Source organism: Salmo trutta, chromosome 35, assembly GCF_901001165.1.
Source record: "Salmo trutta chromosome 35, fSalTru1.1, whole genome shotgun sequence".
NCBI classification, from domain to species: domain Eukaryota; kingdom Metazoa; phylum Chordata; class Actinopteri; order Salmoniformes; family Salmonidae; genus Salmo; species Salmo trutta.
In genome coordinates this window covers 12,323,269-12,440,618 of record NC_042991.1, presented here as the reverse complement: position 1 = coordinate 12,440,618, position 117,350 = coordinate 12,323,269, and the positions used below count along the sequence as shown (strand labels likewise).

The following is a 117,350-nucleotide window of genomic DNA, read 5'->3' as shown; positions in this document are numbered from 1 at the left end:
TCATGGACTGCACCAAATTTGCCAGTTCTTGCTGTGAGATGTTACCCCACTCTTCCACCAAGGCACCTGCAAGTTTCCGGACATTTCTGGGGGGAATGGCCCTAGCCCTCTTTGCCGGCCATGGCAGAACACTGACATTCCTGTCTTGCAGGAAATCACACACAGAACAAGCAGTATGGCTGGTGGCATTGTCATGCTGGAGGATCATGTCAGGATGAGCCTGCAGGACGGGTACCACATGAGGAAGGAGGAGGTCTTCCCTGTAACGCACAGCGTTGAGATTGCCTGCAATGTCAAGCTCAGTCCGATGATGCTGTGACACACCGCCCCAAACCACGACGGACCCTCCACATCCAAATCGATCCCGCTTCAGAGTACAGGCCTCGGTGTAACGCTCATTCCTTCGACGATAAATGTGAATTCAACCATCACCCCATGGTGAGACAAAACCGCGACTCGTCAGTGAAGAGTACTTTTTGCAAATCCTGTCTGGTCCAGCGGCGGTGGGTTTGTGCCCATAGGCGACGTTGTTGCCGGTGATGTCTGGTGAGGACCTGCCTTACAAAAGGCCTACAAGCCCTCAGTCCAGCCTCTCAGCCTATTGCGGACAGTCTGAGCACTGATGGAGGGATTGTGTGTTCCTGGTGTAACTCAGGCAGTTGTTGTTGCCATCTTGTTGTTGTTGCCATCTTGTACCTGTCCCGCAGGTGTGATGTTCGAATGTACCGATCCTGTGCAGGTGTTGTTACACGTGGTCTGCCACTGCGAGAACCATCAGCTGTCCGTCCTGTCTCCCTGTAGCGCTGTCTTAGGCGTCTCACAGTACAGACATTGCAATTTATTGCCCTGGCCACATCTGCAGTCCTCATGCCTCCTTGCAGCATGCAGATGAGCAGGGACCCTGGGCATCTTTCTTTTGGTGTTTTTCAGAGTCAGTATAAAGGCCTCTTTAGTGTCCTACGTTTTCATAACTGTGACCTTAATTGCCTACCGTCTGTAAGCTGTTAGTGTCTTAAATGTTCATACATTTTTGATGGTTCATTGAACAAGCATGGGAAACAGTGTTTAAACCCTTTACAATGAAGATCTGTGAAGTTATTTGGATTTTTACAAATTATCTTTGAAAGACAGTTTCTTTTTTTGCTGAGTTTATGTGGGGACTAAAGGTGTCGTCAGCCAGGTCAACTGGATGGGGATTCCAATGGGTTGGGAGCGATCAGTCAATAACCAGAGCATTGTCTTTTTCTTCAAATTACGTTGCCTATGTTTAGTAAATGGCTTTAAGCTATATCACCGCCATCTAGTGGCTACAATGAAAAAAAAAATATATATATATCTCAGGACTCCAGCACTGCAGGTGGTGGTAAATCACCAATATTAGCTTTACGCTTTTTTCAAACACAAAAGAAGAAAATGGACTACTTTGAAATGGAGATAGGATCAATAGAGTGGTGAGGAGGAGCTCCACGTTATATTAATAAAGTCAGATTTAATCAACAAATATGATAGTCAGTTAAAAAATGGTAAGGGTACAAGACTGTACATATCTGGCTGTTTTGGCAAAATCATTACATATCCCATTGAGCCAAGCAGGGAGAGGCTGCCCGTTGTCACAGTTCCAATCAGAAACATCCAGTCTACCCTATGCTAGAGGATCTCAAAACAGAACATGGATCCATCCGCGTTAAGTAGCAATAATATCCTTCGCCACTACCGTATTACTTCAGATATCTCTAACCAGTCATGATTATTCAACAAAACCATAAAACAATAAACCAGATAATTTCTTAGTTACATGATTGTATAACAAGCAAAGGAGTTTTGAAGTTGAAGGTCTTTATGAAGTTTGGCAATGAGGACGAAAACAATACTGAACAAAAATATAAACTCAACATTTTCAGCAATTTCAAAGATTTTACTGAGTTACAGTTCATAGAAGGAAATCAGTCAATTGAAATAAATTAATTAGGCCCTAATCTATGGATTTCACATGACTGGGCAGGGGTCAGCCACAGGTGGGCCTGGGAGGGCATAGGCCCATCCACTTGGGAGCCGGGCACCGACACAGCCAATCAGAATTAGTTTTTTTCCCCACAAAAGGGCTTTATTACAGACAGAAATGCTCACTTGACCACGCGAACATGACCAAAGACATGACTGAAACAGTAACCAACTTTGTTCCGATTCATGTGTACAGCGGCTATCACTGGAGGCTGCTGAGGAATGGAGTGAATGGAATGGTATCAAATACATGTTTAATACCATTCAATTCCCTCCATTCCGTCCATTATTATGAGCCGTCCTCCGCTCATCAGCCTCCACTGGTGGATATGAATGTGATATTTGAGTCAATTCAATTCAAGGGGCTTTATTGGCATGGGAAACATATGTTAACATTGCCAAAGCAAGTGAAGTAATATACAAAAGGGAAATAAACAATAAAAATGATCAGTAAACATTACACTCACAGAAGTTCCAAAAGAATAAAGGCCTTACAAGTGTCATATTATGTATATATAGTGTTGTAATGATGTGCAAATGGTTAAAGTACAAAAGGGAAAATAAATAAACACAAATATGGGTTGTATTTACAATGGTGTTTGTTCTTCACTGGTTGCCCTTTTCTTGTGGCAACAGGTCACAAATCTTACTGCTGTGATGGCACACTGTGGTATATCTACTGGGTGAAATGGGAGTTTATCAAAATTGGGTTTGTTTTCAAATTCTTTGTGGATCTGTGTAATCTGAGGGAAATAAGTGTCTCTAATATGGTCATACATTTGGCAGAAGGTTAGGAAGTGCAGCTCAGTTTCCACCTCATTTTGTGTGCAGTGTGCACATAGCCGGTCTTCTCTTGAGAGCCAGATCTGCCTACGGCGGCCTTTCTCAATAGCAAGGCTATGCTCACTGAGTCTGTACATAGTCTAAGCTTTCCTTAAGTTTGGGTCAGTCACAGTGGTCAGGTATTCTACCACTGTGTACTCTCTGTTTAGGGCCAAATAGCATTTTAGTATGCTCTGTTTATTTGTTAATTCTTTCCAATGTGTCAAGTAATTATCTTTTTGTTTTCTCATGATTTGGTTGGGTCTAATTGTGTTGCTGTCCTGGGGGTCTGCTTGTGAACAGAGCCCCAGGACCAGCTTGCTTAGGAGACTCTTCTCCAGGTTCATCTCTCTGTAGGTGATGGCTTTGTTATGGAAGGTTTGGGAATTGCTTCCTTTTAGGTGGTTGTAGAATTTAATGGCTCTTTTCTGGATTTTGATAATTAGTGGGTATCGGCTTAATTCTTCTCTGCATGCATTATTTGTTGTTTTATGTTGTACACAGAAGATATTTTTGCAGAATTCTGCATGCAGAGTCTCAATTTGGTGTTTGTCCCATTTTGTGAATTCTTGGTTGGTGAGCGGACCCCAGACCTCACAACTATAAAGGGCAATGGGTTCTATAACTGATTTCAAGTATTTTTTGACAGATCCTAATTGGTATGTCAAATTTTATGCTCCTTTTGATGGCATAGAATGCCCTTCTTGTCTTGTCTCTCAGATCGTTCACAGCTTTGTGGAAGTTACCTGTGGCACTGATGTTTAGGCCGAGGTATGTATAGTTTTTTGTGTGCTCTATGGCAGTGGTTCTCATCCTGGTCCTGGGGACCCAAAGGGGTGCACATTTTTGTTTTTGATGAGTTGATCATTTGAATCAGCTGTGTAGTGCTAGGGAAAAAAACAAAAATGTGCACCCCTTTGGGTCCCCAGGACCAGGATTGAGAACCACTGTTCTAGGGCAACGGTGTTTAGATGGAATTTGTATTTGTGGTCCTGGCGACTGGACCTTTTTTGGAACACCATTATTTTGGTCTTACTGAGATTTACAGTCAGGGCCCAGGTCTGCCAGAATCTGTGCAGAAGATCTAGGTGCTGCTGTAGGCCCTCCTTGGTTGGTGACAGAAGCACCAGATCATCAGCAAACAGTAGACATTTGACTTCAGATTCTAGTAGGGTGAGACCGGGTGCTGCAGACTGTTCTAGTGCCCTCGCTAATCCGTTTATATATATGTTGAAGAGGGTGGGGCTTAAGCTGCATCCCTGTCGCACCCCACGGCCCTGTGGGAAGAAATGTGTTTTTTGCCAATTTTAACCGCACACTTGTTGTTTGTGTGCATGGATTTTATAATGTCGTATGTTTTTCCCCCAACACCACTTTCCATTAATTTGTATAGCAGACCCTCATGCCATATTGAGTTGAAGGCTTTTTTTAAATCAACAAAGCACGAGAAGACTTTGCCTTTGTTTTGGTTTGTTTGTTTGTCAATTAGGGTGTGCAGGGTGAATACCTGGTCTGACGTATGATAATTTGGTAAAAAGCCAATTTGACATTTGCTCAGTACATTGTTTTCACTGAGGAAATGTAAGAGTCTGCTGTTAATGATAATGCAGAGGATTTTCCCAAGGTTGCTGTTGATGCATATCCCATGGTAGTTATTGGGGTCAAATTTGTCTCCACTTTTTTTATTCCAAATATTGGGTTAAGATGCCAGAGCTAAGGATGATGTTAAAGAGTTTTAGTATAGCCAATTGAAAAAGGTTGTCTGTATATTTTAGCATTTCATTGAGGATACCAACAACGCCACAGGTTTTTTTGGGTTGGAGGGTTTTTATTTGTCCTGTAGTTCATTCATGGTAATTGGAGAATCCAGTGTGTTCTGGTAGTCTTTAATAGTTGATTCTAAGATTTGTATTTGATAATGTATATGTTTTTGCTGTTTGTTCTTTGTCATAGAGCCAAAAAGATTGGAGAAGTGGTTTACCCATACATCTCCATTTTGGATAGATAATTCTTCATGTTGTTGTTTGTTTAGTGTTTTCCAATTTTCCCAGAAATGGTTAGAGTCTATGGATTCTTCAATTACATTGAGCTGATTTCTGACGTGCTGCTCCTTCTTTTTCCGTAGTGTATTTCTGTATTGTTTTAGTGATTCACCATAGTGAAGGCGTAGATTCAGGTTCTGGGTCTCTATATTTTTGGTTGGATAGGTTTCTCAATTTCTTTCTTAGGTTTTTGCATTCTTCATCAAACCATTTGTCATTGTTGTTCATTGTCTTCGGTTTTCTGTTATAAATCTTTAGATTTGATAGGGAAGCTGAGGTGTCAAATATACTGTTAAGATTTTCTATTGCCAAGTTTACACCTTCACTATTACAGTGGAACCTTTTGTCCAGGAAGTTGTCCAAAAGTGATTGAATTTGTTGTTGCCTAATAGTTTTTTGGTAGGTTTCCACACTACATTCCTTCCATCTATAGCATTTCTTAATATTACTCAGTTCCTTTGGCTTTGATGCCTCATGATTGAGTATTACTCTGTTCAAGTAGACTGTGATTTTGCTGTGATCTGATAAGGGTGTCAGTGGGCTGACTGTGAACGCTCTGAGAGACTCTGGGTTGAGGTCAGTGATAAAGTAGTCTACAGTACTACAGCCAAGAGATGAGCTATAGGTGTACCTACCATAGGAGTCCCCTCGAAGCCTACCATTGACTATGTACATACCCAGCGTGCGACAGAGCTGCAGGAGTTGTGACCCATTTTGTTGGTCACGTTGTCATAGTTGTGCCTATGGGGGAGGGAATGCTGTCACCTCCAGGCAGGTGTTTGTCCCCCTGTGTGCTGAGGGTGTCAGGTTTTTGTCCAGTTCTGGCATTTAGGTCGCCACAGACTATTACATGTCCCTGGGCCTGGAAATGATACATTTCCTCCTCCAGTATGGAGAAGCTGTCTTCATTAAACTTTGGGGATTCTAGTGGGGGGGATATAGGTAGCACATAAGAAGACATTTTTCTCTGTTAAGATCATTTCCTTTTGAATTTCTAGCCAAATGTAAAATGTTCCTGTTTTGATTAATTTAATAGAGTGAGTTAGGTCTGGTCTATACCAAATTAGTATACCCAGAGTCCCTTCCATGTTTCACACCTGGTAGTTTGGTGGGTGGGACTACCAGCTCTCTGTAATCTAGAGGGCAACCAGTGGGCCCGTCTCCTCTATACCATGTTTCTTGTAGGATGACAATGTCTGTATTTCCGATTTCTTTGATGAAGTCCAGGTTCCTGCTCTTTAGGCCAAAGGCAGATCAAATCAAATTTATTTGTCACATACACATGGTTAGCAGGTGTTAATGAAAGTGTAGCGAAATGCTTGTGCTTCTAGTTCCGACCATGCAGTAATATCTAACAAGTAATCTACCAATTCCACAACAACTACCTTGTACACACAAGTGTAAAGGAATGAATACGAATATGTACATACAAATATATAAATGAGGGATGGACGAATGGCATAGGCAAGATTTAGTAGATGGTATGGAGTACAGTATATACATATGAGATGAGTATTGTAGGGTATGAAAACATATAAAGCAGCATTGTTTAAAGTGGCTAGTGATACATCTAATTACATCAAGATGGCAAGATGCAGTAGATGGTATGGCGTACAGTATATACATATGAGATAAATAATGTAGGTTATGTAAACATTATCTAATATAAATAATATAAAGTGGCAAGTGATAAATTGATGACATCAATTTTCCCATTATTAAAGTGGCTTGAGTTGAGTCAGTATGTTGGCAGCAGCCACTCAATGTTAGTGGTGGCTGTTTAACAGTCTGATGGCTTTGAGATAGAAACTGTTTTTCAGTCTCTCGGTTCCAGCTTTGATGCACCTGTACTGACCTCGCCTTCTGGATGTTAGCGGGGTGAACAGGCAGTGGCTCGGGTGGTTGCTGTCCTTGATGATCTTTTTGGCCTTCCTGTGACATCGGGTGGTGTAGGTGTCCTGGAGGGCAGGTAGTTTGCACCCGGTGATGCGTTGTGCAGACCTCACTACCCTCTGGAGAGCCTTCCGGTTATGGGCGGAGCAGCTGCCATACCAGGCGGTGATACAGCCCGACAGGATGCTCTCGATTGTGCATCTGTAAAAGTTTGTGAGTGTTTTTGGTGACAAGCCGAATTTCTTCAGCCTCCTGAGGTTGAAGAGGCTTCTTCACCACGCTGTCTGTGTGGGTGGACCATTTCAGTTTGTCCATGATGTGTACGCCGAGGAACTTAAAACTCTCCACCCTCTCCACCACTGTCCCGTCAATATAGATAGGGGTCTGCTCCCTCTGCTGTTTCCTGAAGTCCACAATCATCTCTTTTGTTTTGTTGACATTGAGTGTGAGGTTATTTTCCTGACACCACACTCCGAGGGCCCTCACCTCCTCCCTGTAGGCCGTCTCGTTGTTGTTGGTAATCAAGCCTACCACTGTAGTGTCGTCTGTAAACTTGATGATTGAGTTGGATGCGTGCATGGCCACGCAGTCGTGGGTGAACAGGGAGTACAGGAGAGGGCTGAGAACGCACCCTTGTGGGGCCCCAGTGTTGAGGATCAGCGGGGTGGAGATGTTGTTACCTACCCTCACCACCTGGGGGCGGCCCGTCAGGAAGTCCAGGACCCAGTTGCACAGGGCGGGATCGAGACTCAGGGTCTCGAGCTTAATGACGAGTTTGGAGGGTACTATGGTGTTAAATGCTGAGCTGTAATCGATGAACAGCATTCTTACATAGGTATTCCTCTTGTCCAGATGGGTTAGGGCAGTGTGCAGTGTGATGGCGATTGCGTCGTCTGTGGACCTATTGGGTCGGTAAGCAAATTGGAGTGGGTCTAGGGTGTCAGGTAGGGTGGAGGTGATATGGTCCTTGACTAGTCTCTCAAAGCACTTCATGATGACGGAAGTGAGTGCTACAGGGCGGTACTCATTTAGCTCAGTTACCTTAGCTTTCTTGGGAACAGGAACAATGGTGGCCCTCTTGAAGCATGTGGGGACAGCAGACTGGGATAAGGATTGATTGAATATGTCTGTAAACACACCAGCCAGCAGGTCTGCGCATGCTCCGAGGACGTGGCCCGTAGATGCCGTCTGGGCCTGCAGCCTTGCGAGGGTTAACATGTTTAAATGTTTTACTCACGTTGGCTGCAGTGAAGGAGAGCCCGCAGGTTTTGGTAGCGGGCCGTGTTAGTGGCACTGTATTGTCCTCAAAGTGAGCAAAAAAGTTGTTTAGTCTGTCTGGGAGCAAGGCATCGTGATCCGCGACGGGGCTGATTTTTCTTTTGTAGTCCGTGATTGACTGTAGACCCTGCCACATACCTCTCGTGTCTGAGCCGTTGAATTGCGACTCCACTTTGTCTCTGTACTGACGCTTAGCTTGTTTGATTGCCTTGCGGAGGGAATAGCTACACTGTTTATATTCGGTCATGTTTCCGGTCACTTTGCCCCGATTAAAAGCAGTGGTTCGCGCGTTCAGTTTTGCGCGAATGCTGCCATCAATCCATGGTTTCTGGTTGGGGAATGTTTTAATAGAAGCTGTTGGTACGACATCACCGATGCACTTAATGAACTCGCACACCGAGTCAGCGTATTCGTCAATGTTGTTGTTCGCAGCAATGCGGAACATATCCCAGTCCACGTGATCGAAGCAATCTTGAAGTGTGGAATCCGATTGGTAGGACCAGCGTTGAACAGACCTGAGGGCGGGCGTTTCCTGTTTTAGTTTCTGTCTATAGGCTGGGAGCAACAAAATGGAGTCGTGGTCAGCTTTTCCAAAGGGAGGGCGGGGGAGGGCCTTATATGCGTCGCGGAAGTTAGAATAACAGTGGTCTAGGGTTTTGCCCGCCCTGGTAGCACAACCGATATGATGATAGAATTTGGGGAGCCTTGCTTTCAGATTAGCCTTGTTAAAATCCCCGGCTACAATAAATGCAGCCTCAGGATATGTGGTTTCCAGTTTACATAGAGTCCAATGAAGTTCTTTCAGGGCCGTCGATGTGTCTGCTTGGGGGGGATATACACGACTGTGATTATGATCGAAGAGAATTCTCTTGGTAGATAATGTGGTCGGCATTTGATAGTGAGGAATTCTAAGTCAGGTGAACAAAATGACTTGAGTTCCTGTATGTTGTTATGATCACACCACGTCTCGTTAATCATAAGGCATACACCCCCACCCTTCTTCTTACCAGAGAGATGCTTGTTTCTGTCGGCGCGATGCGTGAAGAAACCAGGTGGCTGTACCGACTCAGATAGCGTGTCTCGAGTGAGCCATGTTTCCGTGAAACAAAGAACGTTACAGTCTCGAATGTCTCTCTGGAATGCTACCCTTGCTCGGATTTCGTCTACCTTGTTGTCAAGAGACTGGACATTGGCGAGTAGTATGCTTGGGAGCGGTGCGCGATGTGCCCGTCTACGGAGCCTGACCAGAAGACCGCTCCGTCTGCCCCTTCTTCTACTGCGCCGTTGTTTTAGCTCGCCGGCTGGAATCCGATCCATTGTCCTGGCCAAACAGAGGATCCGCTTTGGGAAAGTCGGATTTCTGGTCGTAATGTTGGTGAGTTGACGTTGCTCTTATATCCAATAGTTCCTCCCGACTGTATGTAGTAAAACCTAAGATTACCTGGGGTAACAATGCAAGAAATAACACATAAAAAAGCAAAATACTGCATAGTTTCCTAGGAACGTGAAGCAAGGCGGCCATCTTTGTTGGCGCCGGAAGTATTGGATGACCTCAGGCCTTGGATATTCCAGGATGAGATAGTGAAGGCTTTGTATTCCATAAAGTGTCCAATGTTGTTGGTTGTGTGGTTTGGCCTCAGGCAAGTAAGTGTGAGCAGAGCCTGCTGAGCATCTGGTACATTCCATTGGCTTGGGCTAGTATAAGAGTGGGGGTTGGGCCTGTTTGCCCACTCACGGCCTGGGCGTATGTGCGACTTCCATATTGAGGCCCTATTTGCGGGAGTGGGGGACATGGGGTGGGCAGGAGGGGCATAGGTCTGATTTGAGGGGGCCTAAATGGGGTGTGGGCATGGTTGACTTGGGGGGGATGTTGATTGATTGGTTGGGGTGGGGGTTGTGGTCTGGATGTAGGTTCTCTATGTGCAGGTCCGGGGGGGGGGGTCGTTGACTTTCCGCTTGGGGTTGCTCGTCTGTGGGGTTATATAATGAAGAGGTCTGGTTCTGACCCGCTCAGGGTGGGGGTATCTTTCTCAAGGGAGAGCTTCTCCTGCTGAGCTAATTCTTTGATTGGTGAAAGTCCAGCTGAAACTGTTTGGGTTTGCCCTGTACCAATACTGTTCCAGAATTATAGAGATTTATATTAGCTGACTCTGAGTCCTCATTGTCTAATATCCTGAGTTTCCACCCCTCGTTAACACCCCCCCTCTTAACAGAAGGGTAGTGTGTTAATATAACACTGTGCCATGCCAGGGATGGTCTGTGTGGAAGATTAAGTTGTTTATGTTCCCATTTTTATAACAGTCAGCAAAAAGTGTCTCTTGATCTTCCACAAGGAGCTCCATTTTTTACACTTTTCTTGCCTTATCATTTTTTACATACAGAGGGTACTGTATTTTAATTACCTCTGAACAGCGGGAGGCAGCTTCAAAGTCCTCTGCATTTGGTTGGGGTAGCCTGTTTGATTCTCCTGCCATTGTTGGGCTAAAGGGCTCGGACTCCTCTCACTTGACACTTCAGTGCTAATTGAAGTTGTATCTCCTTTTCCTAGAAAACTTGCTAGTCCAACTCAGCATTCACTCCTCATAAAGTCAAATATATCATTGTAATGTATTTTTCTTCTTGGCTTTTGAATATAAAACATAGCTTCAGACAAAACATTACTCACTCAGTTCCAGGTTGGATGGTGTTTTCAGTTTGTTTACGAGAGCATTTGCTGTATAGCTTGGGCCTTCCAGGTAATTCCGTAATTCCGTCCAAAATCAGGTTTTTGGTTTTGAGTTTTGATCTGGAGTGAAGGTTATGCTGTGGAGGGTAGAATCCTGTACATGTCCCTGCCAAAGAATCCAAGTTTATCTAACTCCAAATCTATATTTTTCCAAGAACATGCTGAAAACTGCAGGAGCTCATCTGTCCATGACCTCTCTCAATGATTGATTGTACAATGTAGGGCTAAACACAAATGATTTCAGTTTGTGCGTGTGTGATATGGGGGTTGGAGCCATGTTTATTTAGACACTATAAAGAAAAACTTTTAGAAACAATGGCAACACTGCCATGTTGATCTGAGCCTTGCTGTTGGAAAACCGAGTGCCCCTGCTTTCCTCTTCAGTCTGTTGCTTTCGCCTCGCCACTCAAACGCGCCCAATGTCTTCTGTCAGATGGGAAGTGGGAGCGGCACTGCTCGGCGGAATATCTGTATTGCTCCAGCAGGTGGTGTTGTTTCGCCCACCAAGCAAGTTTTTGTGTCGAGGCTAGTGTCAAATGTATGGCTTATTTGCTGTGTGGTTTACTTGATCTAATAGAAGTTTCGTAATGCATAAATTGTTATGTGTGTGCTGATATAAGTAGGACATTTGACATCCCATTAACTTTGAGAAAAAACCCTTTATATCGTCGTTATCTCGAGATGGCTATGTGTAACGGTGTAAATAGGTTGTTACATTTCTGCATAAAATATGCCACTTCGTGGTGGATTAGTGTGTTTACGCTAACTAAATTTCCCTCTTTGAAGTTGGTAGCTAACTCGAAAATGCATTTTCTTTACGAGTGCTATTTATATCCCGTTACTACTCATCATTCATCCATACTGTGTGTGTCCCACGATTGCAGATAATTTATGACAAATGTATAAAGTATATGTTTTATAAATTCATGAGCACCAGCTAGCAGCATATTATCCTGGTTTTGTTAGCTTAGGAAAATGTGGTACATTTTATGTGTAATATATTTCTTCGCCACAAGAGTGTAACGTTGAGTCATTTTTCAGGGTCATTTTATATATTTTGAATACTAAAATGGATGATAGTTTATTCTGATGTTGTGAACATAAGATTACACATGAAAACAATATATTTTTATTATAGTAAATTATGAATTATTAGAAATTGTTAAATCCACTATACGATCACAATGACTTTGATAGACATTTCAATTGTTCTTTTGTTAGTATATTATACAGCAGATTTATGGAGAATTGCTGTGGGAGTGCTATTTATATCCCGTCGACAACTCATCATCCATCCATACTGTGTGTCCCCCACGATTGCATCTTTGGAAATAAATGAACTATCCATCCATTACTCCTTCCTGTTTTGACTCACTATGGCCAGGAAGGTCACATATGCATATTCTTGGCTTGAAGCTAGTAGCATAGTGTCTCATTGAATACAGGCAAACAACCCTCATACAATATTTTAAAAAAGATTACAACAATGAGATGTATCCACCAATTCAAAGAAAGGATAGAAGAGCCTCATTGTGGACAAAGACTTACATTGTTAGGGCGGAGAGACGTGTCTTGTCTGGTATCCATAATCTTTTCCTTCGCGCTATATGATGGTCATGTCTAGATGGGATACAGCATTTGTCAAATTGACGTCAAAGTAGATATTTTTTGGTGTGCAATTTAGCTAACCCTAGCCCCTTTCGGAACCTTAACCTTATTCGCTAAACCTGCAACGAAAACCTGTATCGATTTAGACAAAACCTATCTGACATGAGACAAATGCGGGGTTGACCACTGAGGTATAAGACCAGGTAGACGGGAAAGGTTATACGGACACGCCTGGTGCCCTAAATGATGAAGTGAGTCACGAAGTGAGTCGAGACGAACAGATTCGGCTCAGTCGTCCTACTACCCTTCCCAGCTAGCGAGTTTACGCTTGTGTCAAGAAACTTCATCGATAATGTGAATCTTGTCCGCCAAAGTTGGGACTTGGGAGTATTCAGAATAATTGGTTGCATTATTATTATTTATTTTTGTACAAAAACGTAGACGTTAATGCCGTAATTGTACATTTTCGGTAAATCAATACATTAAATGTTCTTTAGCTGTCACCCTGGCCTGAAATTGGCTGCACTATATAGCTACTTGCTTCCCTGCGGCAAGCGGAGCGATGGACACTTAAAGAATTGAGTGTGTTCGCGTTCACGGGAGGGTAGATATCAAACACTTCCCATTCAGCAGCAGACTGTATGGTGACAGTCTACTGACGGCCAGCATACAGATGGTTACTACCAATATTACAAGTTATTTTGTCGTGTAGGCTGCTATCCTACTCGAAATAAAATCAAGTGGGATGGAACAAATTGCCCACGTTAGCTCCAGCCATCGATATGTGCTAGCATACATCTCACTGAGGTATAATAATAATGGCTAACGCTAGCTAATTGGCATGTCACGGTGACGTCCAGATGGTGACCGATACTACAAGTTATTTCTACCTCGCCCGTCGAAAAAAAACCAGCATAAACTAGCTAGCTGAGTAAGGGCTCATCAGGTCAAAGACTGAATGAGCCGAATCCATTCGTCTCCACTTTCTACTCTCAGCTGCGCGACATACATCATCAATTTGGGCACCATGCCACAGACAAGGGGGTTAGTTATAAATATCTTCGAAAAGGAGTTTCCTTATAGGCCCTCGCTGCGTGGACTCTTGGTGCTTTCATGACAACTGGGAAGTCCGATTAAAACGAGGTCAAATCATGACGTCGGTGATCTTCATGTCGGAAAGTTTACGGTTTGATATTTGGTCGTTCAAAAGATTATTCCGACTCAGAGCTCGTTTTTTTCCGAGTTTCCAGTTGTCTTGAACCACTCGGAAGTCGGAGATTTCAGAGTTGTCAGTTGTTTTGTCGCGGCATCAATATCAGAGAACACTACCAATGTAGTTTCTGCGTGCTGAAACCGGCTCTATAGCTCAGTGGCAGAGCACTGGTCTTGTAAACCAGGGGTCGCGAGTTCGATCCTCGCTGGAGCCTAAAATAATCATTTTTCTGCTGCACACGGTCGCTGAGAACTTGCGGAAGATAACCAATAAAATTACCATGGCATTTATCTGATGTATTTTGCACTCATTTTGGGTGTCATTTTAGATGGATGTCATTTTAGACACGTGTGGACTGAATTGCAAGTGTAAGAATCATACTTAGATTTTTATGATGCTCACATTGTTTAAACTCAGCCAAGTGTGAAATGTCTTCTATGTTCAGCTATGATGTTACTATAGGCCAGTCAAAAGTTTATAAACAATGTATCCATTGTTTGAATTGGGTCAATATGCAAGTGTATGGATGAGTCTAGCTATCATAATTTTCACATAGCAGTGAAGAGGATTTAGTCAACATTTCAGTTGACTAAAAGCAAGCGAGTGCATTATTATGGTGCAATAATAACATGTGTATAGCCCTATGTATGTTATGACATGTATATAAGACGGTAATAACAGGTCACAGAGATAGAAATGATAATGTGATCATGATGGAATTTTGAGTCTCTTGTGAGAGGAGTTCCAAGGAGTCACAAAACTGCACTACTGATAAAAAAAAGGCTTTTTAAAAGCTTTGTTCTAACTTCAAGCTCAGTCAATTGAGAGAAGAGAGTATGACTCATGTGAATATACTGGGTGCTCAAATATAACCTAGGCCTAACTGATGTGTCATAGATACGTGACATGCACTTGTTGCATTGTAAAAATCTGCTCATGCATTTCCCCCTAATTGAGTGTTAAGGAGAGGTGAATTATAATGTTCCATGTCTCTGAACTTCTCATTGAGTTAGACCTCCATATCCTCTCATCCACAGTTAGGTGTGTGTGTGTGTGTGTGTGTGTGTTTGTGCGTGCGTGCGCGCAGAGGTGTGTGTGGGTATCTTCTCTCTGCCCATACATTGCGTTGAAATCTCATCTGCTCCAATGAAGAGGCAGGGAATTCCTTCTTTGGCTCAAAATAGGAGCATTGTTTTGCTAGCCAGGCGTAGAAGGGTGTATGTAGAGCTAACTAATCCCACACTTCACTGCCTAAAAACACCTATCCCTCTCGGTTGCAGAGCAGAGCGGGCATCCCTTAGAAATACAATTACACCCTGATGATGGGGTAATTGTGGGAGTCATTTGTGGGAGTCAACGGATATCAAAGTGAGTTCAAAAGTGAATTCAAAATAGAAATTCACTGTGGAGGAGGAAGCAGTGATGCACGTGAACATTGTCAATGTGAAGGTTGAATAGTTCTGTACGTTGCTCTGACTATGTTTATATCTCCTTGTTGAATGCATTGTGGAGTGCTGTCTCAATGTGTGGTTGGGGGAGAAGAGAGGCAGGGGCACAGACAATGGATGACTATGGATCTGTTGGCTAAACATGAAGTTTCATGGTCATGATTTACTTTGACAGGATATCAGGGGAGTTCTTGCTGTTTGTGATTCTTCAAGGGAATAAAGTTGATCACTTCTAATGTCTTCGTGCATCAGATTAAGAAAGTCATTGTTCCACGTGAGAGGCTCTCTGTTTCATAATAAAACCTGTAGCCTACCTACGACAAGTCATTATTGGTATGGAAATACAATTATCATCCTTGCTTAGGATGAACTCTATTTTAATTTGTCAGCCACACACCAGACAGAACAGTAAATTCAGGTGAAAAAGAAGACCAGTGTTTTCAGTTCAGATCACTATTAATAAAGGAGAGGAGAGGAGGAATCATCTCTAGACTATTGAGATGCTCCCGAGAGGCGCAGCAGTCTAAGGCACTGCATCTCAGTCCTAGAGGCATCACGACAGACCCTGGATCGATTCCAGGCTGTATCACAACCGGCCGAGATTGGGAGTCCCATAGGGCGGCGCAAACCCTAACCAGCGTCGTCCAGGTTAGGGTTTGGCCGGGGTCGGCTGTCATTGTAAATAAGAATTTGTTCTTAACTGACCTGCCGAGTTAAATAAAAGTTACATTAAAAAAATATAAAATAATAGAAAAGATGCAGCCCATGGCTCAGTGATGCATTGCGGTATGTCCAACAGAGGACGCCTCACTAGACTATTGAGATGCAGCCCATGGCTCAGTGATGCATTGAGGTATGTCCAACAGAGGACGCCTCACTAGACTATTGAGATGCAGCCCATGGCTCAGTGATGCATTGCGGTATGTCCAACAGAGGACGCCTCACTAGACTATTGAGATGCAGCCCATGGCTCAGTGATGCATTGCGGTATGTCCAACAGAGGACGCCTCACTAGACTATTGAGATGCAGCCCATGGCTCAGTGATGCATTGCGGTATGTCCAACAGAGGACGCCTCACTAGACTATTGAGATGCAGCCCATGGCTCAGTGATGCATTGAGGTATGTCCAACAGAGGACGCCGCACTAGACTATTGAGATGCAGCCCATGAGTCAGCGATGTATTGAGGTATGTTCAACAGCAGGGGTCACTCTATGTTAGGTTTTGAAGATCCTTCCTTCCTAGTGTCATGCTGAGGGCCTTTGCACTGCCTCACTTACATAGGTTAGTTAAGGCAGTGATTCTCAACAGGACCCTTGGGGGTACTTGGCCTATCCACAGGGGGTACTTGAGAAGACTCATTAGACCATAGGCCTACTGGTCAAATACACATGAGGGGGTACTTCAGCAGTACTTCAAACAGAGCTAAATGTACTTGGTGGTACCTTAACCAAAAAAGGTTGAGAACCACCGAGTTAGGGAATATGAGGAAGTTGCTCCCAGATCTAAGGTCAATTTCTCAATCACACAATTTCAATCAATCAGTAACCTTGTCCCCAGCCTCAATTGAGTGAGCTGGCTGGTGGATGAGATTAACCAATGAGTTAATACCATATTTATTCATGTTTTATCAATCTTTTACAACCTCCCATAGATTGCAGATTTCTCCTCTCTGAAGAACTGTTTGTGTGGTGACGTATCAATGATACGTTATCGGCCATACCAACCATACAGGCTACTGGGTAGATAAAATGAAATCCCAAATGAACTCAGGCAGTATGTAGGTTATACTTCACTAAATCTCATTCTCCTCTATGCCAACTTCATACCTGTACATATTGTTCCCAATAACCTCAGTAGTACTCCGCTTTCTTTATTCACAGAGGGAAAAGAGGAGCAATCATCATTTTGAACTGGTCCTTGGCTCAGTGGAAGGCTATAAGCACCGGAGGCTGTTCAATGTTGTTATTGTTATGGCTGGCTCGCTGCCGTCCCAGTAGTATCACTAGCCTGGCTTCTCTTCTCTAGGCAAGGCTGAGGCTCATCATGTTGCAGGGTATTGTCTTGGCTCGTCTTGTGGTTACATTAACAGCAGACAGAGAGAGGCGGGGAGAGAGAGGAAGAGATACAGAGAGAAAGAGAGAGACAGAGCAGATAACGCTAAAGAGAGAGAGACACGGAGAGAGAAAATGTATTATCCTCCTGGAAAACAGCATCTAAACAAACGTTTCTGGAGTATGATTTCACAGAGGAATTTGTTGGTCCTTTTTTTGGAGGACTTTTTTAAGGAGGATATTGCTGTCCCATATTGGGATCATCGTGCAGAAAATTGCTCAAACAATGTATTGGAATCACTCCACTGTAGGAAGTAATGCCACTATATAGATATGTCAATGTCAACCACAATTGCTTTAACAACTTCTCCAGAACTCATAGAATACATGGAATAGAATACAACTTTATTATCCATTGGTTAGAAAGAACACACGTTGAGAGGCACAGGCTCAGCAGCAGTGCAGTGCCCCTGGATGGAGAGCAATTGTGGGGGGTTAAGTTTCTTGCCCAAGAGCACAATGGCAGGAGATGGTACATTGGATCAGAGACCATGTGCCATCATCTACCAACTCTGTCTGTTGGAAATGGGACCACAAGAGAGACCTCACACATACTCAACTACAACATTCTAACAACATGCAGGGTGGAAGGGATGTGAACCATTTTTATTCCAAAAACAACCCCTGATTCCTGTCATTCTGTGTACTTTTGATTGACTGTGTGCGTTGCTATGTTTGTTTGTTAATTGCATGTAAATCATAAAACCCTGCTCACAAGAAAGAAAGCATGTGACCGCCTCAGAGGCACACAGATGTTTACAGGTCTCCTGGGGTTACAGATTAGCTGGAGTAGATCACTTCTGTATGACAGTCTCCAATGGCGTCAGTTCTAGTAATTGATCCGTATTTGTGTCTAAGTGTGTGTGCATGTGTGGCCTGTGTACTACTCTCATATGCGGACCACAGTGTGTGTTTGGGGGTTGGGGACTCTGTTGGGGACATAGGGAGTGTAGTGGTGGAGAACTTAGTCCACTATATGCCGGTCCTGGTCCACTGCGGTGCACTAAACATGCTGAGGAAATCTCATATTCCTGTCAGCCTAGCAGAGTTAACAGGAGCGAAACCACCAAGTCCTGGCTCTGGGCCTGGCCAGTCATGACTAAGACTACATCCATATACTTTCACGTCATCCATCTGCACAGCTTCCCCTCCGATGCCTCACCTACTGTAACGTCGCTTTTACATTTTTTACATTTTTTTTACTAGTAGCCTTTTCTATTCTCCCTTATTCTTCGTCCACCCTTTGCTTCACAAAGATTTATCCCGCATGGTATTGTGAGAGTGTATTACAGTGTACAGCAACTGCATAGTGAATTGTGTATTCTGATCTCAAGATCCATAAATGAATGTCTAGTTCTGTTATGAACATCTGTGTTTTGGTGAAATATGGAAATGATAGAACCATGCCGTGAGATGATGTGCGTGTCGCGCTCATGTTGAGTTGAGCAAATATATGCAGCTCATTGAAAAACACCTCTTTCTTGCATGATTCAAGATTTCAGATAACATTTTTAGTCAGTTCCAAAAATGTCTCCAATCCTTTTTATGCTCTTTCCTTGAGCATTTTATTTTCTCCTTCTCTGTAGACCTGGGTTCAAATACTATTCAAAATCTTTCAAATACTTTGTGCATTTGTTTTAGCCTGACTAGAGTGCCAGATAGGCAGGGATTACACTTGTGGGACTATTCTATTGGTCCATTAAGCCAGGCAACCTCAGTCAAGCACAGATAAAGTATTTGAAATGATTTCAAAGAGTATTTGAAGCCATGTCTGCTTCTCTGTTCTGTCTTCACATCTGTGGATATTTATCTACTTTTCAGAGAACAAACGTGGTCAGCATCTGTCTGGATGCATTCCACAGACAGCTCATCTGTAGTCAACTTAGAACTAGAACTAACTGTAAAACGTTATCTAGCACAGATTTGTTTATAGTTAAACGATTCTACCGGCAGCTCAAATACATACAAATCTTCACATACTGCATTATATGTGTGCATACTTTCACATACCAATTTTGGGTACAGCCAGAAAGGGACTGGCATCTCCTCGGAGCCTGGTTCCTCTCTAGGTTTCTTTCTAGGTTCCTGCTTCTATGGTGTTTTTCCTAGTCACTGTGCTTCTGCCTCTGCATTAATTTCTGTTTAGGGTTTTACGCTAGGTATCTGTAATACACATTGTGACAACTGCTGCCGTAGAAAGGGCTTTATAAAATAAAGTTGACTGATTGAATTTAGAAACTTGGAACAATATAACTGTAGAACACACACACCATCAACTCCTTATTAACCAGTCCTGCATTTGTGTGAATGAGCGAACCAACACTGGTGTTTCTTCTTTAATTACACATATTTCAAATCAGTATAGACTCAATTGCCACCCTGACCCATGAGCAACCTAATGTTCCGTTCTAGAAGTATCAGTGTTCCTCTGGTGTTCTCGTTTCTTACAGGTGACAGAGAGGCAGGAAAAAATGCTATGCTATGAATTATGGTGAGGACCTATAGGAATTAAGAGAATCTAAAATTGTTTAAAAAAAATGTTATACTTGACAGACAAAAAAGTAGAAGTAACAGAAAGTTCAAGACTGTACCTTCCTTTTGAGAAGGAATGATACGCCTGTGGATCTGCATTGCCCTGACCTCTGAATCTCCATTATTTAACCCCCCTGTAAGAGTATACGGAGTTACGGATAGACATGATCATGTAGCTACACATTAAAGACCAGAACAAAGCTGTAAGAACATGTGGAGTTACGGACAGACACGATTATGTACAGATTACAGAACTGAGAACAACCTAGAAAACAGACGAGATTGTTGGCTATGATGCCATCTGTGAGCTATAGAATCAACAGTCAATGCGGATGTGATGTGCCTTCCTCCTATAGCAAGTGAAACCACATTATCACCCCTGCAATTGATGCTTCCATGTGTCAATAAGAAAGAGAACGAGGTTCCTGTGATTTCTGTAGTAATTAATAGGTCATCATGTTTTGGTCTAAGAAGCATTCGTTCCGTTATTAACTCCGGGTTCTCCAAAATCTGGGTTGGACTTTGAAAACAAATTGAAGCCATCTGGAGAACACAGTCGACGAAGCAAATTGAGTGTGATTCTGTTGATCCATGGTGTTTCACTACGGTAATGTAATAACGTAACCAGTCTGAGCACTCTTCATCCATATGTGATTGAATCGGGGTGCAAAGTTCAACCCTGCTTCTCATCATTTCAGTATAGAGAGTCAATAGTCACGACTAACGTGGCACAGAACTAACTTTTCATTTTGTTTCCAAAGAGGATCATTGAACTACATAATAAAGATACATTTATGAGCCAATGTTGCTTCGTGTCTTGCAGCTCAAGTTCAGGATTTGGAGGTGGAGAATAGAACTCACCTCAACGGTGTACTCAATCATTCTCCAATCCCCCACTTACTAACAAAATCAACAACGACAGACAAAAGCCTCTTTGATCCTGCCTTTTTGTTTGCAGCCAACAGAACATAGAGGAGCTCGCTCCGAGAATAACCAACATGTAAAAATAAAACATTCTGCCTGTCCTAAAATGTATAACGTTTCAGGCCGTTTGGTCTCCAATTGAAAGCAGATTGCTCCACACATGCTGAGGCTGGGGTTGAGCCTTGTAAGATCAGTCAGCAGGCCATGCCTGGATGGCCCTGGTTAAGGCACAGCAAGTGGAAAAACAAAGACATCAAAACGCAGTCAGCTTCTCTTCTTCTCTGCCTGCCTGAGACCCTGAGAGAGAGAGGGCATGCTCCACAGATCAGGTTCTTGTGAAAACGTTCAATTTGGAAGTGATACTACTGAGTAAAACACAGGGCCGTTAAAAGTTCACCGATGTTGCTTCTCAATTTATTTATTTTTTGGTGGGGGGTAGTCGACAGCCTTTTCTGATGAAGACCTTGGGCCAAAACATCAATAAACTTAAGCACCTCTAGAAAGAAAGATTTGCGGCCAACTTTTCTTATGCTTTACTGTGTTTTGAAATCTAGTAGATGAGTTGTGGATTTGTGTATGATGAGGAAGTCAGAGAAACTACACAGAGAAACTATGCGGATTTCAAAGACATCTGATAGTATACAGAAGGACAGAACAAGGACAATCATGAGCCAGACAATCAATGCAAACATCTTTATATTCCTCATTGTATTTGTCACAACATATTTTCATAGCACAGAAGTACAATAAAATGATAAAACGATACAGACACTTGATGGAGTTGCTGTTGGAGTGGTCATATCATGTGAGGCAGGTCGTTTCCCTTCTGACATCACCGTGGTGTCAGTGTCTCAGTCCGAAGTAGGTTTTAAAGATTCCAGAACCTTTCCCGAAACAATTCCAGGAGTTTTCCAGAAATCCCAGTTGAAGAACTCCAGGTTGGATGATTCCCTCGCAGGTTATGCCCTGCTGATTCCAGAAATATTCCAGCTAGGATTTTTTTTACCTGGGTATTTTGGGAAAGTGAATGTTGTGAATTTTGCAACCCTAGTAGTGCACCATGTGGGTTTTAGTAGAGTCATTTCAAAGCTTTAGCAGACTTAAAAAAACGGACAATAAATACTGTACAAGACAATATGGTACACTCTTAGAAAAAAGGGTTCCAAAAGGGTTCTTCAGCTGTCCCCATAGGACAACCCTTTTTTCTCCAGGTAAAACCCTTTTTTGTTCCAGGCAGATTCATTTTGGGTTCCATGTAGAACCCTCTGTTGAAATGGTTCTACATGGAACCCAAAACCGTTCAACTTGGAACCAAAAGGATTCTACCTGGAACAAACAAGAGTTATTCTAAGAGTTCTCCTATGGGGACAGCCGAAGAACCCTTTTAGGTTCTAGACAGCACCTTTTTTCTATGAGTATAGTTATACTAGTTTAAGAAATCACAAAATATCAACCATGCTTTTAAACAGAAACTCACATGATAATATACTTTACAAATGAACAATGCAGCATTTCTGGCAAGTTACCCTTTCACAATTATAACATTATAACATATAAACATTTGATTTTCATACATGCCATCATTTGTATATATATATATATATATATATATATATATATATATATATATATATACCTTAAATAAAGTGCCTTCCTTTAAAAAAACAAACAACATGTGATTTCAAAATGTAATGCATGTTTGCACACATTTAAAAAAAATGGAATTCCTGAAAGAGGTTTGGAGCATAAATGTTAAGACTTCAAGCCAACAGTTCCCACTCCTACGAAGTCTTTGCAAAAACAATGCAACATATCGCAATGGAATAGAACAGCTATTCAACTTTAATTACATTGACAGAAAAAATGGCTTGCCAAAAACCGCACAGAGCATCATTTCATAACTTTATCTGAATTAATACTGTATTTATCCGCTCTTCATCCATTTACACTGTAGATCCAACATTTTCGTTTCCGTAACAGGTACCATTCTCATCTTTAATGTGCGCTCTGAAGTACAGTCCGAAGTGCACTCTGAAGTACAGTCCGAAGTGCACTCTGAAGTACAGTCCGAAGTGCACTCTGAAGTGCACTCTGAAGTACAGTCCGAAGTGCACTCTGAAGTACAGTCCGAAGTGCACTCTGAAGTGCGCTCTGAAGTAGTGGTTCCCAATGCTGCTCCACTGTTGAGGTACATATGGGCTATAATCTCTAACAATATGAGTCCCCCTGAGAAAACTGTAGAAACATCCATGATTGAAGGTTCTCAAACTGTCATTGTTGAAACAGAGGACGAGAAGTTCAGTCCAGACCAGAAGACTGTCTCCACCTCCAAGCTTCTAAGAAGTTGTTCTGTTGGCATATTATCAAGAATGAGCATGAGGTGCTGGGTGTGGTTGTTCGTGCTTGTAAACTTCTTTCTTTTGACCAAATTCTCTCCTCAGCTTTAGATTATATATTTTAAGAATAACCTTTCAGCAAATTCATGTTTGTTCAATCATATATCCCCCTCTGGTACCTATCTAACTTCATCTTCTCATAGCAGCATAGTTATGACTATATTCATGTGTTGGGCATGACACATTCCACAATCCCCTTTTCAAAATAAGACTTACTACAGTATCAAACATCTCACACAGCAAAATCAAATCAGGAAGTACATTTGGGATGTTTATGTTGCTATCGTCAGTCACACAGAGCCACAACACCTACAACAAGCCACAAACAGTCTAGACGACAATGTCATGCTTACATACAGACAGAAGTGCATACCAGACTAAGGGACAGACAGTGAGAGAGAGACAGAGAGCTTGGTACCATGCTGGATGCGAAACACGTCGGCAAGCATTGACAGGACTGCGTCTTTTTAGTTGTTGTTCAGTTCAATGAAGTTCAGTTCTGTTCTGTTGGGTCTGGTCACAGGTAGTTTAATGTGCCAAATCCTAACTTGAAATCAACTTCCACCTCAACCTTGCAACCGCCATACCTCCTTATATGCAAAATGCAAAAAGCTGTGCAAAACAGTCCTACATGCGCTCCCTTCTCAAGTTAGGATTGGGCCCCACTGTACGGGTGAATTCTGGGTAGTGTAGTTTTGGCTGCTGCGTGTGTTTTCAGTATTCCCGGGCCTCCTCCAGCTCGTTCATGAACACATCATGGTGGGGGTTCTCCGGGCAGACCAGGCCGTTGTTGGGCGGCCGCACCGCGTGGAAGCGGCTCCAGTCCCCTTTACACAGGATCCAGGGAAGCACGTCCACCTTGAAGTGGAGCTCCGGGGAGAAATCCGTGCTGATCAGGTTGGGCGTTCCCGCACCCTTACCCCGTGTGATCAGACAGCCACGGTCGTCGTAGCAACAGTGCTGGGCGCTGAGCGTAGTGACATCGCTAGAGAGGGCCGAGCGGATGCAAGTCCTCGCAGAGGGTTTGTAGATGTCCAGGCGTTCTTTAGGGCCACTGGCGTCATGCCAACGGAAGGTCCAGTCGTGTCCCTCGTCGAAAACGCTGACCACGGTGTAGGCGACGGCCGAGGGGTAGGCACAGGGGCAGCTGGGTAGTTCTGACAGGACCTGGTTGAGGTACCTCTGGAGGAAGTCACTCTTACAGTTCAGCCACTTCTCACATGTGTCCACATCTAGAGGGAGAGGAGAGAGAGACCATGTTAGATGTAATTAGATCAGTAGGTACATTCTAACTACCCATGTTTGCTAGTTTGATTAACCTATTTGTTTAACCATTTGCTAAGTGTACATTGATTCGAAATACCTGTGCCAAACGGTTCAGTGCCGTTCTCCATCTCGAAGGGGAAAGGTTCAGCCACTGTGTTGACATCGTCTGCAGAGACAGGAACGGTACCATTTAGTTAGATCACGTCTCTAGCTCACATTCACGGATGATTCAGCTAATCGACTAGTCGATCAGCTAACTTAAATTAGCTGAATTGGGTTTGTAAGTGCTGGGCTGGAGCAAAAGCCTGTACATCCTGTGGCTCAGGACTAGGAGTTGGTGACCGGAATGTAGAATAAACGTTGTGTGTGAAGCTCACCTGGACAAGGCTCCATGTCACATTTGGTGTCCTCTGTCAGGGTGCAGCTGTATCCACAGGACCGTGTCCTCTTCCTCTCTCCATGACCACAGGTGACTGAGCACAGAGACCAGGCACTCCACTCCTCCGTCCCCTCCTTCTCTGTACGGGGGAAGACAAAACAACAAAACCGAAACTCATTAATGATAAGGATTTGGATTTACATAGTAGTTTCCATTTTGTGGGGTAACTGTAACTCATTAGCCTGGGACCAGACTAATACAGTTCTTTGTTTCACCTTTGGCTTAACTAGAATAACTTCTGTCTGGTCACAGTAAGCTAGTATCTGACTCCTTTCATAACGGATGTGTAGGAACCACAACTGCACACCCCTAGAATTCCCCTAATGCTCACTCTCTAATCAGAGAGAGTTGAATTCCTCTCCCAGCTGTAGGGTTCCCTAACTAGGTTCCGTAACTGTGTAGAACTCCCATTAAAAGCATTTGGTTTGTTCACCACATACATTTAACAGCTCTCACGGAAAAGGAAAACAACAACTTGAAAGGATTGATTAGGAGTGGGCACGAAGGGAAACTCTGCATATCAAATAGTGATGCTGGGAAACAACGCTAGATTAGGTTTAGATGCCTTTCCTGAACCGAAGTATAAGCCGGAACATACTGTAGACTCTTACACAGGAGTAGCGTTTCCCTCTCAAAGACCCCTTAATTGGCAGTTTTTCTAAAATAATATTATCTGCAAAAAAATCTATCGACTAAATGTTAATATTTGCTATTATAGCTAAGCCATAACAAGGCCTGTATATAAGTTTTCTATCTCAGGCAACAGTATAATTTTCCTCGGGTCTAACCTTCTCCCAGCCCCATAATCCTGTAATGTAGACTCTGCCAAATTAGAGACAAGTCTCTGCAATGAAGCTGAAGTCCTCCATCTGCTTCTGAGAGGTTTGAGTCTGGTGTTAATGATACCGAAAACATGTCCGCCCTCGATTACAGACAAGACGAGGTGGGCGCAGAAATGGCAGCTTTGTTGGCAGTGCAGCTTGTGCCTTTGTGGCGCTGCCAGCTCACCATGTGGCCAGAACACAGGAATAGACTCTTCTCAGTACAGGAGCGTTTTAATTACAGAAGGGAAGCCCAACATTACATTACGCTAGTCTGGCATAAATACTTTATGTTCACTACAATCTAATTTTACATCTGACCACTTAATAGACATGGTCGCCTTGTTCCTAACCAACATACACCTCATTTAGCAACGTTCAAGCCAGATGCACATGTGCATTCACATCCTATACTCAGTGAAATTGTTCAACTGACTATGTTATCAGATTGTGCTGTGTTTTGGTTCATTGAGGTTTGAGGTTAAGAGCAATTGCCAGAGTTAACAGTCAGTCTCTTTTGTCTGAAATCAATCCCTTTGTCTGATCTGAAGGGTAGAGGCAAAGGGCACACTGGCTAAAATGACTGACTTAGAATTAAACAGGGAGATCCTCTGCCTGTGCACTATCAACGTAAAAATTCATCAAACTACGAACTTGTAACCCCTCTCTGCCTATCCTCCTAGGCCGGATTCTCCCGGCCCACTGTCTTTTCCATTCCTTTAAAGTTTCCACAAGTTTCCACAAGTTTCCACATCCATACTCTTCCCTTCTCTTTTCATTGGCTCTGCTCTGCAGGGCTGAATAAAGCTATCTGCCTGTGCAACCAGAAGGCATGCTGCTCTTTTCCCACCATGCAGAAGGAGAAAACAGACTGAGGAGAATTAAGAGAAACAAAAAACAATAGAGGAGTAAATGTTCTGCACAGCCCTGAAAGCCCCCAAATTCTTGAACTGTCTCAAAAGGCCTCGCCGCCTAGGGCCCAGGGCAGAGGGCCGAGCCAGGGTCTGGGGGCCTGGGGTCCCGGAGGGGGGATGAAAGACCCAGCCGAATGGCCCCTGTCATCCCCTCTTCCCAATCTGCCCTCTAATTGTTCACAAGCAGTGAGCTGTTTTGTCTGTCAGGGGGAACAGGCTCACGCTGCCATTAGCGAGTGCATCGGGCCCATCTTCAAAAGACAGCAGGCCTCCACAGTGAGCTGCGAGCTGGGACCCAGTGTCCACTTCAAAGGCTTGGGCTCCACAATGGGCATGACGGTCGAGTGCTCGCAGAGTGGAGAGCTCTCTTGCTCGCATGCTCAGTCAATACTTCTGTCTCTCAACCTCTCTCAATTCTGTGTTCTATCTGTCTATATTGTACCACTTTTCTACATTAACTTCCTATAAATCTCCCACCATTTTATCTCCCACCATTTCAAAACATCCTCAACTTTTGGATGCCATTTTATCAACTACTCTCAGACAGGCATGCCAAAGACCAGTGGATCAAAGATGAAAGTTTTTCCAATTAGAACGATTTTTGGAAAGACTTTGGTCCAGAACCGTTGCCTGGAAGCCAAAATGATTGCCTAGATGATCAGTTGCTACTGGCATGTAGAGAAATGTTGACTCTACAGTACTGTACTCAAAGTGATCCCAAGTTAGGTGTTAACTAAGATGGCTGGTGTGACAGCTAGACAGACACTGTGCCACTTAGGCGTTTACACAGCAGCCCAATTCTGTTCTTTTGCCCAATTATTGGCAAAAGATCTGATCTGATTGGTCAAAAAAACCTATTGTTGGCAAAAGATCAGAATTTGGCTGCCTGTGTAAACTCAGCCTTAGCGAAGACAAGAAGCCTCACCATAGTAGCTATGAGTGGCGTCCCAACCCTCGTTCCAGCGACTGTCCCAGTCTCCCCCCACTCCACTTGGGAGGGGCTCCTCACTACCGTACTCCAACAGGTAATCCTCCTCCTCCTCCTCCTCCTCTTCAGTCTCCTCCAGCCCTGAGCGGCCCGTCCCATCCTCACTGGAGTCAGCGTCTGTGTAGCCCCAGAACAGGGGCCAGAACAGCTTCTTACCGCCCAGCCAGTCTACAGTGGACGGAGAGGAAGGAGGGATCCAGTCCTTGTCCTTTACCAGATCCATCTCCACTTCTATGCTAGGGTCATCCACCACCTCAATGGTCACCTGGGACAGGGGGAGAGGAAAGAGGGTGTTAGTAAATGTTATTACATAACGTACAAGTTTGGTATCAAAGATCTGCGCATGCTAAACTGGCAACCTCTACATACTCTGGTGTATTTGTGCCCACAAAGTCTGTACATAGACGTACTTTTATGTAAAAAATTATATAGAATTATATAAATTATACACTGCTCAAAAAATAAAGGGAACACTTAAACAACACAATGTAACTCCAAGTCAATCACACTTCTGTGAAATCAAACTGTCCACTTAGGAAGCAACACTGATTGACAATAAATTTCACATGCTGTTGTGCAAATGGAATAGACAACAGGTGGAAATTATAGGCAATTAGCAAGACACCCCCAATAAAGGAGTGGTTCTGCAGGTGGAGACCACAGACCACTTCTCAGTTCCTATGCTTCCTGGCTGATGTTTTGGTCACTTTTGAATGCTGGCGGTGCTTTCACTCTAGTGGTAGCATGAGACACAAGTGGCCACACAAGTGGCTCAGGTAGTGCAGCTCATCCAGGATGGCACATCAATGCGAGCTGTGGCAAGAAGCTTTGCTGTGTCTGTCAGCGTAGTGTCCAGAGCATGGAGGCGCTACCAGGAGACAGGCCAGTACATCAGGAGACGTGGAGGAGGCCGTAGGAGGGCAACAACCCAGCAGCAGGACCGCTACCTCCGCCTTTGTGCAAGGAGGAGCAGGAGAAGCACTGCCAGAGCCCTGCAAAATTACCTCCAGCAGGCCACAAATGTACATGTGTCTGCTCAAACGGTCAGAAACAGACTCCATGAGGGTGGTATGAGGGCCCGACGTCCACAGGTGGGGGTTGTGCTTACAGCCCAACACCGTGCAGGACGTTTGGCATTTGCCAGAGAACACCAAGATTGGCACATTCGCCACTGGAGCCCTGTGCTCTTCACAGATGAAAGCAGGTTCACACTGAGCACATGTGACAGACGTGACAGAGTCTGGAGACGCCGTGGAGAACGTTCTGCTGCCTGCAACATCCTCCAGCATGACCGGTTGGTGGTGGGTCAGTCATGGTGTGGGGTGGCATTTCATTTGGGGGGCCGCACAGCCCTCCATGTGCTCGCCAGAGGTAGCCTGACTGCCATTAGGTACCGAGATGAGATCCTCAGACCCCTTGTGAGACCATATGCTGGTGCGGTTGGCCCTGGGTTCCTCCTAATGCAAGACAATGCTAGACCTCATGTGGCTGGAGTGTGTCAACAGTTCCTGCAAGAGAAAGGCATTGATGCTATGGACTGGCCCGCCCGTTCCCCAGACCTGAATCCAATTGAGCACATCTGGGACATCATGTCTCGCTCCATCCACCAACGCCACGTTGCACCACAGACTGTCCAGGAGTTGGCGGATGCTTTAGTCCAGGTCTGGGAGGAGATCCCTCAGGAGACCGTCCGCCACCTCATCAGGACGTTGCCCAGGCGTTGTAGGGAGGTCATACAGGCACGTGGAGGCCACACACACTACTGAGCCTCATTTTGACTTGTTTTAAGGACATTACATCAAAGTTGGATCAGCCTGTATTGTGGTTTTCCACTTTAATTTTGAGTGTGACTCCAAATCCAGACCTCCATGGGTTGATAAATTGGATTTCCATTGATTAATTTTGTGTGATTTTGTTGTCAGCACATTCAACTATGTAAAGAAAAAAGTATTTAATAAGATTATTTCTTTCATTCAGATCTAGGATGTGTTGTTTAAGTGTTCCCTTTATTTTTTTGAGCAGTATATAATGCGGGTGTTTTCGAAAGCCACAATGAAACCAAGATATGACTGAGCAAACTCATCGGAAATAATCTCAACCGCCGGAAGTATCAGGGAAATTGACCTGCCTAATTTATAGCTCTGACTTGGCCAGGCAGAAACGAGATATGCATTGAGCACTCAACCAGATGATCCTACTTCCTGAGCATTTATTATGATTTTGACTACTCATTAGACTGGTAGGTGACTACTCATTAGACTGGTAGGTGACTACTCATTAGACTGGTAGGTGACTACTCATTAGACTGGTAGGTGACTACTCATTAGACTGGTAGGTGACTACTCATTATGCTGGTAGGTGACTACTCATTATGCTGGTAGGTGACTCCTCATCAGACTGTTGGGTGACTACTCATTAGATTGGTAGGTGACTACTCATTAGACTGGTAGGTGGCTACTCATTAGATTGGTAGGTGACTACTCATTAGACTGGTAGGTGACTACTCATTAGACTGGTAGGTGACTACTCATTAGACTGGTAGGTGACTACTCATTAGACTGGTAGGTGACTATTCATTAGACTGGTAGGTGACTATTCATTAGATTGGTAGGTGACTATTCATTATACTGGTAGGTGACTCCTCACTATACTGGTAGGTGACTTCTCATTAGACTGGTAGGAGACTACTCACTATACTGGTAGGTGACTATTCATTAGATTGGTAGGTGACTACTCATTAGACTGGTAGGTGACTCCTCACTATACTGGTAGGTGACTATTCATTAGATTGGTAGGTGACTACTCATTAGACTGGTAGGTGACTCCTCATTAGACTGGTAGGTGACTCCTCATTAGACTGGTAGGTGACTCCTCATTAGACTGGTAGGTGACTCCTCACTAGACTGGTAGGTGACTCCTCACTATACTGGTAGGTGACTACTTATTAGACTGGTAGGTGACTCCTCATTAGACTGGTAGGTGACTACTCATTAGACTGGTAGGTGACTACTCACTATACTGGTAGGTGATTCCTCATTAGACTGGTAGGTGACTACTCATTAGATTGGTAGGTGACTACTCATTAGACTGGTAGGTGACTATTCATTAGACTGGTAGGTGACTATTCATTAGATTGGTAGGTGACTATTCATTATACTGGTAGGTGATCAGTTCCTATGCTTCCTGGCTGATGTTTTGGTCACTTTTGAATGCTGGCGGTGCTTTCACTCTAGTGGTAGCATGAGACACAAGTGGCCACACAAGTGGCTCAGGTAGTGCAGCGCATCCAGGATGGCACATCAATGCGAGCTGTGGCAAGAAGCTTTGCTGTGTCTGTCAGCGTAGTGTCCAGAGCATGGAGGCGCTACCAGGAGACAGGCCAGTACATCAGGAGACGTGGAGGAGGCCGTAGGAGGGCAACAACCCAGCAGCAGGACCGCTACCTCCGCCTTTGTGCAAGGAGGAGCAGGAGAAGCACTGCCAGAGCCCTGCAAAATTACCTCCAGCAGGCCACAAATGTACATGTGTCTGCTCAAACGGTCAGAAACAGACTCCATGAGGGTGGTATGAGGGCCCGACGTCCACAGGTGGGGGTTGTGCTTACAGCCCAACACCGTGCAGGACGTTTGGCATTTGCCAGAGAACACCAAGATTGGCAAATTCGCCACTGGAGCCCTGTGCTCTTCACAGATGAAAGCAGGTTCACACTGAGCACATGTGACAGACGTGACAGAGTCTGGAGACGCCGTGGAGAACGTTCTGCTGCCTGCAACATCCTCCAGCATGACCGGTTGGTGGTGGGTCAGTCATGGTGTGGGGTGGCATTTCATTTGGGGGGCCGCACAGCCCTCCATGTGCTCGCCAGAGGTAGCCTGACTGCCATTAAGTACCGAGATGAGGTCCTCAGACCCCTTGTGAGACCATATGCTGGTGCGGTTGGCCCTGGGTTCCTCCTAATGCAAGACAATGCTAGACCTCATGTGGCTGGAGTGTGTCAACAGTTCCTGCAAGAGGAAGGCATTGATGCTATGGACTGGCCCGCCCGTTCCCCAGACCTGAATCCAATTGACCACATCTGGGACATCATGTCTCGCTCCATCCACCAACGCCACGTTGCACCACAGACTGTCCAGGAGTTGGCGGATGCTTTAGTCCAGGTCTGGGAGGAGATCCCTCAGGAGACCGTCCGCCACCTCATCAGGACGTTGCCCAGGCGTTGTAGGGAGGTCATACAGGCACGTGGAGGCCACACACACTACTGAGCCTCATTTTGACTTGTTTTAAGGACATTACATCAAAGTTGGATCAGCCTGTATTGTGGTTTTCCACTTTAATTTTGAGTGTGACTCCAAATCCAGACCTCCATGGGTTGATAAATTGGATTTCCATTGATTAATTTTGTGTGATTTTGTTGTCAGCACATTCAACTATGTAAAGAAAAAAGTATTTAATAAGATTATTTCTTTCATTCAGATCTAGGATGTGTTGTTTAAGTGTTCCCTTTATTTTTTTGAGCAGTATATAATGCGGGTGTTTTCGAAAGCCACAATGAAACCAAGATATGACTGAGCAAACTCATCGGAAATAATCTCAACCGCCGGAAGTATCAGGGAAATTGACCTGCCTAATTTATAGCTCTGACTTGGCCAGGCAGAAACGAGATATGCATTGAGCACTCAACCAGATGATCCTACTTCCTGAGCATTTATTATGATTTTGACTACTCATTAGACTGGTAGGTGACTACTCATTAGACTGGTAGGTGACTACTCATTATGCTGGTAGGTGACTACTCATTATGCTGGTAGGTGACTCCTCATCAGACTGTTGGGTGACTACTCATTAGATTGGTAGGTGACTATTCATTAGACTGGTAGGTGGCTACTCATTAGATTGGTAGGTGACTACTCATTATGCTGGTAGGTGACTACTCATTATGCTGGTAGGTGACTCCTCATCAGACTGTTGGGTGACTACTCATTAGATTGGTAGGTGACTATTCATTAGACTGGTAGGTGGCTACTCATTAGATTGGTAGGTGACTACTCATTAGACTGGTAGGTGACTACTCATTAGACTGGTAGGTGACTACTCATAAGACTGGTAGGTGACTATTCATTAGATTGGTAGGTGACTATTCATTATACTGGTAGGTGACTCCTCACTATACTGGTAGGTGACTACTCATTAGACTGGTAGGAGACTACTCACTATACTGGTAGGTGACTATTCATTAGATTGGTAGGTGACTACTCATTAGACTGGTAGGTGACTACTCATTAGACTGGTAGGTGACTCCTCACTATACTGGTAGGTGACTATTCATTAGATTGGTAGGTGACTACTCATTAGACTGGTAGGTGACTCCTCATTAGACTGGTAGGTGACTCCTCACTAGACTGGTAGGTGACTCCTCACTATACTGGTAGGTGACTACTTATTAGACTGGTAGGTGACTCCTCATTAGACTGTTAGGTGACTACTCATTAGACTGGTAGGTGACTACTCACTATACTGGTAGGTGATTCCTCATTAGACTGGTAGGTGACTACTCATTAGATTGGTAGGTGACTACTCATTAGACTGATAGGTGACTACTCATTAGACTGGTAGGTAACTACTCATTATGCTGGTAGGTGACTACTCATTAGACTGGTAGGTGACTACTTATTAGATTAGTAGGTGACTACATATTAGACTGATAGGTGACAACTCATTATGCTGGTAGGTGACTCCTCATTAGACTGTTGGGTGACTACTCATTATGCTGGTAGGTGACTCCTCATTAGACTGTTGGGTGACTACTCATTATGCTGGTAGGTGACTACTCATTAGACTGGTAGGTGGCTACTCATTAGATTGGTAGGTGACTACTCATTAGACTGGTAGGTGACTACTCATTAGACTGGTAGGTGACTACTCATTAGACTGGTAGGTGACTACTCATTAGACTGGTAGGTGACTATTCATTAGACTGGTAGGTGACTATTCATTAGATTGGTAGGTGACTATTCATTATACTGGTAGGTGACTACTTATTAGACTGGTAGGTGACTACTCATTACACTGGTAGGTGACTACTTATTAGACTGGTAGGTGACTACTTATTAGACTGGTAGGTGACTCCTCATTAGACTGGTAGGTGACTACTCATTAGACTGGTAGGTGACTACTCATTAGACTGGTAGGTGACTACTCTTAAGACTGGTAGGTGACTACACATTAGACTGGTAGGTGACTATTCATTATACTGGTAGGTGACTACTTATTAGACTGGTAGGTGACTACTCATTATGCTGGTAGGTGACTACTCATTAGACTGGTAGGTGACTACTCATTAGACTGGTAGGAGACTACTCACTATACTGGTAGGTGACTATTCATTAGATTGGTAGGTGACTACTCATTAGACTGGTAGGTGACTACTCATTAGACTGGTAGGTGACTCCTCACTATACTGGTAGGTGACTATTCATTAGATTGGTAGGTGACTACTCATTAGACTGGTAGGTGACTCCTCATTAGACTGGTAGGTGACTCCTCATTAGACTGGTAGGTGACTCCTCACTAGACTGGTAGGTGACTCCTCACTATACTGGTAGGTGACTACTTATTAGACTGGTAGGTGACTCCTCATTAGACTGGTAGGTGACTCCTCACTATACTGGTAGGTGACTACTTATTAGACTGGTAGGTGACTCCTCATTAGACTGGTAGGTGACTACACATTAGACTGGTAGGTGACTACTCATTAGATTGGTAGGTGACTACTCATTAGACTGGTAGGTGACTACTCATTAGACTGGTAGGTGACTCCTCATTAGATTGGTAGGTGACTACTCATTAGATTAGTAGGTGACTACTCATTAGACTGATAGGTGACTACTCATTAGACTGGTAGGTGACTACTCATTAGACTGGTAGGTGACTACTCATTAGACTGGTAGGTGACTACACATTAGACTGGTAGGTGACTACTCATTAGACTGGTAGGTGACTACTCATTAGACTGGTAGGTGACTACTCATTAGATTGGTAGGTGACTACTCAATATACTGGTAGGTGACTACTCACTATACTGGTAGGTGACTACTCATTAGACTGGTAGGTGACTACGCATTAGACTGGTAGGTGACTACTCATTAGACTGGTAGGTGACTACTCACTATACTGGTAGGTGACTACTCATTAGACTGGTAGGTGACTGCTCACTATACTGGTAGGTGACTACTCATTAGACTGGTAGGTGACTACTCATTATACTGGTAGGTGACTACTCATTAGACTGGTAGGTGACTGCTCATTATACTGGTAGGTGACTACTCATTAGACTGGTAGGTGACTATTCATTAGATTGGTAGGTGACTACTCATTATATTGGTAGGTGATTCCTCATTATACTGGTAGGTGACTACTCATTATGCTGGTAGGTGACTACTCATTAGACTGTCGGGTGACTATTCATTAGACTGGTAGGTGACTATTCATTAGATTGGTAGGTGACTACTCATTATACTGGTAGGTGACTACTCATTAGACTGGTAGGTGACTATTCATTAGATTGGTAGGTGACTACTCATTATACTGGTAGGTGATTCCTCATTAGACTGGTAGGTGACTACTCATTAGACTGGTAGGTGACTACTCATTAGACTGGTAGGTGACTACTCATTATACTGGTAGGTGACTACTCATTAGACTGGTAGGTGACTATTCATTAGATTGGTAGGTGACTACTCATTATACTGGTAGGTGATTCCTCATTAGACTGGTAGGTGACTACTCATTAGACTGGTAGGTGACTACTCATTATGCTGGTAGGGGACTCCTCATTAGACTGTCGGGTGACTATTCATTAGACTGGTAGGTGACTATTCATTAGATTGGTAGGTGACTACTCATTATACTGGTAGGTGACTACTCATTAGACTGGTAGGTGACTATTCATTAGATTGGTAGGTGACTACTCATTATACTGGTAGGTGATTCCTCATTAGACTGGTAGGTGACTACTCATTAGACTGGTAGGTGACTACTCATTATACTGGTAGGTGACTACTCACTATACTGGTAGGTGACTACTCATTAGACTGGTAGGTGACTACTCATTAGACTGGTAGGTGACTACTCATTAGACTGGTAGGTGATTAGTTATTAGACTGGTAGGTGACTACTCATTAGACTGGTAGGTGACTCCTCATTAGATTGGTAGGTGACTACTCATTAGATTAGTAGGTGACTACTCATTAGACTGATAGGTGACTACTCATTAGACTGGTAGGTGACTACTCATTAGATTGGTAGGTGACTACTCAATATACTGGTAGGTGACTACTCACTATACTGGTAGGTGACTACTCATTAGACTGGTAGGTGACTACGCATTAGACTGGTAGGTGACTACTCATTAGACTGGTAGGTGACTACTCACTATACTGGTAGGTGACTACTCATTAGACTGGTAGGTGACTGCTCACTATACTGGTAGGTGACTACTCATTAGACTGGTAGGTGACTACTCATTATACTGGTAGGTGACTACTCATTAGACTGGTAGGTGACTGCTCATTATACTGGTAGGTGACTACTCATTAGACTGGTAGGTGACTATTCATTAGATTGGTAGGTGACTACTCATTATATTGGTAGGTGATTCCTCATTAGACTGGTAGGTGACTACTCATTATGCTGGTAGGTGACTACTCATTAGACTGTCGGGTGACTATTCATTAGACTGGTAGGTGACTATTCATTAGATTGGTAGGTGACTACTCATTATACTGGTAGGTGACTACTCATTAGACTGGTAGGTGACTATTCATTAGATTGGTAGGTGACTACTCATTAGACTGGTAGGTGACTACTCATTATACTGGTAGGTGACTCCTCACTATACTGGTAGGTGACTACTCATTAGACTGGTAGGTGACTACTCATTAGACTGGTAGGTGACTACTCATTAGACTGGTAGGTGATTAGTTATTAGACTGATAGGTGACTACTCATTAGACTGGTAGGTGACTACTCATTAGACTGGTAGGTGACTACTCATTAGACTGGTAGGTGACTCCTCATTAGACTGGTAGGTGACTACTCATTAGACTGATAGGTGACTACTCATTAGATTGATAGGTGATTCCTCATTAGATTGGTAGGTGACTACTCATTAGACTGGTAGGTGACTACTCATTAGACTGGTAGGTGACTACTCATTAGATTGGTAGGTGACTACTCATTAGACTGATAGGTGACTACTCATTAGATTGATAGGTGATTCCTCATTAGACTGGTAGGTGACTACTCATTAGACTGGTAGGTGATTCCTCATTAGACTGATAGGTGACTACTGTAAGACATCCTGTACGTTAACGCTCCAATTGGCATGCTTTTCTCTATATCGTGCACTACTTTTGAGCCCCAGGGAATAGGGTGCTATTTGGGCCACAGTCTCCATAGTGGAGGATGTCAGGACCAGGCAACAGGGGGGCTATAGTGAGGGACGTCCATCCCCATTAGAGGGCAGAGCCAGCCTGAGGTCATTACGTGCAGCTTCAGCTGACCACATCCTGGAATCGACCAGAAGATTTAACCAACTACCGTGAGATTGAGTTGAATGGAAGGGCATTGAGGCTAATCGCTGGAGAAATCACAGGAAATGGGAGGAATGAAGGGGATTTTCTACTAGAGGTAGATTTATGTGATGTGGAGCTGACTTGTCCTTCTGCTGAAATTCTCTGAAATATCCCACTCATCATGCCACAGAGAAAATCAACACCATAGAAAATAATTAAGTCTATATACTGCCTAACCAAGTGGACACTCTGCTACACATTGGTATTGGATGAGTTTCCCACCCTACAATGTAAAGAGAGAAAAATCTCTTTGAGAGTGAGATTTTCTTTCAAATATCCAATGAATAATCATCACCACTCACCTGGATGTTGGGGTTCTGAGAGCTGATGTCTGCGTTGGCCAGCTCAGGGAAGTTCTTGAGGTCCAGAACGAAAGGTTTCATCTCCTCCTCCGGCTCAGGCTGGGGCAGAACCCCTACGGAGCGGTGCTGGGAGTGAGACCACCTCCTCTTGTGGCGGTGCTCCGTGTCAGGGGGGAGGAGGCTCTGGACCTGGTTCTGCTGCTCCAGGGCCTCCGGTCCACGATGGACCCCACTGGCGGGCGACTGAACACGAGCCTGAATAAAAAGATAGGAGACCTCAATTAAGCATCATGATGAAACACAGTGGACTGGACCATTTTGAAGACTTGGATGACATGAATAACACACAGTAAGTACATTTGCTACTGGCTGGTTTAAAGCCACATAGATTAACTTGCTAGTTTAACTTAGCAGGTTGTTATATGAAAGCTTAAAAACATTGGGGTTTTCATTGTCAACCTCCTGTAACATTTCCACCATGTTACTACCATGTTTCCACTGTCCATGTTGTAAGACAGTTCTGAAAACCATGAGGGCAACAAACCAACCAACCTAGTCCATCCATTTCTCTTTTTTCCCACAGCAGCCAAAGCCCTGGCATCCAGGCCTTTGACAAAGAGGAGACTGTGCCAGATTCTCTAGTTTTAATGAGAGAGCCTCGGAGTCGTGGGACCCCTGGGACGGTGGGCAGGCTGGCCTTGTGTGTCTCAACCTGCCGTGCCGCCGCACAGCTACCCGCTATACACAGCTACCCACTATACACAGACACAAGCTGTAGGGGTCCTCCTCAGTCAGATTCCAACCATCAGACACCTGTCAATGTCTTTTTCTGAACTGAAGCGCATCAGAGAGTAGGATGAAGTTCTCCCCTAATTCTGAGCTAAGATCAGTTTGACGTTTCTCCATTCTTATAGTTAAAGTTTGAATTTAGGGAGGGTGAGCTGAACCTAGATCAGTGCCTAAGGGTAACTTCTACTGCTCTAAGCTTTTAATTCAGCCAGCATCTATAAATAAATAGCCCAAACATCTGACGGGGCCTCAGTGTCTGGAGCCGTGCCAGTTTGCGGTCGAAAATGTGGTGCCATTTAAAACAATGAGGGGGAAAAAAATCTGGAGCTGTGACAAAACAGTTGAGCAATTGTGGTTATGGGGCCGAAAACAGACCATACTTTTTCAGTGGCTGCAATTGTCCCGTAAAAAAAGTCCATCAGATCAGATCCAACCATGAGAACACATGGTCACCATTTAGAGGTAACCCCTGTCAAACAGCATGAGGACGGGAGAGGAAGACGGGGAGAGAGAAAGGGGAATGAGAAAGAGTAAACAGAGGAGTCTGACGAGGAGAGCGAGTCAGAGGGGGATCAGGAAGGCTTCCCCTGGGGTCTAGGCAGGTCCCTCTGAGGCTTAGCATTAAAAGATCTTCACTGCATGGTTTCTACCACTTGTATCCTAGTCTGACTAGAGAAGTATTGTCAGAAGTTAGATCTAGTTAAAGGAGCTCGTATAAGATACTCCTGACACACTGATATACACCGACAAGACTAAGATTGGAGTCATGAAGGGCCACATATTTTCACACCTTCCTCATCTTGTCTTTTTTACACATCTGGATTCTGTATTCAGTCTCCTCCTCTCTCCCTCCTCCTCTTTCTCTCTGATCCCACTCTCTCCTCTCTCTCTCTCCGGGGCTCCCCTGATGATCAAAGGCCTATTGGTTGATGGTATGCGGTCTGTCTTTACGAGCCACTATGGATGTGCAGCAGTGGGAGCCCTGGCCTTTCCGACACACAACAAAGGAATTACCATTAAATTCCTCTTCCGTCATGAAACAAAGCTTAGTGTCCTTTGTAGGGGGTGGCTGGGGGGACACTGGAGCCATTTAGGCCGGCCGGCCTAGTAGTCGGTGGTGACACACATTCAGCGGGGACAGAAGAGGAAAGGAGGGGAGGTGGATGTACAGTACTGTATGGATGATGAAGCAGAGGAGAGGAAAACAGGCAGGCAGGCAGGCAGGCGGGCGGGCGGGCGGGCGGTGTGGCAGGCAGGCCTGATTTATGTGTCCACAGATATCAAAGGCCTCTGCACTTGGCCATTTTCAAACCATTACAGAAGAACAATAAACTATGGGGTCCTTTGATCGCCTCTTTGAAAATGTGGAAAAGAAAAAACAAGTGCAAGCGCTTGAAAGAGGGAGAGAGGAAAGGAGAGGAGGGGGGTGAAACCGAACAGATAAATAAAGCAAACAGGTCTCAATATTTGGGAATGAGGCCATGCACACTTCACACCCCTCCTCTGCCCCCCATGATGAGGGGGAAACCAAAAACAGGAAATTCCACATTAACTCAGTAAAGAGCCAACATAAACAATCAACCAGCCTGACCTCTGAACTTATTCCAGTGTGAGAGAGCTGCTGAGGGTTCCTTTTACCCCACTTGGTTATGTAAGCCCTTGTTATTGTGCCTCTCCTTCCTCTACTGTACAAACCAGCCCCTCCTCTATCCGCTTACAGTGGCAACTAACAGGTCACCAAGAAAGGTGACACAGGGTCACACTCGCTGGTGCCCAAAACGCGCATTCAGCACCACCAGTCACACTCTTCCTCTCTCTCTCCCTAGCTGTTTGACGTCCAACTGACATGAATCCTCCATCAGTTATAGGCTATGGGCATCGGGACATCAATAAGGCACCCACTGGAGGAGACCCAGGGGAGAGAAAGTACAAAGGAACGACTTCATAACACAGATCTGGAATCTGTCTGTTTGCACCTTTCTTTCATTCATACATCTGATTCTGTTCATGGTGACCTTCAAGCCCTCTATACACACGTCCATGAGCCGCACAAATACCCCCATTGGATCCGGTTACAGATGTGAGCATAGTGTGTGTGTGTTCAAAGGGAATACAGCCTTCGAATGTATTGTAGCTGCTGTGTAATGCTATGCTGCTTAGCTCAGGCTGACCTTCTCTGGATGCTCAGACACCTTACTATACATGGAGAAACACAGACAACACTCTGCCCCAAGGCCCTAGAGCTTTATTGAAACACGTTTCCTTTGGTTCATGAACAGGGAATGGGCAATGACAGTCCGCTATGAGTGCACTGCATTGTAAGTCTGTCTGTGATGCCGTGATTATGGTTTGCTATCAAGTAAACTTTTGAATGATTTGAAAGATAATGCAGAATGTTTTTGGCAGGAGAGCAGTAGTTATTTTCTGGAAACTAATTAAGTTATCACATTTAATTTGACTTAAATAATTGGCATGATGGCATCAAAAGAACTCATACTGTAATTTACACGTAGACATGTTTTTGTAATATATTCAAATATTGTAGTAATTAAATATTTTACACATGCTCAATTCATTTAAATACAATTTGCATCACATTTAACTCTTGTTACATTTGGAACGCATGGCACGGAATTGGCCAAATCTTTGTAGATTAAAAGAATCAAGAAAATACATTTGCTTACCTCCAAAGACACGCCGTTATGCAGTTTGTTGTGTTGTTTGGTGGGAAAGCCCATCACCAATCCAACAAAAAGTACTAAAAATATCATCAGTATTGTCAGACATCTCGCTCCGACTTGAACCATTTTCTCCATTGAAGTGACAACTAACGAGTAATTTGAAGTCCCCAATCTATCCAATTTATCCCTAACTTGTATATTCTTTACGTAGCGCGAGAAACGTTTTCTGTCCTCTCAAAAGTTCTCTTTCCAGAACTTGTTTCCTTACGAGCAAGTCACCTATTCAACCAGCAACAACAGCTTTAGAGTCTTCCTCTTGATAGAGATGCGCGCTGATGTCCGATGGCATCCGACGCACAATCCATATCCCTCTGCCGCACTTCGACGCAACTCTGACCACTCCGACTCTCAAAGCGACTGATTTCTCCTTTCACTGTCTGTCTGTCTGCCTGCCTGTATGTTGCGTCTAGGTCAATGTCTAGGTTCTTCAAGCCTCCCCATTTAACCAGACCAACTTGGGCTATAAGTACAAAAGACACACACACACCCACGCGCTCTCTCAGTGCGCACCGGTGAACGGTTTATTCAACTAGGTTAAAAGAGTTGGGTACACTTCCTTATGGATGGGTGAGTGTTTTCTTCCAATACATTGACATCTGGAGTTGAGAATAGCCCGTTTGCGTTATCTCTGACGCGTTCATCCATTATCCAATTGAAGTCAGTCGATTATCCACAACGCAGGTTTGTCCAAATCAATCAGTGTCTGAGTCGCACTGGTTCGGATACGCACGTCTTCACACCTTCTACACTGTTGAAGAGAGGAGTGATGCTTAAGAGGGGGTGTCTCGTGGATCTAGTTATCCAAATAGAGGGAGAGAGCCCTTTGGAGATGTGACCGGGACACAGAAACGACTGATAATTGGCACGCGCATAACGGAAGAGGAGATAAGTGACTTTGTAGACTGTATTAAATGGATTACCAGGGAGCCAACACATTCATTAGGCACATTAGTTTGTCACACATCAAGAAAACATTCCCCCCTGAGCAAAGGCGCTGATCACAGCTGACGATAGGTCTACTTTCACACTACTCTCCATGTAAACATATGGTGTGTCAATGCAAACTTCACGGCAAGAGGCGTCACTCTCCAGTAACAGATCCAGTTTTACATGCCGATATTGCCCCAGTTATTCACCTATTTTACTATATGAATATATTTCAGGTCGGTTTGTGTGTCCACTCTCTGCTGTGTGTGTACTTTTAAATAAAATATGCTTTCTTTAAGATACAACTTGTTTCTAAGTCATTTCATGCTATTCATTGTGTAAAGTCTATTCGATAGATTGTTACACATTGTGCGTATATGTATATAGACCTTTGTAGAAGACAAATCTAACCAAGAGCTTGAAACAAAACAAAGACTGATTTAATCTCAGCACTGTTTCCAACAGCACAGTCAACACAAACCACAGCTTCAAAAACTCCATCAAGTGGTTTATCTTCAAACATTGAACTTGCCAAGAGTAAAAGCTTACTGATAGCATACAGGTGTATATGCATTTACAGAGTAGGCCAGATCACATCTCTCTTTCCATGGCAAGTTAAACAATGTAATGTTACATCAAAGGGCTTTTAAATCTTTTCATTTAAAAAAAACATTTACTTTGAGTCAGATAATGATTAATTACATATGTTTATAGCATTATTGAAATCTAAACAGCCTTCCTGAGATAAATGGTCCTGTTACTGGATGTCAGCAATCACATCATGCCTCAATAGAAAGGAGATGGGAACAGGATACAGAGGGTGATCCTAAATAGCACCCTACTCCCTATATAGTGCACCATTTTGACTAGGGCTCTGGTCAAGAGTAGTGCACTATAGGGAACACGGTGCCATTTGGGATGAAGACAGACTACATGGGCCCACCCAGATTTAACTAAACACAACAGAAAAGTAGCAAGTTTAAAATGTTACGTCTGGACAAATTATAGACACTTTAAATCTCAGCCATAGTTTAATAAGGAGTTTGTAGTAGTGGAATGATCACAGTGCTAACCGCAGCCCTCTTCCACATATTTCTACTTCCAATACAAATAAAAATGATGTACACTCACACACACTACAAACTGGATATTTGACTAAAGACAATATTATACTTGAGCTGACCCATAAATTGAGCCATGGAAAGTCAAACATAACATTTAAACAAAACAAACTAAAATTAAAACAAAAATCAGCCAATTCTGGAATGCCATATTAGAGAAGAATCATTGTGAGAGACAGCTGGCGGGAAAAGATGCTTCCTTTAAACCAACTGTCAGTTAGCCAGCCGTAAAGCCTGTCATTTCAGTGAGGCTACATCATCTGTGCATTTCCAATGCCTGTCAGTAGTACTAGCACTGAAGATGTGGTCCGTCTGTTATTAAGACACACACATACTCCATCAAAAGTGTTCCTAAAGGTTTCTTCTGCTCTCCCTGTAGAACCGTTTCGCTTCCAGGCAGAACTCTTTCACCCAACAAAGAACCCTCAAAAGAACCTTTTGGTTTAAAGGTTCTGGAACCAAAAAAAGGATTATACAGAGATAACCAAAGACCGACCCCCAAAGGTGTAGAAAATATTTCGAGCTGCCACAGAGACATTATATTAGAAACATCTTCCACAAAATAGAGCAGATTGAAAAACGATATGACATTTGTAATAAATAAAGGCGTAACACTTCCTATGTCATGCATTATATATAGCTCATAAGGCACTATAAATGCACTTATAATGCACTGTGAAGAGGGTATCAATAGGAAGTTTTACCAAATAAGGACATATCTGTACATCAGAGCAGCATGGCTAGGATGCAGCATCTTCATGCATACAGATAAACAGGTGGGTCACATTATGGCCAGCGTGTCATAGTTTACGAAGACATCAACGCTGGTTATTAAGATAAGCACATAGAAGATATACAGTTAGAGACTCAAACCACGTGGCTCTTCAGTAAGGGTCAGTTTCCTGGACACAGATTAAGCCAATAATCTCCATTCAAATCGTTTTTCGGTCCAGGACTAGCCTAAAAATCGGTGTCTGTGATTACCAACCCCCAAGAGAAACACTTCACACGACATGGCTCTTATCAAGCTTATGAAATACGCTAGAGCGTATAGACGTGTGAAATACGCTAGAGCGTATAGACGTGTGAAATACGCTAGAGCGTATAGACGTGTGAAATACGCTAGAGCGTATAGACGTGTGAAATACGCTAGAGCGTATAGACGTGTGAAATACGCTAGAGCGTATAGACGTGTTAAATACGCTAGAGCGTATAGACGTGTTAAATACGCTAGAGCGTATAGACGTGTTAAATACGCTAGAGCGTATAGACGTGTTAAATACCCTAGAGCGTATAGACGTGTTAAATACCCTAGAGCGTATAGACGTGTTAAATACCCTAGAGCGTATAGACGTGTTAAATACCCTAGAGCGTATAGACGTGTTAAATACCCTAGAGCGTATAGACGTGTTAAATACGCTAGAGCGTATAGACGTGTTAAATACGCTAGAGCGTATAGACGTGTTAAATACGCTAGAGCGTATAGAAGTGTTAAATACGCTAGAGCGTATAGAAGTGTTAAATACGCTAGAGCGTATAGACGTGTTAAATACGCTAGAGCGTATAGACGTGTTAAATACGCTAGAGCGTATAGACGTGTTAAATACGCTAGAGCGTATAGACGTGTTAAATACGCTAGAGCGTATAGAAATGTTTAAGACATTTGGGCTTAAGTCATTCGAGTGCAGGCATAAACACTAAATATTAAAGGCTGAAGAATGATAGAAAAAAAAGCTGTAATATATATAACAAATATTCACAACATGGCAGCTCTTCAAAAGGGTTCTTACCCTATCCTTCTAAACAGGTGTAATATGTAGCTTACACAGAGCGAGAGAGAGAGCGCGTGCGAGAGAGGGGATTAGCTCCGATAATAGGTCAAAGACGTTGAGATTTTACCTGTTCATTTACTGTGTAAACGGCAGATAATATCAACATTGGTCAGGGAAAGAGCCCAGTGACAATATTAAAGTCTAACACACCGATCAGAGTGGAAAGTTGAATATCAAATAAGCTACACTTGACGATGTACCTCGTTTGATATGAAGCCTATATGTTGCCCTACTAGTCATGAATGACATTATTTATTTACTTCTTTCTCGCATTATAACTTCTGCTGTTTTCCAACCCCTAGAAATATAATCCCTAGAACTAAATGTAGATCCCTGTTCTAGGGATTCCATTTCTCTGATTCATTTCCTCCATTGGTACAACCAAACAAATTGTGTATTTTAATGGCAATATAATCCATGTCTTATTCTACTCTTCCTCCCCATCTTGTTATTATTGCACTAGAAGCCCCCATAATGCAGTGTGCACACGGAAATAAGATTCAACATTTAGGTCCAACACAAAAAAATGAATTCACAATAAGTTAAGATACATTAAGACAACCATAGGGGCTTACACACTTCGAAACAAACACACACAATAAGACCTTGGTGACTTCTTTTTTTTTATCCCTGCCCCACTATAGTGTAGGTCAAGAGATACTCAAATCCACTAAGTTCCACTTCTACATTTTCATTCTTTAGTCAGGGACTGATTTAGAGCCGGTGCACCAGGTAAGTGTAAAAACAAACAAACGTGCAAGTATGCCTGGTGCAGCTGGTTCAGTTAGTTATATGACAAGAAGGCTTGACGTGGCTGGGCTCCAGGAGCAGACTCTCCGCAGAGGACCATGGACCCAGGGAGGAGGGGAAATGATGATGTCTGGAGTACTTCAGCTGCAACACATCTCCAACCTCACTGATGGCCTCCAGTGCCTGGGGGAAGAAAGGAGAGATGTTATCTTCTCAACAGAAGACATTATGTTTACTACACTTGGTGTCAGAAGTGGGATTCTTTACTGAGGATAGAGGGGAGAATTGAGGAGCTACACAACAGCAGCATATCGTGTGTATTAAGAACCATGAGTAATTCCTGCTGATCACAGAGACTGAATGGGGAGAGGTGTGCTTCTTCCACCATTGTGAGGGTTGCTGAACCATGACATTCACCTGACGAAATTGTTAGTGAAGAAAAATGGAGTCTACTTGCGTAAAACTAAAAAAACTGAGCAAAAACAAATAAATTGGCCTACACCACTCTCCACAAGAGACTTTCTGTGTTGCGATACCATCGGTCCGCAACCCACCTGGAAACAATTTACCTTCCTTGATTTTCTCTTTTTTCCAACACCTTCTCTGAACTTTGAGTAAAGAGGGAGAAGAGTTTTCCAAAGAAAAAAAAAGTGGCTTCATGCATTTTAACAAAGTGAAGCTGATGTGCTTTAAATGGAGCATTAAAACAGTGTTGACATGCTCTTCCAAAAGATAAATGACTGTCCTTGGACAGACAACGCACATGCCCAAATAAAACTACATCTGTGCTTGCTGCTCCGCCATAGTTATGGCACTGTGCTGTCTTCCTTCCAAGACTCCCACACCAGGGTTCAAGTAGTATTTGTGTTCTTCCAAATACTTTGAACACATAATTGAGCCTCCCTGGGATTGCCAGATGGGCGGGGTTAGCACTTATGGGATGATTTAGTTGGTTCTGTTGCACCAGGCGAGCTCAGCTTAAGTATTTGAAGAAAACAAACACTTGCTGAACCCAGGTGTTCTCTCACACCCCCGCCCCTCTAATAAAGCATGTATTGAAATGCCTTTCATGTCCTCCATGCCTGCAGCACATCAGCCCTGACAGTCAGAAGCCAGGCATGACTGACTCACTGCTGGGAGACAGTCAGTCAGTCACTGTAACTACTTTGAGGAGACGAAGAGATGTGGAGGAATTCCATCAGCTATCAAAGGATGATGGTGATGTCTCAAGGGAAAAATAAAGTCTTCACCATACATTCTAACAATGCACCTACTATTGTAACTAACCATAACCATTCCCATCAATTGGACTGGACACAATTCTAGGACCACATAGAAACTTTGGGTACATCTCAATACTTAAATGTAGTCTCCTCACCTAGTATCCCTTCCTCCTCCTTTCATCCTATACTAAGATAAAAGAGAGTTGAATAGAATATAAATAATTCTGAACACAAATCCTATTGAGTGAGAGACTGACAAAACAAGGCTACACTTTTGAAAAAGTACCAGCGAGAGCCAGATAGAGATGGCTCCATGGAGAGAGGGAGGAGTCCTTTGACTACTCTGTACTGTGATTAGTTGACTCACTGTGTCAAGCATGTCTGGTGCATGTGTGCGTCTCTGATCGGTGACTCACCGTGTCCAGCATGTCCCTGGTGTGTGCGGCAGACACACAGAACCTGGCCCTGGACTCTATGATGGGTGTGGCAGGGAAGCCAACCACCACCGTCCCAATGTTCCTCTTCACCATCTCCCTGCCAAACGCCCTGAGAGCGAACCAATCAGAGATCAGGATTATGGACCACGTGACCAATGTGTTAACAATCTGCTTATTCTATGGCTGGCTGGCTGACTGAGCAATGTCATGTTGATCGTGAGAGAGAAAAGTGAATATAACAGAAACAGTCTGATCATGTTCACTGTGGTTATTTACTCAGCAACTGGTGTCAGCTGACCAAGATGTGTGACTTGGCTGACGGATCAAAACCACTCCATCTTAGCCGAGGTTTGTGTTTCTGTAAACATCACGAACTAGCAGTTACCAGACCTACCCTATTTTGGCCGGCATGTAGAGCATCATGGGTACGACAGGAGAGTCATCGTTTCCGTAGATGATGAATCCCATCTCTCGGAGTTTCCTTCTGAAGTATACAGTATTTTCCGACAACTGCTTTAGACGCTCCGCCCCTGGAACCATTAACAACCAATTAAACCATTAGAGACTACAACCATTAACCAGTAAAAACATCAACAGGTAAACCACAACCATTGAAAGGACTGTGGCATTTACACACTATTTCAGCCCACAACCTTAGGCCTAACTTCCTTGTTGACTGATCTAGGTGCTCAAACTCAAAAAACAGCATCTGCCATTTCATTTTGAAACACAGAGCTGAAAACATAAAGCATTCCAGGCTCAAGTCTGAAATTAAATTCATTTCACACAGACAGTCGTTTCCCCTGGTCCCTGGCTTTGGAATTCAAAGCCATTCTGAGAGAATTGTAGAATGATAAACATATAGGCTGAAAAAAAAGAGAGTGATGCTTTCAGGAGAAGGAATTGCTTTCCACTTGTTTGAAATTCCTTTCATATTGAGGGGCTCCCTGGTAGGAATGTCCTGTCTGTCTCCGGTCTCATCCACATATTTGATTTGAGCTTCAAACCAGAGAAAGTAATTCTGGTTGTGTTATGGACGTGGTTCCCTGAACCACACTCAATATGATGAGCAACCTTGCCCGAGACACTCAAGACTTATTAACTCTCCAAGCTTTGAACCTGTCAGTCATTCTGGCGCATGACACAACGGCCAAAACGTTAGCAGCCTAGATGCCACTACTAGTTATGCAGCTATTGGCAGTGACTACACTTCAAAGGCTTGAATCTCAAACCCACACGGAGCTGGGAACCATCGAACTGCCAATGTTACTCTTTCCTGAGAGAACTGTCAAGTGATTTAGACAAGACCGTGAGATCAGTCATTTCCATCCATCTGCTTGTCAGAGAATGGTCTGGAGCATTGTGCTGGTTTGAACATAGCTGTTAGATCAGGCTCATATTCATTGAGGACCAAACAGAAGTAAATGGACTGAAACTGTGAGGCCCTACTTGGACTTGATCCAATAACAATTTTTCCCGTTGTAAAACGTTTACCATTGCATGCCCTAATGAATACAACCTTGCTGTACTGTGGCCCACCTGGGAGAGACTTGTCCCTATCCACTGATACCGGGTGAGATATATGTTTTCATCCCCCAATGGGTAATGTTGGGCTATAGAGTAATCTGATCCTAGATCTGTGGTTAAACGCAACTTCTACCTTGGTGGGAGACGGGAGGAACCTCCCTGTTAGAGTAACAACCCTGGAGTGACCCGGACCCTCGCTGGGCTGTGTGCGCGTTTGTTTCAATCTGTTTTACCACAGCTCGTTCTCTGAAGGCCTGAAGGTCAGGGGAGCCACCTAGAACTCTAACCCCCAGCGGCAGGCCGCTTTGTACCCAGCTAGAAGGTGCAAAGACAAACACTTTTGCACAGACACTATGGAGCTCCAACACACAGACATCTGAAAGCTATAAAGCTCTATGTGGGGAAAGTCCATGCTACCACTTCACAGGCTTCAATCACCCAGAGCCCTCTGATGGATGCAGGGGACTGTCCGGAGGTTTTAACCCAGCCTGGTGCTACTGAGAGGGGGATGTGCTCTGCTGTGTGTGTAGGAGTGACTGTCAACACACATTGCCTTTAGTTTTGAGTGACAGTTGGTGGTCGTAGCCCTTTACACTCGTACCTGTATACGGTTTGAAAATGGCAGATTTGGACACTGATAAGCGCCTAAATTGGAATGCAGTGGCTTCACAGTAACATGCTATACATGACGTCAGACTTCAGGCTCCACGCTTCACAGCGCTGTATGGATTTGGACTGACAGCTGTTCTGAACTTGAGCACCGCACATGACAAGAAGTGGTCCCAATCCCTCCCGCTAATTGGGCAACTTTTGCTCATGTTTTGTTGTCCGAGTCAGGGAAATGCTGTACATTGAGGACTCGATGTACAGTATTTTGAAAGATGACATGTTGAGGATTATAATAAATACCGCTTGGATGTCATACAAGCAAGTTAAAGACCCATGAGTCCAAATGTGCACTTCGCACTTCCATATCATAAAACTCATGTCATATACCGTGTTAACGTTTATGATCACCATGTTTAAAATGTCCAGTTACAAGACAACATGGAGTTATACACTGGGTTGTGTTGACAGTTGTTCTGAACAGAATGAATCTGTTTATTGTATTGTGAAAAAAAATTGTTGCCGCGGAAACAGGCATCTGAATGCACTCACGACTCCATTCTATACGCACCAACATTAAACCAAACAAAATTATAAAACGCAACATGTAAAGTGTCGTTTCATGAGCTGAAATAAAAGATCCCAGAAATGTTTCATACGCACAAAAAAGCTTATTTCAAATTGAGCACAAATTTGTTTACGTCCCTGATCATTACACAGGTGCACCTTGTGCTGGGGACAAAAGGCCTCTAAAATGTGCAATTTTTTCACACAATACAATACCACAGATGTCTCAAGTTGAGGGTGCTTGCAACTGGTACGCGGACTGCAGGAATGTCCACCAGAGCTGTTGCCAGAGAATTGATTGTTAATTTCTCTACTATAAGCCTCAACCGCAGACCACGTGTAACCATGCCAGCCAAGGACCTCCCCAGTGGGTAGGCCTGGCTTCCAAGTGGGTGGGCTTATGCACTCCCCTAGGCCCACCCATGGCTGCGTCCGTGTCCAAGTCATGTGAAATCTACAGATTAGGTCCTAATCAATTTATTTCAATTGACCGATTTCCTTATGTAAACTGTAACTCAGTAAAATCTTTGAAATAGTTGCATTTATATTTTTGTTTTTGCATTTATATTTATATTTTTCTGCCCTACTTCAGTATACAAGTTGGTACTCTGAAATATCTAGTGAAAGCCTAACACTAAGACTGTATTTGAAAATGTAGCTAGTCATGTTGGCAATAGAACAAGCTTTCAAATTATGCCCACCCTGACCCAGACGGCGATTTATAATGGATTGTTTTTGGATTGCGTAAACAACGGTAATTGTGTAAAGGCGTGGATGCAGGGCTGTGTTCCAAACAAAACAACTACAAGTGTCCTTGATCTACTTCCTTAACGACAGAGCTAGGAGAGCTAAAAAAATCTAAATAAAATAACCACCTTATAGTTAATCTTCTTTGAGTCATAAAAGTGTGTTGGAATTGCTTAGGAACTGTGCACACTTTGGAGAGGTGGGTGGCCACGTGGAGACACCAGTTAGCCCTCTCACTCAAACCCTTGTCATTTTTTTTTACCTTGTGTGACACCTACCCCAAAACTCTCCAAGAATATTCTCATCAAGTTACCGAATGCATCTTCAGTATTTTCAGATTTCGTTATCAAATGAGGCAAAAAGTACAGTAAATGTAAAATGTGCATCAAATCAATAGTGTAATGTTTGGATTCAGTCTTGTGACAGGTGGACTGTTGGGTCCTCACCTTTAGTCTAATCATTTTCCAAAGATCTCCAAACTGTTCCCTTTTGATTGGTACCATGAAATCTTATTAAAATCTGTTCCTATACACACACCCCTGGGATTAAAAAAAAAAATACACTTTTTCTGACACGCGACCACTTAGATGGTCATTTTCACGTTTTTATAAATTCATAGAATGTTTGGGAATGATGCATAGTCAGGCATTTGTGAAAATTCTATAGCAATATAGAGTGGGAAAGCAGCCTTGTGTTTGGACAATTAATAGACACTACAGTAAATAAAACATCTGTCTTGTCCAGGACCAGCGTGTCATAACCAATCAGAGCTACAGTAGGCCTATATGCAATCAGTTTGCCTGACATTTTACAGGCAGTAGCAAGAGCGCAACTTTAGATCATTAGAAAGCAATCCCCAAAATACACCGGAATGGATTTCTGCAAATATGTAAATAGCAGTATAGTCCTCTTACGTTAGGGAACTTCACAATCCTATTGATCAAATATGTAAATAGCAGTATAGTCCTCTTACGTTAGGGAACTTCACAATCCTATTGATCAAACAACCATGAACAGGTTGGCGCTCTCGCCCTCAGTTGCCTATGCACATAAACAACAAGATCAACAACTAATGCCTGCCTGAGCGAGATGAGTTAAAATCGGCTGTTATTGAACAGGGAAATGGATTCTTTCAACATCGGCCACTTTACTTTTAGTCACCAATAAGGCTGTGTGTGTGTGGTTGTGTCTGTCGGGGGAGTCCGAACAGGAATAGTGCCATGGCAACTATATGTGCCATTCTAGAATGATTATTATCCAGACTCTCCTTTGTTTACCTTTCTCTGTTAGCCACTTAGAAATGTATTATACAGCCTTCATCACCTGGCTGTAGGTGAGTAATTGCCACTCCCCGAGTCAAAGTACAGATCAGACCAGTTCAAAGCTGGTGAGGAAAATCTATACAAACCCTACATGACATTAAGCTCCCACCTCTGAGCTGTCATCTGTTGGAGAGGGCAATGACTTCACGTGATAAGATTAACCAAGCAGCAGGGTTTAGGTAGGGTTTAGGTCGACTCAACAGTGGGCAAAACAGCTCCTAAGCTTCCCAGGTCTATACTTCCATCTTGTGGCTACTGATGGTAACGACACTGTGGTGGCAGTTACTGCCTAACGCAATCGAAATACCTTTTGTTCTGTATTGCAGTCATCAACCCTTTGGCCTAGATTCAACACAACAAACACTGGATGAATGATTCATGTTTTTCAGTGCCAGGCAAGAACAAAAGCCTATAATAAAAATAAACGTTTTGTCACACCCGTGGTATGCCACAACCGTCAGCCAATCAGCATTCAATGCTCGAACTACCCAGTTTATAACACCGTGTAGCTCTCCAGGACCTGAGATGAAAAGAACTACCTAAACAGATACTAAACCAGTTTTCAATCAACAACACAGTGTGGTCCCAGCTGAAGTGGAGGCTTGCTGTGTAAACTCACCCAGAGTGGTGTCGTCCTCTCCCATGATGATCTTCATAGAGGTGATGATCTGTTGTGACACGGGAGGGGACATGGCCGTGGCGTAGATTGAACTGTGGGAGTGGGACCGCAGGTAGTCTATCAACTCCTATGGGTGAGAGATACAATAAAACACCATTGTGTCAATATAAATGGGTTTTATAGTTACAATAATACTACATAAAGGTCAAACTTCAGATCGTGAAAATCTCACATTTCTGTACAAGTCTCCTATTGATGTGAAAGCATGATATATGTGACAATCTGAGTTAGGGCTGAATCCTAACTTGAGATCCTTAGAGAATTTCCCACATCATGGGGCAATGATAAAACCAGTTTGTCTTGTTGATGACTAAACCTCCACACCTAAACTGTCCCAGTGAACTTTATCAGAAACCATCCTGGAAATCTTAAAGGCTTCTAGTCATTATAAATATGATGTCCCGTGTCAGTGCCTGTTATCTATACACACATACTTAGCTTTGTTGTAATGGAATGTTTTAGCACATTTACTGCCCTGAACATAGCTTTGGGGACCTTGGCACCCTGCCAAGAACATTTCTCCTAACCCGTGACCTTTCGTGGGAGTGACACACGTTGCCCTACTTCTTAGTCTCGTATTCACTCTGTTACCAGAATTGGCATGTGTGAAGACGGCAGGAAATCAGGGTTGCTTTAGAGCAGGCAACGAACTCACCCTCTTCCCTCCGATGTATCCTCCAGCAGCACCAAAGCTCTTCGTGAATGTTCCCATCATGATGTCAACGTCTTTGGGGTCCAGACCAAAGTAGTCCACCACCCCTCCACCTCGTGGTCCGAGAGCTCCGATGCTATGGGCCTCATCCAGGTACAGATAGGCCTTATAATGCTTCTTCAGGGCTATCACCTCAGGCAGACGTACTATAGAGCCCTCCATACTGGGGAAGGAGAGGAGTATGGTGAGAGGTGGAGGGAGGAGAGAGAGAGACACATGCACACTAAAACGATGGGTCAGTTAACTACTTTTCACCTTATGTTACTTTACCTACAAAGACAGGTGATTAGTTCACCCTAGGTATAATCTCTAAACAATGTACTGTACACTGAGTGGGCAGTTTATTAGGTATACCCATCGAGTACTGGGTCAGACCCCCCCCCTTTGCCTCCAGAACAGCCAGAATTATTTTCCTAACGTGTGTCAGGATGTTTATTCCCCACACCATTACACCACTGCTACGAGGCTGTACCGCTGACAGACAGGATGGGGCCATAGACTCATGCTGCTTACGCCAAATCCTGACTGCCATCAGCATGATGTAACAGGAACCGTGATTCGTCGGACCAGGCAATATTTTTCCACTCCTCAATTGTCCAGTGTTGGTCATCATGTACCCACTGGAGCCGCTTCTTCTTGTTTTTAGCTGATAGGAGTGGAACCCGGTGTGGCCATCTGCTGCAATAGCTCATCCATGACAAGGATCGACGAGTTGTGCGTTCCGAGATGCTGTTCTGCACACCACTGTTGTACTGTGCCGTTATATGCCTGTTTGTGGCACGATTCTTGCCATTCTGATTTGACCTCTCATCAACAAGCTGTTTTCAGCCACAGGACTGCCACTGACTGGATGTTTTTTGGTTTGTCGCACCATTCTCGGTAAACCCTAGACACTGTCGTGCGTGAAAAGCCCAGAAAAAAACTTTTCTGAGATACTGGAACCGAGGCGCCTGGCACAGACTATCATACCACGCTTAAAGTCACTTGTTCTAACGTTCAATCGAACAGTAACTGAATGCCTCCATGCCTGTTTGCCTGCTTTATATACCAAGCCTCGGCCACAATGACTCCGTCTGTAGGAACGGCGTGGTGTACCAAATAAATTAGCCACTGAGTGTATCTTATTTGCAGCTCCTTGATCTTTGTTTGCAGTGGGAAGACAATGACTGTTTATCTTAAGTTCCCTAAGGGTGTGTCAGACCATTTGAACTACACATTGGTGAATTATATTGATTAGGGAGAGGCAGCTTTACTAACAACCATATTGATCATTATGGATTGGTTAACTTTTTACGGTAAGTACCTTACGAAGAACTCAAGCCACACACTTTTTATGTCCACTTCTACGCGAAGTCTGAATGCACTGCAGTATGATTCACTCGACATCAATCAATTCTGGGTGCTAGAAAGAGCGTATCCGCATAAATCGGTTTGGTTTGATTCATATCACCTGGATTTAAAAAAAAATATATATAACATGCCTCCACAGAATCCATCTTGCCCTACATATGAGAGTTCAAAGGGTTAGAATCTGTTAGTGTTTCTAAAAAATGGTAGAATACCTGTAGATTCCCTCGACCAGAATGAGTATCTTCTTCCAGGGCCTGTGTGTTCTGGGCTGGCCGTGAACAATGGCATCTCTCAACAGCTTCTCTAGACTCACCATATCTGGGAGCGGAGAGCGACAGAACGGTGTTAGAGAAGACTAGGACATAGACAGGGTGTGAATAATGCAGCCGGAATACCTGAACGTTTTTTTGACGTTCAACAATGCTACGTTGTGTCCATGATAAGACAACCAGCTGACTAACACAGACTGGCACCCAGTCTCAGAGCAGTCTAAAACTAAAACGTTGGCATGAAAAGGAGCAGACTATCAGTAACCGTGACACACCTAACTGATCACAAAAGGGAGGAACAGTAGATTATGTAGCGGTAAACTTATGTAGCGGTAAACGTGTCGCCAATGGGCATACCCACTACTGCGCAAGGTAAAACCGACACCAAAGCACAGAGCCTTTGTGGAATTCTTATTGTATAGTTTCCCCCCCAGTGTGTAGTGGCCTTGGGGGTAGTTGAGTGGAACTAGTTTTAGTGTACTCACTGTTGTGTTTGAAGACGCGGATGGTGGCGCCAGAGAGGCGCGCCCCCAGCACCAGAGAGGCATGGTTCAACTCATCACTCAGAATCAAACAGCCCTGGAAATAACAAATGAACTTACAGAAAGTATTTCATACAACATATTCAAACTGGCCCCTTACAGAGCGATGGAGGACATTCAATGTCATAGACTCCTTACAGGAGCCATTGTCTTAAAATCAAGTAACTCATACAATATACTACATCAAACAGCCCTAGAATTACTTAATATTAATAAAATGTATTTACATAGCAATACAATATACTGAAGAACTAAAGTGGTGTACAGGACAGCTTCGCTGAAGGGGAGGGCTTTACAGACGGTCTCACAGTCAGTGACACCTCGGCCATCACGCGACGACACATGACACCGTTGCATAGTTACCTCAGGACAGGCTACACAATTTAATCATCTAGTGAATGAATGATTGAGCAGAATGAGCTCATTATTCAATGACGCAATTTACAAGAAGAAGCGAGGAAAGGAGGAAAAACGAGAGAAAAATTATTCTGGACCGTTACCTCCTCTCTAACCAGTGGTGCTGATGTCCGTCAGGACAGGAAACGTGTGTTCTTACTCTCACGAGGACGACCGTGTGTGTGTGTGTGTAAGAGAGGGTACAAGACATGCTATTTACACGCTCAAATGCCCATGTGGGCTTGTTCACATTGGTCAGACGAAACGAGCACTCAAATGAAGAGTAGCTGAACACAAAACAGCTATCCGCACCAAAAAATATGGAACGCGCGATCGCGCGGCACTACGTCCCTGGATGGGAGACCAGATGCTGCTGGAAGTGGTGTTGGAGGGCCAGTAGGAGGCACTCTTTCCTCTGGTCCAAAAATAAATACATAAATAAAGAATAATATCCCAATGCCCCAGGGCAGTGATTGGGGACATTGCCTTATGTAGGGTGCGGTCTTTTAGATGGGACGTTAAACAGGTGTCCTGACTCTCTGTGGTCACTAAAAATCCCATGGCACCTATCATAAGAATAGGGGTGTTAACCCCAGTGTCCTGGCTAAATTCCCAAACTGGCCCTCATACCATCATGGCCACCTAATCATCCCCAGCTTCCCTTCCAATTAGCTGATTCATCCCCCCTCCTCTCCCCTGTAACTATTCCCAAAGTCGTTGCTATAAAATGTGTTCTCAGTCAACTTATCCGGTAAAATAAAAAAAATGATTGAGAATAGCCTATGCCTAGGCTATAGACCTTCATTCTTGAAAACCACAACAACACCTTCGTAGCCTAGAATATGTGGGGAAATAAGCCACTGTTCATAACTTCAAGTTGTCTTAAGGCTTTTATGATCGGCCTAGTAGGAGATACAGTTGAAGTCGGAAGTTTACATACACCTAGGCCAAATACATTTAAACTCAGTTTTTCACAATTCCTGACATTTAATCCTAGTAAAAATGTCCTGTTTTAGGTCAGTTAGGATCACCATTTTATTTTAAGAATGTGAAATGTCAGAATAATAGTAGAGAGAATTATTTATTTCATCACATTCCCAGTGGGTCAGAAGTTTACATACACTCAATTAGTATTTGGTAGCATTGCCTTTAAATTGTTTAACTTCGGTCAAACGTTTCAGGTAGCCTTCCACAAGCTTCCCACAATAAGTTGGGTGAATGTTGGCCCATTCCTCCTGACAGCTGGTGTAACTGAGTCAGGTTTGTAGGCCCTGTGTGGCTCAGTTGGTAGAGCATGGTGTTTCCAACGCCAGGGTTGTGGGTTCGATTCCCACGGGGGACCAGTACGGAGAAAAAAATGTATGAAATGTATGCATTCACTACTGTAAGTCGCTCTGGATAAGAGCGTCTGCTAAATGACTAAAATGTAAATGTAGGCCTCCTTGCTCGCACACGCTTTTTCAGTTCTGCACACAAATGTTCTATAGGATTGAGGTCAGGGCTTTGTGATGGCCAAGTTTGGTCAGAAGTTTACATACACTTAGGTTGGAGTCATTAAAACTTGTTTTTCAACCACTCCACAAATTTCTTGGTAAAATTACTATAGTTTGTTAACAACAACTGTTTACAGCCGTCATACCGCTCAGGAAGGAGACGCGTTCTGTCTCCTAGAGATGAACGTACTTTGGTGCGAAAAGTGCAAATCAATCTCAGAACAAGAGCAAAGGACCTTGTTAAGATGCTGGAGGAAACGGGTACAAAAGTATCTATATCTACAGTAAAACGAGTCCTATATCGACATAACCTGAAAGGCCGCTCCGCAAGGAAGAAGCAACTGCTCCAAAACCGCCATAAAAAAAGCCAGACTACAGTTTGCAACTGCACACGCTGCTTGTTTTTTACTGAGCAGCGCCAGTCAAGTTCAAATAGGCTAAACTATTGTCTGTCACGTCACAAAGTCGTCACCATCAACAATGGCTGTCAATCATTGTTGATCGACGATGCTATCATAACGTCGCCCGACCCTACTTCCTATGCTACTGCCCTCGGGGCCATTGGTGTCGTCAGGCATTATGACGATTGACTACCCCGTATCTCGATGTTTTGAGAACACATGGAGGAAACGAGATTGTTTTGGAATGGCGTTAACCCTTTAAGACGGACGTACAACTGGTGAATGAAAACATAACATGTTTTCACCGCCAAAAGGAAATACGCTGTGTTCCCAAAAGCGATCCTTTCAGGGAAGGAAAGGTTACTTTAATACATTGACTTATAGAAAATGAGAGGCAAGAGAAAGAGAGAAAGTGAGATCGAGAGAAAGGCACACACACACAGAGACAGACGGATAAAAGTCATACATAAGCTAGGTTTACATCCAATTGGCGACAGATTTTCATGCAAATATTCTACAATCCGCATAAAGAAATATGCACGTTTCAACCCTACTGATAGTTTTGTCACAAAAACTTGCGTTAATTAGCAACTGTGTCTACTCCGGTCTTGGCAACTTCACTCTAGCCAACAGCTTGCAGTTAGGCTGCGAGCGGAGTCTACATGATGAGATTATTATGGAAAAGCATCAATCATCATGTCACCAGAATAAGACCCTCAATATTTATTGGAAAGCAGCATCAAGCTCATCACCTTGCACTTTCACCACCCTGTGAAGTTCATCATCATTTATTTCATCTGTCGCCTAATAAACGGCATGCTTTCCTGAATCGTAGTAAGCGGACTACACACCAGATCGCATGACTCCAAGTTTACTTCGATATGTTTGAGCATAAAGGCACTTCCATCGCTATTTCTCGCATAATTAATGTTACCGACATAAAAAGATTGCACCAAAACGTCCATCACAGCTTTCGTGGTTTTTATATGGCAGTACTTTACTTGCATTAAAACTGTGGATGGAAATGTGGCTAGTGAGAAAGAGAGAGATCAGAGAGCAAGAGACAAAGCGAGGCATTCCAGCAGAATTCCTACCTTCCCAGCGAGAGCAGGAATGTTCATGGAGTTGGTAGCGAAGCCCATCCCAAACGCCATGGATGACTCCACCCCCAGGAACCTAGCAACCAACTGCTCCAACTCCTCATGGATGTCCAGGTTACCTGGAGACAGCAGAACATGTCAATACAATAAGGCCTTACTTCAAAAAGGTAGACTCAGCTAAATGACATTGCCACCAGCAGCACCGCAGATATTGAGATAAGCAAGATGCAAGACTTCGCTCTCACACAGTATCTACGCAGGTGCATAGGTTCACAGCGTGGTAGCCGGGGCACCAAAACAGAGGAGAAGTTGAGCCTCGCATTTTGAAATTGACCCACTATGCTGTTTACTTACTGCATCGACATCATATCGCTGAGTCTATGAATAAGTGTTCATGTCAACGTAAAGTGCATGACGTCAATAAAGATGCACGAACATAACTATCCATATCAGTAACAGTGATGCTCTATGGGCGTTTTCACACTTGGTCCCTTTCAGACAATTTTTGTGCAGTGTGCACACTTCAAAAGAAAGTCGGATCACTCACAAGAGCCCTTGAACCGAACTGAGACCATCTCGGAAGTGGTCGGATTTCAGTTTGCGGTCCGATTCCCTTTTTAGGGCAATGTGAACACAAAGCTCTTCAGAGTCGCTTGTCATTATTCCCACACCACACACTAGACTAACGCAACACCGTTTCCCCTGCCATGAACATTCACTTTGGTGCCACAAAAGAGAGAAGATGATGTGCAAGTTCAAGGCGGAAAAAAAAGTGTGCTGTGATTAGCGATTAGCGATTGTCAAGGATGCACAGAAATTCCAAAACACGTGTGGTTTTTAGTTCAGATTATTGGTCTCCTCCCCTTCATCTACACAGATTGAAGTGGATTTAACAAAATGACATCAATAAGGGATCATAGCTTTCCCCTGGTCAGACGGTCACGGAAAGAGCAGGTGTTCCTAATGTTTTGTCCACTCAGTGTATGTCCAACATGTCATTATATTCGGTGCGCTGTCATTGTGTCGTACATAATAACAGAGGACGTGGCTTTTGTTTCCTTGTTTCTTTAGAAATGACAAAACAACAAAGAATACGGGAGAAACAAGACCAACAACAAAATGAGCGGAGTAGCTTGTCTGTACTAGTGCATATTTCATATCTGTGCTTCGTTTTAGATAGCACATGCCATTTAGCAGACGCTTTTATCCAAAGCGACTTACAGACAGACATGCGCGGATAGACTTTGTGTTCGGGCGGTATCAGGAATCGAACCCACTATACAGCCGTTGCAAGGGCCACGCTATACCTGAGCTACAGAGATCCACAGATATGAGTGTTTTAAAGCAAATGTCCCTTTTCCCCCCACAAGAAGTTGATTATAACCATGTCTTACCCATCTCAGAGCGGGTGCTGCCCACTCCCACACCGTACTTGTGTGTCGACCCTGTGGCACTGTCAGCACACCTCCCAGTGTTCTCAGCAAAGCCCAGGTAGTTATAGGAACCCATGTTGATCACGTCTTTCACCACCTTGCCTGTGTGTCTGGCAGACAAAGACACAACTTGGAGCAACTCTGACAAGACATGGGCGGAAGTATTAAACAAGCCAGTGTCAAACAGAACATACCCATGTCAATATGAAGGGTTTTCCTTTGTTTTTATACAGTACTTCTCATTTTTGCCAGGCAGCTAAATTAAATACCTTACTGGCTAAATGTGTTTGAATAGGTTTTGTTTTTAACTGCGTCTTGATGTGATGGGTTCCCTAACACTTACATTTGGTTGTGAAAATAAGCTAATAAAATCAAATAGGGCCTATCATTAACACACAATAACGTGATAAATACAGTTGGTGGTTTCTATTCAGCACATTTGTCCCGACAGTCTCCCCTCACAAAAAAAAAATATATTTTGATATTTTTTTCCCATTAGTCTTTTGATACGGTCCTAAAATGTTTGGCATTCCAGCAGTCAACTTAAAATACTGGACTTCCAAGAAGCCAAGTGTCACCAGTGAAACTTACCAAAAAACATAGTTTTTGAGTGGATTTGTCCTTTAAGAAGGGCAACAACCTGAAGTGTGATAGAGGGGCATGATAGAGCCATGCCTTCCATGACGTAGGTAGGTAAGGACATACACATTTTGGTATTCTATCCTTGTGGGGACCTAAAATGCATTTCAATTCAAAATCCTATTTTCCTTAACCAATAACCCAACCCATAACCACCATTCTTCCTCTTACCCTAACCATTATTCTAACCCTAATTGTAACCCTAAACCTAAGCTTAAAATAGCCTTTATCCTCATGGGGATGTGGGAAATGTCCCCACAAGGGAGAATTTTCCTTGTTTTACTTTTGGGGGATTTTAGGTCCCCACAAGGATAGAAGAACCAACCCATCCATCCACACACATCTTGTCTCCCGAGCTACTCCCATGATTTTCTAGGGCTGGGCCCTAGGCTACAGCGCCAAACAAATGGTCAAGTAGCCCCCCACACACTATAAGTAAGCCCTGTTAGGGATGTTAGGGTGCGCAACTCACTCGAACGTCCAGTTGTAGTCTTTGGAGGTTCTCTCCACCAGGTCCATCTTGGCTCCAGGGACACTGCAGATAGGCCTGTTCCAGTTGTCACGGATACGCATGTATAGATTCCTGGTGTAGAAGTTCTCAAAGTCCTGGTACAGCGGAACAAAGTCCTACAAAACAGACCGGAGGGAGAGAGATCACTGTCAGACGTTAGAATGATTAGGTCTGGATCAATGCAAGCGCACAGGTGTGTCTTTCAGAGAGCTCGTTTGACATGGCTTACGCTTGCACTGAGCATCGCTGTTTACAAATAACAGGTTTGGGAAACGCTTACTCTGTTCTGGAACCTTCCTTGAGTAATTGTCTGGACATAACGGTTGCACTGAGCATAATGGTTCTGAAAAAGCGATTGTGGAGTCTGTCTTGAGTTAGCTTTTTCACACATTCCTGTGCTACATGGCAACATTTCCTTTCGTAGGATAGCCGGGAGAAAAGTCCTTATCCGACGGGTGATTGGTTGAGCATTCTTGGGTGCGTGACATCACTCAGAGCCCTTACCAGCACACAAAACATGGCAGACAATTTCTCTCGGTTGAGATCTGAAACCAGTAGTAACCACCAACTTCAATTAAGTTCAAATTGAAAGATGTCTAATATTCCCACATCCGAATAAGACTGTCGCCAAGGAGACACACCTTATTCACACAGCGCTTGAGTAAATATTAGAATTGTAATAGTTGGATCTACATCAAAGCAACGAATCCAGTAAAAGCCAGTTAGGGTGGGAGCAGAGTGAGAGCGGTGAGAAGGGAGTCTGTAGAAGTTATCCCTAACCACTGATACAGGGTCAGATCTTAATGATTAGGTTAGGATTGGGGGGGGTGGGCCGGTGAGGTAATCTGATCCCAGATCAGTGGTTAGTGGCAAATACCTCATTCTTTAGAAAAAATACAGACAAACAAAATGTATAGACACTCTGGATATGAGTGTCTGCTAAATGACCAAAATGTAACAGTAAATATAACAAAAGTACTGTCTGCATCTCTTACCTTCTGTTCGTCCCTCTCTCTGGCCAAGTGGCATTTCTCGATGCCCCAGTTCCGGAGGAAGTCTCTGAGGTACCCGAAGATGGTGAGGATGCCGTAGCCCACATAGGTGAGAACCGCCACAAACAGAGGAGTCTCCTCAAACTGCTCCACAAACGGCTTGTTGTACAGGCTGGCGTTATGCACATAGTTGTTCTGGAGAAGAAGAAATACACGGACAAACAGAAGACGGTGGTGTTACTTACTCAAAAGGGATTTTGTGTTGATCTTTGCATGAAATTCGGTTAAAGCCAAACAAGGTGACATGGAACCGCCATTGTTTTTGGGGTAGGCCTAGTTGCTGCTTAGTAAAGCGTACCCTAATGGCAGTTGAAGTTACTTCTGTCCCATGGGTGACAGCCAAGGTGAGAAAAATATTAACGAGTGACATTTGAGTGAACTCATTATCTCTTTGATCACATAGGCCAGGGCTAGACGAGAGTGAACATTTAAAAAGGTGTTTAGCTTCGCTTCTCGATCAAGAGAAACTACATTTAAGAGGCTCGTCGAGCCTTTCTATGGACATTAATACAACTCAGAGGGAAACATGAGGAAAAATTGGCCTAGGCCTTCTTTATTCAGAGATCGTTTGTTAAAAACACAGAGGGACAAAAACAGACCAAGACCATTTCAAGTTATATAATAAAAAACATAAGTGAATGAGTACGGTTGTTCCCCCTGTAAAAAGCCAGATCACATAGCCCCGAGGCTCATCCATAGGTTTCCAATTGAGGCTGAACTGTGGCTTATTGTCCTGAATAACTATACTCTGAAATCAAATGACCTGAAGTCAGTCGGCCTCGTCCCCCATTAAACCCCTGGCTGCTTAGCAAACACACGCGACCCAGTCATGCCCCTCTCTGAAATACCTTTGTGGTGTATGCTTTTGCAAACGTACAGGCTGTGCTCAACTGAGCTCAGAACTGGTCAAACCGGCTACCAGGGTCAGTCTCACACGGGGAACGAACATGAGGAAATGGCCCTCTAACTACTCCACTAACCAACATACACCCTGAGGTCTGACGGCTAACAACTAGACCTTTAAGCTAACTGAAATGCACAGAGAGACAGACAGAGACAGAGCGAGAGAGACAGAGCGAGAGAGACAGAGCGAGAGAGAGACAGAACGAGACAGAGAGAGAGAGACAGAGAGAGAGACAGAGAGACAGAACGAGAGAGACAGAGAGAGAGACCGAGAGAGACAGAGAGAGAGAGAGACAGACAGAGAGAGAGACAGACAGAGAGAGAGACAGACAGAGAGAGAGACAGACAGAGAGAGAGACAGACAGAGAGAGAGACAGACAGAGAGAGAGACAGACAGACAGAGAGAGAGACAGACAGAGAGAGAGACAGACAGAGAGAGAGACAGAGAGAGCTGCTTCATGTTTAAAGTGAAAAATGCCGTTCAGAGAAAGCAGTTAGTGTCCTAGGCCCTACGTCCACTACCACAGACTACTAAAAACAGACAGATCTTATTTGAGCACCATTTATAGCTGTGCATTAGCAACGGTCCTAAGACCAACTGTCATGTGAGAAGAGACTGCTTTGAACCTGGAGTGGAAACTGGAAATGTAGCCTACAGTACAGTATGTGGGCCGTTGCACCTCAAAAAGCACAAGAGGATTTCAACACCCACCATCTCAGATTGTTCTGAAATCGTTTCTGTTGTTAGAAACAGATAAGATTAGCATTCCTGCGACACTATTTTGCCCCTGAGAAAGTAAGCTAATTGACTGCACCCAAATTGGACATTTTAATTTAGAGGATTCATATAATATTCAATAAATATAATACCTGACGTACAATTTGACGTTTTTTTAAACAATGAGTTAGAAACAAGGAATCCAAAGACATGGTCAAAAGAAATCGACTTGCATTGGATTTGTGCCACACATGCTTAAAAGTTAGCTTTTTAAAAGGTGTCCAGGTAAACAAAACCAAAGCATAGGTTGCTGCCATACCTTGTCCATAAACTGCTTACAGGGTAAGGAAACCAATGTCATTTTGTAATTTGGGTGAACTATCCTGATAACAAATATCACCTAAAAGTAGGAACAGCACCATTTAGTGGTCAGAACCTGGTAATATCAAGATGTAGGATGGGACACAAACCTAACAACTTCAATGACTAATTTGTCTCAACTGCCACCACGTCCATATCTTTCTCCTCAGAGATATTCCTGCACTGCCAGGGCTCACTCCCATAGCCAGCAGCCATTCTCCCCAGGTGCAGGCTTGTATGCTGCCTGGGGAGGGGTGTGTTTCTGGGAGACAAAGTACTCCTGTCTAGTTGTTACACAACAAAAGCTCTGCCTCCCCATGCTGACTGGTATTCTCCTAGTGGTGTCAGTGTAAACAGAGACCAGCCCTTCTACAATCTCTCTCTCTCTCTCTCTCTCTATTGCTAAGTGCTGTACTACTACACATACCAGTATTATCACGTCATCAGGTAGCAAAACGTCATCAGGTGTTTTGAGTTTAAAAGAGTGAATTTATGATGTCAATGATTCGTTTAAAAGTGGCTTTTGGGAAAACTAAATAAAACCAATGTTCAAAATTAGTCAAGGATGTGGTCGATTGTGTACTGTAAACTTTCCTTCACTTTCATCGATGAAACATAGCCTAATCATAGGCTGCTATCTGACAACACCCATAACCTATCCCTCAGTACACACACATTCTGAGGCTTGATAATTTAGTAAGAAAACATCCACTCTATCAAACTTGTTATAATAATACAACTACGACTAGGTAATAAAAGCTACAAAATGTAGCGAATTATTCAACTGTTTGATACTTCGTTGGGCTGTGGTTATTCAATCTACTTGTAAACAAAGGCAAGTGTTTCTTCCCTATTCCTGTGTAGCGTTGACGGGTGGGCCTCACCTTCTCACTCGGCCGCCGATACTTCTTCTGTTGCGGTTGTTGGAACAAACAATGATTCTTCACGAAACCGTTCCTTCCCGAAGATTTTTTACCGTTTGCGGTCCGGTGGCAAACATCTCCATTTATCAACTTATTCGCCGAGCTCTCAGTCATACTTGGTGGCATTTATTCGCTTGAATATCCCGGTTGTATTCTTGTTCACCTAGGGACTCTTCTCTTCTCCGTTAATGCCGGCACTAGCATTCTGCCAGCAGCACAAACAATGACGTCACAGTCGTATGGTAATGAAGAAGCCTTCAAAATAAAAGGCCGCATTTCCAAACATTGCAAAGTGGATAACTCATTCACAAGACATTGAATTTCAATCAAAGGCCACTTTATTGTGCTAACAAGAAAATCCCAAAAGTAATTTATGAAGAAAAAATAAATTAAGACCAATAATGAAAAAATACAATGTTGACACCATCTTTAATAAGCATGCCCCATTCCCAAAAATTTGAACCAGGAACAGATATAGCCCTTAGTTCACTCCAGACCTGACTGCCCTTGACCAGCACAAAAACATCCTGTGACGTACTGTATTAGCATCGAATAGCCCACGCGATATGCAACTTTTCAGGGAAGTCAGGAACCAATATACACTGGCAGTTAGGAAAGCAAAGGCTAGCTTTTTCAAACAGAAATTTGCATCCTGTAGCACTAACTCCAAAAAGTTTTGGGACACTGTAATGTACATGGAGAGTAAGAGCACCTGCCAGCTGCCCACTGCACTGAGGCTAGGAAACACTGTCACCACCGATAAATCCGTGATAAATGAGATTTTCAATCAGCATTTTTCTACGGCTGGCCATGCTTTCCACCTGGCTACCCCTATCCCGGTCAACCGCCTGCACCCCTCACTGCAACTTGCCCAAGCCTCCCCCATTTCTCCTTCACCCAAATCCATATTGCTGATGTTCTGAATGAGCTGCAAAATCTGGACCCCTACAAATCAGCAGGGCTAGACAATCTGGACCCTCTCTTCCTAAAATAATCCGCCGAAATTGTTGCAACCCCTATTACTAGCTTGTTCAACCTCTCTTTCGTATCGTCTGAGATCCCCAAAGATTGGAAAGCTGCCGCGGTCATCCCCCTCTTCAAAGGGGGAGACACTCTAGACCCAAACTGCTACAGACCTATATCTAGCTGACCCTGCCTTTCTAAGGTCTACAAAAGCCAAGTTAACAAACAGATCACCGAGCATTTCGAATCCCACCGTACCTTCTCCGGTATGCAATCTGGTTTCCGAGCTGGTCATGGGTGCACCTCAGCCACGCTCAAGGTCCTAAACGATATCATAACCGTCATCGATAAGAGACGATACTGTGCAGCTGTATTCATTGACCTGGCCAAGGCTTTCGACTCCGTCAATCACCACATTCTTATCGACAGACTCAACAGCCTTGGTTTCTCAAATGACTGCCTCACCTGTTTCACCAACTACTTCTCTGACAGAGTTTAGTGTGTCAAATCGGAGAGCCTGTTGTCCGGACCTCTGGCAGTCTCTATGGGTGTGCCACATGGTTCAATCCTCGGGCCGACTCTTTTCTCTGTACACATCAATGATGTCGCTCTTGCTGCTGGTGATTCTTTGATCCACCTCTACGCAGATGACACCATTCTGTATACTTCTGGCCCTTCTTTGGACACTGTGTTAACAAACCTCCAGGCGAGCTTCAATGCCATACAACTCCAACAAGGCCTCCAACTGCTCTTAAATGCAAGCAAAGCTAAATGCATGCTCTTCAACCGATCGCTGCCCACACCTACCCACCCATCCAGCATCACTACTCTGGACAGTTCTGACTTAGAATATGTGGACTACTACAAATACCTAGGTGTCTGGTTAGACTGTAAACTCTCCTTCCAGACTCACATTAAGCATCTCCAATCCAAAATTAAATCTAGAATCGGCTTCCTATTCCACAACAAAGCATCCTTCACTCATGCGCCAAATATACTCTAGTAAAACTGACTATCCTACCAATCCTTGACTTCGGCGATGTCATTTACAAAATAGCCTCCAACACTCTACTCAGCAAATTGGATGCAGTCTATCACAGTGCCATCCGTTTTGTAATCAAAGCCCCATATACTACCCACCACTGCAACCTGTATGCTCTTGTTGGCTGGCCCTCGCTTCATATCTGTCGCCAAACCCACTGGCTCCAGGTCATCTGTAAGACGTTGCTAGGTAAAGCTCCACCTTATCTCAGCTCACTGGTCACCATAGCAGCACCGACCCGCATCAAGCGCTCCAGCGGGTAGATTTCACTGGTCACCCCCAAAGCCAATTCCTCCTTCGGCCGCCTTTCCTTCCAGTTCTCTGCTGCCAATGACTGGAACGAACTGCAAAAATCACTGAAGCTGGAGACTTATATCTCCCTCACTAGCTTTAAGCACCAGCTGTCAGAGCAGCTCACAGATCACTGCACCTGTACATAGCCAATCTGTAAATAGCCCATCCAACTTCCCTCATCACCATATTGTTATTTATTTGATTTATTTTGCTCCTTTGCACCCCAGTACCACTACTTGCACACTCATCTTCTGCACATCAATCACTCCAGTGTTTAATTTGCCATACTGTAATAATTTCGCCACTATGGCCTATTTATTGCCTCACCCCCTTTATCCTACCTCATTTGCACACAGTGTATATAGACTTTCTCTATTGTATTATTGACTGTATGTTTGTTTATTCCATGTGTAATTGTGTTGTTGTTTGTGTCACACTGCTTTGCTTTATCTTGGCCAGGTCACAGTTGTAAATGAGAACTTGTTCTCAACTAGCCTACCTGGTTAAATAAAGGTGAAATAAAAAAACTAAAAAAACTACAAGTGGTACTGTGGGAGACGCCCACTGCAAATTATGCAATATGAGATTACCATAGAGAATGATACAGGTCCTTTTGTGGCAAAACAATCTTTTTAGCATGGTGAGCATCTTTGACAGCTTCCAGCCATTTTAAAGTATTGAAAGTAGTCAACTGGTTGGGGATTTCTATGGGTTGTAGCCTCAATGGCGCTACCCATGCTGTCATAGACGATGTAAGGAGTGACTACTCTGACAATGGAAATGCATTTCCTCAAAGATGAAAGGAGGCGAGATCAGGTGGGACCATTCTAGCAAATGAGAGGGCAGATACGCACGTCAACAACAGGCACAAATTCGATAGTCTTTTTTTTTTGACAAAATGCCACGTGCTTCCACTTACAGTATATCACTGCATTCGTAACAACCTAACCATTACGAAACTACTATTCGATCAAATAAGCCTCACGTAGCAAATTAGCAATTACATTTTTTGTTGACCAAATTCGACACTCTCATTGACCTCCATACAAAAATCCCTCAGTTCATGGTTTTATTTTCATGGACAGATTATGGGCGGAATAAACCCTCTTGCTTCGCCTCTTCCTCTCTCCCTGTAGTGGGTGAAACCGTGACGACTTCTTTCCCCATGACCTATAACCTTACCTATGTGTAGAGGACTTTGGCCTTGAGCAATTAGCAAAAAGGAAAAGTGTCAAGGATTTTTCCAAGGAGACTCATACAGGCAGTTCCTATTTGAATTAGAAAAAAATATTCCCTTACATCCACTCACTGAGCTAGTTGTCCCTGAATAGGATGCTTGTGTAAAGAGTATTTTGGGGAAACTGAATAGAAATACATGAATAAAATACATAGGGTGTACTGTTCTAATGAATGACTCACATAGGGTGTGTTCGAGTAGTAAGGCTAACAAAGCTGACTTTAGACTAAAGTCGACCAGGGAAGTCGGGGGAGGTGCATCTGCAGATAGCTGAAAGGCGGACCCTGTAGTGGTTTTCCAACAGTAAAACTCAGATCAACATGGCAGTGGCACCATAGCTGTTATTGGTTATAAATGTTTTTCTTTATACATGTGTTAATAAACTGTTCTATACCCCATATCACACACTCACAAACTGAAAACATAATGTGTTTACAATTAATTGTTTCGGGAGAGGTCTTAAATATCACTTTCATTTGTATCCCCTGTAGCTTTTAGAATCACAACAAAGTTGGTTCCTGTTTCATATATGTTACAAATTTGCAAAACGTACAATATGTTACTAATTTGCTAACGTATATGTTCCGAATTTGCAAAACGCATGATATGTTATGAATTCTAGCTATGTGTCTAGGTAGCTGGGTTAGGGTTAAGGTTAGTATTAAAAGTTTAGGAGTTAGGTTAAATGGTTAAGGTTAGAGTTAGGGGAAGGGTTAGCAAAAAGGGTTAGGGTGAGCAAACATGCTAAGTAGTTACAAAGTATTTAAAAAGTAGTCAGTAGCTGAAAAGTTGCTAATTAGCTAAAAGGCTAAAGCTGTCTGTGATGAGAATTGAACTCTCAACCTTTGGGTTATACGCCCGACCAGCTACCTTACTTTTGTGTTTGCCTTAAGTCTTATATAACCATACCAAATGTAACATATCATACTAAATGTAGTGTCTCGGATTTATGTACAGAATAATACGAAATGCTCTGAGACCAGGTTGACTAGCCAGGGGATGGCTGGATGGTGCTGCTTGGTGAGAAGCAACTGCAGCGACTTGAAGGCGATTTAATCAAAAACTGCATGACCTTTGCTCACATGGTTTTTTAAAGTTCATGCAGTTGACATGTAGACACAAGTCAGGCAATTTTTATCCCAATTTTATGCCTTTCTGCAATCTTCGAATATGAACAATTTATCATTAATGAGCTTGAGGAGAACAGAGGATTTGATCTTGATTCGATAACCCTCACAGCTACATGTATGTTTCACCAGATGTTTAAATCTGAAGCATCTGGCTGACATTTCAACTCACCATCAAATATGATGATGAGAGGAAGCCCAGTGGCCGGCAGTGGGAAGATGGACCGAGATGGATTTTGGCTGACATTCTGCACATTTTCTCATTGATTAAACATCAATACAATACAGTTTTTGTTCCCAAAGCTAGAATCTGTTATGAACAGAGTGGACTGTTTTGTAGACTTTACCCTTTGCCAAAGCTTTAAAGAATGGTGTTGTTTAGAAGGAGTGCAAGGGCAAATTCAGTTATTGCACAAGCGCACTTCACAGAGTAGGCGTTCCCCAACGGAAATATGCAAATACATGCTAGAATGTGCCAATAGGATCTCTTGTGCTTGCTCTGCCCACCTCCTTGCTTGTTCTGCCCACTATTAATAATTTGCTCCCATTGGAAACAACAGGCTGTGGTGTATCTTGGGTTGATTATATACATCTTTGGTTTTCACAGATCATGTTGGTGTCCAGTTGCTAGGCAACCATTTGTTGTTGGTCCAGATGAAAATAGTCTGTCAAAAATTGCTAGCTCACATCAAAATTCTCAAACTAAATACATAATGCAATTCCAACCACAAAACAGTTTAGATTTGATTTTAAGCCGCAAAATAAAACAACTTACCTAGCTAACAGCGAAATTATTGTTTTTGACTTTGTTGTTATAATTCTAATGGGAAGATTCTGCGAGTAGATCGAGAGAATCTGCCAGGACTGAATGGGAATATGTGAGATCTAAGCACTATTAGTTAAGTTTTTGGGGTTTTCATCACTGGTTATTTGGATGTATCAGGATTGGGCAAAGGTGGTACTTAAACTTCTTCGCCTGGAGTGCTTCCTGCCTTTACCCACATGGATCATAAGGGGGGACTGGGAATTTCCTCTTGCCAGGGTGGAACTCTCAAATTCTAACACATATGAACACAGAAATTCATCACACATTTTGTCATGGAATTATTTATGTTAACAACTAATCAGTGATCGCACACACAATCCAGCTGCATATTGAACGTTGAGATTACCGAACGGTCAGTCTCTTGGGCACATGACATGCAGTACAAGGAGTGGAATGTTAATGAAACAGACTGACAACCACTTCAACAAGGAGTGTAATGTTACAGAGACTGGCAACCAGGCTAAGCTAGCTAGGTAGTTATGTCACGTTCTGACCAGTAAAGGGGTTATTTGTTATTGTAGTTTGGTCAGGACGTGGCAGGGGGGTGTTTGTTTTATGTGGTTCGGGGTCTGTTGGGTTATGTTATTATGTAAGAGGGGTGTTTGTTTAGAGTGTTCCGGGGTTTTTGGGCTATGTTCTTGTTAGTTTATTTCTATGTTAGTTCTAGTCTTTCTATGTCTATGTTTAAATAATGGGGTTGCCCTTCAATTGGAAGCAGCTGCTCCTCGTTGCTTCTAATTGAAGGTCTTATTTAAGAGGGGTGTTTTTTCTATGGGATTTGTGGGTAGTTGTCTCCTGTTTAGTGTCTGAGCACCTGATAGGACTGTTAGGTTCGTTCGTTCGTTCGTTCGTTCGTTCGTTCGTTCGTTTTGTATACGTGATTTGTTTGTTTTTCCTTCTTCACATTAAAAAGAAGATGAGTATACACGTTCCCGCTGCGTTTTGGTCTGATCCTTACGACACCCGTTACAAGTTAGCTAGCAAACGGAACTAAACACAATAATGCCAAAGTCAATATCAGCAGGTGAAGTAGCTCACTAGCTGTGAAGTCTCCTAAACAAACTGCACTATCAATTTACGAGTCTACAATCTCACCATGTTCAATCTGCAGATCGTCTGCCTGAGTGTGGAGTTAAGTAATTTAAAATTCCTTGGGTGGAGTCAACAGCACTTTGGCCATAACACAGAGATTCTGTTTGGGCCACACACAATACACACCAGGGGAGAACGACTCCCCAAGGTCATTGAAGCCACGTAAATTTAAGGCCGACCGTCGTACTGCATTGTTAGCAGAAAACAGGATTCTCCATTATATGGAATGGCAAAGTAGCCATCTTCGTGGTCAGTCTTCGTGTAAATAAATACAAATTCAGAAGACAATGGTGTATTAGAAGTAATAATTGGTACCACATGTATGTGCTTGAACCGATGATTTTATTTAAATCGTACACAGAAGAAGTTGGAAGGCTAATGTAGTTGCTAATTGCAGCCTGCAATACCCTGTTTGGCCTTCAACTTGAGTTACTCAATAAGAGGTGGCAGCACTGAGCTAGCCTGCAACGTCACTTCCTAAAGTAGCTCAAAATGAGCATGTTCTGTTGTTTCCGCTAGTTACCACAGTCACAAAGTGGCTATATTAGCTTTTTGGTCTTCATTTAACGTTAGGGTTATGCATAAGGTTAGCAGTGTGGTTAAAGTTAGGGATAGGGTTAGGTTTAAAATGAATAAATTGAAGAAATAGGCAGGGTTTATGACTTTGTGGCTGTAGTAACTAGTGATGACCATGTTGTGTCTCCATGAGACGCCATCTTAACCGACCTCACTTGGCTTCAATGCGCTATTGAATCTTCACATAGGAATGAATGATGTCACATGATCAATGGCTTTGTCCATTCATATACACTGAGTGTACAAAGCATTAGGAACACCTGTTCTTTCCATGACATACACTGACTAGGTGAAAGCTATGATCTGTTATTGATGTCACTTGTAAAATCCACTTCAATCAGTGTAGATGAAGAGGAGAAGACATGTTGATTAAAATGGGATTTGTAAGCCTTGAGACAATTGAGACATATATTGTGTATATGTGCCATTCAAAGGGTGAATGAGCAAGACAAAAGATCTAAGTGCCTTTGAACGGGGTATGGTAGTAGGTTTGAGTGTGTCAAGAACTGCAATGCTGCTCGGCTTTTCATGCACAACAGTATTCCGTTTGTTTCAACAATGGTCCACCACCCAAAGGACATCCAGCCAACTTGACACAACTGTGGGATTCAATTTGCAGTAGGTGATATCTTTTCCACAGTTGCATGACATGAGCAAATGTTGGAAGTAAGTTGCAAGCTACTTTCGTAGCAAGGCGTTGTTAGAACGTAGCAAGGTGTTGTAAAATGAGTGTCTTTTGAAACACATTCCAGACACAGGGATCGTGTCCCGAAATCTGGCTTGCCTACTACCACTTAAACTGCAGACTGTGTACTAATCGTACAGCGTACTATTTAGCACAGGGGTGGGCAATTCCAGTCCTCGAGGACCTGATTGGTGTCACAGTTTTGTCCCAGCCCTAACTAACACATCTGACTCCAATAATCACCTAATCATGATCTTAGTTTATAATGCAATTTGATTAATCAGCTGTGTTTGCTAGGGATGTAGAACAAGTGTGACACCAATCAGGCCCTCGAGGACTGGAGTTGTCCACCCCTGATTTAGGGCATACTGTTTAGTAAAAAGTATTCAGTATGCCACAAGCAAAACGTACTACTTTTAGGCAACGTTTAGACAAAACGAACTCAGACTGGGAAAAATTGTGACTTTGGTGATCTTACAGTCAGGGAAGTCAGAGCTCTAGGATGATGCCCGAGTTTCTGACTTGTAATTCCGAGTTGGATGACCGTTCAAAAAATGTATTACCCAGTCGGAGCACGTTTTTTACCCAAGTTCCCTGTTGTCTTGAACACACCATCAGTTACAGTGTCATATGGAAAGTATCATCTGTAGCCCCACCCAGTGACCCTTCGAGATGTTCTTTTTGCCTAACGTTAGCTAAGTACACTACATGACCAAAAGTATGTGGACACCTCCTCGTCGAACATCTCATTCCAAAATCATGGGCATTAATATGGAGTTGGTCCCCCCTTTGCTGCTGTAATAGCCTCCACTCTTCTGGGAAGGCTTTCCAATAGATGTTGGAACATTGCTGCGTGGACTTGCTTCAATTCAACCCCAAGAGCATTAGTGAGTTTGGGCACTGACCTTGGGTGATTAGGCCAGGCTCACAGTTGGCATTCCAATTCATCCCAAAGGTGTTTGATGGGGTTGAGGGTAGGGCTCTGTGCAGGCCAGTCAAGTTCATCCACACCGATCTCAACAAACGATTTCTGTATGGGCCTCGCTTTGAGCACAGGGACATTGTCATGCTGAAACAGAAAAGGGCCTTCCCCAAACTGTTGCCACAAAGTTGGAAGCACAGAATCGTCTAGAATGTCATTGTATGCTGCAGCGTTAAGATTTCCCTTCACTGGAACTAAGGGGCCTATCCTGAACCGTGAACAGCCCCAGACCATTAAGACCTCCACCAAATTTACAGTAGGCACTATGCATTGGGGCAGATAGCGTTCCCCTGGCGTTCTCCTTACATCACTCCAGCCGACGCTTGGCATTGCGCATGGTGATCTGAGGCTTGAGTGCAGATTCTCGGCCACGGAAACCCATTTCATGAAGCTCCCAATAAACAGTTATTTTGCTGACGTTGCTTCCAGAGGCAGTTTGGAACTCAGAAGGGAATATTGCAACTAATGATAGACGATTTTTACATGCTAGGCGCTTCAGCACTTAGCGGTCCAGTTCTGTGAGCTTGTGTGGCCTACCACTTCATGGCTGAGCATTTGTTGCTCCTGGATGTTTCCAATTCACAATAACAGCATTTACAGTTGAACGGTGCCACATTGAAAGTCACTAAGCTCTTCAGGAAGGCCACTATACTGCCAATGTTTGTCTACGGAGATTGCAGGGCTGTGTGCTCGATTTTTATACACCTGTCAGCGACCTGTCCACTAATTTGAAGGGGTGTATACATACTTTTGCATATATAGTGTAGCTAGCATTTGGAACAACGTGCTGTATTTGGAGTAGCATGAGTTTACTGTAGGCCTACACATGTATCAATTGAAATGTCACCTGAAGCTTTAAGGGGAACTGCACCCGCTGATATGGCCTTGTTTTTTTGGCTTGCTCCTCAAGAAAAGCTGGCGACCATGACAGAAGCCAAAGGTGAGTTTGGCTTGGGGGTGTGGTTTGATGTGGATATTTCTTGAATATGTTCTTGCCACCACCACGTCACACCCATCTGTCAGAACCTTGCCAACAGCTATTTCCCCTCACTCAATCACAACAAACAAACCTCCTGCAGGTTCAGTTCAATAACTACAGGCAGATGTATGGTGAGATGCCGGAGGAAGCTTTGAATATGTCAGTAGCCTAAAGAGTAATGAGAGGAATGCAATTGTTGAATTTATGCAGATATTCTAAACGAAGTGTTTTCAAATGTACACTACCGTTCAAAAGTTTGGAGTCACTTAGAAATGTCATTGTCTTTGAAAGAAAAGCATATTTTTTTACCATTAAAATAATTGCTCAGAAATACAGTGTAGACATTGTTAATGATGTAAATGACTATTGTAGCTGGAAACGACAGATTTTTATGGAATATCTACATAGGCGTACAGAGGATAATTATCAGCAACCATCACTCCTGTGTTCCAATGGCATGTTGTGTTAGCTAATCCAAATGTATCATTATAAAGGGCTAGTTGATCATTAGAAAACCCTTTTGCAATTATGTTAGCACAGCTGAAAACGGTTGTTCTGATTAAAGAAGCAATAAAACTGGCTTTCTTTAGACTAGTTGAGTATCTGGAGCATCAGCATTTGTGGGTTTGACTACAGGCTCAAAATGACCAGAAACAAAGACCTTTCTTCTGAAACTGAAGATCTTGTATAACTGTGTACTATTCCTTTCACAGAACAGTGCAAACTGGCTGAAACCAGAATAGAAAGAGGAGTGGGAGGCCCCGGTAGACAACTGAGCAAGAGGACAAGTACATTAGAGTGTCTAATTTGAGAAACAGACGCCTCACTAGTCCTCAACTGGCAGCTTCATTAAATAGTACCCGCAAAACACCAGTCTCAACGTCAACAGTGAAGAGGGGACTCTGGGATGCTGGCCTTCTAAGCAGAGTTGCAAAGTAAAAGCAATATCTCAGACTGGCCAATAAAAAGAAAAGATTAAGATGGGTGAAAAGATTTAGATGGGCAAAATAACACAGACACTGGACAGCGTTATGGACAGACAAATCTAAGTTTGAGGTGTTCGGATCACAAAGAATAACATTCGTGAGACGCAGAAAAAATTTAAATATGCTGGAGTGCTTGACGCCATCTGTCAAGCATGGTCATTTGATTCAGGTCTAGTGTGATTGAGGCAAAATAATAGCAAAAGTTAGTGAGCTAGCTAGCGTTAACCAACTTAGCTCTGCTAGCTAATGGTACATCATCACATTTACTTCTGTTGAGTTAAGACAAAACAAAGTCTACAAAACATTACCATACACACAACAACTGTTAGATACTGCTACCTAACAGATAGCTAGAGGCTAACTAGAGCTGAACTGGCTGTGGTAGCTACTAGCTAGCCGCTAGTAGTTCATTCACTTCAGTCGAGAGGGGATGAAACATTAGCTAACATTGTAACATGTCAGTTAAACTACTAGCTCAACACTGGGAATATGCCGTTGAAGTCGGAAGTTTACATACACTTAATTTGGAGTCATTAATACCCGTTTTTCAACCACTCCACAAATTTCTTGTTAACAAACTATAGTTTTGGCAAGTCGGTTAGGACATCTACTTTGTGCATGACACAAGTCATTTTTCAATAAGTTGACTGTGACTTTAAACAGCTTGGAAAATTCCAGAAAATGATGTCATGGCTGTAGAAGCTTCTGATAGGCTAATTGACATCATTTGAGTCAATGGGAGGTGTACCTGTGGATGCATTTCAATGCCTACCTTCAAACTCAGTGCCTCTTTGCTTGACATCGTGGGATTATCTAAAGAAATCAGCCAAGACCTCAGAAAAACAATTGTAGACCTTCACAAGTCTGGTTCATTCTTGGGAGCAATTTCCAAACACCTGAAGGTACCACGTTCATCTGTACAAACAATAGTACACAAGTATAAACACCATGGGACCACGCAGCCGTCATACCGCTCAGGAAAGAGATGTCTTCTGTCTCCTAGAGATGAATGTACTTTGATGCGAAAAGTGTAAATTAATGGAGTCCTGGAGTCCTATATCGACATAACCTGAAAGGCCACTCAGCAAGGAAGACGCCACTGCTCCAATACCGCCATAAAAAAGCCAGACTACGGTTGCAACTGCACATGGGGACAAAGATCGTACTTTTTGGAGAAATGTCCTCTGGTCTGATGAAACAAAAATAGAACTGTTTGGCCATAATGACCATCGTTATGTTTGGAGGAAAAAGGGGGAGGCTTGCAAGCCGAAGAACACCATCCTAACCGGGAAGCACGGGGGTGGTAGAATCATGTTGTGGGGGTGCATTGCTGCAGGAGGGACTAGTGCACTTCACAAAATAGATGGCATCATGAAAAAGATAAATTATGTGGATACATTGAAGCAACATCTCAGGAAGTTAAAGCTTGGTCATAAATTGGTCTTTTAAATGGACAATGACTTCCAAAGTTGTGGCAAAATGGCTTAAGGACAACAAAGTCAATGTATTGGAGTAGCCATCACAAAGCCCTGACCTCAATCCTATAGAACATTTGTGGGCAGAACTGAAAAAGCGTGTGCGAGCAAGGAGGCCTACAAACCTGACTCAGTTACACCAGCTCTGTCAGGAGGAATGGGCCAAAATTCACCCAACGTATTGTGGGAAAATTGTGGAAGGCTACCCGAAACGTTTGACCCAAGTTAAACAATTTAAAGGCAATGCTACCAAATACTAATTGATTGTATGCAAACTTCTGACCCACTGGGAATGTGATCAAAGAAATAAAAGCTGAAATAATTCACTCTCTACTATTATTCTGACATTTCACATTCTTAAAATAAAGTGGTGATCCTAACTGACCTAAGACAGGGAATTTTTACTAGGATTAAATGTCAGGAATTGTGAAAAACTGAGTTTAAATGTATTTGGCTAAGGTGTATGTAAACTTCCGACTTCAACAGTATATTTTTTTTTCTGTCAAACAGCAGTTACCTTGTCTGCAAGATCAGCCAACTAAAGAGTAGGAATAGGGCTTGCTTTAACAACCCGAGAAAAAAAAGTGCATCACAGACAGGAGCTGCCTCTGTTCCTCTTTCACGTGGTGGTCCTATACGCCAGCCTTTCAGAAGCTTTGCCTTCACACAGGCTCTCCGCAAGCTCTGTGGTGTCTGTGCGGTCCTAAATCCAGCCTGCTCAAACCGGCAAGCAGCCTACCTAACCGCTCTTAGGAGTCCGCATGGTCCTAAAGCACACTGGCGCTGCGTTTTATATCACAGTGCAATTATAAAACTGTCGGGGACAAAAATGCAATTTCAGAATGTGCGAGGGGGGGGTGGTGGGTCATGTCGTCCCCCCCCCCCCCATCCCCAGTGAAAGTTGTGCCCCTGACAATAACCAAAAAGACAACCACACTCTCACCAAGACGCATATGGTTCTCAGAACATTATGCACTGGCTGGGGATCATTCAAAACGATTTTGCCCAGTCAGAGCTAGTTTTTTTTCAAGTTCCAAGTTGTCTTGAATGCACTGAAGTCCGAAGTCTGAGATTTCCGAGGTCCCAGTTGTTCTGAACTCTAAATTATCTCTGTAGTGACGAGAATCTTGTCGTGATGACGTAGCACAACATGATTTCCCGTGGTGCATTCAGTTCCATTCAACATTTGCTACATTGCGTGATGGTTTGTACTGAACGACATGTTTCCCCAAAACGGTGCGCACTGTTCTTCAACAGCCTTTGAGGTATGTTTGCTCGTGTTTGGTGGGTGTGGCGAGGTGTGGCTTATCAATATCATGGGTGTGACCATTTGAAATCGCAAAACTCGTGCAGCAGACACCTTACACAATGTCCCTCAGGGCCACTATAATCTCCCTGTTCTTCAACTGCTCGTTCAGTACAGTACCGTTTCTGTTTAATTCAATGTTGTACAGTGTTTTTTTCATACTGAATGCAGCCCTGATTTCCCAGATGGGTCACTTAGAAGTTAAATCATAGTAAAAATAGTTATTTGACCATTTCCTCATACAGAGTTTAATTCAGCTGCTCTATCGATCGCTACATACATTCAGTCTGAGACTGCCATTGTAGAAGTTGTTTCCTGACCACTCATGCAGAGTTTAATTCAGTTGCTCGTTTCTGCTGACGTCAAAGTGAGGGGCATTGTACAAAGTCAATGATTGGAAGGTAGCATAGCAGTTAGAGCGTAGGGACAGTAACCGAAAGGTCGCTAGTTTGAATACCCAAGCCGACAAGGTGGAAAAATCTATCGATGTGCCCTTGAGCAAGGCACTTAACCTTAATTTGCTCCAGGGTCACCGTACTACTATGGCTGACTCTGTAAAACAACACATCTCACTGCATCTATCTGGTATTACTGTATGTGACAATGAAACCCATGTGTTTTCAGGCTCTGGCCCAACCTATTGGTTTCTGGGACCAATCAGAACGGTTTGAATGTGTTCGCATTCGGGGAGGAGATCAAATCCAGACTCATCGTGGAGAGCAAATGTTAGTGGGCCTGGCGTGTGGACGGGTAGCCAGGCAAATTGTATTCACTCATAGAACATAGACTATCACTGGCAGGAGTTTCATCAATGTCCTTTCTGGAGTAGATTATCCCTTTGATACAGTCACAATCGCTGATCACAGGATATGTTTTCTCACCCACTCAGTCACCATAAGACCTAGCTTACCCACAATAAAGAATGTGTCCCAAATAGGACCCTATTCCCTTTGTAGTGCAATACTTTTAACCAGGCCCATTTAACCAGGCCAAATCACTATATAGGGAAAGGGATATTAACTGGGACTCACACAAAGTGAGTCAAGTACATATCACAATTGACTTGTTATGATTGATCATATTAGAAGCCAACTCTTGAACACACTAACATATAGCTAGCGACATACTGCCACAATGACATGCCTGTGTGACCTGATCCTTATCCACTCTATCAATGGGCCTTTTTTCTACCTATAAAGTATCCCTTCTTGGTAACTCTTTAGAATAGGGATCATAAAGTGTTCCTCAATTTGTTTATTGGCCATCAATGGAGACACTACAAATCATTAATTAAACAGATATTATTTGTTGGTTAAAATGGTAAGATCATTCATAAACATTACACCAGTACAAGGTGGACCATTACAAGCTCAGTAGTCATAGCCTGTTTTGCTTAGTGTTGCCGGCTAAGACATTCCTGGAACAGAAAACAAACACTCCTGATCTGTGGAATCAGTGGAATGTCAGATAGTGAATTTAAAACAATAGACCTTTCTTCCTGAAGTCAAGTGCAGGACTCTGAAGTAGAGCCTTAAAACCCTTCCAGGTCATGTTACAACATCGCTTCCTGTTTGGTCAATATGTTTTAGCACACCACATACGTACTGTACATATGTTTCCGCAAACACACACACACACACACACACACACACACACACACACACACACAATACAAATCTCGCTACAACAGCCTTGAGGTCTTCTAGATACATATAAATAGTGCTGGAAGATAAACTGTGCTTCTCCTTGATGCATTATTAAAGTCTGTCTTTCAGATGCTATAAACAACAACACACTTGGTAAATGTGTGGTCTCTTGGCACAGTAAACTAAAGTGGATTATGGGGTTAGCCAAAGGCTAAATAGAATCATCAAACACAACTCTGAACACACTACACAGTGGGATCAATACAATAACAACCAGTAACTTGGTTGGGAATATATCAATTGGTAAGAGTTTGATTGAATAGTATTTCACTTCTTACCCTACTAGATGGCACTGTGGAACCATAGAAATAGTATAAAGGAAACTTACTCTCATATCACCAAATATTGGTCTTTCTTTGGTTTAATACCACTGTTGTATACCTCAATATACGACAGCAATGTTCTTACACAATGTGAACTCTGAGATTAAGACATTTTATTTACTGATAACATCAAACCAATTGATTCTCTGTCCGATTGATTTTCAACGGGAGAGTTTGTACTCTATACAAGGTTATATACCATTCACTGTGCTATAATAAATGATCTACTCTGGCCCTGCCAACCTGCATAGAGGTCATTAAGACCAGTAGGGTGCGTCGCAAATGACACCCCATTCCTTCCAAAGTGCACAACTTTTGACCAGAGCCCTATGGGCCCAGGTCAAAAGAAGTGCATAAAGGGAATAGGGTGCCATTTGGGAGGTAGCCTTAGAGCTTTTCCTAAGTTGAGAGTGGAGATAACACTGTAAAGCTTTAATAAGATCAAGGACAGGGTTAAGTGGGAGGAGGCTGTGGATCTAATAGACGACGCACTACATTGTCACAGTGTTTTCACAATGTTGTCAAAGTGTTGTCACAGTGTTTTCACAGTGTTTTCACAGTGTTTTCACAGCGTTGTCACAGCGTTGTCACAGCGTTGTCACAGTGTTGTCACAGTGTTGCCACAGTGTTGCCACAGTGTTGCCACAGTGTTGGCACATTGTTGGCACAGTGTTGTTACAGTGTTGCCACAGAGTTGTTATAGTTTTGCCACAGTGTTGCCACAGTGTTGTTACAGTGAGTAGATTTAGTAGTGATTGGAATATAATCAATTCTGATTGGGTATTTTCTTTGGCAATATAAGCTTCTCCAGTAGACTATTCATGGAATAGAATTACAAACGAACTATTGGCAACACACATTGATCAATTACCTTTCAATGTTATTTAGAGGTCTGCATTTTCGGTACGATTTTTGTGATCAGATATGTAGCCGTCAAATATACACAGCCACTATTGTATCAGCATTTAACTTGCCTGTGGTAAAACACTTTCACTGATCTGTTATCCTACTCATGTATGCAAATGTAGAGATGCATAGATAATGTTGTTGTTGCAGATGAGGCACTTAGGTAACAGACCAGCAGATATACATTACCCAATGAATTTCCTGCTAAATTAAATCGCTGCAAAACAATCTCCACTATATGAGAGATTAGACTACATGTGTCTGTAATCGTAAACATGCATCAACCCTAAATTAAATATCCACATAGGAACAACCACTTAATTATTGTGTGTCTCCTCTAACAGGTAAACACGTCCTTGGTAATGTACTGCATGTTGTTGGCTGAGTTTTACATTCAATTGATGGGTTCCTTTACTCCCTACTGTAGATAAAACAAAATAGTTTTGTCACATACACCGGATAGGTGCAGTGAAATGGGTTGTTTTACAGGGTCAGCCATAGTAGTGCGGCACCCATGGAGCACATTAAGGTTAAGTGCCCTGCTCAAGGGCACATTGACATTTATCACCTTGTCGGCTCGAGTATTCGAACCAGAGACTTTTCGATTACTGGCCCAACGCTCTAACTGCTATGCTACCTGCCTATTGATAGATGACCCAGGCTAATGCCTAGATGATATATTCACAGCCTTTGTAGTCATTTCCCTATCTTGATGTGATCTAATGAAATCATCAAGGGGCATCGATCTCTCCCTATACACCCTAGACAGCCTATTAGAGACCGATGTTTCGACAAAATAACTATACATACACACACACACACCAACACACACACACGCATAATTCAACGTCATTTGTCATACTTTAACGCCACGCACTTAATAATAAATGCACAAATAACAGAAGAAATGATGAAATAAGCTCTAATATACAGGCTGATGAAAGACAATAGATGATCACCTGGCAGTCCATTTATTTATAAACCTAAGCATTACAAATCACATTGTCGGCACCGGCTAAGGTCCTCCTAACCAGGAGATGGATGAATTCATCTCAATGTTATTGTCGGTTAATACATTGCAGAGGACAAAAAGGCCCTATATCAACTATATCTAACAATGGGACATTTCAATTTACAGTATGTGTATGGTTAATGGGGGATGATGATTTTAGAAGATTTTAGAATCATTGCCTATTATAATTGACCAGTGAATGTTAGAAGATAGGGAGGGGAAGCAAAGAGGAGCAAGTGAAACGTGGAAGAAATCATCATCGTAGACATCGCCACCATCTAAAAACCAAAGGACACTACTATTAGCCATTAGGCCCCACAATAACACAGCTGGTCTTTTATTAAATGAAGACTTTGTCCCAGCCATCACTCAATCACACTTCACAGCACATTCCAGAGCTGTCAGTCTGCTAAACACTGAATTCCAGGCAGCCATGCCTCTCTCTCAGCCACTGTGTGTGTGTGTGTGTGTGTGTGTGTGTGTGTGTGTGTGTGTGTGTGTGTGTGTGTGTGTGTGTGTGTGTGTGTGTGTGTGTGTGTGTGTGTGTGTGTGTGTGTGTGTGTGTGTGTGTGTGTGTGTGTGTGTGTTGGGGGGAGGGTTGTCTCTGACTGACACAACCATTAGAGTGTTTTTACGGCTGTCTAACCCTTCTCCTTATAATGGATTATCCTCCCTGGGAATGGGAGAGGAGAGGGGAAGAGAGGAGAGGGGAGGGGAAGAGAGGAGAGGGGAGGGGAAGAGAGGAGAGGGGAGGGGAGGGGAGGAAAAGGGAGGGGAAGAGAGTTTGAAGTATCAAGCTTTATTAGTCGTATGTACGGGATACACATGGTATACACCATCCAACAAAATGCTTCTTGGAGATTCCTTCTTCGACAATTCAACAACAATAAGAAAATATAAGAATATGAAAATGAAGTCAATGGCTCAGTAGAATAGAAAACATTTTAGCGTAAGTATAATACTGGAAAGTACAAATGAGAGGAGGAGTGGAGATGAGGGGAGAGGCTCTGTTCAGCTCTCCAGGATTCACAGGGTTGTCCCAGTGCAGCAGAGGTGGTTCGTAACCACACTCGCTTGGTGAGTAACCTTGCCTGAGTTCTTGCGTAATGATTAGACTTTAACTCAGTGGGCTAAGACAGTCTTGTGGCGAACAGGAGACACGGGCCACTGCTGAGGAGCGGTGACTCTCTCTGCAGCTCTCCAGGGTTCAGAGGGTAGCCTCAGCTATATACCCACTCACTGACTGACTGCTCAGTCGTCAAATGACTAGTCTCGCGAGCGATAGCCAAATCACAAGCCACATGAATGTCAGTCAAGTGAGACTAATCCAATGAATTTAAAGCTCAGAACCTAGACTACCAAGCTAGTCTGGCAATGTGATGAGTGAATGATGCAATTCAGGCAACATTGAAGACCTAACGAAAATAAAGTGATTGGCTGAATGAGAATGTCCTTCTGTTGATCATTTACACCCTTTAAGTGACCACGGTGAAAGAAAGAAATATTTCCTGTACAACTCAATATTGTTTCTTTCTGGATTTTGCTCCATTCTGGAGCAAAGATAAGAACCTATCAATCATGTATGTGTTCTGTCTGCACATTGAAGATTCCATTATGGAAGGACACAATAGTGTTTGGCCGTTTATGTTCAAAGCCAAACAAAAGCTGGCCAAAGAACCAATTTCCTCTTTGTTACCTTCATGAATAAGAAACGCATTCATCTTCCACTGTTCCACATTCACAACCCGAACAACAGAGTAGTGAAGAGCCATTATCAAGCTGTCTGAGAAAATGAAGTACACCTCACGGTCTCAACAATAATGGTCAAAGCTCAACTGAGAATTGAAGGAATACTGTACACTGGGGGTGTCTGTGGTAGGGCTAACCCACTGGACACAGATGTCAGTTCAACATCTAGTTCTGATGTACATTTGGTTGATTTATCAACTAACCTGAATTCAACAACAAATTCACCATGCCATTGGATTTCAGATCAATTCCATTATGTGGATGACTATTTTTCAAACCCAATCAGTTTTCCATATTGATTCAGCTCATTGATAGATTTTTGTTGTTGAAATGACAGAAACAACATCGATTCAACCCGTTTTTCCCCCAGTGGGACGCTTCAAAAGCTAAATTGAATTTGTAGACTACAGCATCATAAAGGCTGAGGTGTGCCTGGTATTGTTGTGTAAAGGGCTTGGCCAGTCCCATTATAATACTACAGGTAGATATCATTTTAAACCATCGTTTGTGCCAGGAGTTTTTCCCTGACCATAAGGCCTGACTAGGAAACACTGAGCCGTAGTTGTAGCACAATACAAACGCTCAGAGGTCAAGGTCACTTTGTCAGGATATCTCTTAGTCCCGTCACCTATGATGTCAACACATCAACGTTACAGATTAGATCAGTCAAGGGTGCACATTTGTGTCTGAACAACCCACAATAAATACATTTTACCAGCAGTAAGTTACGCGCACTGCAGACTTTGCCACCACCATGAACCAGTAGACGCAGCCTTACATCAGACCAGTAATAATTTTGTTTATTGATTCCTCTTGCTGTGGCCTGATTCTCTCACTCCACGGCTTGTCTCACACCTCCACAGTGAGTCTATTGTCTCCACCGTGGTCTGAAAAGCATCTCCCGCTGAGAGGCTATCAGATGACAGTCACCGATTCCGCTCCTCTCCACATGCTAAAGGTCAACACAATAAAACACACCACTTTACAATGAAGCTAGTCACGCTTTAATGTTTCTCAGAGGGCTGCGGAGACAAGAGGACACGCAGGCACACACACACACCATGTCATCCCTGTGAAGCCTGTAAACAAACAGTGTGTGTGTCTTGGTGTAGTGTGTGTATGAGCGCATCACGTTCAGCCCGACCTCTCACTAGGGGAGGAAATTAATTCTGATGGCAACATAAGAGCTGTGACTAGAGACAGGCAGCGAAGCCTTGAAGAGACACACTGGTGAAGTGGAGTGTGAAAACTGTCTATCGGAGAATCGGCACGGGGGCCTAAATAAAGTCAGAGAACAGTCTACCATCTAAGCTGCTATACTTGGCATCCTGTGATGATGCTGTAGTTATTGCTTTGCTCTGGTATCAGTCTAGTCTTTTCTGTCTGAGTAGGAACTCTAGGGGCCAGATTGCAGTGTTTGGGAGGAGAAAATGTATTTCAACTGCAAATAGAATTACAGTACACCTCAGGAGGTAGAAAAAAAAGCAAGGTAAACAGTTATGTGAAAGAGTGAGACATTGATATAAAGTTGAAATGAAGACACGTCGCAGCTTTGATTTGGGTGTTTTATCATATTCTGCACTTGACAACCCTACAGTATGTCTCTACAACAGACAACAGTATTTTTAAGATTGCTCTATTGTACTGATAATGACCTACCTCTGACAGAATATACAAAAGCCTGAGCTAAATGTAGAAACCCACAACTTCCTTTCAACTGAACTAAATACATCTACAGAATAAACCCTCTGCTAAGCTACCCTCCTATTCAAGCATGAGGGCGGGATGACAGTGTAATACTGAGAAATCCCCAGTCTGCTGGACTGTATAATGTCGTGTTGATTATTTCTTTGAGGCCTGGATGTAGCTCCATAAATCATTAAGAATTATAATTAATGGAACCAGTTTTGTTCTAATCAACTCAAATCTCCCATTCAGTTTGGAATGCGGCCCAAATGGCACCCTATTCAGTGCACAACTTTTGACTGGACTAGAGCCTTATACTGGGACAAAAGTAGTGCACTATGTAGGGCAGGGATGCGCATCATATTTCCGTTGGTAACGCTTGGGAATTGATGGGTCCTCCACCACTTCGGGTATTTCATCTTATGTAAATGTGAGGCATTATTCAAGATGTGATATTTTATTTTTTTTAAAACAGGGGAAACTGTGGCACTCTAAATAAAACGATTACAACAAGAATAGACCTAACAGAGGGTCTGCATTCACTGACTGAGGAGAATGCATCTGGGTCATGTTCATTACGGCATGCAATAGAAAATGTTTAGAAACAGAAAAGATACTTATTGGATGAGTCAGGTAGCCCCTCCCAGTTGCAGTCTGTTCTCTTCTGGTTGGTGTTGAATAACCTCGACGATTGCATTCTGCTAGTGCATTTTGTATGACACCATAGCACGGTAAAATCTGATCACAAAAGGTTTATAACATTTTTACTAGCACAGACTTCTCTGGGGTAAATACAGAGACATGTTTATTCCATTATATGAAATGTATTCAGTGGTAGTACTGTACAATAAATTAGAGTAGGTTTACATTGTAACCCACCAGTAACAGAGGTTGTATAGTTATTGTCAAGATGCCATAGAGTAGATCACGAAAGACCTGAAAGGGGAATTCAATCACAGGAATGCTGCTAGATCAAAGATATATCAGATATCAAAACGGCATAATACTATTTCTTACAAATACTAGGGGGCTTTACTTAAAGCTCACGTTACAGGCAGGATGGTGCTGTACGTAAAGATAAAGGGATGCTGTAAAGAAAAATGTCATTATCAACAAATAATCCCTGCTAGCTCCTGGGGTGTTCAGCCATACAACACACACAAACAGAATGTCTATAGTTCCAGTCAGGTTCCTGACCCAACTCTCCCCCCCTCATCCTCAACTTTCCCTCACATCCTCCCAAAAACCCAGGGTTACATTCAGTAGGTACAGAAAGGAGAAAACAGCTTCAAAACTAAAATAAAAAAGGCCCAATCTCATTGGACACATTCAGGCGACGCCTACGTTCAGGTGAAAAATAAACACATTCAGTGACTTCTGAACTTCGACGTTTTGAAACATTTCCCAACATTTTATGCATACTGAACGCTATCCTCCCTTCCCATCAGACCGAGGGTCTCGGTCTTGTTCCAATCACTCCGTCCTGTGTTTCTTGTCATGGTCATAGTCCTTGGCGCCTCTGCTGGTGGAGGGGCTCTTGGAGCCCCCGTGCTGCTTAGCCTCCTTAAAAACGTGTCCAGACCGAAGGGATCCTCCTCAAACTGGACTGGGCCGTCACGACGAGGACCATGGTCCGTACCAGAGAACTCACGGTCAGGAACAAACCTGGAAGAGGGGAAGGAGAGAGTTAGGATATGTTTTACTGTTTCTGAAACAGTAGAGAAAAGGCTGCAAAATGAAATCTTTGTGTTTTGGATCCTTGTAGTTATTACCCATAGTAAGTATAATACAGGGAATATTTTCTTTAGTGGTTTATTTATACAGGTATATGTAAATATACAGCTAACTAGATAAATAAACTAGCTTCTACCCCCTAAGCCATAGGACTGCTGAACAGTTCATCAAGTGGCTACCTGGACTATTTGCGTCGACCCCCTAATTTTATTTGTATTTATTATAATTTTTTGCACAGACTCTCTTGCACAGGCTGGATGTACACTCACTGGACTCTAACCACACACAACTCTTTTTTATTATTTATGCATAGTTTATGCATATATGTACATCACAGGAGGTTGGTGGCACCTTAATTGGGGAGGATGGGCTCGTGGTAATAGGTGGAGTGGTATCAAATCCATCAAACACATGCCATTCCGTGTACTCCATTCCAGACAATATTATAAGCCTGCCTCCCCTCAGCAGCCTCAACTGATGTATATTACCTCAATTAACCCGTACCCCTGCACATTGACCCGGTACTCCTTGTATATATCCTCATTATTGTCATTTTATATCGTCCTTTAGTTTGTTTAGGACTTTCTTTAAACTGCATTGTTGGTTAAGGACTTGTAAGTAAGCATTTCACTGTAAGGTTTACCTACACCTGTTGTTTTCGGTGCATGTGACAAATAAAATGTGATTTGATAAAGGAAACACTTTAGTAATAAGGGACAAAGTATATTGAAAGCAGGTGCAATTATCATCCCATCAATGTCATAGAGATGGAAAGAGGCCTCATCATTGTATCCGTACCACTATGGCGTCTGTGACAGCATGGGCAGCGCCATTGAGGCCCTCAATTTTAAAGTAGTACATTTTCTTATTTTGTGAAAAAAGTATAAAGCTTATGTTGGTGATCCACAGCCTGCAGTGCCTGAATCCTGAACCAAATATTGTGTCATTCATTTATTGTGGCCACTAGATGGCGATGTTAAAGCCATTTACAAACCATAGGACCCAATTGGAAGAAGACAATGCTCTGATCATTGGCTGTTGGTTCCCAACCCATAGGAATCCCCACCAATGACTACTTTAAAAAACGGTGGAAGCCCTCAATGGAAATGTCCATGCTAAAATGGGTTCGATCCAAGTTGAGTCCTCTATCCATCTCTATGGGTCATGAATAAAAAGTCCCAGTTGACCATTATTTTGGATACCATGTTTAGAGGAGAGCTCGGTGACTTTGAAAGAGAGGTCTCAAAAAGGAGCATAGGGGGTTTAACTCTTTATTTTAGGCACTAAACTCAGTTTTTCAACTGGTACCCGACTACCTTCAGAAAAGTCTTGTGAGGCTTGTTGGTGTCCTAGAGGAAAACCAACGCCGTCGTGTTCGTGAGAGTCTCATCTCTCCATAGAGGGGTCATAATAGTTTGTTGGCCAAACAGAGAATTTTGTGAGAAGACCGATTTCCCGGGATGTCTCATGGTTTGACAAACACTGCTCTGGTAGCTCTGCCGCCTTTCACGCAGATGCGGAAGGGCGACATCAGCAGATGCAGAGGTTTGAGACGCAGCCCATGCAAAAATGTGATATCTAGATAGATATTCTAGCTTAATATAATTACATTTCCACGGGGACATTGACACTAGGGGGTTAAGACACCATATTGGTGTTTCCTTTATTTTGGCAATTACCTGTATGCATTGATGTGTACTGTTTGGAATGCTGTCCATTGAACTTTCTCTGTGTATTATTTCCCCCATTAGAAATGCGATCGAAACAGGTGATGGCAATCTGTCAGATAATAAATACTGTTCTGTAGTGTTTAGAAGGCTATAGCTAGTATCGCATTCCACCACTAGTCCCTGTTAGTGACCGGGTTATCTGTAGAAAACCCAATAAAGAATCCTAACCTATAAACCAGCCAGTAAACAAAGGTTAAACAAAGAACGTCAGCCAGTGTAACAGGTGAGATCTTAAGTCACTCTAGTAGGAACACCACTACAGGAGAACCTCTGACAGCACAGCAGGTGTGTGTGTCACCTTGGTCTGGTTGAATAGTCTCTGGTCGTAATGAGTCTCACTGGAGGCTCTAGGGTTGGGCTGACCCAGAGCGATGAGCTCACTGACGTCCCTGGCCTGGTCTCTCTGCAGCTTCGACGGCCTGATGATGGGAATAAACCAAACCAGACAGTTAGTTAAGGAAGAAGGCGAGAGAGAGAGAGAGACAACATATGGATACGGGAGAGCTTGGTTTTTAGTAGAGCACCCCACCTCGGTAGCTTGTGTGTGAAATGAGTTGCTGCACCAAACCGCACACATAGCACATCACTGTCTGCTAACATTATCACAATCCCAACATATCTGCAGATAATCACATCCAGCAGAAGCGACTGCAAGGTTAAGTATACGCTCTGGGCTAACCGGCTCTTCATAATGAGGCCATTTACAACCAGCAGTCAGGCCTGTCGTTGTAATCAGTGGTCGTCTCCCTATCCTTTCTTCCTACTGCTCTCCCCCCTTCCCCCTGCCATCCTCTGACAGCTCCACTGCAGAGACAGACAACTGGAGCAGAGCAGCCTAATCTCTATGTCTGTCTCTCACCAATTTGCTCTCTCATTTTCTTTGCCTGTCTCCCTCTCGACCTGTCTCCCTCTCGGCCTGTCTCCCTCTCGGCCTGTCTCCCTCTATGAAGCACTGCAGCTGTAGCAGACAGGATGGTCAGAGGGTCTGGGCTGGGTGCTGCTGTGGCCAGCTGCGTTCCTTCAGCGTTCCTGATGAACCATGAATGATTCAGTAGGGTGTGTGTGTGTGTGTGTGCGGATGTATGTACCTCTTATCGGGGGCGGCTCGGGAGATGTTCCTGTCGTGCTGTCTCTCTTTCCTCCCGTCATGGCGGATCTCGTCACGCTCTCTGGCCTCACCGTCCTCACCACCTGCCACCGGAGAGAGAGCGGGAGGGAGAGGTGGCGTAGAAGAGAGAGGATAGAGAGAGGAGAATAAGAGTGAGAGGATGGCGAGAGAGTTAGAGTGACGACAGAGAGAGGGGAGGTATGGAGAGCGAGAGAGAAGGAGCAAGGGTGTTGCCAGGCGGCTCACTCACACATAATCAAGACTGACAGCTGAGTAGTCTGCTCTCTGAATGCACAGAGCTCCTTGGACAAGATTCTGAGAAGGGTCTAGGGGTTCGTGTTTCTCAATGCTGCATTTGGTTAAACACTGTCAGTATATTTCATTTCAAATATATTGATTGATTTGTCACAGACCATCCAAACAACTTTACATTGCCAGTCCTTGTACAGGAAAACGTGACATCACAAACAGGTGACCTGATCCTAGATCTGTGGTTAGGGTCAAGCAGGAAGAGGTTGTGGACTGACCTTTGTCCCCTCCGTGACCTTTGATCCCTGCCCCACGGTCTGGCGCCATCTGAGCCAGCTCTCTGAGCTTTTTTCCTCCTTCTTCCCCTTCTCTTTCTGGGCCATCTTCTCCACCTGGGCTCTCATCTCCACAGCCTCTCTGGCCTGGATGCAGTAGACATTCATTTAAATCAACGTCACATTATAAACATTAGGCTACAATCATAAATGTGGCTTGGAGGCATATAGGCTTAGACACAGCACAACGAAGAGAAAGACAACACAGAATCTTAATTTTATGATGAGAGAATCACTCTAAAGGCTCGAGCCAATATCATACAGAAAAGTAGTCGGCTTTGAAATTGACACAAAGAGATGACCATTCACCCCCCCCCCCAAAAAAAAAAATATATATTTCAGAGGCTCGGAGAAGAAGTCGCTAATCACAGGACAAGCATCGGTTCTCAAAACCACAAACAGTGTACCTTTCTGTCAGCATTGTAGAGCGCCTCGGCCAGTTTGGCAAAGTTCTCATTGATGTGAACGGTCTGCAGTCCTCTACCGTCCGCTGCCAGATGCTTGTCCAGGGGGGTGGTGTAACTCTAGAAGACAAACCCAGAACATAGGACTCAACTTTGGGAACACTTTCTATGAAACACACACTCACACATAATTAAGTGGTAATGCCAGAGAAGCCGGTGTTTGGAGGATATACTGGCACAGGTCTTGTTAGGCTTTGTCTCGGCCCGGCCAACCGTGCAAAGATCGCACATTTGCATAAGCTGTTTTCTAGTGACATTTATTTGGATACATCCATAACAATGAGCTAATGAGGCTCTATTTCGCCTGGCACAGAAAATGTGCTCTCTCGTCAGGACACTGTTGTTCAGAGAAGCTAGTCAACAACACAGCTAACACAATCACTTCAAACTGAAGCTGGAAAGACATCAAACAAGCTGCACTTCATTTCACTATTTTTGCTTTAAAAAAAAAAAACATTTATTTTTATATATCCATAAAATGATGCCAGCTGATTCATAATTTCGATTGGCTGAGAAACGCTGCCTGTCTATCGGCTTTTAATAGTGGAGATCAAGTTAATAAAGTGCCTGGCTGGGCTGATGAGACAGTGGATTGCGCAGTCAGATGGAACAGAGTAAATAGGCATTTTAACATTATAGATTTAGCCAGTGGTAACTTGTGGAATAGACACAGGCTGGAATGCACTTTTAACCAATCAGCATTCAGGATTAGACCAACCAGTTGTATAATGCTTTATAATAAAAATATAGTGCGTTACACAACTTTGCCTTAGGCAGTCATAAAAAACCCTAGTCGTAGAACACAGGAGTGTACTTACAATGTCAGCAATCCTGACCTCAAATAAACACAACCTCCCATTGAGTCAGTGTCTCCAGTGGGAGAGAGCAGAGTTGGTATATCTTTACGTTCTTCCAGTTTGAGATGCAGGGAGGAATCTTCCTCCACTGTCATCTGGTAGGACAGAGAAAACGCATCACATCTTTGCTCAACATTTACACAGCTAGAGAAGAAAGTACATTTCATTTTGACACGGAAAAGGTGGAAAAGGATCAGCTCAACACATTATTAAAGTAATAAAAACACTATTGGCAACTTAAAATCTTGAGATGAGTTAAGTCTGTATGAACCCCAACAGTACCTTTCTGCTTGGCGAGTGCATGACAGGTGCTGAGGTCCACGAGGAATCTTCTTATTGATCCTGGAATAGCAACCTTGACACATCATATCCTAGATGACTAAATAGGCGAGTGCGCTTCCAGCTTTATTTAGGGGATGTGCATCACTTAAGTTATCCTAGCACATAGGCAGTTTGGCTGCTTAGCAAAAAAACCGACGAGGTTGGCTTAGACTGTTGACAACATGCAAGCTATATTTTGTCTTCAATGTTTATTCCCAAAAACAAATACATTTGCACAATGACCACGTGTCGTCTCTCAAATACATTGTTACAGTTGCTTGTTAGCTAGCCAGCGAATTGTCAGTCAAAACAAGACATGGCATCAAGTACAAGATAAAACTAGCTGAAATGAGCCACCTACGATTCCCCACATGGCAGATTCTTATCATTGTTGCTAGCTATCTGGCCATCCAGAATCATATAACACACTGCCTTCTGCCCCATTGATGTCAAAACATTGTCATTTTAAAATGACATCGAATTCATCTTTAGATTGTTCTATACAATATTATAACCTTAACATAATTGACAGTGTTGTTGAAATAAGAACATTCATTTGCAGCGACCGTTAATAGTTTAGACTGCGCCGCTCTTGGTTGCGTCTCTTCCATATATGGTGTTGTGAGGTGGTACCATTTGGAGGCGTTTCCGCTGGTTGGACCAATCAAAGTCTACTTGATACCTTGATCATTGTCACCTCCTTGGCTTTCATTGCCTACAACCACGATCAATCTACATTTCTATGGCGAGTTAAAGAGAACTGAGAAATACACAATGAAAACAGGAACAGGTTGTCTTTGCGGAGGGTAGATACTCAAATTCAGTCTTTTAGCCTTGTGTATACACACACACACACACACACACACACACACACACACACACACACACACACACACACACACACTCTACAGGTCACAAGTTTCAGAACACCACCCTTTTCCCTGTTGTTATTGAAATTCACAGTTTAATGTCTTAATGTACTCTGAAATTAAAGCATAGAACAAATAAACAACTGGAGACAAAAAAATAAAACCATGGAATCATTTTGTTTAACAACATGTAATTTAATTTTTGACTCTTCAAAGTAGCCACATTTTGCAGACGTAACAGCCAAACACACTTGTGGCATTCTTTCTACAATGGAAATCAAATATTGTTTGGAAAGTTCTTCCCAACGCTGTTGCAGGAGTTCCAACAAATGTGTTGCACTTGTAGGTTGCTTTGCGTTCACCCTGCTGCCCAGTTCATCCCAAACCAGCTTGATGGGGTTTAAAGTTGGAGACTGTGCTGGCCATTCCATGATTTTAAGCCTACCGTCTTGTTCTTTTCTTCTAAGGTAGTTCTGACATAGACTGGAGGTGTGTTTTGGGTCATTATCTTGCTGTACGATGAACCCCTGCAAAATGCTGTGATAGCTGTTTGGTTCAGGGTGCCACTCACTGTGCAAGTTGCCAACTCTGGATCCAGCAAAAGTGCCCCAGACCATCACGCTTCCTCCTCCATGTTTGACAGTTGCTGTCACACATTGAGGAACCATCCTTTCGCCTACTTGACGGCGTACAAAAACCCTGCACGATGAACCCAAGATTTCACATTTCACATCGGTCCATAAGACCTTCTTTAGGTCTTCAGTTGTCCGCTGGCGGTGCTTCATGGCCCAGGCAAGCCTCCTTCTTATTTTGACATTTTAGCAATGGCTTTCTTACTGCCACTCAAACGCTCAAACCTACAGCTCGAAGTATTCTCTTCACAGTCGATACAGACTTGCTTAAGTTGACCAGTGTTAAGCTGTGTTTGAAGCGGTTGTCCTGTGAGGCACCTATCACGCAAGCTGTTGACTTTCAGAAACTTCCGATTCTGTTGTGGCTTTGGGTCTGCCAGACCTCTTCCTGTCAGAGTTTCCAAGTGCCTTTTGATGGTGTAGGAAACTGTACTCACTGACACCTTGGCTTTCTTTGCAATTTCTCTAAAGGAAAGACCCACAGTTTTAAGGGTTATAATGGTCTGTCTGTCTTCCTTTGTTAATTGCCCCCCCCCTCGCCATTATGATAGCGATATACTACTTCCTGCAGTACAATACTGTCCAAATAATGCTTAAGAGGGTGTAGTATGACAGTCTGTTCCAACACTGCTTTTATACAGACAGAGGGTTTGTAAGTAATCAACAAAAGTTGGGACACCCGTAGGAACTGTTAGCATCAACTTTCAAGGCTTAATTTACTTCCATTGCTGCAGAACAGCTGTAAGTTACTTGTTCCCTGAAAAAGGGACTCTGGAATGTACATTCTTTTTCAGTTTTTGGTAACCTAAACTTTGTTTTAAACCTTTGGCAGTTTACCGCTTACCTTTGTACCATTTCAGGTTATTCACTGGACTTGAACTGCTTAAAATGTAGAAAATAGAGAAAAATAAAGAAAAACCCTTGAAAAACCCTTGAATGAGCAGCTTCAAATAAAGGTGTAGGTGTATAAAATCAAGCACACAACCATGCAATCTCCATATACAAACATTAGCAGTAGAATGGCCTTACTGAAGAGCTCAGACTTTCAATGTGGCACCGTCATATGATGCCACCTTTCCAACATGTCAGTTTGTTAAGTTTCTGCCTGGTTAGAGCTTCCCCAGTCAACTGTAAGTACTGTTATTGTGAAGTGGAAACTTCTAATAGCAACAACGGCTCAGCCACGAAGTTGTAAGCCACACAAGTTCACAGAACGGGACTGCCGAGTGCTGAAGCGAGTAAAAATCCTCTGTCCTCAGTTGCAACACTCACTACCGAGTTCCAAACTGCTCTGGAAGCAACGTCAGCACAAGAACTGTTCGTCAGGAGCTTCATGAAATGGGTTTCCATGGCCGAGCAGCCATAGTACACAAGCCTGCTCAATGCCTAGCACCGCCATTGGACCCTGGAGCAGTGGAAACACGTTCTCTGGAGTGATGAATCACGCTTCACCATCTGGCAGTCCGACGGACTAATCTGGGTTTGGCGGATGCCAGGAAAGTTTGTTGGAGAAGGAATAATGGTCTGGGGCTGTTTTTCATGGTTCAGGCTAGGCCCCTTAGTTCCAGTGAAGGGAAATCTTAACGCTACAGCATACAATAACATTCTAGACCATTTTGTGCTTCCAACTTTGTGGCAACAGTTTGGGGAAGTCCCTTTCCTGTTTCAGCATAACAATGCCCCGTGCACAAAGAGAAGTCCATACAGAAATGGTTTGTCAGGATCGGTATGGAAGAACTTGACTGGCCTGCATAGAGCTCTGACCTCAACCCCATCGAACACCTTTGGGATGAATTGGAACACCAACCGTGAGCCAGGCCTAATTGCCCAACATCAGTGCCCGACCTCACTAATGCTCTTGGCTGAATGGAAACAAGTCCCTGCAGCAATGTTCCAACATTTAGTGGAAAGCCTTCCCAGAAGAGAGGAAGCTGTTATAGCAGCAAAACGGGGACCAACTCCATATTAATGCCCATGATTTTGGAATGAGATGTTCGACGAGCAGGTGTCCACATACTTTTGGTCATGTAGTGTAAATATATATTTAGTATTGTATTCAGCGGATTTCATTTAGAAAAAGGACATTTTAACTCACGAACCGGCAGTCACTAGTTAGCTTTTCAGTTGACGTTAGAGCCGTTCTGCTGCGGAGCAGCGTCAGAGTTCTATTGAGCATTGACCACTTTTTGATCATGATGACTGTGATGACATTCCATTCACTCTGAACAAGCAAAATTCTCAGAGTAAATCGTTGGTAACTTTTGGAACCATATATGGTAGAGACATGGGGTTTGGACTATTGTTTTTCTAACAAAATGTTCTATTGAATAGACATATTTGTATAAACCTTGAATGAATTAAGCATTTTATGGATGAACAGCCCTATATTATCTTCCATTTTGAAACTCATAGAGAAACTCATAAACAACAGTTGGCATCATCCATCACATTCAAAAACCGTACCTGATGCACTGTGCCGGGCCTGTTTGTCAGCTGCCCTCACAGGCATAGCTGCAGCTATCTTCTGAGAGACCTGCTTCATCAGAGCATCGCGGGTCTTCTCCGTCAGCTCTTTGACAGCCTCCTCGTCAGGCTTCTGCAACTCTGGGGCATCGTCGCTCGGCACTTCCTTAGGAAGCAGGTCTGAGTACTTACTGAAAATCACCTGCACAGGGAGAACAGAGGAGACAGCTGAATATATAGAAACGGAACTGTACACAGGTCCTCCGTGACAGTAGTTATTCAAATGATGACTCTCTGTTTAATACAGGATCGTGGCAAGAAACAGCTTTGTTTACTTGGTAACTAGATGACAATAACAAAAACATAACTATGGTGGGTCACAGCACAGGAAAGAGTCTGGAGACCACTGCTCTATAAAATAAACATGTGGGCACAGCGATTCATAGGCAATTTCGTCCCCAGCGTCATGGTCCCAGAGGGCTCAGTTGGTAATGCATGACGCTTGCAATGCCAGGGTTGTGGGTTCGATTCCCACGGGGGACCAGTATGAAAAAGTATGAAAATGTATGCACTCAATGCTGTAAGTTGCTCTGCATAAGAGCATCTGTTAAATGACTAATGTAAATAATGTAAAATAAAGCCACATGAAAAGGACCAATGGATTTACTTTAGACTCATATGAGAATGTCTCGTACGTACAACTTCATTGTAGATCTAGGTAAACCAAGCAGACCAGCTGGATATCTATTAATATTCTTACCTTGTCCTTGCCCTGTCTGGCGATCTTGCCCTCACCGTCCACCTGTACAGCCAGGGCGTTGGAGCGCTTCTTCTTCCTTCCCATCTCCAGAGGGAACTGGGCCACGTGGATCTCAGGGAACGCAACGCCATCTCCAAAGTCCTACAACACAAGGAAGGTTGTCAAACACTGAGAGACTAGTAGTAAGAAGGAATGTGCAGATGTACCCATCTCCACTGTCCTACAACACAGGGGAGTCCAACACACAAACTGAGAGGAAAAAGCTATATCCCATGATATCGCTTTTCTGAACATTCAGGGCGTCATTTCTAACACAACACAGCTTCATTGAATCCATTAAACTGGGTATGGAGCAAAGCTTAGTACTTCCAGAGAGCGGGGCACCCAGCTCTTCCTGTAACCGTAGGGAGGGGGGTTCTCTGCGGGAGGAGACGAGGGCGGTGGAGTGGGACCTCTGTGCCCGGGCCCTCTCCTCGGACTCCAGCTGGTCCTGGGACAACTGAGTCGGCGCCGGTAGGAAGCTGCAGGCAAAAAAAACCGAAATTGTCATTCTTCTTGCACTATTAGCTAGGATTTCCACTTCCGACATCTCGACTGTAAACAAGGCCATCTAACGTTAGCGCTAGGCCAGGACTCGTCTCAGGAGTTAGCCATAGCTAGCTATAAGCTAACGAACAAAACATCGATTCCAAAGCAATAATATGGCAGTAAAACCTTAGTAACTTTACATAATCTTAACATGACATTTTATCACTTAAACGTCTGATTGGAATTGTTTTACATTCTGAAACATAAATAAGGCCTTTCCACAACACTCACCTCATAAGTGACATTCTTGTTTATTCCACAATGTCTATGATCTCGTGATGTTTGCTTCGACGTTTTTCTGAAAAGGGCGAGGAAGAGGGTCGAAGTGAGAGGTTTCACTCTCAAATCACATTGTATTTGTCACATGCTTCATAAACAGCAGGTGTAGACTAACAGTGAAATGCTTACTTAACGGTCCTTTTCCAACAATGCAGAGTTTAAGATGTGCACCTCAGCCACGCTCAAGGTCCTAAACGATATCATAACCGCCATCGATAAGAGACATTACTGTGCAGCCGTATTCATCGACCTGGCCAAGGCTTTCGACTCCGTCAATCACAACATTCTTATTGGCAGACTCAACAGCTTTGGTTTCTCAAATGATTGCCTTGCTTGATTCACCAACTACTTCTCCAATGGAGTTCAGTATGTCAAATCGGAGGGCCTGTGGTCTGGACCTCTGGCAGTCTCTATGGAGGTGCCACAGGGTTCAATCCTTGGGCCGACTCTCTTCTCTGTATACATCAATGATGTCGCTCTAACTGCTGGTGATTCTTTGATCCACCTCTACGCAAACGACACCATTCTGTATACCTCTGGCCCTTCGTTGGACACTGTGTTAACTAACCACCAGATGAGCTTCAATGCCATACAACTCTCCTTCCGTGGCCTCCAATTGCTCCTAAATGCAAGCTAAACTAAATGCATGCTCTTCAACCGATCGCTGCCCGCACCTGCCTGCCCGTCCAGCATCACTACTCTGGACCGCTCTGACTTAGAATATGTGGACAACTACAAATACCTAGGTGTCTGGTTAGACTGCAAACTCTCCTTCCAGACTCACATTAAGCATCTCCAATCCAAAATTAAATCTAGAAACGGCATCCTATTTCGCAACAAAGTATCCTTCCCTCATGCTGCCAAACATACCCTCGTAAAACTGACCATCTTACCTATCCTCGACTTTGGCAATGTAATTTACAAAATAGCCTCCAACACTCTACTCAGCAAATTGGATGCAGTCTATCACAGTGCCATCCGTTTTGTCACCAAAGCCCCATATACTACCCACTACTATGATCTCGTTGGCTGGCCCTCGCTTCATACTCGTCGCCAAACCCACTGGCTCCAGGTCATCTACAAGTCTCTGCTAGGTAAAGCCTCGCCTTATCTCAGCTCACTGGTCGCCATAGCATCACCTACCCATAGCGCACGCTCCAGCATGTATATCTCACTGGTCACCCCCAAAGCCAATTCTTCCTTTGGCCGCCTCTCCTTCCAGTTCTCTGCTGCCAATGACTGGAACGAACTGCAAAAGTCTAGCTTCAAGCACCAGCTGTCAGAGCAGCTCACAGATCACTGCACCTGTACATAGCTCATCTATCTGTAAATAGCCCATCCAATCTACCTCATCCCCATACTGTTATTTATTTATCTTGCTCCTTCGCACCCCAGTATCTCAACTTGCACATTCATCTTATGCACATCCTACCATTCCAGTATTTAATTGCTATATTGTAATTACTTTGCCACCATGTATGTGTCGAACTGCTTTGCTTTATCTTGGCCAGGTCGCAGTTGCAAATGAGAACTTGTTCTCAACTAGCCTACCTGGTTAAATAAATGTGAAATAATAACATTAAAAAAAAAGATAAAGATAAAATAAGAATACAAATAGTGACACAAGGAATACATATACAGTGAATAAAGAATAACGATAAAGAGTTGTGCCCTCTTCACAACTGTGTGGGTATGGACCATGTTAATTCCTTAGTTATGTGGACACACATGAACTTATAGCTCTTGACCTGCTCCAGTACAGCCCCATCGATGTGTATGGGGGCGTGCTTGCTCATTAGTTTTCTGTAGTCCACGATCAGCTCCTTTGTCTTGCTGACATTGAGGAAGAGGTTGTTGTACTTGAACCATACTGCCAGTTCTGTGGCCACTTCCATCTAGACTGCTTCATCATCATTGGTGATCAGTCCTACCACCGTTGTGTCATCAGCAAACTTGATGATGGTGTTGGAGTCGTGCGCGGCCACACAGTCGTGGGTGAACAGAGAGTAAAGAAGGGGACTAAGCACACACCCCTGAGGGGGGTCTTACTCACATCGACTACAGAGAGCGAGATCACACAGTCGTCCGGAACATCTGGTACTCTCATGCATGGTTCAGTGTTGCTTGCCTCGAAGTGAGCATTTAGCTTGTCTGTTAGGCTCACGTCACTGGGCAGCTCGTGGCTGGGTTTCTTTGTAATCCATGATAGTTTGCAAGCCATGCCACATCCATCCTGCCAGAGCCGGCGTAGTAGGGTCCAATCTTAGTCCTGTATTAACACTTTGCCTGTTTGATGGCTTGCCGGAGGTCATAGCCATCAAACAGGGTCGCCAAAATCTATCCAAAATATGTGCTTATAATGGACCTAAGCTTGCCACCTTTGGGACAATGACTCCCGTTGTTAGGTCGGAGACTTGAGCATCTCGTCATTATACATATTTTTGAACATTTTCTTTTATTTCACATTTATTTAACCAGGTAGGCAAGTTGAGAACAAGTTCTCATTTACAATTGCGACCTGGCCAAGATAAAGCAAAGCAGTTCGACAACATACAACAACACAGAGTTACACATGGAGTAAAACAAACATACAGTCAATAATACAGTAGAAAAATAAGTCTATATACAATGTGAGCAAATGAAGTGAGATAGGGGAGGTAAAGGCAAAAAGGCCATGGTGGCAAAGTAAATACAATATAGCAAGTAAAACACTGGAATGGTAGATTTGTAGTAGAAGAAAGTGCAAAGTAGAAATAGAAATAATGGGGTGCAAAGGAGCAAAATAAATAAATAAATAAATACAGTAGGGGAAGCGGTAGTTGTTTGGGCTAAATTATAGATGGGCTATGTACAGGTGCAGTGATCCGTGAGCTGCTCTGACAGCTGGTGCTTAAAGCTAGTGAGGGAGATAAGTGTTTCCAGTTTCAGAGATTTTTGTAGTTCGTTCCAGTCATTGGCAGCATAGAACTGGAAGGAGAGACGGCCAAAGGAGGAATTGGCTTTGGGGGTGACCAGAGAGATATACCTGCTGGAGCGCGTGCTACAGGTGGGTGCTGCTATGGTGACCAGTGAGCGGAGATAAGGGGGGACTTTACCTAGCAGGGTCTTGTAGATGACCTGGAGCCAGTGGGTTTGGCGACGAGTATGAAGTGAGGGCCAGCCAACGAGAGCGTACAGGTCGCAGTGGTGGGTAGTATATGGGGCTTTGGTGACAAAACGGATGGCACTGTGATAGACTGCATCTAGTTTGTTTGAGTAGGGTATACATATACAATTGGATTTAGTCAATTTTGACTCTGTGGCTGTGCTATCTAGTGGAAACTTTTGTATGGGAGAGTAGGGGTGTGTGGAAAGGAGTGGGTGTGTCGAAAGGAAAATAGTGGGCGTGTGGAAAGGAGTGGTTGTGTTGAAAGCGCTATAGATTAGATGGTTTTGACTGAGCTGTGTTTTTTTCTTTTACGTTGAGCTACCAGAGGATGAGTCTGAGGATGAGTCTGCCAGAGGATGAGTCTGAGGATGAGTCTGAGGATGAGTCTGCCAGAGGATGAGTCTGAGGATGAGTCTGCCAGAGGATGAGTCTGAGGATGAGTCTGCCAGAGGATGAGTCTGAGAAAGATTTCACTGTATATTTTCAGTTATAAAGTTATATGTTTTATTTTTTATTAAAAGTGCTGATGTAACTCTACCTACATGTACATATTAATTAAATTACCTCGACTAACTGGTGCCCCCGCACATTGACTCTGTACCGGTACCCCCTGTATACAGCCTCGCTTGTTATTTTACTGCCGCTGTTTAATTATGTTACTTTTATTTTCTATTTTCTACTTATCTATTTTTTACTTAACACTTTTTTTCTTAACTTCTTAAAGTGTTGTTGGTTAAGGGCTTGTAAGTAAGCATTTCACAATTTGATTTGATGATGGCTGTAGTGTTGCTTTTTCATGCGTTTTATGCGTGTGCTTACAATGACTTGGTTACTCGGTAACTTGTCAAGCGTGAGCGAAGGGCACAGTGTTGTTGCCATTCATGCCTTTCCCATTGAGTAGTAGACTGTATGTTTGTATCAAGGTTACATCTACAGTATGGTTATCAATATCAGTTATTGTTTTGTGTAGGCTGCTATCCTACTTGAAATAAAATCATGGGAGGTGTCATGACGTTGGCCTCTTTGGGTACAGGAAGGACAGTTGACCCCCTCCCCTTTGTACCATCACCCAACCTGATTTCCCCCCAACCCAGGGTTGTAAAAATTCCAAGAGGAGAATCTACTACAACATGTTTCATAGAGAGACAAAGGAAATTCTTCCAAGTCATAGAATTGGAGAACCAAGAGACATGTGTGTTCTGGAGAAGATATGGAAGATTGATGAAGACTCCAGCTACGAACTGATCCGCTTGGTACAATTTTGTGATACTCAGAAGAGACAATATAGCCATATTACCCTAAAACGGTCTACATGATAGCCTCAGCGATGAGACTGAATCCACATGGTTGTATAAAATGTATTAATAAGGATAAAGCTATTTGTAATACATTGAGATGCTATGTACTGATGTTAATGTGATAGAATTATATTTCTGTAACCAAGTCTAGCTCAGTCATAGGCACGCCCCCAGGGACACATACAGGACCAGGCGTCATTTGACAAGCCTTTTCTATGAGCACTATAAAACACCCCCTGATTTACATTTCTACAGACCAGGCCTCCACTCCCTCGTGAGTTTGGCTCATAGGTTTGACCAGCCAAGTACTCTACAGAAAGTGAACCATACCACGTGGTTAACTTTTAGACTATCGATATCGACAGAATAAGAACAAGTCTTTGATATTAATTATTAGTCTGCAGCTAAGTAAATTATATCATCGAACACGAAGACCAACCACATCCATTCTATGACGAAATTCATGAATGTCGCTCTGACAGATCCATTCTAACCGAGAGAGAGAGAGAGAACGCTGACAAACTCTCCATCAGAACAAAACTCTCCAACAAGAATCCCGACGACACATGAGCGTAAATATATATTGATTGCAAATGTTCCCGAATGAGTGAGCCTTCAATTGTCAATTGTTAATATTAATGAACTCTGTGTAACTTCTCAGCTTACCGTTTTATGACCCATTGTCTAACAGACCAGCCATGCTTGTTAGCCAGTAGGGCACATTACTATGCCAATCCTTGGTGACGATAATTGCTGTTTGTATGTTTTCTGTTAATTACTTAGTGTAGTAAATAAATGATTTTAAGACAATTGATGTATGGATGATTTTAGTAAAGACTGGGTTCGTGCAGATAACCAAGAATTACAACTTTCATGATGAGACTGAAACAACATACGGGTTAAGATTGACTGCTATCGATGTAAAATATTACTAAGTATTTTAAGAGTTTATTCAGAGGATAACAGCTCTATAAACGTTCTTCTGTGGTGCCCCGACTTTCTAGTTAATTACATTTACATGATTAGCTTAATCAGGTAATATCAATTACAGAGAAATAATTTTATAAGTTAGCATGTCATATCACTTAATCCGGCATAGCCAAAGACACGACAGAGGGAAAAATGCTACCCTACTGCTAATGGCCCAGCAAAGACAATTCAGGTCAGGAGCCCCTGCACCAAAGCAGCAAAGCAACTCACGCCAAACATTTAAGACTAGATAGCACATTAATCAGTGATCACCAAGGATGTCCAAGGTGAAATAGCCATTTTGCTTATGAAATCTATCGATAGGCTATTAGATGTAAAATATATAGGGTGAAGTCAGAAAAAGTGGAACCTACTTTTTTAAGCCTAGCTTTCTACACTGTTGTAACTGCCTCAAAATGATCCAAATTAGGCTATTGAGAAGATGGCAGAAAGAGCATCGATGACCCAAAAGATAAATGCTGCCTTGTCTCATTCATCTCCCTGTCACTCATCCTCTATCCTCTGACAGTGTTATTTCACCAAACCCTGTCAGCTCACATCCATCACAGCATTTCTGCATCAGATCAAACTTCATTAGGTGTCCATTCGTCCAATAGGAAGACACAATAAAGACCAAAATAGCAATAGCCTAAGTGCCTCTTCAATACTGTTGACCTTTGTGTAGGTCCTTTCTAATACTTCCACTGAATGGAAATCCCTCCTTGAGACTTTCTCCTATAGGATATGTATTGTATTAATACATAACAGTGGGGCACATCCCATGTGGAAAATATGTAGAATAATGTATTAACAAGGTTCTTAAATGTTCTATCTGGAACTTGTAAGTGATACATATGGCAGCAAATACACTTACACGATTCATTGAAGATTCTTGTAATATCCAACTTGTATGTTGCATGTATTGTATAAAAAACATACAAGAGACATGTAAACTAATCCGTCTAAAGTCTCAAATACCATATCTATGTAGGAAAATGACCTCAATCATGTATTCAAATGTGTTTTGCCACATGCATGTATATGTTAACACATATACATGTAACCCCCATGTCACCCTTTGACTTTTTCCAAATGTTGTTACATTACAGCCTTTTTCTAAAATGTATTAAATAAAACAATTTCCTCAGATACCACATAACAAAGGAAAAAGAGGTTTTTGGAAATGTTTGCAAATTTATTAAAAACAAAAAATAGAAACACCTAATTTACATAAGTATTCAGACCCTTTGCTATGAGACTCAACATTCAGCTCAGGTGCAACCTGTTTCCATTGATCATCCTTGAGATGTTTCTTCAACTTGATTGGAGTCCACCTGTGGTAAATTCAATTGATTGGACATGATTTGGAAAGGCTCAAATCATTTTGGAAAGGCTTTAATCCATTTTAGAATAAGGCTGTAACGTAACAACATTTGGAAAAAGTCAAGAGGTCTGAATACTTTTCGAATGCCATGTACATGCTTCACTTTTTTCCCTCTTCCTAGACCTGTTGGGGAAGGAGAAAAATGTAGCATTGGACAAATAAAACAGGAGTTAATTGAGAGAAAAAGGAAAATGGTTGCAAATGCCAGAGCCCACATGTGTCTGCGAGCAGGAGTTCTGACATACTGTAGAGAGCTTTCAGTTTTGTGCAGATATGGGATGTGCATATAGTTTATTTATCATCCTGCGTGTGGCTCGCTTGGTAGAGCATGGCACTTGCAATGCTAGGGTTGTGGGTTTGATTCCCATGGGGGACCAGTATGAAAAATGTATGCACTCACTACTGTAAGTCGCTCTGGATAAGAGCATCTGCTAAATGACTAAAAATGTAAAAAAATGTAAATCCTATCATAATGGAACGGTCCCCAATCCTATTTTTTATACTATATCTCTTGACACATTGATGAAAATAATGGCTGCTATACCTTCAAGCTGCATACTGCACCCTATTCCAACTAAACTACTGAAAGAGCATAATAAACAGCTCTCTATCCACCGGATGTGTACCAAACTCACTAAAAGTGGCAGTAATAAAGCCTCTCTTGAAAAAGCTGTACCTTGACCCAGAAAATATAAAAAAAACTATTGGCCTATATCGGATCTCCCATTCCTCTAAAAAAAAAATGAAAAAGCTGTTGCGCAGCAACTCACTGCCTTCCTGAAGACAAACAATGTATATCAAATGCTTCAGTCTGGTTTTAGACCCCATCATAGAACTGAGACTGCACTTGTAAAGGTGGTAAATGACCTTTTAATGGCGTCAGACCGAGGCTCTGCATCTGTTCTCGTGCTCTTAGACCTTAGTGCTGCTTTTGATACCATCGATCACCACATTATTTTGGAGAGACTGGAAACCCAAATCGGTCTACACGGACAAGTTCTGGTCTGGTTTAGATCTTATCTGTCGGAAAGATATCTATTTGTCTCTGTAGATGGTTTGTCCTCTGACATATCAACTGTAAATTTTGGCGTTCCTCAAGGCTCTGTTTTAGGACCACAATTGTTTTCACTATATATTTTACCTCTTGGTGATGTCATTTGGAAACATAATGTTAACTTTCACTGCTATGCGGATGACACACAGCTGTACATTTCGATGAAACACGGTGAAGGCCCAAAATTGCCCTCCCTGGAAGCCTGTGTTTCAGACATAAGGAAGTGGATGACAGCAAATGTTCTACTTTTAAACTCGGACAAAACAGAGATGCTAGTTTTAGGTCCCAAGAAACAAAGAGCTCTTCTGTTGAATCTGACAACTAATCATGATGGTTGTACAGTCGTCTCAAATAAAACTGTGAAGGACCTTGGTGTTACTCTGGACCCTGATCTCTCTTTTGACGAACATATCAAGACTGTTTCAAGGACAGCTTTTTTCCATCTACGTAACATTTCAAAAATCCGAAACTTTCTGTCCAAAAATGATGCAGAAAAATGTATCCATGCTTTTGTCACTTCTAGGTTAGACTACTGCAATGCTCTACTTTCCAGCTACCTGGATAAAGCACTAAATAAACTTCAGTTAGTGCTAAACACAGCTGCTAGAATCTTGAGTAGAACCAACAAATGTATCATATTACTCCAGTGCTCTGCCTGGCAGGTTCCCCTCTCTCCACTGGGATTCTCTGCCTCAAACCCTATTACAGGGGCTGAGTCACTGGCATACTGGTGCCTCTCCATGCCGTCCCTAGGAGGGATGCGCCACTGAGTCGGTTGAGTCACTGACGTGATCTTCCTGTCGGTTGGCGCCTGCCCTTGGGTTCGTGCCATGGGGGAGATCTTCGTGGGCTATACTCGGCCTTGTCTCAGGATAGTAAGTTGGTGGTTGAAGATATCTCTCTAGTGGTGTGGGGGCTGTGCTTTGGCAAAGTGGGTGGGGTTATATCCTGCCTGTTTGGCCCTGTCTGGGGGCATCGTCGGACAGGGCCACAGTGTCTCCTGACCCCTCCTGTCTCAGCCTCCAGTATTTATGCTGCAATAGTTTATGTGTCGGGGGGGGGACAACCTCAGGACAACCTGGCCTGATGACTCCTTGCTGTCCCCAGTCCACCTGGTCGTGATGCTGCTCCAGTTTCAACTGTTCTGCCTGCGGTTATGGAACCCTTACCTGTTCACCAGATGTACTACCTTGTACCAGACCTGCTGTTTTCAACTCTCTAGAGACAGCAGGAGCGGTAGAGATACTCTGAATGACCGGATATGAAAAGCCAACTGACATTTACTCCTGAGGTACTGACCAGTTGCACCCTCTACAACCACTGTGATTATTATTATTTGACCCTGCTGGTCATCTATGAACATTTGAACATCTTAACATGTACTGTTATATTCTCCACCCGGCACAGCCAGAAGAGGACGGGTCACCCCTCATAGCCCGGTTCCTCTCTAGGTTTCTTCCTAGGTTCTGGCCTTTCTAGGGAGTTTTTTCTGCAGATGCAGAAGCCACCGTTCTTCTGCATCTGCATTGCTTGCTGTTTGGGGTTTTAGGCTGGGTTTCTATACAGCACTTTGTGACATCAGCTGATGTAAGAAGGGCTTTATAAATAAATGTGATTGATTGATTGATTAATATACCCTAGACACCCACCTGAGCAACCCACGCACCAAGGAGAAATCCTTATCTGTTTTATAGGCTTACTGCAAGTAGCCTAGCTGCACCGCCCCCTCACACTCGGACAATTAGAGAGTGAGCAAATTATTGTGGCCCTGGTGGCACAAAATAATCAAAAGGTCTGACTGCACAGAGATGCTCGGGAACATGGTAACAACGAGGGACCAGAGTGTGTTTCAGGGGGAAAGGGGTGTATCTGAGCTCCATCAGCTAGGACTGATTTTAGGGACAATATAGGATGAATCACAACAATTGTTTGCCAAAATAATAATTACTTGCCAAAAATGTCATTTTTAAAATGCTAATTCTGGTTATAGGTAACAATCCTTCATATGAACTGCCTACATTATTACTCATATGATTCGTTAATTGTGGAAATAAACTAAGATATGCATGTTTTTTTTTATATATATACACTACCTTTCAAAAGTTTGGGGTCACTTAGAAATGTCTTTGTTTTTGAAAGAAATGCTATTTTTTTCCCCAATAAAATCAAATTGATCAGAAATACATTGTAGACATTGTTAATGTTGTAAATGACTATTGTAGCTGGAAACGGCTGACTTTTAATGGAATATCTACATAGGCGTACAGAGGCCCATTATCAGCAACAATCACTCCTGTGTTCCAATGGCGCTTTGTGTTAGCTAATCCAAGTTTATCATTTTAAAAGTCTAATTGATCATTAGAAAACCCTTTTGCAATTCTGTTAGCACAGCTGAAAACGGTTGTTTTGATTAAAGAAGCAATAAAACTGGCCTTCTTTAGACTAGTTGAGTATCTGGAGCATCAACATTTGTGGGTTCGATTACAGGCTCAAAATGAAACAAAGAACTTTCTTCTAAAACTTGGCAGTCTTTTCTTGTTCTGACAAATGAAGGCTATTCCATGTGAGAAATTGCCAAAACTTAGAAGATCTCATACAACGCTGTGAACTACTCCCTTCACAGAACAGAGCAAACTGGCTGTAACCAGAATAGGAAGAGGAGTGGGAGGCCCCGGTGAACAACTGAGCAAGAGAACAAGTACATTAGAGTGTCTAGTTTGAGAAACAGACACCTCACAAGTCCTCAACTGGCAGCTTCATTAAATAGTACCCGCAAAACACCAGTCTCAACGTCAACAGTGAAGAGGCGACTCTGGGATGCTGGCCTTCTAGGTAGAGTTCCTCTGTCCAGTGTCTGTGTTCTTTAGCCCATCTTAATCTTTTATTTTTATTGGCCAGACTGAGATATGGCTTTTCTTTGCAACTCTGCCTAGAAGGCCAGCATCCCGGAGGCGCCTCTTCACTGTTGACATTGAGACGGGTGTACTATTTAATGAAGCTGCCAGTTGAAGACTTGTGAGGCATCTGTTTCTCAAACTATACACTCTGTACTTGTCCTCTTGCTCAGTTGTGCACTGGGGCCTCCCACTCCTCTTTCTATTCTGGTTAGAGCCAGTTTGCACTGGGCGAGGATATTGGAAATTTAATCAAAGCCTATTGGATGACAACTTGTTTTTAACCAAGACAGAAGAATTCAAAGCTTACTTTTTCCAACATAACATAGGTACAGCAGATCCCCTTATTGTATGGGACACTTTTAAATGTGCCTTTCGAGGCCATGCAATTCAATACTCATCTTTAAAACAAAAGCAATTTATGTCAACAGAGTTCATATTAACAAAGGAAATAGAGAGACTAACAGCACATATAGATAGGGCTGGATGGCATACCAGTTGAGGTACACCAAACCTTTTTTGATGTACTCAGAGGACCGTTATTATGTTTATGTTTTAAACATTTGATATTATTAGATACTCAACAAGACGGTCTGATTTCTATCATGACACTAGGCGAGACCCAAATGCAGACACAGGAAGTAGATGGTTGGAGTTTAAGATGTTTAATAAATCCAAAGGGAATAGGCAAGAGAATGGTCGTGGACAGGCAAAAGGTCATAACCAGATCCAGATCCAGAGTCCAGGAGGTATAGCGTGGTAGGCTGGCTGGAGGTCAGGGCAGGCAGAATGGTCATGCAGGCAGGTACAGAGTTCAGAACAAGCAAGGGTCAAAACCGTGAGGACTAGAAATGGAGAAAAGGCAAAGCAGGGAAAACGGGAAAAGACGCTGGTAGGCTTGGACATACAAGACGAACTGACACAGAGAGACAGGAAACACAGGGATAAATACACTGGGGAAAACAAGCGACACCTGGAGGGGGTGGAGACAATAACGAGGACAGGTGAAACAGATCAGGGTGTGACAGATTTCATTATTACTGAAACAGGACCCAAGTGGTAAATATAAAGATCCAGTCCATTTAAAAAAAATGGAGACCCCTTGCACTTCAGTGTTGTGAAGCAAAACTTATAGGAAAATGTATAGCGCAAATAATTAAAAAGGGATTGTCAGATATTATTCATCCTAATCAGACTGTTTTTTTAAATGGATGATACATTGGAGATAATATAAGACAAGTCCTGGAAACAATAGAACACTATAAAAAATCTGGGAAATCAGGACTGCTATTCATGGCTGACTTTGAAAATGCTTTTGATAAAGTACGACTGGAATTTCTATATAAATGCCTGGAATATTTCAACGTTGGAGAATCTCTTGGGTTAAAGTTATGTATAGTAACCTGTCATGACTCTCCTGTGAAGATCCGAAGGATCAGGTTACAGTGGGTCAGCTCTACAGCGCCCTCTCTCTCCTGCAGAGGGGAAGAGGGGTGAAGTTGACTATTTTATGACGGTCGTAAATACCTGCAGGAACTCTCTCTCCCACACAATGAAAGGGAAGTGAAAAATCCCTTCGTTACAACAGAGAGAGATTGTGTAGTACTGGGACATCAAAAGGTTGAATAATGAAGCAATATTTCTGTAATCCAAACAGTTGGAATGGTCCGTGGGTACTTAAAGAACAATCCTGTCTAATTTGTTACTAATTTGTGATGTAACTAAGGACAGTATAACAACATAACTGTATCTCTGAATGTGTATTTTTCCCAGTTGTCAGGTTCACATCCAAATGTTGGGGAACTTAAATGATTCAATATGAAACTATTTGTGAGAAGATGAAATGTGATGTTAGCCTTCTAAATAAGAGAATTGTTTTTCATATGAAGTCTTAACCAGTCAGTGACCACACCCACATGAGCACAGACATTATGTCAGTGTCATGGAACGCCCCCTTTTTCCACAGTGTGTAAAAGGACTTGTGACGAAATTTACATTAGACCAGCAGGACCGACAGCATGAGCTGGAAGGTACAAAATGGTTAGACACTCTGAAAGTTTCAATAGAGAAGAAGAAAATCTTTATTGACCAGACAGCGTGAAGCAGTGGCTACATAGCTGAGAAATGGTTTAAAACTAGAGACCAAGCAGGCGGACGGTGTGAGCCGGACATCATGAATGGTTAGACTCTACAAGACCAGTACACGGACAGCGTGAGCTGAAAGGTACAAAATGGTTAGAAACTCTGAAACTTTCTCGAGTGAAGAAGATGAAGACTACACAGGAACATTCAGTCTGCAGCTGAAATCGTCCCACCTACTCAACAGCCAGTGGAATCCCGTGGCGCGATATTCAAATACCTTAGAAATGCTATTACTTCAATTTCTCAAACATATGACTATTTTACACCATTTTAAAGACAAGACTCTCGTTAATCTAACCACACTGTCCGATTTCAAAAAGGCTTTACAACGAAAGCAAAACATTAGATTATGTCAGCAGAGTACCCAGCCAGAAATAATCAGACACCCATTTTTCAAGCTAGCATATAATGTCACATAAACCCAAACCACAGCTAAATGCAGCACTAACCTTTGATGATCTTCATCAGATGACACTCCTAGGACATTATGTTATACAATACATGCATGTTTTGTTCAATCAAGTTCATATTTATATCAAAAACCAGCTTTTTACATTAGCATGTGACGTTCAGAACTAGCATTCCCACCGCAAACTTCCGGTGAATTTACTAAATTACTTACGATAAACGTTCACAAAAAGCATAACAATTATTTTAAGAATTATAGATACAGAACTCCTCTATGCACTCGATATGTCCGATTTTAAAATAGCTTTTCGGTGAAAGCACATTTTGCAATATTCTAAGTAGATAGCCCGGCATCACACTATTTAGACACCCAGCAAGTTTAGCCTTCACCAAACTCCGATTTACTATTAGAAAAGTTTGATTACCTTTGGTGTTCTTCGTCAGAATGCACTCCCAGGACTTCTACTTCAATAACAAATGTTGGTTTGGTCCCAAATAATCCATAGTTATGTTCCAACAGCGGCGTTTTGTTCGTGCGTTCAAGACACTATCCGAATGGTAAATAAGGGTCATGCGCACGGCGCATTTCGTGACAAAAGATTTCTAAATATTTCATTACCGTACTTCGAAGCATGTCAACCGCTGTTTAAAATCAATTTTTATGCCATTTTTCTCGTAAAAAAGCGATAATATTTCGACCGGGAATCTGCAATTAGGTAAACAGACGAAAGAAAATAAAGCATGGTGTCGACTCGGGCACGCGCCTAAGCCCTTTGTCCTCTGATCGGCCACTTGTCAAAGGCGATAATGTGTTTCAGCCAGAGGCTGCCTCGATATCGTTCAGCTTTTTCCCGGGCTCTGAGAGCCTATGGGAGCCGTAGGAAGTGTCACGTTACAGCTAAGATCCTCAGTCTTCAATAAACAGAGGCAAGAACAACAACACCTTGTCAGACAGGCCACTTCCTGCATGAAATCTTCTCAGGTTTTTGCCTGCCATATGAGTTATGTTATACTCACAGACACCATTCAAACAGTTTTAGAAACTTTAGGGTGTTTTCTATCCAAAGCCAATAATTATATGCATATTCTAGTTACTGGGCAGGAGTAGTAATCAGATTAAATCGGGTACGTTTTTTATCCGGCCGTGTAAATACTGCCCCCTAGCCCTAACAGGTTAATACTTTAACCACGTTTTATAATGAGTATTTTTTGTAAATTCCCTGGCAGTTTTGGGGCAGACACATTTTCTCAATGGCACGCGCTGATGTAAAATGCTGTTTTTGGATATAAATATGAACTTGATAGAACAAAAAATGCATGTATTGTCTAACATAATGTCCTAGGAGTGTCATCTGATGAAGATTGTCAAAGGTTAGTGCATAATTTTAGCTGGTTTTCTGCTTTTGGTGACGCCTGTCCTTGAATTGAAAATGGATGTGTGTACTTTTTTGGCTATGTACTCTCCTAGCATAATCTAACTTTATGCTTTCGCCGTAAAGCCTCTTTGAAATCGGACAATGTGGTTCGATTAAGATGTTAATCTTTCAAATGGTGTAAAATAGTTGATTGTTTGAGAAATTGAAATGAGATTTTTGCTGTTTTGAATCTCGCGCCATGCTAGCAATCCCGTCAGTGGGATTCTATCCCCAAGATTAAGAATTCCTTTGGCCCTACAGTCTAGGGGGAGACCCGTAACATAACCCATGCAAATTATAATAGTGGAAAGGAACAGTGAGAATAAAAACCACAGACAACTTAAATCTACCGTCAAACTCTTAGGGTTTATTTCTTTAAACACACAGTAATGGGGGTGTGGGAAAAGGGACTGAGCTGGACCCAAGGAAAGAAACAATAAGCCAAAAACACCACTAAGCTAGACTAGCCTATTTCAAGAGCAGCTAGCTAACTAACCAAAAATACAGTGGGTGGTCCACCCAGTTCTTACTAGGGTACTTAGACAAAGTATTCCTACGGGTAATGTATGCCCATTGGCGACTTGTCTTGGTACCCCCTTTTCCCACCAACAAACAAACAGTCAACACTTTAACAAAAACAATACTCACAGGTGGGATGGACAAAGTGACATGTAGTTGCAAAAACAAAAGAGAGATCAAGACAGAGAGAGAGAAAGAACACAAAGATTGATCTGGGGAGAAAACAATTGACTGGGTTTTTAAACCAAGGGAAAGGGGCTGTGATTGGGTGAGGGAAGAGGAGCAGGTGTCTTCTGTTTGGGGACTGATTGATGACTTATTGGGGGAATGATGATTGTCACCTGTGAGGGGAGAAGGAGAGAAAAGAAACACACACAGGATACATACACAGGATACCTGTATCCGTAACACTCCCACCCTTAAAAGAGCAACCCCAGGGGGGATTGCGACCAAAAGTATGTACAAAGTATACCCACAATATCAATAAACAAAGGCAACCTTACAAAACATACAAAAAATATCATTATTACACACGAGACAAAGCATCTGCTAATACATTTTCAGAACCCTTTTTGTGGCGTATCTCTAAATTATAATTTTGTACAATAAGCGCCCAACGCATAAGGCGCTGGTTTTGGTTGTACATCCGGTGGAGAAACACTAAGGGGTTATGGTCAGTATACACAATCACAGGTAGGGCACTAGAACCAATATACACTTCAAAATATTGCAGAGCTAACAACAAAGCTAGAGCTTCTTGCTCGATGGTGGCATAGTTTGACTGACATTTGTTACATTTTCTGGAAAAATAACACACAGGATGATCCACTCCACTCTTATCCTGCTGCAGTAGAACAGCACCAGCACCTCTGGCACTAGCATCTACCTCAAGTTTACACGGTTGTTCAAAATCCGGAGCAGCAAGTACAGGGGTATTACATAAGAGTGCTTTAGCAGTATCAAAAGCTACCTTACAGTCCGGGGACCACACAAACGATCTTGCCGGACTGAGCAAATCGGTCAATGGAGCAACTACAGCAGAGAAGTTTTTACAGAAGCTACGGTAGTAGCCAACCATCCCCAAAAAGCGGTGTAGCTCTTGTCTGGTGGTAGGTGCAGGGAATGCAGTGATAGCCAAGACCTTAGCATCAACAGGGCAAACCTGTCCATGGCCGACCTCTTTGCCGAGATAGGTAACAGTAGCCTTCCCAAACTCGCACTTCGCCAAGTTCAGGGTTAGAGAAGCATCTGCCAAACGTTCACATACTACCCTTAGAGAGTTAACGGAACCTGCCAGTAACCTTTTAAGAGGTCCAACTTTGTTACATAAGTAGCAGCACCAACAGTGTCGATACAGTCGTCCAGTCTGGGTAACGGGAACGAATCTGGCATTGTGACAGAATTTACCTTTCGATAATCCGTACATAACCTGGACGTACCATCAGGTTTAGGAACCAGAATGCATGGAGAACTCCAAGGGCTTGAACTTGGCGTAGCCAGGTCATTCTCCAACAAATATCTCACTTCATCCCTCATTAACTTCCTCTTAGAAGCGTTGACACGATATGGGTGTTGCTTGATAGGGGCAGCATTTCCAACATTAATGTCATGTTCCAGCACGTTTGTGCGAGTAGGAACATCATTAAAGAGACATGGAAAACTGTGTAGTAGCCTCACAAGATCGTCAGCCTGTCCGTCCGTTAAATGAACCAGACCTGACTGGAGAGACAGCAGCATTTCTGAGTTGGGCAATCTCACGCACTGCTGCTGAGTATTGCCCAACTCTAATCAATCTCCATCAACATCATTAATATGACAGTCCACTATCATAGCAGTAGAAGCAGAAGAGACAGCAGTACCTTCCGCTGTTTTTGAACTATCCACCTGGGTGATGGGTCGGGTGTGGTATGCTTTCAACATGTTAATGTGGCACACACGAGATTGCCGTTTTCTATCAGAAGTTTGAAGCACATAATCAGTTTCACTTAATTTCTTTTCAATCAAATAAGGACCAGAGAAACAAGCAGACAGTGAAGATCCTGGAACAGGCAATAACACCAGTACTTGGTCACCTGGCTGTAGTGGACAAGAAACAGCCTGTTTATCATAGTGTCTTTTCATACTCCTCTGTGAGGAAGACAGCGCTTCCTTTGTGAGAGCACAGGCTTGGTGTAGGTGCTCATGAAAGCGACTAACGTAGTCCAACACATTCTCATCTCCCGTACACAACTCTTGGGACAAAAACTGTTCTTTAAGAACTTTCATTGGTCCTCTCACTGTGTGACCAAACACTAGTTCAGCCGGGCTGAACCCTAGGGACTCCTGTACAGTTTCACGAGCAGCAAACGAAACTAGAGGAACTCCCTCATCCCAATCATTCTCAGATTCCAAACAATATTTACATAGCATAGACTTCAGTGTCTGATGCCAACGTTCAAACGCACCCTGAGACTCTGGGTGATATGCGCTTGACACACGGTGCGTAATTGACAAGGATTTTAACACCTGCTTGAAGAGCTTTGACAGGCAATTTGTACCTTGATCAGTTTGTACCACCTTAGGTAACCCGAATGTCGTGAAGAATTTAATTAAGGCTTTACTCACCACCGGAGCTGTAATCCTCCTCAGAGGAATGGCTTCGGGTATCTTGTTGCCATACACATAATTGTTAACAGAAACTGGTTACCTGATTTTGTCTTCGGTAACGGTCCAACACAATCAATCACCACATGTTCAAATGGTTCACCTATGACAGGTATAGGACAAAGAGGAGCGGGAGGAATAACCTGATTTGGTTTTCCTGTTATCTGACATGTGTGGCATGTCCGACAGAACTGAGCCACATCTTGTTTTAAACCTGGCCAAAAGAAATGTCGAAGGACCCGATCATAAGTCTTGGTGATTCCTACATGACCAGACCACTGGTGATCATGAGCAAGGGATAACACATTTTGTCGAAAGGCTGTAGGAATCACTATTTGGTAAACAGCATTCCAATCTCTGTCTGCATCAACATGGGATGTCCATTTATGCATGAGGAGATTACCATCAAGGAAGTAAGCCACGTTCTTCTTCTTTACCTACTCCAATGAGACAACACTAGAAAAACATTTAGCAAGCTTGTTGTCAACCTTTTGGTTAGCAATCAGCTGCTCACGAGTGACTGATAACTGTATTGCCTCAGCAATAAGTTCAACATACTTCGAATCTTCCCTGTTTGTCAGAGGTGATCAGCTTCTCAGAAGTAGCACACAACCCATCCTCTTGATTTAACAAAAGGTTAAATAAAAAATATATATAACCTCAATAATCAGTTAATTACAAGTCTAAGCCAATCATGTACAGTACTG

The 117,350-nt window shown here is 43.1% G+C and overlaps 2 protein-coding genes, 1 non-coding gene and 1 pseudogene across 3 annotated transcripts; 1 reads left to right on the top strand and 3 right to left on the bottom strand.

Annotated features, from left to right (window-relative positions):
* The first annotated feature begins 13,724 nt into the window (after positions 1 to 13,724).
* trnat-ugu (transfer RNA threonine (anticodon UGU)) lies at positions 13,725 to 13,796 on the top strand. The gene has a single exon. It is a non-coding gene; the product is annotated as a tRNA-Thr (tRNA).
* Positions 13,797 to 22,421: 8,625 nt separating this feature from the next.
* ism2b (isthmin 2b) lies at positions 22,422 to 42,156 on the bottom strand. Its single transcript, XM_029733344.1, has 6 exons — positions 40,832 to 42,156; positions 37,359 to 37,613; positions 27,362 to 27,689; positions 24,640 to 24,780; positions 24,360 to 24,428; positions 22,422 to 24,228 (listed from the first exon to the last, which is right to left on the bottom strand). Exons 1-6 carry the CDS (start codon positions 40,961 to 40,963, stop codon positions 23,711 to 23,713), a joined length of 1,443 nt encoding a protein of 480 aa, XP_029589204.1. The 5' UTR covers positions 40,964 to 42,156; the 3' UTR covers positions 22,422 to 23,710.
* Positions 42,157 to 42,822: 666 nt separating this feature from the next.
* sptlc2b (serine palmitoyltransferase, long chain base subunit 2b) lies at positions 42,823 to 65,645 on the bottom strand. The gene is made up of 12 exons (XM_029733342.1): positions 65,390 to 65,645; positions 62,468 to 62,659; positions 61,434 to 61,588; positions 60,284 to 60,432; positions 58,884 to 59,008; positions 55,443 to 55,536; positions 54,901 to 55,006; positions 53,282 to 53,501; positions 52,567 to 52,693; positions 47,573 to 47,708; positions 47,158 to 47,287; positions 42,823 to 45,701 (listed from the first exon to the last, which is right to left on the bottom strand). The coding sequence occupies exons 1-12, from the start codon at positions 65,552 to 65,554 to the stop codon at positions 45,549 to 45,551; spliced, it is 1,752 nt and encodes a 583-aa protein (XP_029589202.1). The 5' UTR covers positions 65,555 to 65,645; the 3' UTR covers positions 42,823 to 45,548.
* A 22,257-nt stretch (positions 65,646 to 87,902) lies between these two features.
* On the bottom strand, positions 87,903 to 98,735 carry LOC115174393 (SNW domain-containing protein 1-like; annotated as a pseudogene).
* Positions 98,736 to 117,350: the final 18,615 nt, after the last annotated feature.

Excerpts from the sequence above, each read along its gene's own strand:
- ism2b (XM_029733344.1), bottom strand. The coding sequence starts at position 40,963 with ATGGAGAAAATGGTTCAAGTCGGAGCGAGATGTCTGACAATACTGATG. Across the intron at positions 27,690-37,358 it reads CTCAGAACCCCAACATCCAG|GTGACCATTGAGGTGGTGGA; the intron begins GTGAGTGGTGAT and ends CCCCTGTCCCAG. Across the intron at positions 24,781-27,361 it reads CGCCACTCATAGCTACTATG|AGAAGGAGGGGACGGAGGAG; the intron begins GTGAGGCTTCTT and ends TCCCCCGTACAG.
- sptlc2b (XM_029733342.1), bottom strand. The coding sequence starts at position 65,554 with ATGCCACCAAGTATGACTGAGAGCTCGGCGAATAAGTTGATAAATGGA. Across the intron at positions 53,502-54,900 it reads CTGGTCGAGGGAATCTACAG|TATGGAGGGCTCTATAGTAC; the intron begins GTATTCTACCAT and ends CTCCTTCCCCAG. Across the intron at positions 45,702-47,157 it reads CCAGGGACATGCTGGACACG|GCACTGGAGGCCATCAGTGA; the intron begins GTGAGTCACCGA and ends TTCTTCCCCCAG.